We start from the raw sequence: 121,896 nt of genomic DNA on the forward strand, positions 1-121,896 counted from the left end.
TATTTGAAAACTGTGGGCTTGCTGAACTCAGTGATCCTCAGAGACCGTCATTCCAACTTGTTTTTTGGCTGTGCTGGAGCTTCACTGCTGCACAGGTTTTCTCTAGTTGCGGTGATTGGGGTCTGCTCTTTATTGTGGTGTGCGAACTTCTCATTGCAGTGGCTTCACTTGTTGCAGAGCACAGATTCTAGGGCTTCCAGGCTTCAGTAGTTGCAGCACATGGGCTCAGTCGCTGTGGTTCTTGAGCTCTAGAGAACAGACTCAATAGTTGTGGCCCACAGGCTTAGTTGCTCCGTGGCATGTGGGATCCTCCCTGACTAGGGATAGAACCCATGTCCCCTGCACTGGCAGGCAAATTCTTTTCCACTGAGCCGTCAGGGAAGCCCCAACATCCCATACTACTGAATCTTCTGTTTCTCAGGTGGAGGCGGAGAGCTAGCTGTTACCACTTCCATGCTGCTTTCTCTTTCGAATCTCTGCTTCCCTGAGGCTGATTCAGTGTTGAAATGCAGGTGTGGTCTCACCTTTCTAGCTGTCTTTTTTTTTTCCCCCAATCAAATATTCTTCACTTCAAAAAGAAGTGAGCATGCTCAGTGATGAGAGTCTGATTGATGGTGGGATCCACTTAGGATATTTTAAAGCATCTAGCCATAGAGAGCCAAAGAAATACCCACTAAATTTCAGCTGCTGGAGTTTGTCCTGAACTCTCTTTATATCCCCAAAGAGAAGCTTGTTTTGTGTTGCATTATTTTTCCCTCCTCTTTGTGGGCCAGATTCAATTTGTCACTACTTGGATATTGAACACTTTTTGCAAATTAAAGAGAAAGTCACCTCAGGCAACTCTCAAATGCAGGCTTATTGGAGACTTGATGATACTGCAAATCATTAAAGAGCTTAGATTCTGTTTCGCTGCCCTCACTGATCGAATAGAGGGCACGGCTTTGAAGCCAGCAAGGACCCCTGGGACTGACCTAATGCTTTTGCCTTCAGCTTCAAAGTTTATCACATTACTAATGTTTGAGCCTCTAGATTCTGCTGGCTAGTTTACTCATCTTGAAGTACAATAATACTATTAATGCTGTTAGAAATGATTTGTCCTTCTTTGTATTAACTGTTTCCCTCTGCTCGATTCATACATTTTATTTACAATTTTGCAATGACAAGTTGTCTTCTTATAATCCTTCTCTTTCTGATCATTCAAAGTAAAGACTATACTATCCTCTTTCTGTTAGGATGATCGGTTGCTATGGAAATACAGTTTCCAAACAGGGATTAAATGATCCATGAGTACTAAAGAAAGAAAAAAAAAGGATTTTTCTAAGAAAAAAATTGTGTTCAAATACAATCCCTTTAAATGAAGGGGTCATTAAAAATATTTTGCAATTATTAATTGAGCACTACACAGCTAGCAGCATGCTAAGCAACACAGAGAAAGAAAGTCCATAAAATTTTGTTCCAGCTAAGAAACTAAGACACATGTATAAGCAATGTAAGACTGTTTATAATTCAGATGTAAAAAAACATGTTTGGGAGCATAAAAGCAGTATTAAAAAAAATTTAAAAAGCCAGAGTAGACTAACAAAGGTAGATCAGCTTGATGTGAATGAGCCACTAGAATATGGTTTTAAAGCCAAAATCATGAATTTAATTTCATAATTAGAAATTAGGTTTGGAAAGAAAGTGTAACGGGATCAGCTTGCTGCCCAAGGAAGATAACTTCATTCATTCATTTGGTGAACACTTTCTGAAGGTCTAATTGGCATTGGGATCCTAGGCTAAGCATGAGGGAGGGGGATAATAGAAAATACTGAAACAATGTGTCTTGGATCAGGTTCCCTAGAAGCAGAGCCTGAGATAAGGATTTGAGTGCATATAATTTATTAAGGGAGCTCGTTAGGGACAAAGAGAAACAAAATAAGACTGGAGAAGGCACTAAGGCTGGATATGGTGATCTTATCTAAGGTAAGACCAAGCAAGGGACTGATTTCAGCTTGACCCCTTAGAGAGCTCTGGAGCATGAACATTTCCCATGAAACTGGTCCCCCCTGGAGGCAGTGAAAAAGCATTTTGTACACCCCTACCATGCAGGGGCTGGAGGCTGCCCCCAGGGAAAGTGGATGGCTTGTTTGTTGGTGTCTAGTTGCTAATGTCTGACTCTGTAGACACCCCATGGACTGTAGCCCACCAGGTTCCTCTGTCCATGGGATTTCCCAGGCAAGAATACTGGAGTGGGTTGCCATCTTCTCATGGGATCTTCCTGGACCAGGGATCATACCTGCATCTCCTGCATTGGCAAGCAGTTTCTTTACCACTGAGCCACCAAGGAAGCCCAATGTGGGTAGTTTACCAAACAAGTTAGCTGTCTTTGAGCAAAGGGCAATCCTCCAGAAAAGGGAACAGGAGTGAGCTGTTAGTAGCCAGTGCTTATGGCAGCTGTGGGCTGGACGCCCTTGCCTGCTAATTGGGATCTCAGAGGGACACCAGAAGTGTAAACAGCACTTCAAATTATTAAGAGAAATTTATTTTGAACTTAAAATCATGCACCTGGTCCTCTAACCTCTCTCTGAACGAATTTTGTTGTAGTTCAGTCACTCAGTTGTGTCCGACTCTCTGCGGCCCCATGGACTGCAGCATTCCAGACTTCCCTGTCCTTTACCACCTCCCAGAGCTTGCTCAGACTCATATCCATTGAGTCAGTGATGCCATCCAACCATCTTGTCCTCCAGGGGATCTTCCCAACCTGGGATCGAACGAGTGTCTCCTGCATTGCAGGCAGATTCTTTACCAGCTGAGCTACAAGGGAAGCCCTTGAATGAATTACTTGAGGGCAATAATGGAGCGGCAAGGTAAATGAGTTCAAGAAAGAAAAATGCATGGCATACAAGAAAAAAACATAAAGAAATACACAAAGTGTCAAGTTTATTCTCATAACTCCTAATGCAGAAATCAAGAAGAAATCTGGAAGTAGAATTCCAGATGATTACCATAAAGCAAGTGGTGGTGTAGGATGAGAAGCAGAAAAATTAAAGCACCCTAAGGTGAGTATTCAGAGAAGGCAATGACATCCCACTCCAGTACGCTTGCCTGGAAAATCCCATGGATGGAGGAGCCTGGTGGGCTGCAGTCCTTGGGGTCACTAAGAGTCAGACACAACTGAGTGACTTCACTTTCACTTTTCACTTTCATGCATTGGAGAAGGAAATGGCAACCCGCTCCAGTGTTCTTGCCTGGAGAATCTCAGGGATGGAGGAGCCTGGTGCGCTGCCGTCTATGCGGTCGCACAGAGTCGGACACGACTGAAGCGACTTAGCAGCAGCAAGGTGAGTATTGGGCTTCCCAGGTAGCTCAGATGGTAAAGAATCTGCCTGCCAATGTAGGAGATGAGGGTTCGATCCCTGGGTCAAGAAGAACCCCTGGAGGAGGAAATGGCAATTTCCAGGCAAGGTATTCTTGCCTGGAAAATCTCATGGACAGAGGAACCTGGTGGGCTACAGTCCATGAGGTCGCAAAGAGTAATGGGACACAACTAAGCACGCATGCACACAGGTGAGCAGCAGTGTATCTAGAGAGGAAGAAACAAACACAGGTCAACTCTGGGCCTGCGCTCTTCAACATGACTGTTATGGGCTGAACCCCACAAAATTCTTATATTGAAGCCCGAACCCTCAGTAGCTCAGAATGCATTTGTATTTGGAGATAGAGAAATGAGCAAGTTAAAATGACATTGTTAGGGTGAATCCTGATCTAATCTGACTGGTGTCCTTCTAAGAAGAGGACACACAGATACACAGGTGACACCAGGGATGTGTGCACACAGTGGAAAGGCCGTGTGAGGACACGGCAAGGAGACGACCGTCTACAAACAAGAGAGCCCTCGGAAGAAACCAAGCCTGGCCACACCTGATCTTGGATCGCCAGCCTCCAGAACTGTGAGATAATACATTTCTGTTGTTTAAGCCACCTATGCTGTGGCATTCCATTATGGTGGCCTGAGCAAACCAATATGATGGTATTCACTGGCTACACTAATTAGAATTAAATAAATGAAAACTTCAGTTCCTCAGTTACACTAATCACATTTCAAGTACTCAGCAGCCCATGTAGCTGGTGGTTACCTTAATAGACAGTCTTAAAGATATAAGACATTTCCACCATAACAGAAATCTTTATTGGACAGTACCACTCCAAAGTGAAAGTGAAAGAATAAATAAATAAAGTGAAAGTGCAAGTTGCTCAGTTTGTCCAACTCTTTGTCACCCCATGGACTATACAGTCCATCGAATTCTCCAGGCCAGAATACTGGAGTGGCTAGCCTTTCCCTTCTCCAGGGGAACCCAGGGATTGAACCCAGGTCTCCCACATTGCAGGCAGATTCTTTACCAGCTGAGTAACAAGGTTACTACTCTAAAGGTTGAAGTCAAATTTTAAGTTTCAATAAATGGACTAAAAACTTCAAAGATAATGATTAGAAGAAGAGAACTAAAAATTAATTGAAGAAAGCGTAATAAATCCAACAAAAGACCCAAAAGAATAAAACACCAATAAAATTAAGTACTGGGAATATAACTGACCATATCAATAATCATAATAAACACAAATATACTGAAATCTCCCTTTAAAAGACAGATTACACAATGTGTAGAGAAGGAAGGGAGGGAGGAAAGTAAATTTAAAATAGAGGTCTTAAATATATACAATCACTAACAAAAAGAAAATGTAGCAATATTAATGTCAAACAACATAGGATTCAAGTTCAAAAAATAATAAATGGAACCAAAAAAACATATTATACTTTAAAAATATACATCAATCACAGAGACTGATAACTCTTCAAAATGTAAGGTAAAATTGACAAATCCATGAAAGGCTACACTCAGAGTGCAAACTTCAAACTCAAAAAAGTGGAAAATACAATCTTGGCTTAGTAACAAGATTTTATATATATTAGATCACTGGTAAAATTTCAATAAAGTAACAGAAGTCAGAAGTCTTATAAGCCATGGTAACTGACCACATCACAGAAAAAAAAAAAGAAATAAATGAAAAGAGAACCAAAATATTTATCAACTGGGAGGTATTTTGAACATCCTTCTAAATAACTCCTGGAACAAAGAGGAACTCAAAATGTTATTTAGAAACACTATTCAGAAAGGAACAACAATGAAACCATGTGTTCAGTCAAGATTCTGAGCTAGTAAAGTAATGCTCAAAATTCTCCAAGCCAGGCTTCAGCAATACATGAACTGCGAATTTCCAGATGTTCAAGCTGGTTTTAGAAAAGGCAGAGGAACCAGAGATCAAATTGCCAACATCCGCCAGACCATCAAAAAAGCAAGACAGTTCCAGAAAAACATCTATTTTTGCTTTATTGACTATGCCAAAGTCTTTGACAGTGTGGATCACAATAAACCATGGAAAATTCTGAAAGAGATGGGAATACCAGACCACCTGACCTGCCTCTTGAGATACCTATATGCAGGTCAGGAAGCAACAGTTAGAACTGGACATGGAACAACAGACTGGTTCCAAATAGGAAAAGGAGTATGTCAAGGCTGTATATTGTCACCCTGCTTATTTAACTTATATGCAGAGTACATCATGAGAAGCTCTGGGCTGGAAGGAACACAAGCTGGAATCAAGATTGCTGGGAGAAATATCAATAACCTCAGATATGCAGATGACACCACCCTTATGGCAGAAAGTGAAGAGGAACTCAAAAGCCTCTTGATGAAAGTGAAAGTGGAGAGTGAAAAAGTTGGCTTAAAGCTCAACATTCAGAAAACAAAGATCGTGGCATCTGGTCCCATCACTTCATGGGAAATAGATGGGGAAACAGTGGAAACAGTGTCAGACTTTATTTTTGGGGGCTCCAAAATCACTGCAGATGGTGACTGTAGCCATGAAATTAAAAGAGGCTTACTCCTTGGAAGGAAAGTTATGACCAACCTAGATAGCGTATTCAAAAGCAGAGACATTACTTTGCCAACAAAGGTCTGTCTAGTCAAGGCTATGGTTTCCAGTGGACGTGGATGTGAAAGTTGGACTGTGAAGAAAGCTGAGTGCCGAAGAATGGATGCTTTTGAACTGTGGTGTTGGAGAAGACTCTTGAGAGTCCCTTGGACTGCAAGGAGATCCAACCAGTCCATTCTAAAGGAGATCAGTCCTGGGTGTTCTTTGGAAGGACTGATGCTGAAGCTGAAACTCCAATACTTTGGCTACCTCATTCGAAGAGTTGACTCATTGGAAAAGACTCTGATGCTGGGAGGGATTGGGGGCAGGAGGAGAAGGGAACGACAGAGGATGAGATGGATGGATGGCATCACCAACTTGATGGACATGAGTTTGGGTGAACTCCAGGAGTTGGTGATGGACACAGAGGCCTGGCGTGCTGCAATACATGGGGTTGCAAAGAGTTGGACACGACTGAGCAACTAAACTGAACTGAACTGAACAGCTGACTTAGACAGAAAATGAACTTATTAACAGGACACTGGGCTTGCCCAGCAGTCCAGTGATTAAGACTCTGTGCTTCCACTGCAGAGATTGTTGTTGTATTGTTGTTCAGTCACTAAACAAAGAGTCGTGTCCTACTCTTTACAACCCCATGGACTGTGGCCCGCCAGACTCCTCTGTCCATGGGGTTTCCCAGGCAAGAACACTGGTGAGGTAGCCATTTCCTTCTCCAGGGAATCTTTTGGACCCAGGGATTGAACCCATGTCTCCTGCATTGGCAGATGCATTTTTAAGCTGAGTCACCAAGGAAGCCCCCACTGCAGGGGGCTCAGGTTCAATTCCTAGTCAAGGAACTAAGATCCTATGCCATGCAGCAGGGCCAAAAAAAAAAAAAAGGACATTAATTAGCCCACAGAGTTTGGCAGTAGAACTAGACTCGGGCTGCACAGTTGGAGCAATGCCCCCCACAGTACCACTGAATCCATCTGGAGCGACAGTGCTCCTGCCAACACCAGGTGCCCATCGCCCCATCTTGCCCACTGACTGTGGCAGCCATGGATGCTGAGACTGCCCCTGGCGGTCCTGTCCCAAGAACCTGGTCTTTCTGCCAATGCCACTGCTGTCACTTCTGTGCATTGCTAACACTCGAAGCAAAACTGGCCTAGCATAACTATTCTTGGAGCCTAGATCATGTGTCTGTATTCATGCCACAAGACAGACCAACATTTTCAGCTTTTATAGAGAAGGCAGGCATTGCCTACCACTAAGACTTATCAACTCAAGAACAAAATAAGCCCAAAGAAAGTATAAGAAAGCAAATAACAAATACAAATAGAAAACTTATCAAAATGGAAAAGAAAAAGCAGATAGAGTTGATTTTTTTAAAGACAGGAAAACTTTTATCATGCCTGGTTATAGAGAGAAAGAGAAAGCACAGACACCTTTTAGGATACAAAAAGAAACATAGGGACTTCCCTGGTGCTCCAGTGGCTAAGACTATGAGCTCCCAATGTAGGGGGCCCAGGTTCAATCCCTGGTCAGGGAACTAGATCCCACATGCTGCAACTAGACCTGCACAGCCAAAAAATAAATGCTTGCTTTTTTAAAAGAAAGGAACAAAACTATAGAGTTCTTATTTATAAAGTAATATTACATACAGGGCATTATCAATAAATTTAAAAACTTAGAGTACATGAATATTTTCAAAGGCAACATGAAATAATTGACTCAAGAGAAGAATCAGAATACAACGAGATCAACAGCCGTTTTAGAAATTTTAAAAAATCTATCCTGAAAAGGAATCAAGAAGATTCAGATGGTTTTCCAAGTGAGTTGTAGAAAAATTTTAAGAAAAAACTGATTTCTATTTTAGACAAACAATTCTCAATCAAGTATAGAAAAGGCGAAAAGTTTTCCCACTTCATTTTACAAATTAAATATAACTATGTTACCAAACGGGCTTCCTTGGTAGCTCAGACAGTAAAGAATCTGCCTGCAATGCAGAAGACCTGGGAGAAGGAAATGGCAACCCACTCCAGTATTCTTGCCTAGAGAATTCCATGGACAGAGGAGCCTGGTGGGCTACAGTCCATGGGGTCTTGAAGAGTCAGACACAACTGAGCTACCAACACTTTCACTTTCATTACTAATTTCATGTTATCAAAACTGAACAAAAGTTGCATACTGAATAAGACAATTACTGACAATATCATTCAAAAATGTAGATGCAAAAATCCTAAACCAGATATTAGTAAATCAAATACAGCAATATATATATATAGCTTATTGCAGGAATGCCAGGATGATTCAACATTAAGAAATCTCATTAACAAAGAACAAAATATCAGGATTTTCTCCATCTTGATAGATATAAAAATGCATTTGAGAGCATACAGCAGGCTTCTTGAAATAAAAATTCCATTCTAAATTTTAGAAAACCTTTTATAAGGTAGGAGTAGAAAGAAATTCCTTTTCCTCGATAGAAGTTAACTATCAGAAACATGCAAATTATTTTTGATGGTGAACTACTCCAGGCATTTTAATTGAAGACAAGACCAAGAAACCGTATCATATAAAAGTTCTTGGGTTGAAAGAAATTGGCTGAAACTAATTCTGATTAATTTGATACAAAGGGAGGGAGAGTTTATTGGAAAGCTTTTAGAAAGTTCTCCAAATCAGCCAGGAGCCAAGAGAACCTCACTCCAAAACAGACAGGAATTACTTGGTCTCTAGAATCGATGAATTTCCCTTTTTTTTTTTGTTTGCTTACACATGGGTCATGCTCTTCAAGATCTGAACTCCTAGGACAGTAAATTCAAATGGCTAAGCCAGGGTCATGGTCTTGCCCTTTGACTATACTGGTCCACGGATGGGAAAGATCTAATAAAAAAATGTCCAAGGTCCTCTTCTACATCCATAGAACAGAAGCAGGTGCCAGGACTTACTATTCTATGACTGCCCACAGTAAGGGAGATTCCACAAAATCAATAAATCAATCAAGGTGCTGCTAGAAGCAGACACGGATGGTAGGGAAAAATAATTCAGTCAATGTAATAAGACAAAACTTTTTTTAAGAAAAAGGGAATAAGTGGTAAAGATCTCAAAAGGAAAAAGTAAAACCCTCATTATCTGGAGATGATGTCACTCTCAAGCTAGAAAATTCAATAGAATCAACTGAAAATTAATATTTTATTTTTATATATTTAATATTATTATATTGTATAAATAATATAAATTCACAAAAGTGGCTAAGTATTATACATGATCAACACAAAAACATCAATAAATTTATAGGAAATAAATCAATAAATTCCTACCTATTTGCAATAAGGAACTAGAAGAGGTAATGAAAAAATGAAAATAAATAAATAAAAACAAAGCTTGCCTGGTGGCTCAGCAGTAAAGAATTCACCTGCCAATGCAGGAGACGCAGGTTCAATCCCTGGGTTGGGAAGATCCCCTGGAGTAGGATATGGCAACTTGTCCCAGCATCCTTGCCTGGGAAATCCCATGGACAGAGGAGCCTGATGAGCAACAACAGTCCATGGGGTCACAAGAGTCAGACACAGCTGAGCAACTAAACAATAACAAATGAAACAATATCCATTCACAGAAACAGCAAAAACGGAAACATCCAAAAACCACCCCAACAAGAAATGTGTGAAACTCATGTAAATAAAAATATAACATTTTTATGAAAGATATGGTAAAGAAGACCCAAGAAAATCAAGAACTATACCATATTTCAGAATGCGAAGACTCAAAATTATAAAGTCACTCAACTAACCTATAAAAGCAATATAATCCCAATCAAATCTAAGCATAGTTCTTTATGGAACTTACAAGCTTTTTATAAAGTTCATCTAGAAGAGAAAAACATATCATAATACATTTGGAAAAAATGAGGGAGCATTTACCATACCAGGTTTCAAAATCGAGCTTTAACGATTAAAACATGTGGTACAGTCAATAGAAGACAAGATAGACTCTAGCAGCAGCCACATATTCACAATTTCTGTTATGACAAAGGCAGCAATTTACATTAAATGGCATTGGTACAACTGGCTAAGCATTTGGAAACAAAATTAGATCCCTATTTCCTGTGTTGCACAAAAATAAATTCCACATACAGAGCTAAATGTAAAAACAAAATTATAAAAGCATCCTAAGAATGTACAAGATGATTTTAATGCAATCTGGGGGTAAAAAGTCTTTTATCAGATCCAGAGGCCATATGTTGACCATTTCACTGTATAAAAATTTTAAATTTTAAATAAAAGGTACCTTTTAAAAGATTAAAAAAAAAACAAAGCAATAGACTGGGAGAAAATATTTGAGAGAGCTTCTGCAAATCAATAAGAAAAAGACCAACAACCCAATTTAAAAATAGGCAAAGGATAAAACAAGTATTTCACCAAAATGTTTCACATTAAACATGTGGAAAGATGTTCAATATAACTCTAATCAAAAGAAGGCAAATAAAAGTAACAATCAGATATTTTTTACAGTCAGATGTGCAGATGTTCAGTATCCAATGTCAGCACAAGAATGTTGTCAGGAAGCGATCTTTATGGAACTATAAATTGGCTACAGTTTTTTGGAAGACAATTTGGCACTACCTATTGAAAACTTGGCTGAGCGCCGAAGAATTGATGCTTTTGAACTGTGGTGTTGGAGAAGACTCTTGAGAGTCCCTTGGACTGCAAGGAGATCCAACCAGTCCATTCTGAAGGAGATCAGCCCTGGGATTTCTTTGGAAGGAATGATGCTAAAGCTGAAACTCCAGTACTTTGGCCACCTGATGCGAAGAGTTGACTCATTGGAAAAGACTCTCATGCTGGGAGGGACTGGGGGCAGGAGGAGAAGGGGACAACAGAGGATGAGATGGCTGGATGGCATCACTGACTCGATGGATGTGAGTTTGGGTGAACTCCGGGAGTTGGTGATGGACAGGGAGGCCTGGCGCGCTTCGATTCATGGGGTCGCAAAGAGTCGGACACGACTGAGTGACTGATCTGATCTGATCTGATCTGATTGAAAACTTAGGTGCATATACTGTTTGCCCCAGCAATTCCACTTTTAAGTTATCTGTCCAACAGAAGTATGCTCTCAACTATGATGCAATATAAGTAGAAAATTTGTTATAGCACCATTGTCTGTAATGGCCAAAAACTGAACATGATCTAAATGTCCATTAGTAAGAGAAAAGAAAATTAAGCCTGTACTACGTAAAATTATGGAGCAGTTTGGAAGAATAATGTGGACATGGATATACTGGTATGGTATGCTCAAACCTATTAAGAGAAAAAGTCAACTTAAGTGAACAATGATTCTATTTTGGAGAAGGAAATGGCAACCCACGCCAGTATTCTTGCCTGGAGAATCCTGTGGATGGAGGAGCCTGCTGGGCTGCTGTCCATAGGGTCGCACAGAGTCGGACACGACTGAAGCAACTTGGCATGCATGCATGCATTGGAGAAGGAAATGGCAACCCACTCCAGTGTTCTTGCCTGGAGAATCACAGGGACAGAGGAGACTGGTGGGCTGCCATCTATGGAGTCGCACAGAGTGGGACACGACTGAAGCAACTTAGCAGCAGCAGCACGATCCTATTTATGTGAAAATCTAATCTTATCATTTTATTAACACATAAATCCATAGGAAAAAGGCTAGAAAAGTGCACATCAAATTGTTTATGGTGATAACCTTTGAGGAAGGGAGAAGGGTTAGGGGAAACAGACTTTTATTTCTTACTCAACTGCTATACCTGCTTCCCTGTGGCTCAGAGAGTAAAGTGTCTGCCTGCAATGAGGAAGACCTGGGTTCGATCCCTGCATTGGGAAGATCCCCGGAGAAAGAAATGGCAACCCACTCCGGTATTCTTGCCTGAAAAATCCCACGGATGGAGAAGCCTGGTAGGCTACGGTCCAGGGGGTTGCAAAGAGTCGGACACAACTGAGCGACTTCACTTTCTTTTCACTTTCAACTGCTACACCAGAAATTTTTACAACAAAAATGTGCTGGCATCTGCTTATATAATTTTTTATCATTTTTGAAAGATGAAGTATTATGCCAGTGGCAGAGGAGAGGAAGATAAAAGAGGACTGAGATCTTAAGAGACAGTGAGATAGCGAGGAGGAGGCCATTACCCAGTGAGCAAGACGTGATGAGAATGCAGAATAGGCAGTGGTACTTGGGATGATGAGGACACAGACTCAAGAGAGAGGATCATGCAGCTGCCAATTTTCAGGTGTAGGCATGAAGAAGGAGGAATACTAAAAGACATGTAAGTTTATAGCAGTACTATTCACAATAGCCAAGACATGGAAACACCCTAAATGTCCACCAACAGATGAATGGTTAAAGACATGGTCCATATATACAATGGTATATTACTCAGCCATAAAGAAAGAATGAAATAATGCCACTTGCAGCAACATTATTATCATACTAAGTGAAGTAAGTCAGAAAGAGAAAGCCACGTGATATCGCTTATATGTGGAATCTAAATTATGACACAAGCGAACCTATCTATGAGACAGAGTCACAGACATAAAGAACAGACTGATAGCTGCCAAGGGAAAGGGGGTTGAGGGCAAGATGGAGTGGGAGTTTGGGGTTAGCATGGATAAACAGCAAGGTCCTATTGTACAGCACAGAGAGCTATGTTCATTATCTTATGATAAACCATAGTGGAAATGAATATTAAAAAAGAATGTATATGTATAACTGAATCAATTAATCATAAATTAACAATATGTACTTCAATTTTTTTAAACTGAGAACTAAGTTTTTAGATTTAAATGTCAGGACAGAGTGATTCTGAGTGATGATGAGGCCCACGTGTGACCCTGATATTCTGAATGATTCATGGAAATAGACTGCAAGGAATGAGAAATTGGAGACAGGAGACCATAAAGTGTTGGTTGTAAAAGTATAGGCAGACTGCAGGTGCGACCTAATTTAGTTCACAGAGAAAACTAAAACACAAAAGAAGGGGCTTCCCTGGCAGTCCGGTGGTTAAGACTCCCCCTTCCAATGCAGGAGATGTGGGTTCAAGCCCTAGTTCGATTCCTGGCTAGGATCCCACATGCCTTGTGGTCAAAAAAGAAAACAAAACCATAAAATAGAAGCAATATTGCAACAAAAATCAATAAAGCCTTTCTTTAAAATATGGGTTAAAAAAAAAAAGCTCAAGAGAAATGTCTTAGATTTACACTACCTAAAAGAATTTAGTCCAATAATGGAAATGTTCTCTATCTACCTTGTTCAATTCAGAAGCGACTAGACACATATGGCTAGTGAACAGCTGAAATGTAGCTAGTGAGAACGGGAAACTGAAATTTTATTTGTGTTCCTTTTAATTCATTTGTATTTAAACAGCCACATGTGGCCAATGGCTACGGTAGTAGGCAGTATAGTTCTAGATGAAGCACCATATAGGAAGACATATAGTTAACTAAAAGTACCATAATGGGATAAGTCTAAAGCACTGGGAACCTGTGGATACCATTTACTATGATGGAAAAAAGCAGTGTAACCTGTTCATCTTACTTCACAGTGTTGAGGACATAGACATGTCCTTCAGAGATCCCTTGGTCTGCAGAGAATATAGTATTAGGGCAAGAGATGTGGAAATATGACTTATCCATGTAAACTGGTACACAAACCAGGGAGTGGATGAATTCCTGGAGACAGTCAATGCGGTGCTGACCAGCAGGGCTTCCTACGATCACTATCATGCACTTTCAGGAGCTTGTCAATCACTGACATGGGAAAGAGACTGAGGGGTACTGATTGAAGAAGAAATTTTAAAATACTTCAATGACTGCCTGAAAAATTTATTTGCATATTTATGGCTCTTTCTGTTAAAAAATTTTCACATATTTCCATAGAGTTTATGGTTCTCCCTTTTATCAAGGAAATCCAGTTATCATTGAAAGCTATCACAGGTTTTGAATCAAACATTATCTCAGCCTGAACTGAGCCTTAGCCCCCAACTGCTTCTCAAGTGTAGAAATCTCAAATACAATGAAACCTCACACAAGTTGTACTCTCCAGCCAGGAACCCCTGAACTATAGACAGGATGCAATACTTTGTTAATTACGCCTAAGGGACATGCAGATGAGCCTCTGAGCACCTAGAGCTTTATCATTCTGTTCCTAACAGCAGTTTTGATGGGGCCTGTGGCATCCTCCATTCCTGGTGGAAAGTATTTGTCTTAGGGAAAGAGTCTAGATTTTATGGAATTTGACAGCTAAGGGAAAGATTTCCAACAATGAGTTCTCAAATATTTGGCTGTAAGCACCATGCATTCCATGGACTTGGACTCCAGACCTTCCATTCCCCAATTTCTCTTTGCCCAGAGTCCACTTCCTACGTCTCTAGTGTCATAGAACATTCTCTGTAAAAGAGTCCCTTCCAGGAATGGAATTTACTCCAATCTTAAGAGTTCTAACTTTAATTATAAGGCTTCTTTAACAGCATTGCTATTTGTCATCCATGTAATTCTCTTGTTCCATCTCAGAGTTCCGCTCTGTGGAATGTGTAATCAAATGAAAAATCTACACCAACCAGAGGGGAATTCACAAAAGGTGACTTATAAAATGTGTGCTAATTTTCAGCCTGCTATGACTTGATGTTTATAGTTGAAGAAAGAAACCTCACACTGAATCACAAGTACCATAGAATTACAAAATTACTTCATTCTCTCAACACTTATATAGTGCAAATCAGTGAAGTTGTAATGCTGAATTCTCCTTTACTTCATACCCAGGAGTCAGCCTATCACCATGAATCCTGGTTTTCTACCTCCTCCTCACCACTGCCTAACTTTGATCATTTGGCTATTCATTACTCAAAATATAGGTATGAAGAAATAAAGGCAGGAGTTTAAAATTCAAAAACAGTCTCCTGTATGGTGTGAACAGCTTTTACAATATTTTGATGGTGCTTAGGGGATGGAGACTGATTCTGATTACTGAAACATGTTCGGAAAATTCTCTGCATCTTTATGTGTACATCTCTATGGCATACACCTCTGCCATCTCCTTCCTAAACAACACTGATAACCAAAGTGAAAGTGAAAGTGAATTAGCTCAGTCATGTCCGATTCTTTGAGACCCTATAGACTGTAGCCTTCCAGGCTCCTCCATCCATGGAATTTTCCAGGCAAGAGTACTGGAATGGGTTGCTATTTCCTTCTCCAGGGGATCTTCCCGACCCAGGGATCGAACCCGTGTCTCCCACGTTGCAGGCAAACAATTTACCATCTGAGTCATCTGGGAAGCCCTTCTGATAACCAAGATCAAGCATAAATACTACCTCCCTTGAAAAAACTGCCTCTACTTCCCTGTATAATTTGTCCTTCAGCCTCCTTAGTCTAACAGCACTCTGTTTGGCATCTAATATACTCAAGTAGTTGGAATACTATGTTCTAATGTTTTCCAGTAGGTCTTGCCCTTTACCCTGTGGATGCCAGGATGCCAGGGATGCCATCTTTCTGATGCATCTGTATATCTCTTGTGCCAGTCATTGTTTGATACATCGGTGATAAGTACACCTATGTATGTTTGGTGTGAATTTTGTTCAATGAATGAATGTTGTGACTTTCATTCAGCAGTTTACCACTTTCAACCCTCTCCTGCCTTGTCCACTAAGAATACCTCTTCCGCTGTTACTAGCTTTCTGGAAATTGAAAGTTAGTACCTCCTTGCTTGTTTGCAGATGCAATACAATGTTCCCAACACACTCCATTTTTATCCGGACTCAAGTAAGAGGAGGAAGAAGAAGCAAAGTAAATAGAGAACTCAGTTTTATAATGTCAGGAGCTATACAATTTTGATTACATCTATAACCCAGGTCTTACAAACAGTCAAGAATATCCAGGGCATAGGTTTTGAAACTCTACCAATAGTAATGGGAGAAAGAAGTAATCCTGAGAATATTGCAAAAAAAAATAAAGCACAAAAATGTGTGGGCAGTATAATAATAATAACTAACATTTATTGAGCACCTACTCTGGGTCACCTATTGTTCTAAACAACTTAAATTTTACTAAAGTAAAATTTTAATTTCACTTGTCTAAAAAGTAAAATTTTAATTCCACTTTTTAAAAAAGTAACATTTTAATTTTACTTTTTTAAAAAGTGAAATTTTAATTTAACTTTAGGACAAGCCTCCCATCTTGCTCGTCTTTAAGAATATTGTGGCTGTTTATGGTTCAGGGCTCTTCCATATAAATTTTACAATCAATTTTTCAAGTTCCACCAAAAATGAAAAAGTCACTGATATTTTGATTGGAATTGCACTGAATTTACAAATTATATTGGAAAGAGTCAATGTGGGCATGATACTGAATCTTATATCATCTAGTATACCTCTTCATTTATTTAATCTTTAATGTCTATGAAATTTTATAATTGAACCATAAATATATGTCTTTTGGAAGATTTATTCATTAGTATCATATTTTGTTGCTATTATAAATGGGATATGCTTTCTTGTGTTATATTTTCTATTTGTTGATGGTAAATAGTTTGTATAATAACATTAGATCGAATCACCTTCTTAATAATTCTGTAACAAGCCTATAGATTCTTTGAACTTTCTGGGTAGAGAATTATTATTGTTATAATTATCTGCAAATAATGAATAATTTGCATACTTATTTCTTGCCTTACTAGAAATTCAATAAAATGCTAATGAAAATTGACAATAGTGAATGTCATTGCCTTTTCCAAGTCTTCAAAAGAATATTTCTAAGATTTGACCACTAAGAATAAGGTTCACTGCACCACTAATTACTAGAGAAATGCAAATCCAAACTACAATGAAATATGAACTCACACCTATCAGTATGAGCATCATTGAAAAACCACAAATAATAAATGCTAGAGAAGGTGTGTCTGGAGAAGAGGCTGTACAGTTGGTGGGAATGTAAACTGGCGCTGCCACTATGGAGAGCAGAACGGAGGTTCCTTAAAAAACTAAAAATAGAGCTACCATATGATCCAGCAATCCCCCTCCTGGGCATAAACCCAGATAAAACCATACTTCAAGAAGATACACACACCTCAGCACTAATTACAATAGGCAAGATGGAAGCAACCTAAGTGTCCATCAACAGATGAATTAGATAAAGAAGAAGAGGTTTATATTTACAATAGAATATCACTCAGTCATTTAAAAGAGGATGAAATATTGCCATTTGCAGCAACATGATGAACCTAGAGATTATCATAATAAAAGAAGTCAGATGGAGAAAGACAAATATATGATATTACCTATATGTGAAATCTAAAAAAATAACACAAATGAATTTGTTTGCCAAACAGAAACAGACTCACAGGCATAGAAAACAAACTTATGGTTACCAAAGGGGAAAGGTGGGGGTGGGAGTATGGGATTAATAGATATATGCAACTATATATAAAGTAGATAACCAACAAGGATTTACTGTATGCCACAGGGAACTGTACAATAGCTCATAATAATTTATAATGGAAAATAATCTTAAAAATAGTATCTGTACACATATATGTGTGTATAATTGAAACACATTGCTGTACACCTGAAACTAACACAATATTATAAATCAACTACATTTAAATATATAAATCAATAACTAAAAATTTTTTAAGGTAAGAATAATGTTCACTGAAATCTGTTGTTATCATTTTAATAGTTTTTATCTGGTTAAGGCAATATCTTTCCATATTTAGCTTCATGAAGCTTTTTTTAATAAAATCATAAACAGGTTTTGAATTTGTCAAATATTTTTTCCTGAATCTATTGATTGATTTTTTTCTCTTTTAATGTCTTGATATGGTGAATGATATTTATAAATATTTACAGTTAAATCACCTTGCATCCCTAAGATAAATCCCATTTAATTATGATACATTATCTTTTTTATACACCGCTGGATTTTGGATTGTTAATATTTAGTGCAGAATTTTTGCATGTTCAGGAATGAGACTGCTCTATAATTTTCCTTCCTGTACTATCCTTGTCAAATGTGGGAGTTTTCAATAAAAAAACGGGCCAAAGAACTAAACAGATATTTCTCCAAAGAAGACATACAGAAGGCTAACAAACACATGAAAAGATGCTCAACATCACTCATTATTAGAGAAATGCAAATCAAAGCCACACTGAGATACCATCTCATGCCAGCCAGAATGGCTGCTATCAAAAAGTCTACAAGCAATAAATTCTGGAGAGGGTGTGGAGAAAAGGGAACCCTCTTACACTGTTGGTGGGAATGCAAACTAGTATAGCCACAATGGAGAACAGTATGGAGATTCCTTAAAAAACTGGAAATAGAACTGCCATACAACCCAGTAATCCCACTGCTGGGCATACACACCAAGGAAACCAGAATTGAAAGAGACACGTGTACCCCAATGTTCATCACAGCACTGTTACAATAGCCAGGACATGGAAGCAACCTAGATGCCCATCAGCAGACGAATGGATAAGAAAGCTGTGGTACATATACACAATGGAGTATTACTCAGCCATTGAAAAGAATACATTTGAATCAGTTCTAATGAGGTGGATAAAACTGGAGCCTATTATACAGAGTGAAGTAAGTCAGAAAGAAAAATACCAATACAGTACATTAATGCGTATATATGGAATTTAGAAAGATGGTAATGATGACCCTATATGCGAGACAGCAAAAGAGACACAAATGTAAATAACAGACTTCTGGACTCTGTGGGAGAAGGCAAGGGTGGGATGATTTGAGAGAATAGCATTGAAACATGTATATTACCATATGTGAAATGGATTGCCACTCCAGGTTCGATGCATGAGACAGGGTGCTCAGGGCTGGTGCACTGGGATGACCCTGAGGGATGGGACGGGGAGGGAGGTAGGAGGGGGTTCAGAATGGGGAACACATGTACACCCATGGGTGATTCATGTCAGTATATGGCAAAAACCACTACAATATTGTAAAGTAATTAGCCTCCAATTAAAATAAATTAATTTTAAAAATTTAAAAAGTTATTAGTAAAAAAAAAATTAGGGGGGTTTAAGTTAATATCAGGTTCACAGAATAAATGAAGAAGTCTTGTCTCCTTTTCTATATTCTGGAAGCATTAGTATAAAATGGAAATCATTTGTTCATTGAAAAAAAAAACAATCTGGGCCTGGTGTTTTTATGGGAAGATTTTAAGGACTTATTTCTTTTTCTATCTTTTTCCTCTGATGAGTTTGAAGTTATAGAATCTGCATTGCCTCATACACTGATGGTGCAAAAGCAACGATGGGTGAAAGTGTTGGTGCGTTAGCAGGAATCAAAGCAGTGTCACCAAACCAGGGGAAGAATCACTGTATTTTTTTTTTAATTTAATTTTATTTTTTAAACTTTACATAATTAGTTTTGCCAAATATCAAAATGAATCCGCCACAGGTATACATGTGTCGTCACTGTCACCTACTTCACAGTAAATCTTCTAAAATGTGTTTCACTTAACAGTGTGCTAGGTGAAGCAAGAAAAACAATATTAATTTTATTAAATCTTGACCCCTAAGCAATGTCTTTTTAATAGTCTCTGTGACCAAAGGGAAAGTACAGAAAGCACTTGTGCTGAATAGCAAAGTGTGGTGGGTGTCTCAAGGAAAAACACTTGTGTGATTGAGTTTCAAGCTGACGTAACCAGTTTTTTCACGGAACACCATCCTTACTTAAAAGGATGACTGACAGATGAACTACAGCCATTCAGACTTGGATAACTGCCAGACATTTTCTCAAAATTGAACTAAGTTGAGCCTGTTATTTCAAGGAAATCAACAGAATTTATTGCATATGATAAAATTCAAGTTTACAAGCAAAAGTTGGAATTTTAGAAAACCTGTACTTCCCACCATGAGCATGACAGCTTCTCAGTACAAGGACTTTTCTAACAGGATGGTTGGTGATGTTATGAGTATGATTTTTGCATCAGTGTTTGGAGGATTTCCATTATCAATGAACCAATATTTTCCAAATCACTAGCCCATGTTACAGTCATACTTAAATTTAAAAAATCCATATAAAGCTTCACATAGGCAAATAAATTTTGACATAACAGAATATGAAAAGCTTATCGATATGGCTTTTAAATTCCACATTGCAACTAACTACTAGAAAGCTACTATGGTCTGAGTTTCGGTATAAAATCAAGAATGATATCCACCATTATCTGAAAAGGCTATTAAAATGCTTCTCCCTTTTCCTGCTACATATCTGTGTGAGACCAGATTTTTTTCCATATATTTCAACCAAACAACATACAGCAACAGAATGGATTCAGAAGCAGATATGAGATTCTAGCTGTCTTCTATCGACCCAGACAGCAGATTTTTCAAAGACATAACACAATTTCTCAGTAATATTTTTGTTTTGGAAGATAAGCTGTTTTTCTTAAGCTATGTTATTTATGTTAACATCAAATGGGTTTATCATTTTTTGAATGAATTAATGAAATATTTAAAGATGGTGTTTCAATTTCTAATATGGTAAATTATCAATAGACATAACCTACATATACAAAAGTATCTTGGGGTCCTCAATAATTTTTATGGAGATAAAGGGGATCTGAGAACTCATGATGTGGGAGTTTCCCTGGAGGACCAGTGGTTAGGACTTAACCTTACAGTGCAGTGGGTGTGGGTTCAATCCATGGTCTGGGAACTAAGATCCCATGTGCCTTTTGGCCAAAAAAAAAAACAAAACATAAAACAGAAGCAACATGGTAACAAATTCAATAAAAACTTGAAAAATGGTCCACATCAAAAAAAAAAAAAACTTAAAAAAATAAATTGCAATATAACTTAAGCAAATATATATGGTAATAGAAGCAAAACCCAACTTTTTGTTTTGCTCACACTGTTGCTATCAGTTTTATTTAGCAGGGGTAATATTTTCCTGCACCTGGATGAAAAGACAATGATTTAGAAACTAGAATGTCCAATTCTGTGGAATAATTATAACTGGGCAGGTTTCAGCAGTAAACCTCCTCCTCTCCCAGCTTGCTTCTGCTTCAGGTTAAAAGCCTTCCATGAGAAAGAGTGTCTGACTGGCTTCTTCCCTAACTCACTGCCTTGGGCTTCTTTTCTCATCCTTCTTATTCCTTCTTCCCGGCTGAAGTTTTGATGTCTTCCAGGTCAAAGTAGGAGGATGGAAAAGAGGAACGGGACAAAACGTTCTTACTTATCTGATATCCTCGTAATCTGAGAGTTCATGAGCTCTTCAGAGGTTGTTAGCAATGGACAGTTTTCTCCTGCAACTTGGCTCCAGGAGGGTACATTTCTAACCTGTCAGGTCTCTATAGACTTAGACTTTATACATCAGTGGTACATAACCAGCCTCTGTCTTCTGATTTCTTCTCACCTCTTGCAGATGGCAGGCTCTGAGAGAAACCACACTGGCTCTTTCTCCCAAATGCCCACATCTAGACTTCTTGAAACAAAGAGACAGCCTTTGGGAGAAAAAAAGAAAAAAAAAGACAATCCCTTCCCAAATCTGTCACAACTGTGGTTATTCAGCCTTTCTCTCTCTCTTCTTTTTTATAATTTTATTTACTTATTTTTGGCTGTGCTGGGTCTTCCTTGCTGCGTGGACTTTTCTCTTGTTGTGGAGAGTGGGGTTACTCTCTGGTTGCAGAGCACAGGCTTTTCATGGCAGTGGCTTCTCTTGTTGAAGACAGTGAGTTCCAGGTTACGCAGCATCAGTAGTTGTGGTGCTTGGGCTTAGCTGCTCCATGGTATGTGAGGTCTTCCTGGACCAGGAATCAAACCCGTGTTTCCTGCATTGGCCAGACGGATTCCTTACCACTGAGCCAGCAGGGAAGCCCAGCCATTCTCTGCTCCCTAGATTTCCAACATCAGACTCACACTCCAGCCCACACTCATCCAAACTTTCCAGGTTGGGCCATGGACCTGAGATAAAGAAGGAAGTGTCTCCACCCTTTTCATCTCCTTGACCTACTACTTCAAGGACATGGTTCACAGAATTTTCAGACTCTCTTTGGTGTCCGCCAATGGGTGTTTTAGTCAAAACCCAGGGGAAAGAATTTCAGTCCAAGACCCTGTGTCTCATCAAGTGTGCTTTCTCCAGAAACTAGCTGACTATTCAGAACACCACACCAAAGGAAGCAGGAACACATGCTAATAAACTTAATTAACTCATTTAAATGTTGTAAATGCATGATAAAGTGCCTTAAAAATCAGCCTGCAGTATTTTAGTCATATGCTGAAGGCCCTGAGCTGTGAAGAATAGTGCTGTCACGCCCACAAATCAATGTTATTTCTGGGAAATAATGATCACGTACACTACAGTGAAGGACCTGCCTTCTTCATTATGCATCGTGTTTTCAAGTTCCCTGTTACACGAGCATGTCTCAGCCCACTTCTACCTCATTTGAATGCACAGGAGGCCATTTTTCCCTCCAGATACACATTGCATGATTATTTTCCGCTCTAGTAAATGAATAGCTTAATTAGCTCTTTAATTTGATTTTAAGAGCTGAAAAAATATAAGTAATAGTGCATTCTTTTTTTAATATTCTACATAATCACACTTTGTGACTAGTTCTTAAATATGCAACTGCACAAAAAAGAACAGCAAAGAATAGAAAACAGCAACATCTACTGAAAGCTATTTTCGACATTTAAGAGGATTTCTCTTGTTTACATTAGAGAAGTAATAGTACAAAAGTAACTGAACATATGCCAGAATAATTAGCAGCTCTTAGCTCATTTAAATTATGTGCACGTTGCCATTTTAATGCATCTTTTAAACACCCACTTGCAATCCTATTTTATTCTTGAAAGAAAATTAATAGGTTTCTACCAGGTATGACTAGTAAAAGTAAATGTGTTTCCTGTTTTCTTGGAAAATATATACTTTCCTGACTTTATAGACCTACTTTTAATAATAATTAAACACATAAAATAATAATAATTGTACTTTGGATGTATACGATACTCCTGTCTGAAACTGGAGACATTCTTTTATGGAAGTTAACTCCTCTGAAAGACTATCATGTTTCTTCATGTTCATTATATTATGTGTTGATTCTAAGGATCATCTAATACCAATAATAAGAGGATTAAGACTGTGATTTTCTTTTTTCAAGAGAATACTCCAGTGGCTCCCTAGAAACAAATTCAGGGCATGAATTTTACACATTTTCTTCTAAATTTAAGTCTCTGATGATCAATCACAAAGTAGTGATTAGCAAGGACATGTATAAGCATATTTCTCACCCTGGGAGATGAAAACAGGGAGCAAAGAGAGGAGAAAACCACTTCTTCTGAAGACATAAATACAGAAATTTTGGTCATAAGGACAGCAGACCCACTGATCTGAAAGTTCTCATCCAGATCAACAAAATTCTTGTCATTAGATGTTACAACGTACATAGCTCAGCTAAGTACCATGATCTGCCTCACTCAGACTCTAGAATATGTGGAAAGTTTTAATACAACCTGTCCACTGTTATCCTGTGCCAAGTCTGCTCTGGATCCTGACTACATGCTATGTGAAACCATGAAAGTAGCTATGACATGATGCAGGCCCTCTAGAGGCCTCCAGTCTATTGAGAGATATGACTGCTGCATAAATTTTTATAAATATAAATAGATCAAACCAGTCAATCCTAAAGGAAATCAACCCTGAATATTCATTGGAAGGACTGATGCTAAAGCTGAAGCTCCAATACTCTGGCCACCGGATGTGGTGAAGAGCCAATTCATTGGAAAAGACTCTGATGCTGGGAAAGATTTCAGGCAGGAGGAAAAGTGGATGACAGAGGATGAGATGGTTGAATGGCATCACTGACCCAATGACATGAGTCTGAGCAAACTCTGGGAGATGGTGAAGGACAGGGAGGCCTGACGTGCTGCAGTTCTTGGGCTCTCAGAGTCAGACATGACTTAGCAACTGAACAACAACCACAACCTCTTATATTGTATTATAAATTATAAATACCCTGCAAAGAGAGACCAGAGAAGGCAAACACAGCCCTCAACAATAAGACCAAGGAAAGCCATGAAAGTATGTACACCTCAAGAGGGGCCATTTGGGGACAAAAGTAACACTTGTCATACTTCCTCATTGTGCAGAAATGCAGTTCAGTTTCATTCAAACCAAGCTTTGAATAAATTATACAAAAATAAAAGAAGGGTATACCTCTGACAGAAATGTCTGTAAGCAAAAAAGAATGAGGCAAAGTCAAAAAAATATGATCAGGTAATCCAAAAAGATAAAAGCAGAGACTCTGGGGACTTCCCTGGTGGTCCAGTGGTTAAGACTCCAAGCTTCCCCTGCAGGGGGCACTGGTTCAACCCCTAGCTAGAGAACTGAGATCCCACACGCTACCTGGCTTAGCCAAAAAAAAAAAGCAGGAACTCTGGTCAAGTGATTAGCCTGTTACCCGGGGCCTCTTTATATTTAGATTCAAGCTGAAGCAAGATACTTAGGACGGTGCGATCTGGTCCTGTAGGGAGGACACCTGCATGTTGATCATACATTTCCATTTGCATTTCTATGCTCTCTCTCATGCTGAGAAAGAGAGGCAAGTGCAGTGTAAGTTGAGTACAAGTGGCTGAAGGAGACAATAATGATAGTTCAAGAAGACTGAGGTTTTCTGCCTCCTTCTTTACTTTGAAAGAAGAAAGACTAGTTATCACAATGCCATCTTTATTTTTAGACGCTTATTCCCTTCCTCTGATGATCTACAATCTAGTTACAACTGAGGAAACCAAATACATCACCAAGGTCCTTGAGATTTTGCATTCATCATTTTCAAGATACGTGTGCAGTAATAATATTCGTATCATTTTATCACATTTTTGACAACAAAATAACATGTATAAAATAATCTTAGAACTAATCATTTTTGCAAGAGTATAAAGATCTGATTATATATTTTAAAAATAGCTTTCCTAGTACATGTAACAACTAGTTTGTGGGCTGATTTAATTTGACATGTAAAAATTAATCAACATTCTATCTTTGATCCATGCATGTAATTTCATTGATGTCAGTGGACTCTGCCTTCAAGGGCCAAAGGTGGAATCATTCACAACTACCTTTACCAATTTACTTACTATGTTCATTACAAAAGCCACTTCACTTCCCATACTGACTTTTGAAACTCAGAGTGCATACATTATATCCTATTAATACTGAATTTCTTCCTTCCACAAGCAGAGCATGAAATCCATCAGGGAACTGGTAATACAAAATGACCAGAATCAAGATGTATTTGAAATGATGAGAGTGAACACTCTTGAATGTCTCCAAAGGAGGCACAAGTTTACACTGACTTTTTTAGTATATAAACTACCTATGGTGAAGTAAAAGACCGTCCTCCTACTCAGCAATAACACTGATAATCCTGGGACTTCCTGAGCAGTCCAGGAAGACTTGGCACTTCCATCGCAGGGGGCAAGGGTTTGATCCCTGGTGGGGAAACTTAGATGGCACATACCTCACATTGTACCCAAAAAGAAAAAATTAAATACTGATAGCCCTGAGATTTTTGTCCCAACTTTCATGATGCTTATTTTAAACTTTAACCAGTTTCTCCCTAATCCTTTTCCAAAATTCACTCTCCTGCTTGCCTCAGCAGTAGCCTCCAGCAATAGTCCAACAATGTAACGTAGAACTTATTCATAATTAGATGCCCAACCACTGCAGAAGGCACTTTCCGCTTCCAAAGCCAGAAGAACGGGTAATGAAACAACCAGTATTGGGAAAATTAAATCAGTTTACAGAGCTCTTTTCTAATAACACACCAGTTAAAATGACTCAAACCCATAACAAAACAAACTGAGCAGGATGTCCTAGAATCTTTTTGTTGTTGTTATTTTTCTTCAGAAAAAGATTACAAAGCCTGCGTCCCTTTTTTGATGTACTCATGAAGAAGAGCCCAGGGCTCTGCTCATGGGAATCAGAAAGGGTTTAGATTTGTTCAGCTATTAAAACCTGCCACCAGGCACAGTTTATCTGCAAAGTGGATGTCTATTTGGCACCGATGGACAGTCTTACTAAAGTAGTGACTCTAGGAACACAATCTTCAGAGAGAGAGATTCCTAAAGACTCTGAAATCAGCTCGTATCATGCTGATGCTTCTATTACAAGAATTTATTCCTTCTACAAAATCTAGCTCAAGATGGAGCACGGACTTATGTACAAAACATAAAACTATAAAATGTTTAGAAACAAAAAATAGGAGAAAAACTTCAGATCTAGGAGTAAGCAACACGTTTTTAGACTTGCTACAAAAAGCATCATCCATAAAAGGTAAAGTTGATCAGATTGAACCATATCAAATTGAGAGGAGTTTAGCAAAAAAAAACAAAAAACAAAAAACTATGTGACAAGGATGGACAGCAAGGTGCAGAGGGAGGGAAATATTTGCAAATGACACACCCAACAAAAGACTAGTACCCAAAAATATTTTTAAAGTCTCTGAATTCAACAGTTTTTAAAAAAGGAACAATCCCTTAGAAAATGGGCAAAAGACATGAATAGATATTTCAATGAAAGAATGTACAAGTGTCAAACAAGCACATGAAAAGGTGTTCAACATCATTAGCCTCAGGGAAATATAAATTAAGATAAACTACAAAAAGATATCACTACATATCTATCAGAATGACTGAAATAAAAAACAGCAGTAGCAACATCAAATACCCGTGAGGATGCAGGAAAAAAATGGATCACTTATACATGACTGGTGGGAATGTAGAATGATACAGCCATTCTGGAAAACTTTTTGGCAATGTGGAAGGCTGAATGATGACCCCTGAAAGTGTCCAGATCTTAATCTCCAGACCTTATATGACAGAAGAGATTCTGCAGATTAATGCAGTTAAAATCTTTGAGATGGAGAGGTTATCCTGGGTTATCCACTGGGTGCAGTGTAAACATAGGGGTCCTTATAAGAGAAAGGCAAAACATCAGAGAGAAGAGAAGATGCCGCAAAGCTTGTTTAAACATGGAAAGAGGGACCATGATGAACCTCTAGAATCTAGCAGAGACAAGGAATAGATTCTCCCCTGGAGCCGTCAGAAGAAATTAACCCTGCTCACCCTCAAAGACTCACTTCTGAGAGGTCTGACCTCCAGAGTTAGAATGCATTTGTGTTGTTTTAGGCCACTAAATTTGCACCAGCAGTAGGAAAATACTACACGCAGTTTCTTATCGAATTAAACATACAACTACCATACGACACAACAGCTGTACTCTCGGGTGTTTATCCCAGAGAAAGGAAAAACTTGTATTCACACAAAAATCTGTACACACATGGTCAAAAGCAGTCTGCTTTGTAATAGGCAAGAGCTGGAAATGGTCCAGATGCCCTTCAACAGGTAGATCAAGCAAACGGTGGTGCACACACCCCACAGAACCCTCACCACTCAGCAATACAAAGGAGTGAACCACTGACGCGCAAAACACTCAGATGAGTCTCAAGGGAATTATCCTGGGTGAAAAAAAGCCAATCCCAAAAGGTTACAGACGGTGGGATTCCATTCGTCATCCTTGAAATGACAAAATAATGACAATGAGAACAGAGTAGAGACAGAAAATGCAATGGGAGAAAGGGAGGTGGGTGTGATTATAAAAGGGCAACTGGATGGATCCTTGTGATGGAATTGTTTAGGATCTTGACTGTAGTAATAGATACAAACGTGATAAAACTGCACAGAACCCAATACACCACACACACACACACACACATACACACGCACACACATACAATAAAACTGGGGAAATCTGAATAAGAAAGGTAGATTTTATCCCTTCCAACAACTTAGTTGTGATCGTATACTATAGTATTGCAAGATGCTACCTTTGGAGAAAAATGAGTAAATGGTACACAGGATTTCTCGTTATCACTTTCTACAACAGCATATGAATCTACTATTAGCATTTTCATGAAAAGGTTTACTATCTGTGTGCAATCATAATTTATACTCTAACGCAGATAAATAGTATGGATAATGGTATGTACCAGAAGAACAAGTACTAATTGAGTGCTGACTCTATGTAAGACTGTGTCAAGACTTCCTGTGCATACGAACTCATTTAATTACCACTATGACCCTCTTTGGTAAGTGTTAGTTTTCACTCTATTTCTCAGTTGAGGAACCTGTTTCATGGAGAACTTAAGGACACATAAATTCTAAATAGTACAACTTGATTTGACCAGATAATCTTACTTTAGAACCCAAAGCCTCAACCATCATTCTCCAAGAGGCAGTAGATATAGAGGGTTTAGTAGAGCAGGGCATTTAGAAATGCATATGTGGCAAAAATAAAAGCAAATATTTAGAATATTAAATCATATCTCACTTTTCTTCTATCCTAAAAATTTTACATACCAATATATGATTATTTGCAATAAATACAAAAGTAGCTGTACAAAAATACTGATAGTATTTGTTTGTATAAGGGACATAAAACACTTATTAAAGAGGAAGATACTATTTTAGTATTTGGAGTAGAGTAAATACCTTTTTAATTGAAATTTTATTGATTTAATTGTAGATTTGCATGCAGTTTCAAGAAATAATACAGAGAAATCTCAGGTACCATTCACTCACTTTTCCCCAATAATAGCTTCTTCAATGTATGGCAAAAACCACCACAGTATTATAAAGTAATTAGCCTCCATTTAATACAAATAAATTAATTTTTTAAAAACTGTAGTACAGTATCACAACCAAGTTTCTGGCATTGATACAATCTACCATTTTTTTTAAGGACTAATTTTTTTTTAGACCCTGTAATGTTATTTATTTCTTTTTAATATGTATTTATTTGGCTGCACTGGGTCTTACTTGCAACACACGAGATCTTCGATCTTTGTTGCAGGCTGCAGGATCTCTTAGTTATGGCATGTGGGATCTAGTTCCCTGACCAGGGATGAACCCAGACAGCCTGCATTAGGAGCACTGAGTCTTAGCCTCTGGGCCAACAGGGAAGTCTCCTTTCTTACTCAGATTTCACCAGTTTTATTAATATTTGTACTTGGGCATGCATATATGTATTAAGTTCTATACAGTTTTATCACATGTGCAAGATTGTGTAGATTTGTTCATGGAGCACAAATTAGGGATGGGATAGCAGAAGGCAAAGGGGTGGCTGGGGTTGAAAAAGGGCAAAACTAGAAATCTAGTATCCAGATGGTGAAGATAATCTTAAAGTTACAACTGCCCAGATTTAGCACCAGAAATTTTCCTAGGATAATACTAGAAAGTCCAGCAATGTGCCAGCAGTTGTGGAACACGTGCCCAAATTCTGATTATGACTCAGAAAGCCAAAACCAGATTTCTGGTTTCTATCTTGGGCTCAGCCATTGACAGTGAAAATGACAAGAGTGTGAGCAGTGCCACCACACCCAGTCAATATCTCAGAAAGCACTATGTTGTCATCAGCATCCACCTTTAGCTTCCTTCCTCTCTAAGGCTGAATCCTCCCACGACATGCTGCAGGTTCATAGTCTTCATGACTAAGGGTGCAAATCTTTCCAACTGCTGAGGAGTCAGTAGTACCTCTATTATTTTAACTAGGTAAACTGAGTCCTGGAAATCAGGATTCTTTTCTGTAGAACTAACAGTCAGAGTTCAAGTTTTCTTCCTTTTGCAGAGCGTTGTTCAAAAGCAGTTGGTCATACCTAAGATGCCAAACAACAAGGAAAGCCAAATCCCTGAGTAGACTTGAAAATGCAAGATAGCTAGGCAGCTTCAGTTCAGGCAGTAAAGAATCTGCCTGCAATGCAGGGGACCCAAGTTCAATCCCTGGATCTGGAAGATCCCCTGGAGAAGGGCATGGCAACCCACTTCATGATTCTTGCCTTTAGAATTCCACAGACAGAGGAGCCTGGTGGGCTACAGTCCACGGGGCTGCAAAGAGTCGGACATGGCTAAGCGACTAACAATTTCACTTTCTCCAGGCAGTCGCGGATTTTTAGGAATGTACCTCCTTTGCCTTTGACCTTGACCCCTGTGTCATCCCGTCTCCTTGCCTATGCTGTAGGTAAGACATTTGCTTACACTGTCAGCAACTCTGTTTCATTCACAGGGGATAAAAGAAATTAGACTGGGCCCAAAAGAGCATCATCTGCAAGCTCATCTTCATTTGGCTAAAACTTTAATATTCAAGCTACCACTTTGGGAAAAGGTCTAAAAACAAAGAGCAGCCTCATGCAATATGTAAGCGCTGTTCAGCCTCTAATGACATGTGCTGTTTCTGGTCAGTGTCAGGCTCCCCAAAGAATAAGGAGAGATCAATCACCTGTACCACTTACAGTCCTTTCAGGGTTGCTCAAACCCCACATAGAACTGGATCCCAGCCTCTGTGACACCTAGGCAAGCAGTGAGAAGGACAGAGCATCTCTTGAACAAGCATAATTTTTCAAAGAATGCAGTGAAGCCTGATGAAACAATAAGGATGCTACTCTTTGCAGCTGGTGACTGTGTCCAAAAAAAAAAAGACCTGTGCTAAGATTTAGACAATATATTCCTCACCACTGACTATTTCCCCTGTTCATTCCAAGACATTCACTATCAGATACAGTGTCATCATTTTGCAGTTTGTTGCAAAAAGATGCACTGAAGTGATCCCAATCCTTGTTCATTCTCAAGACAAGATGAAACTTTCAGCGTGTGAAAACGGTTCTCTGTATACAGAAGAAATTTCATTATAATGTGCTTTTGCCAGTGTATTTTAAGACGGAAAGGTAGCTGACAATATTTATAATATTAAATCAAAGCCAAAAGTGTGGCAGGAGAGGAGACACCAAAACCGGGCTGTGTAGCACATCACAACACTGACATCTGTCGGCTACAAGTGTACTGAATCCGGCTCCCTTCTCTGCAGCTGCAAAACAGCTCCTTCTAAACCAAATCTCTTACTAGCCCTGAGCCATCTGAGGTGTGGTACATCCTTCATTCCAAATAGATTCCAAACTCATGGCTTATCATGTTAGCCTTCAACTCTGATGAAACAAGACTTTAGGCCATTTTAAAACAAAATCAAACATTCATGTGAAAGACAACCCCATGAATCCTTGCACAAACTCCATAAATGAGAACGGTCATTTTACTGATACTATTTTGAAATGCAAATTATGAGGAAGATTACACAAACATGTATTGATGCGTCACATATCCCTCATATAAAAGCCTCCTGACACTGACCCTGCTAACTCTTCTCCCCCCACCACTCTCCTTTATAATCCTCCTTTCTTCACCCATCCTCCACTGTGTTCGTCTCTTCTCTGTGATCCTACACCCTCTTTTTCTTCCTCTGCTCATTAAATGTGAGGATCCACAAAGACAACCTGTGCAGTCCTCCAGAGCCCTCCTTCTAACACTCAGTATCAAGGGGACTATATCAATGTAAGTGGTTCAATATCCTGTGCACTCCCTGACCTTTCCTTTCTTGTCTCTCCCGAGGTTTCAATGACTTAAAATGAGGGTTTACCTGAAAAGTCCCTTCTTTAATGCTATGATTTTATACCCTATCAATACCTGTAATGTTATAAAAACTGAACTATTGTCTCCTCTTCATTCTGAACCACCACCCCTTTCTAACCGCCCCCCACCCCTGCCATTTCTATCAAATGTGGTGCTAGCCTTCCAGCTCCTTGATTGCAGTTTTAGATGTGGTGCTGTGACTTGCTCCTTCCTCTTCTCTCTATCCATCCCCACAGCAGGATTCCTGACCCCCACCCCTGGTCCCACTGCCTCTCACCTTGACAAAGATAGTAGAAAGCTCATGCTTTTCTACGACACCAGTTACCATCTATGCACTGAAGACCTACACCTGCCCTTTTCCAACCAGTGACTTTGCTGTGCAAGCCAAAAACCTGGGAGTCATCCACCACTCCTGCCTGTCTCTCAGATGTCCTACCCAGTCCATCACAAAGGCTTAGTTAATTGTCCTGTGGATTCCAGTTCTTGAGTAACTCTTTCATTTATGTCTCACCAACCCAACTGGAGCAGAGACCACTGTCTGACCAACCAAGATTTGTGCCCCTTCTCTGATTGTAGAACTGTCACAGAGGAGGAGCTGCCCAGACAAAAACTATTTCCTAAGCCATAAATAACTGCAAGAGGGCATATGATTAGTTCTTGCCAGTGGAATGTAATCTGATGTTACTTGCGCCACTTAATATTAAGAGGTGTACATTGCCATCTACCATCTGAGCCGAGTAGACTCTTAGGTCTTAGAGGATTATGGGGCCATGAGACAGAGGAGCCTAAGTCTCTGAATGAGCACTTGGAAGGATGTTTTCCAGAAAGACAACACACTGGGCTGTGACACAATATGAAACAAACTATTATCGCATCAAGTCCCTAGGAATTCTGGGCTTATCTTTTACAATACCTAGTATTCTTGGAGAATCCCATGGGCACAGGAGCCTGGTAGACTACAGTCTGAAGGGTCACAAGAGTTGGACACAGCTGAGCACACATGTACACACACACACACAAAGCACTCTCTGACACTACTTAGTTCAGGCCACCATCAGAACGCTGTAGGTGACTCTCAGCTGACCTCTATGCCTTTAGTCATGTCTGTGCCTCTAAATTGTAAGTTCCATGAAGGCAGAGTCTGGGTCTGCTTGTTCACATCATAGACCCGCATTATGTAGCACAGTGCTTACTATGCAATAAAAACAACTAGGGGGACTTCCCTGGTAGGTCAGTGGCTAAGACTCCATGCTCCCCATTCAGGGGTCCTGGGTTCAATCCCTGGTCAGGGAACTAGATCCCACGAAATGCCACAACTAAGAGTTCACATGCCTCAAGTAAAAATCCCACATACCCCAATGAAGATGGAAGATCCCACATGCTGCAAATAAGACCTGGCACATCAAATAAATAAATATTTTTTTTAATGACTATGACCCTTTATTCCCAATTAGTCCCTAGCTCATACTCTCTTTTCCTGGTTTTATTACCTAATGCCCCTCTTTCCCTTACAGGAACACACACACACAATCACACTCACAGAGGGTTGACTTGAGCCATCTTCCCAGTCCTCAGGCTGATAGTTCTTTCACATCCCACCCCTCCCATCCCCTCCTTCCAAGCCCAGTTCAGTTCAGTCACTCAGTCGTGTCTGACTCTTTGCAACCCCATGGACTGCAGCATGCCAGGCTTCCCTATCCATCACCAACTCCCAGAGTTTTCTCAAACTCATGTCCATTGAGTTGGTGATACCATCCAACCATCTCATTCTCTATCATCCCCTTCTCCTCCTGCCTTCAATCTTTCCCAGCATCAGGGTCTTTTCCAAGGAGTCAGTTCTTTGTATCAGATGGCCAAAGTATTAGAGTTTCAGCTTCAGCATCAGTCCTTCCAATAACTACTCAGGACTGAGTTCCTTTAGGATTAACAGGTTTGATCTCCTTGCCATCCAAGGGACTCTCAAGAGTCTTGTCCAGCATCACAAAAAAGCATCAATTCTTCAGCACTAAGCTTTCTTTATGGTTCAGCTCTCACATCCATACATGACTACGGGAAAAACCAAGCCCATTCTCCGCAATACCTTTTCCCCCACCCCTGACCCCCACCTTTCAAGTTGCTTATAGTTCAGCTTCTATAAATTTTTGCCTGACTTCATCTTGGATTGATTATCCCAGCATTTAGTTATCCTGTTGTCCTGTGTACCTTGTCCTAGACTTCTGCTTACATTTGCAATACTCTGCTTGCTTCTGACACACACTCCTTCCCATCCCCCATGCTATATTACACACTCCTGCAGGGAAGAATCAAGGTTCACTCTTTTATTAGAGCTCCTTAGTGAATGCTCAACAAATACCACCCATTGAATCCAATAATTTGCTTTGTATAATCCTCTACCTAGCATCTTCCAGGGCACCACTGGGTCCAACTTCTATGTATGTGTACTTCAGTTACTTCCTGATGTTCAAGCTGGTTTTAGAAAAGGTAGAGGAACCAGAGATCAAATTGCCAACATCCTCTGGATCATGGAAAAGCAAGAGAGTTCCAGAAAAACATCTATTTCTGCTTTATTGACTATACCAAAGTCTTTGACTGTGTGGATCACAATAAACTGTGGAAAATTCTGAAAGAGATGGGAATACCAGACCACCTGACTTGCCTCTTGAGAAACCTATATGCAGGTCAGGAAGCAACAGTCAGAACTGGACATGGAACACAGACTGGTTCCAAATAGGAAAAGGAGTTCGTCAGGACTGTATATTGTCACCCTGCTTATTTAACTTATATGCAGAGTACATCATGAGAAACGCTGGGCTGGAAGAAACACAAACTGGAATCAAGATTGCTGGGAGAAATATCAATAACCTCAGATATGCAGATGACACCACCCTTATGGCAGAAAGTGAAGAGGAACTCAAAAGCCTCTTGATGAAAGTGAAAGTGGAGAGTGAAAAAATTGGCTTAAAGCTCAACATTCAGAAAACGAAGATCATGGCATCCGGTCCCATCACTTCATGGGAAATAGATGGGGAAACAGTGGAAACAGTGTCAGACTTTATTTTGGGGGGCTCCAAAATCACTGCAGATGGTGACTGCAGCCATGAAATTAAAAGACACTTACTCCTTGGAAGGAAAGTTATGACCAACCTAGACAGCATATTCAAAAGCAGAGACATTACTTTGCCAACAAAGGTCTGTCTAGTCAAGGCTATGGTTTTTCCTATGGTCATGTATGGAGGTGAGAGTTGGACTTCGAAGAAGGCTGAGTGCAGAAGAATTGATGCTTTTGAACTGTAGTGTTGGAGAAGACTCTTGAGAGTCCCTTGGACTGCAAGGAGATCCAACCAGTCCATTCTGAAGGAGATCAGCCCTGGGATTTCTTTGGAGGGAATGATGCTAAAGCTGAAACTCCAATACTTTAGCCACCTCATGCGAAGAGTTGACTCATTGGAAAAGACTCTGATGCTGGGAGGGATTGGGAGCAGGAGGAGAAGGGGACGACAGAGGATGAGATGGCTGGATGGCATCAGCGACTCAATGGATGTGAGTCTGAGTGAACTCCAGGAGTTGGTGATGGACAGGGAGGCCTGGCGTGCTGTGATTCATGGGGTCGCAAAGAATCAGACACGACTGAGCGACTGAACTGAACTGAATGTAAATTCTACAAAAAACTAAAATGAAACACAGCATTTACAAAATGAAGTATCTCTCTATTACCTCCTTTGTGGCTTTGTAGTTTCCCATAAAGGGGAAGTCAATTGTTAGAGCATGAAATAAGCAGTTAGGTCCAGTGCATAATTATCATTCATAACAAGTAACAGTAATAATAATAATTTAATGTCTATTTAAACCAGTGCTGGGCACATAGTAAATGCTCTATAAACAACTCACTTAATTCTAACAACAATACTATATATAGAGTGGTCTTCTTGTTGTTTCTGAATTATATCAGTCTCTTCCTGAGCTTCCTTTCTGAAAGAGCCCATAACTGAGGAAGGAGACTGTGTCTGAGACATCCAGGAAGCTCCTTGCTGAGGGCTTCCAAAACACAAGGGTTTGGTGAGCACACCAGAATGGAGCTGACAAAGATGCATGGGGGATGACCAGACTCAGACAAGGTTCTCCGATCTCCATAGGGTGGCTGCTGGGAAGTTACGGGGAAATCCTAGAGGTACGATGCCTATTCCTAATACAGACACCATCATCCATCCCCACTGTAATTTACCCATCCCATACACTCCACTTATCACACAGTCACTCAGTAGCTGACATTTGGCCTGCCAATTGTCACTGGTCATCTAAAGTACAAGGAAGCTGGGTACCCAGCATCCCTGGACTGCTGATACAGAGGCCAGCCAAGGACCAAAATCTCTTCAAACCATTCTATCAAGCACTCCTCAAAGAGACATAACTTCACTCTCAAGGAAATTGGTTAAGGCTTTCAGGCATGCCTCACCATGCTTTTGAAAAATTATTTTTCATTTATGTGCTGTACATTATCACTTTGTGTGCAGGCATCATATATATTGTGCTGCACAAAAATAATTGATTACTCATGAGTGACAGAGTAATTGGCACTACCCTGGTTATTCAACTATTTTCATGCATTATAATTACCAGCTTCAGTACACTAGACAGAATTTAATGTTCTTGAAAATTAATATTATTGAAGGACTTGATACAAACGCATGTAATGTTTTTAAATTTAAAACTTGTCACACACTGATAGAGTCTCCCATTGTTGGCCATTTATTAACATTTGTTTTAATCATTTCAAACCCCTTTATCAAGTTGCAGAGCCTGTGCTCCTGTCAATTTGGTACACGTGAACTCTAGTAAGTCTCCAATCTGAATTCAAGCTTGCAGTAGTAAATATTGCATGTTTCATGCTGTATTGAAGACCTGGAATCTTTTGCCTACAACTTTCATTGAAGCTGAGTTCCTTGAAAGCAAAAATAAAAAAGCCATCATTATATATGATCTTAGTAAGTGTCGGACACAACTGAGCAACTTCACTTTCACTTTTCACTTTTCATGCATTGGAGAAGGAAATGGCAACCCGCTCCAGTGTTCTTGCCTGGAGAATCCCAGGGATGGGGGAGCCTGGTGGGCTGCCGTCTATGGGGTAGCACAGAGTCGGACACGACTGAGGCGACTTAGCAGCAGCAGTAAGTGTCTAGTGTGCTCAGGCTGCACGAAATATATTAAATAAGCAGGAAAATATAAAATAATGATGCCTATAAACTTCCTAGAAGAAAGTCCATCTTCTGCACTGTGGTCAGAAGCCAGAGAGAGACTTCCCAGGATAAAAGACGTAACTGTGAAGCTGAGTCTGGCTTTTAAAGTCATCCTATGCAGAGTGACAGTACTAAGATAGGGTATCTTTCCTTTTGCTTTTGATTGTATAAATGGAACCCTCACCCCTACTTTTAAATGACTTAACCAGTCTCCCAAAATGCTTCTTACTTCATGAAGCCTGGTTTTTTTCTTCACTGCTATGAATAATTCCTGTGTTTATTCCAGTCTTTCTTTACTATTTTGTTCTGTCTACCTTTGTATCTTTAACAGCACAAGACATTTCACATGTTTATAACTAAGGCTATTCTCCTGAGAGGGTCTGCCCTCGGCCACAGTCCCCTGCTCCCTATCGTTCAAACCCGAAATGAATTGCCAGGTCCTACGATTACTGACCAGGGTTCTTGGTCTCTTTAATCAATAGAAATTGATCAGAGGCCAGACAAGAAATCCAGGCAAGGCTTTATGGGAGCCGTGCTGCAGCAGCAGGGAGCAAGAGCAAACAGGTGGCCTTGCTCCCGCACACTCCCTGAGTGGGAGCTCAGCTTGTTCCTTATATCAGGTGAGGGTAGGGGTAAGTACAGAGCTCAGGCCAGAGGGGTGGCTTAGGTGGATTGCCCACCTCTTAGGTGGTATTGTGTGCAAGGGGCATGCACAGTACCCTGCTTTTGCTCTAGGCTCTTCAAAAGTGGCAGTTGGGTCTTTTGCCCATAATTTGCCCCAACTATGCATGCACATCATCAGTTTCAGTCCCACATGCTTTCTCTGTATTTTGTCGCTCGAGTAGAAGTGTGCCCAGATACAAGCCCTGCTGCACTACAGCAAGGGTCCCAGGTCCCAACCTATCTCACTTCCAGCCATCGGGTGTGGCTTTCCTAACTATTCATCTCTCTCCTGTCTTCATTTTCCCTCATCCTTCCCTCCAATCTCATCCATCTTTTTTCCCTTCCTCAGCAGTTGGCACTTAAATACTTAATGAAAGTGAAAAGTGAAAGTGAAAGTTGCTTAGTCATGTCTGACTCTTTGTGACCCCATGGGCCATACAGTCCATGGAATTCTCCAGGCCAGAATACTGGAATACTTTCCCTTCTCCAGGGGATCTTCCCAACCCAGGGATCAAACCCTGGTCTCCCTCATTGCAGGCGGATTCTTTACCAGCCGAGCCACAAGGGAAGCCAAAATACTTAATACTGAAATGCTTAAGTAGTCCTTTCGATTGCCTGCTCCTAATGCAAGAACTAGATCGTGGACTCCCTTTTTTAACTTTATTACTGTCTTTAAAATAATAATTAAAGTTACATTTTACTCCTGTGGCTCATGAATTGCTTTTCTTTCTCCTCTGAGTTAGCAAACGTCCCTTAAAAGAAAATTATTTCCTATCCCCAGTATAATGGCTTAACAGATATGACTTAAAGAATCATAGAATATTTTACTATTATTAGCTTCAAGAAATTAGAGTTAGAAAAGACAGAGATAGAATCAATCTTATATATGGAGCTAAAATTTTAACACTTCTTCCCAATCAGATTAATAGAGTAACATAATTTCAATTAACTGGCTCTATTATTCTAACATACAGTAGTTTAGTAATCAAAGTGCCAACTTGATTAATATCCACAAATTTGCATATAAATATGCTTATTACTGCATACCAAATACAAAAATTAACTCACAATGGATTATAAACCCAAGATTATAGTTCTTACTATGTTCTTACTTATTTAGTAAGGTCTAAATAAACAACAAAACTCTTTTAAGGACACATAAGAGTAAATCTCTTGATCTTGGATTATGCAGTAGTTTCTTAGACATGACACAAAAAGCACACAAGTGATGAAAGAAAAAAATAGGTCAACTGGATTCATCAATATTAAAAACTTTGTGCCTTGGAGGACACCATCAAGAAATAGAAAAGACAACTACAGAATGGGAGAAATATGTGCAAATTATATATTTGATAAGAGTCCAATATATAGTCCAACTCTTTGTGACCCCATGGACTATACCCCACCAGGCTCCTCCATCCATGGAATTTTCTAGGCAAGAGTCCTGGAATGGATTGCCATTTCCTTCTCCCAGGGGATCTTCCCAACCCAGGGATTGAACCCGGGTCTCCTGCATTGCTGGCAGACGATTTACCGTCTGAGCCACCAGGGAATCCCAGTATATAAAGAGAGAATATATAAAGAATTCTTACCACAGAACCCAGTTAAAAATGGGTCAAGGATTTAAATAGCTATATCTCAAAAGATGATACACAAATGACCAATAAGTCCATGAAAAGATGCTCAACATCATTAGTTATTAGAGAAATACAAATCAAAACCACTAGGAGATACTATTTCACACTTAATAAGATGATTACAATCAAAAAGATAGACAATAAAAAGTGTTGATGGGACGTTTGAAAAACTGGAAACTTCAAACATGGAAATGGAATGGAAAATGGTGCAGCTGCTATGGAGAACAGTTGGGCAGTTGCTCAAAAAGTTAAATATAGTTACCATATGACCCAGCAATTCCACTTCTAAAAGTCTGAAAACACACATCTAAAAAATTTTGAAACCATTTGTTCACACATAACTTGTACATGAATGTTCATAGCACCATTATTCACAGCAGCCAAAAAGTAGACACAACCTAAATGCCCATTAATGATTAATGGATAGATAAGCAATGTGTGGTATTTTCATGACGATGGAATATTACTCAGCCATAAAAAGCAACTGATTCATACTACAACATGAATGAAACTTGAAAATATTATGCTGAATGAAAGAAGCCAGAAACAAAAGGCCACATATTGTATGACTCTATTTATATGAATTATCTAAAAGAGGCAAATCCACAGAGACAAAAGGCAGCTTAATTGTTGCCAGAGGCTGAGGAAGCAAAAAATGGAGAGTTACTCCTAATAGATGTGGGATTTTCTTTTTTTCAGTGATTAAAATATTCTGAAGGGATCAGGCAAATTCAGGGTAGTATGTCCATAGACAAGAGATTAAAATATTCTGGAATCAGATAATGATGATGGTTATACAACTTTATGAAAATACTAAAAATCACTGAATTGTATACTCTTAAATGGTGGATATTGTAAAATGTAAATTATATCTCAATAAACTGTTATTTCTTTGTAAGTGCTTATAACAAGGAAATGCTATGTGCTCTGATCAGCAAAGGAGTTTCCAGAGATGTGAACTGGTTGGTGTTTAGGACTCAGAAGGGACAGAGGTCCATTCCAGAGCACAGGGGCTTCACCCTGGCCTTCCCCTTTTTTCTCTGCTTAACTAATTCAGAAAATCAACCACGTGTTGATGTACTTTTAGGTAAATTAACTTCTCCTGACTTCAGTTTTCTAAGGAATTCACCCAAGGCAGTTAAACCCAAGGGTTAAGAGTATACACTGGAGTCAGGGCACTTACTCTTTCAATCCCAGCTCTACCTTGTTAGAGCTGGAATAAATGGCAACCCACTTCAGTATCCTTACCTGGATAATCCCATGGACAGAGGAGCCTGGCAGGCTATAGTCCATGGAGTCTCAAAGAGCCAGACACAACTGAGTGACTAACACTAGCACTACCGTGGTATTTAACCTTGCCCAGCTTCACTTATCCTCACCGTAAAGTGGGCATAATTAAACCCAACCTATAGACTGTGAAGAATGAAAAAAAAAAATGCACATAACATTTATTTGGGTCTCGATAGGGAGGAAGAACTCTGTAATTGCAGCTATTTTTGGCTCAAAATCCCCTTCCAATTCTAAAAGTTCTGAAATGCTTAACAGAATTGCAATTTAAATAGCATATATCATTAAAAAAAAAAAAATCTCTGGAGAAGGAAATGGCAACCCACTTCAGTATTCTTGCCTGGAAAATCCCATGGATGGAGGAGACTGGTAGGCTACAGTCCATGGGGTCGCAGAGTTGGACACGACTGAGCCACTTCACTTTCTTTCTTTCACTTTCTATCATAAAAATAATGACAGAATAATAGCTTAACTCTACATAGAGCTTTAAATAGTAAGAAAAAGTTGAGGACATGGGTTTGACGTCCTAATCCAAACAGGATGGTCCAGGAGGATTCCGCATGCCATGGAGCAACTAAAGCCCACACACCACAACTACTGAGCTCTCACCCTGCAACTACTGAAGCCCATAAGCCTAGAGCCCATGCTCTGCAGCAAGAGAAGCCACCACAAGGAGAAGCCCGTGCACCACAACAGAGAGTTCAGTTCAGTTCAGTCACTCAGTTGTATCTGACTCTTTGCAACCCCATGAATTGCAAAGGCTTCCCTATCCATCACCAGCTGCCGGAGTCCACCAAAACCCATGTCCACTGAGTCGGTATGCCATCCAACCATCTCATCCTCTGTCACCCCCTTCTCCTCCTGCTCTCAATCTTTCCCAGCATCAGGGTATTTTCAAATGAGTCAGCTCTTTGCATCAGGTGGCCAAAGGATTGGAGTTTCAGCTTCGACATCAGTCCTTCCAATGAACATCCAGGACCGATCTCCTTTAGGATGAACTGGTTGGATCTCCTTGCAGTCCAAGGGACTCTCAAGAGTCTTCTCCAACACCACAGTTCAAAAGCATCAATTCTTCAGCACTCAACTCTATTTATAGTCTAACTCTCACATTCATACATGACTACTGGAAAAACCATAGCTTTGATTACACAGGCCTTTGTTGACAAAGTGACGTCTCTGCTTTTTAATATGCTATCTAGGTTAGTCATAACTTTCCTTCCAAGGAGTAAGCATCTTTTAATTTCATGGCTGCAATCACCATCTGCAGTGATTTTGGAGCCCAAAAAAATAAAGTCTGACACTGTTTCCACTGTTTCCCCATCTCTTTGCCACAAAGTGATGGGGCAAGATGCCATGATCTTAGTTTTCTGAATGTTGAACTTTAAGCCAACTTTTTCACTCTCCTCTTTCACTTTCATCAAGAGGCTCAATGCAATAGAACAAAGCCTGTGCACAGCAATGGAGACCAAAAATAAATAAATAAATTATATTAAAAAAAGTTGAAGTCTTCTTGTCATTCTGTACAAACACTTCCATCACAACAATGTATTCCTAAATGCTTTTTCCCTCTTCTATCAGTTTCCTGATTTCCTGGATCAAATGGAGTACCCAGTGATAGTTCTGTTGTCCCTGAATACACATTTTCTTTCTGTAATCTGGCTAGACTCTGGGCCATGACTTTCTTATCATATTTAAGATTGTTCCATTCGTGCATGCTCAGTTGTGTCTGACTCTTTGCAACCCCATGGATTGTAGCCCGCCAGGCTCCTCTGTTATGGAATTTTCCAGGCAAGATTACTGAAGTGGGTTGCCATGCCCTCCTTCAGGGGATCTTCCCAACCTAGGGACTGAATCCATGTCTCCTGAGTCTCCTGCACTGGTAGGCAGATTCATTACCACTGAGCCCCCTGGGAAACCCAAGACTGCTCTGGTGGGTCACATAATTGATGAATGTACAAGATAAGTGTATGGTAAGCCACAGGGACAGACATGCTGTCCCTTGTTTCTGAGTGAGCAAGAAGACACTTTGATAATGGCTCAGGGATTTTTTCCTACTAATTTTGATGCCCACAAGCTTTGAGAAGGTGTTTCTTCGATTGCCAAGCAAACATTATTGACATCATTTCAAAATGACAAAATTACAGGGACATTTCCACTGACTATTCAATAGATTGACTTCTAGCTCTCAAGGTGTCTTCCCTTTTCTTCAAGCAGTAATTTATCTGAGATAATTACCAGCCATTAGATCCCCCACTGAGCTAGTCTAGCAGTCTAAGCTTAGACTGAAGAAAAGGGGGAAATCATATAACTTACCCTAAGCACAGTCACTGATTTTTCTTAAAAAAGGAGAAGCATAAACAATATTTGAAAAAGAGTCTTGGCAATACTACTACCAAGAAGAAGAATGACTGCAAACAACAACAACAAATTTCTGCAAGCAAAATCCTTTAGACTGAGTTGTAAGATAATAAGGTTCATTTCATTTTTAAATGAATACATGCTATACTGAGGAACAGCAGCCTGTGACTAAATCTGCTGCTGCTGCTGCTGCTGCTAACTCACTTCAGTCGTGTCCGACTCTATGCGACCCCATAGACAGCAGCCCACCAGGCTCCCCCGTCCCTGGGATTCTCCAGGCAAGAACACTGGAGTGGGCTGCCATTTCCTTCTCCAATGCATGAAAGTGAAAAGTGAAAGTAAAGTTGCTCAGTTGTGTCCAACTCTTAGCGACCCCATGGACTGTAGCCCACCAGGCTCCTCCGTCCGTGGGATTGTGACTGAATCTACAGCCATTCAAATCTCTCCAAGCCTGTGAACATGCCATAAAATCAAAACCATTCTGATGTCCATAGGTCGCCCATCTGTAGTATATCTGACAGCCTGGAGGAGGAGAGAACAGATATATATATATACTTTAGTTCAGTTCAGTTCAGTCGCTCAGTTGTGTCCAGCTCTTTGCAACCCCATGGACCGCAGCACGCCAGGCCTCTCTGTCCATCACCAACGCCCAGAGTTTACCCAAACTCATGTCCATGTCCATTGATACATACTTCAGATAATCCCTTTAAACTGATTATGGTTTCTAAAGGAAGCTTGTCCTTCATCTTCGAAGGTGCCCACAGGGAAATAACAACCCATGAACACAAACAAATGACACATTATATTGAATCATAATATTGAGCAAATGAAAATACCATTCCACAAATTATTTCACAGTGCCAGAAACTGGTTAATTATGCAGACCTCATCAAAAGAGTTGACATGCACAATGACGTTGAGAATAACATCTCTCCATCTTGATCTTCTGCCATCTGTGAGGCTCCACGATTAATGTATCCCACCACTGTGACTTACCATTTCATCAAACTCATCACTGCATGTCGATCCACAGGCTTTGTGATATAGACACTTAATGGGTAAATTCATTCAGAAAAGGACACCAAAACAAATTCTAGACAATTTGGGACATATTAAAATAAAAATATCTGGCCTTGAAATAGAATTATAACACCTATGCGTTTGCATAGGCCAAGAACTCCAGAGCCAGATGAGCTGGGTTTGAACTTTGGTTCTGCTAAGCTGTATGACCTTGGGCAATTGAACGTCTCTGCACCTCAGTTTTCTCATCAGTAAGTTGGAATGGGAATAGCAGCAATCTTGTAAGGTTGTAAGGAGAATTAAATAAGTTAACGTGTGTAAAATACTTAGAATAGCGTGTGGTACACAGAAAGTATTATATAGGAGTCAGCTGCCATTGCTTCTCTAGGACCAGAGGTGGGGGCACCCGTAGACTGCCATTTTAGCACGACCAACACAAAATGAGCCCCTTGGCTTGGCACTTCTAGATGCTTGGACCCTAAAACCCACTCTGACTGATGATCTGGACCAATAGATAAGCCACTTCATTAGCAATTTAAGGAGGAGTATATGAGCTCTCTTTTGTCCAGGTACCTTCAACTCCTGAACATCTCTAAGGAATGGGGATGGGCAGGTTCTGGATCTGCAAACATTAACTAAGAGATGCCATAAGGAGACCATCCATGTATTACCAATTTGCAGAAAACTGTGATATTGTAGTGTCTAACTACAATAGCATTTATTAAGCAATTCAGTAACACAGAAAGCACTTCAAAACCCAATAATATATCAGAATCATTATTATTAATACTATACTACAGTGGGGCAGTCAGAGAAGAATAACAAAGATGAATTTGCATCAACTATATCTTAGAAGCAGGTTTTTTTTTTTTTTACTAAATACCCTTGGTATAAGTATGCTTACTCACTACTTTCTACTTTTTTTATTTTCCATTTGCTGGACTCTGGGCAATGAGCACTTTATCATTTCCTCTTTTTCTGTGAGAATGTATTGCTTACCGAGCTCCCCATCACACCACATAGACCAATTACATCAGACTTAGTAAGCACTGACAAAGTAGTTCCTAACATTTTCACCTCTAAGATCCTCCTAAGACATCACAAATGATGTCTTAAAAGATTGTATCTGTTGAAATACAATTACTGGTTAGCCATTTACTTGTGGAAGGATATCTAAGTTGCCTGCAATTTTTAGCTATTGCAAATAAAGCTGTTATAAATAGTCACAGTTTTTTGTGATGAGAAAGTTTCATTTCTCTGGGATCGATGTCCGAGAGTACAATTGCTTGGGTGCTGTACAACTGTTGGACAGTTATGTATTTAGTTTTATAAGAAACTGCCAAACTGTCTTACAGGCTGGCTGGGCCATTTCACATTCCCATTGGCAATATAAGGGTGATCCACTTTACCTGCATCCTCACCAGCATTTGGTACTGTCATTATTTTTCATTGTAGCTATTTTTATAGACATATAGTACTATCTCATCTAGCTCAACCCTTTGGGACAGTGAGAGCTATATCTCATCTCCAGGTAAGTTAGAATCCCAAGCCCCCGGCAGCATCAGCATCACCAGGGCACTTGTCAGAAATGCAGGTTTGGGGGCTTCCCTGGTGGCTCAATGGTAAAGAATCTGCCTGCCAATGCAGGGGACACGGGTTCAATCCCTGGTCAGGGAAGATCCCACATGCCACGGAGCAACTAATCCCATGAGCCACAAGACCAAGCCCATGCTCTAGAGCCCATACAACAAGAGAAGCCACCGCAGCCCACACACCACGACTAGAAAGCCTGTGTGCAGCAACAAAGACCCAGCACAGCTGAAAATAAATAACTTTCTTAAAAAAAGAATGTGTATTTTAACAACATCCCAGGTCATTCACACACTCTTTAGAGTCTGAGAAGCATCTCTCTAACCCAAATGGCTGAGAGAACCAATCGGGTCCACTAGAAACGTCCTCAGCCGCGGAGATGTGTACAGGGAAGGGAGGAGATCCTCCAGTGAAGATGGGGGAAGTGGTGGAGACACACGAAGACAAAGTCACAGAGTTTTTTTTATCTTCATAAAACCTCCGAAGTATCTAAGGACTTGAGTCTTTAACTTCTCTAGTGCTGTCAGGCTTAAGCTAAAAGGATCGAGAAGCTTGCAAGCCGATACAGCAAAGGAGAATAACCTATGAACACCCTGTAGTGTGTTTGATTTTACTTCCTGAAGGATCTAGTGAAGACAGCCATGACAGTACTCAGTATCATCCTGAGATGGGTGGAGAAATGTGCTTATGTCTCTGAATTACGGCAGCAGCTGAGGCAGAGTCTGGGGTTTGCTCAGGGAGGCAGGGTGGGTGGGACTCCTTGTTCCCTCTCCCACGTGGCCAGAGTTTTCTAATTCCCACATGACGTCCACTGGGCTGGGCGATTCCCTCACAGCACCGAAGAACAGCACCAAGATGCCTCAGAAACCCTTGCTTGTCTGTCTGCATATGCAGCAGTTTAGTTAGCAAGTCAGCCTCCTTATCAGCATTGACGATTGGCAGCAACTATTTTCATCATTTACTTCATCCTAAAAACAGCCTTCTGTGGAGTTTGCAGTTGGAAAGGACTGGTTGTGGTTGTCTTTTCTTTTGTATAACAGGGTGGGTCATACATCAGCAAGGAAATGATTTTTTTGTTGTTGTTGCAAATTGCAAATACCTTTATGCCGTTTTCTCCAGATTCTGATTATCACCTACACAGCCTTTCCTACTGAGGCTGTAGCTGACACCCACCAGAAGTTCACCTAGAGCAGCTCCCAAGCCAGGCTGAATATCAGGGGCAGAGTTAAAAGCTCCACTCCCTCCATTCCTAAGAGTCTCTCTGCTCTCAAAGTGATCTGACACAGCTGCATAGATACAGAGACACCAGGATGGGAAATATCAGTTAGAAACTGTGTTGCCACAACGATGCCTCGCCCTGCTTTTGCCCTTGATGAAATTGCTTAAACTATTTTCTGTTTTACAACACCATACACGGAAAACATTTTTCACGCCCTGGGCTCTGGCCTGCAGCAGTTTTTGCATTCTGCAATCAGGAGGAAATTGATTAATGTGAATGTTTTAGCTGTGGTTGTTGTTTGTGTATAAACTTTTGTTAAAACAAGTGCGGCAGAATAAATGACCTTTATGTAGACACCTATTAAGGCACTAAAAGGCTTGGCTACATTCATCTGAGACGCGTACACATAACGAGGGGAACAATGAGGGGATCAGCAGCTGCAAGGGGTTGAATTGAACTCCTCAACAATGGAAAAGTTTTTCAGACCCAAATACCAGCAATCAAAGAGAATTTTTGCAGATAATCCGAGAGAAAGAAAATAATAAAATTTAAAAAAAAAATGCTAGCCAACTTGGCACCAGTTAACATAAGGTTGCCATGTGAGACTTGTCAGCTCAAGAGCAGACGTACCACCATTCTTTCACCCAACTGCAGTATTCAGAACTGTTTCCCCAAATAATCCCAGATGGCATGCCACAAAATTTCAATTCATTTTAAAAGCTTTCTTTGCAGTTATTATGTGATTGAAAGTGCAAAAGCAAGTTGCCATTCTCATGGCACTATTTGCATTGACTATTATCCCCTAAAATCCCCTTTAAACCGCTACATTGTCAGCCCCTAGGCCTCATTTAGAACTACAAAAAAGCCCAGATTAATTCGATCAAAGAAAGAGCCAAGTACAAAATGCACTTTTCAAACTGTATCAGAGTGGGTTCCTTTACAGATCGCTTCGGGGCAAGAACTGCAGAGGAAAGAAAGCCCCGAATTAAAGTTTGGTTAGAAGCGAAATAACTCCGTTTAGCTCCTTCTCTGATTTATTGGAGATCCTCAAGGCAAAATCTCCAATTAAAAAGTCTTAGAGGGAAATATATTTAAATATAAACACTGACATGGATGCCCACAAATAGCAGCGTCACATTCATACCCTCGCCTTTCAGCTGCTGCTCCCGGAAGGTAGTTGGAAGCCTCGTTTGGGTAACCTGGTTAGTTAGCAGGAGTCTCTAAAGTCTCCCTACATAAGCCAAACAACTTTGCATTGTAAACATTTATGCCCCTTTATTTTTTTTCACCCCATCCGCAGAGGAAATGTTTTCAGTTACCACAGACAAGAAATTTCTGGAAAACAAAGGAAAATTGGGGTAACGGCCTTATCTTTTCACAAAACAAAACATGCTAAGATTCAGGTGGAATTCCGGGAGTGAGAAGCATGCCTTCCATGGGCAGGCTGGCTGGACTGCTGGCCGCGGGGTGGGTTGGTTGGAGTTAGTCTCACCTGGGGGTCTGGAGGTGGGGGAGAAGGCTGGGGTGAGCCAAGCTGGAGTTGGGGTTTCTTAGGGATGCTCCATTAGTTTCCTAGGCAGGATTAGCAGCGTCCGTATCCACTGGAGATGTTGCAGCCGCGCTGCAGCCGGCTGGCTCCCTCCTCCCTCTCTGCCCGAAGCTTCAGCCACTGCTTTTGTGCGCTGAGAACATTTTACTGAAGAGGGATCGGAAGCACAAAGGTAGGGCTACAGGACATGTGCAGCAAGTTGTGCAATTGCCGCTTCAGGGACCAAGCAGAGCCAGCTGCAACAAATGTGAAAGTGATTTACTCGAGGGAGGAACCAGGGCGATTCCAGCCGGTAGTTTCAGTTCAGTCTTCTGCTCTGGGAGGGGTGAACTCAAAGTCCTACTGTTTCCCAAACCCTCCGTGGAAACAAAAGAGCATCATGCTGCTCTAGTCACACCCCATGTAATGTTTAGAAAGGGCACGCTGACCAACGGGCTCCAACCATAAAGCACTGATCCTGAACTTCTTGGTCACATTCTCGGCTAGAAACGCACAGGACTGTTCATTCAAATTGCGCATAGGTGTGCACCACCCACAACTAAATCCTCATCATCATCCTGAGAATGATTTAGAGAGAACAAATATGAATAGAAAGCTCTGCAAAGTGGAAATGTTACCCACCTCCCACCTCTGAAGGCAGGAAGACAAAGAAAGAAGTTTTACAGGATAGAGATTACAGACTCAAATTGCTTTCAGTAGAGGTAAACAATCAGCTTTCCCCCAAATCTTCCAAATTAGTTGGAGTCTTTTCCTGATGGTTCTAAATTTTAACTATTGCATGGTACAGAGAAAAATGGTTCAGGTTTTTTGAGACCTGGACAAACTTTCCGAAACTCTGCAAACCTACACCTGTAAAGGGAAGGGAAAGACAGGCATGTCTACTAACCTCTTAGGAGAAAACAGTGTCACTGGGAGAAAACATCCACAGTAATTTATTTCTAGTGAATTTCAATAGCCAGTTACTTAGTTGCAGTGGAAATGTTTCCTGTGACTTTTTATGTAGGTCTCACTGAAGCCCCTCACAGTTGCTTCCCTTAAATGGGTAATGTTTGTCTGATGAAAATTCAAAAAATATTCCAAGCAGAACAAGAAAGGAAGATCAGCACTTCTCATTACCATCAACTGCCAGGATCCAGAGACCTGTAGTGATCCCATCAGGACTCACAAGGACACTGTTTCAGTTCAGTTCAGTTCAGTCGCTCAGTTGTGTCTGACTATTTGCGACCCCGTGGACTGCAGCATGCCAGGCCTCCCTGTTCATCACCAACTCCCAGAGTTTATTCAAATTCATGCCCATTGAGTCGGTGATGCCATCCAACCATTTCATCCTCAGTAGTGAGAATGTTCCCCAGAAGTTCAGGATCAGTGCTTTATGGTTGAGCCTGTTGGTCAGCGTGCCCTTTCTAAACAGGACACTGTTTAAGAGAATTTTTGAGGTTTTTATTTTTTTTTTCCTAAGGGAGCAAGGGAATAAAGGAAAGTTGTCATGGTATATAGTAAAAATCTCAACTTTTTGTCAAGAGATCTGAATTCTGGTCCTGGCCCTTCCCCTAACTAACAGAATGACATTGCACTAGTCACTTTCCCACTCTGGACCTTACTTTTCTCATCTGTAAAATGAGAAGGCTAAAGTAGATGATTTCCAAGGACCATCCCAGAAGTAATACCAAAGAATGATGCAAAGATTCCTCTGGAAACTGCAGACAATTGTAAATCAGTTCGGTTCAGTCACTCAGTCATTTCTGACTTTTTGCAACCCCATGAACTGCAGCACACCAGGCTTCCCTGTCCATCACCAACTCCTGGAGCTTACTCAAACTCATGTCCATCAAGTCAGTGATGCTATCCAACCATCTCATCATCTGTCATCCCCTTCTCCTCCTGCCTTCAATCTTTCCCAGCATCAGGGTCTCTTCAAATGAATTGATTCTTCACATCGGGTGGCCAAAGGATTGGAGTTTCAGCTTCAGCATCAGTCCTTCCAATAACTATTATTCAGGACTGATTTCCTTCAGGATAGACTGGTTGGATCTCCTTGATCCAAGTGACTCTCAAGAGTCCTCCAACACCACAGTTCAAAACCATCAATTCTTCGGTGCTCAGCTTTCTTTATAGTCCAACTCTCACATCCATACACAACTACTGGTAAAACCATAGCTTTGACTAGATGGACCTTTGTTGACAAAGTAATGTCTCTGCTTTTTAATATGCTGTCTAGGTTGGTCATAGCTTTTCTTTCAAGGAGCAAGCATCTTTTAATTTCATGGTTGCAGTCACCATCCGCAATAATTTTGGAACCCAGAAAAATAGCCTCTCAACTGTTTCCACTGTTTTCCCATCTATTTGCCATGAAGTGATGGGACCAGATGCCATGAGCTTAGTTTTCTGAATGTTGAGTTTTAAGCCAACTTTTTCACTCTCCTCTTTCATGTTCATCAAGAGGCTTTAGACAGTAGCAGTACCATGGTTCTAAAATAAGTCTCATGTGCTTTCTACATAACAGAATAGCTCCATTGGCACAGAAAGGGGCTTGGGAAGGTTTGGGGGGGAGGGTTGATTTGGTTTGGTTTTTTGGCCTAATAGAGGCCCTGGTCATCTCTATGATACACATATGTGTAAACTTCAATGTGGTCCATAGGAAATTAGCTATGAAGTTTCTGGCAGTTAGTTGCACAAATGGAGCCCAAATTTGAATCCTCCTTAGGAAAACCTACTTTACCTAACTGACCATTGACAGCCAACTGTTAGTCCTCTGTGTTTTTTCTTCAGTCAAAGCAGGAAACAGGATGCTGTTTTTAAAAAGTATCTAACAAATAATATCTTTTAAGCATGTTGTATTTGTAAAGAGGAAGTCTTGGTTTAGTCGTAAATACTGCCATTACAAGTATCACTATTCAAACACTCATTTAAGAAATATGTATTGAAAAAAAAAAAAAGAAATATGTACTGAGTGCCTGCTCCTGCTGCTAAATCGTTTCAGTCGTGTCCGACTCTGTGCGACCCCATAGACGGCAGCTCACCAGGCTCCACCGTCCCTGGGATTCTCCAGGCAAGAACACTGGAGTGGGTTGCCATTTCCTTCTCCAATGCATGAAAGTGAAAAGTGAAAGTAAAGTCACTCAGTCGTGTCCGACTCTGTGCAACCCCGTAGACGGCAGCCCACCAGGCCCCTCCATCCGTGGGATTTTCCAGGCAAGAGGACTGGAGTGGACTTTGCACGAAACCCTAGTCCAGGTGCAGCAAATACAAGAGTGAAAAAGAAGGATAAGTTCTCTGCTCTCATGGAGTCAAACTCTAATGGCAACCAGTGAGAGACAAAACACAGGCAACAACAACAAAAAAGAATTAGAAGTGGAGTGGTGGGACAGAAAGGGGTGGGCTACACCGGATGGAGTGAACTCTAGAAGAACTAGCCGGCACAGATCAAGGAGAAGAGCACTCCAGACAGAGAGAACAGCAAGGGCAAAATCATCAAAATTTGGGACAGAAAGAAATCAACTGGTGGAGGAAGTGAGTCGAGTAAGATAAAGTCAGAGAGGTGAGCAGGAACCAGACCAGGTACATCACTAGATTTGATGCTAATTATTGGACACAGCTGCAGAGAATATAATCAATCCAAAATAAATCAATTTTGATTACATTCTTTGCAGCCGAAGATGGAGAAGCTCTGTAGAGTCAACAAAAACAAGACGGGGAGATGACTGTGGCTCAGAACATGAACTCCTTTTTGCCAAATTCAGACTTAAATTGAAGAAAGTAGGGAAAACTACTAGACCATTCAGGTATGACCTAAATCAAATCCCTTAAAACTATACAGTGGAAGTGACAAATATAGTCAAGGGATTAGATCTGATAGACAGAGTGCCTGAAGAACTATGGATGGAGGTTTGTGACATTGTACAAGAGGCAGTGATCAAGACCATCCCCAAGAAAAAGAAATGCAAAAAGGCAAAATGGTTGTCTGAGGAGGCCTTATAAATAGCTGAGAAAAGAAGAGAAGCTAAAGGCAAAGGGGAAAAGGAAAGATATATACCTATCTGAATGTAGAGTTGCTTTCTTCAGTGATCAATGCAAAGAAATAGAGGAAAACAATAGAATGGGAAAGACTAGAGATCTCTTCAAGAAAATTAGAGATACCAAGGGAATATTTCATGCAAAGATGGGCACAATAAAGGACAGAAATGGTATGGACCTAACAGAAGCAGAAGATATTAAGAAGAGGTGGCAAGAATACACAGAAGAACTGTACAAAAAAGAACTTAATAACCCAGATAACCATGATGGTGTGATCACACACCTAGAGTCAGACATCCTAGAATGTGAAGTCAAGTGGGCCTCAGGAAGCAACACTACAAACAAAGCTAGTGGAGGTGATGGAATTCCAGCTGAGCTATTTCAAATCCTAAAAGATGATGCTGTGAAAGTGCTGTACTCAATACACAAGCAAATTTGTAAAAGTCAGTAATGGCCACAAGACTGGGAAAAGTCAGTTTTTATTCCAATCCCAAAGAAAGGCAATGCCAAAGAATGCTTAAACTACTGCACAATTGCACTTATCTCACACGCTAGCAAAGTAATGCCCAAAATTCTCCAAGCTAGGCTTTGATAGTACGTGAACCGTGAACTTCCAGATGCTCAAGCTGGATTTAGAAAAGGCAGAGGAACCAGAGATCAAATTGCCAATATCCATTGGATCATCGAAAAAACAAGAGTTCCAGAAAAACTTCTGCTTCATTGACTATGCCAAAGCCTTTGACTGTGTGGATCACAATAAACTGTGGAAAATTCTTAGAGATGGGAATACCGAACTGCCTGACCTGCCTCCTGAGAAACCTGTATGCAGGTCAAGAAGCAACAGTTAGAACCAGACATGGAACAATGGACTGGTTCCAAATTGGGAAAGGAGTACATCAAGGCTGTATATTGTCACCCTGCTTATTTAATTTCTATGCAGAGTACATCATGCGAAACGCCGGGCTAGAAGAAGCACGAGCTATAATCAAGATTGCTGGGAGAAATATCAATAACCTCAGATATGCAGATGACACCACCCTTAGAGAAGAAAGTGAAAAGGAACTAAGAGCCTTTTGATGAAAGTGAAAGATGAGAGTGAAAAAGCTGGCTTAAAACTCAACATTCAAAAAACAAAATTATGACATCTGGTCCCATCACTTCATGGCAAATAGATGGGGAAACAGTGGAAACAGTGGCTAACTTTATTTTGGGGGGCTCCAAAATCACTGCAGATGGTGACTGAAGCCATGAAATTAAAAGATGCTTGCTCCTTTGAAGAAAAGCTATGATCAACCTAGACAGCATATTAAAAAGCAGAGGCATTACTTTTCCAACAAAGGTCCATCTAGTCAAAGCTATGTTTTTTCCAATAGTCATGTCTGAATATGGATGTGAGAGTTGGACCATAAAGATAGCTGAGCACCGAAGAATTGGTGCTTTTGAACTGGGGTGTTGGGGAAGACTCTTGAGACTCCCTTGGACAGCAAGGCGATCCAACCAGTCCATCCTAAAGGCAATCAGTCCTGAATACTCATTGGAAGGACTGATGCTGAAGCTGAAGCTCCAATATTTTGGCCACCTGATGTGAAGAACTGACTCATTGGAGAAGATCCTGATGCTGGGAAAGACTGAAAGTGGGAGGAGAAGGGGACAACAGAGGATGAAATGGTTGGATGGCATCACTGACTCAATGGACATGAGTTTGAGAAAACTCTGGGAGTTGGTGATGGACGAGGAGGCCTGGCGTCCTGCAGTCCATGGGATCGTAAAGACTTGGACACAACTGAGGACAGAGCATATCAGGGAATTTTATGCAAGGAAGTAACTCAGCTGCAACAATCCAAGAGCATCTTCTTTTGTGTCCACACCTCAGCTCACATGTCTAACCTCCAGGTTTTTCCTGAGGACCCATCTTTTGAGGCAGACCTCCTCAGCTCCCACATATGTGAGGCAAATAATGCCCCATGGGTTGAATCTGACTAAGGCAAGAGAGCAGCTGACAGATAAATTCTTCTCCCTTTCATCTCCTTATGGACTGCTCTGAAAAAAAAAAAAAAATCAAATTCAAAGCCGGCCAGAAAATAATCTCACAAGATTGAGAAATCAATCATCCTTTTTTTCTCCCCTTTCCAGTTTCATTGAGATGTAATTGACATAACAGCACAGTGTAAGTTTAAAGAGTACAGCATAATGGTTTGACTTTTATACATCATGAAATGATTATCACAATAGGTGTAGTGAACAAATCCATCATCTCATATAGATGTAACAACAAATTAAAGAAATAGAAAACAACATTTTCCTTGTGAGAAATCAGTCGTTTTCAAACCCAAGTGGTGGCCTATTGACTGCTACACATTCACACTCTCTCCTCTCCTGCCTTACCCTCTGCCCTCACCCTTCTACCTGGGATTGGGTTCTGAAAGCACGAGTCCAAGCAGAGGTGCATCTGCTCTGCCACCTTACTGCCCAGCAGCCCCTGCAGGCAGTGCTAGAAGTATCTGCAGTGGATGAGAACGCTGTGCAGAGTCTCTGGAAAGCCTTGGCGGAAAGTTAGCACAAAACACGAGGGTTGTGAAGCAAGGCCAGATCTTCCGTGGCCAAGGACTATTCTTCATTTGAAAAACAGCTCCTGGTACCACTGAGACCTCATAGAACTTGACTGATCTTGGGCCATCAACTGACTGTACAAGTGACTATGAGAACTGCCCACTAAGCTGGATGGGATTAGATCACTGAATTATGAGGTCAGAGAAATACAGCAATCCACTATATGATGGAAAATGTGTATTTAGTTTTGGGCCCAAGCAAGTCCAGAAGGTATAAGCAAACTACCTAAACAGGCAGTTCAGATCCCCTGCACCTCCCTCTAGTGCATTAACGCCTCTTCCTTGACTCACAGCCTCATAGAGGATTCCTTGATACCAATTAACAGAAGAGGAAAGGACTCAGGTGTGGTCCATAGATGGGCCAATACCAGTATATTGGTATAAAAACAAAATGCTACAGCTGCATTACTCAGGAGTGGGTCTAAAGGGCTGGGATGAAGGCAAATTCTCCCTGTCGGCAGAGCTCTGAGCAGTATACTTGGTCATCCATTCCGTATGGAGGGGCCTGAAATACAGATAAACATAAATTCCTAAACAGTGGCCAAAAATGGCTTAATGGTCAAGCCCTGAAAGAACAAGATTGGAATATCAGAAATAAGGATGTCTGGATAAACAACGAGATCCTAGTGTATAGCACAGGGAACTATATTCAATGTCTTATAATAACCTGTAATGAAAAATAATCTGGAAATATATATATATATATATCTGAATCACTTTGCTGTACACCAGAAATTAACACAACATTGTAAATCAATTATATTTCAGTAAGAAAGAAAGAAGTGGTCTGGGGAAGGGGTATGTGGATGGATCTATAGAAGTATACACTAAGTGTTTAGGTCTCTGAGACTCATGCTAACACCCTCAGTGGGTGTTCCTTCCAGCTAAGGCTCTCATCAACCAGATGGACAGGATGACTTGTCTTATGGACATGAGTCAGCCTTTCTTTCTTGGCCACCACTGTGCTTGTGCAGTAGACCCATGCTATACCCACAGCTTCCATCCATGCTCCCTGCTATGGATGGGCTAAATAGCATGAATTACCGCTCACTAAGACTCATGTAGCTACTACCACTGCTGAAGGCCCAAACTGCCAACAGCAGAGACTGTCACTGAGCTACTGACACAGCATTATTGCTCAGAATTTGTGCTTCCCATTCCTTTAGCTTTAGGCTCTCCTGCGATAGGACTCCCTGTCCTGGGTGAGGATACTTCTGCTAGGAAACACAGTAAGACTTCTACTAACCTTGAAGCCTTGACTCCTACTAGGTCACTTTCATCTCCTCAATCCAGTAAACCAACAAGCAAATACATGAGTTTATTTCTAATTAGCATGAGAAGCTAGGATGGATACTACACAGTGGAACAGGACAGAGTATGTCTAAAACCCAAGGCAAGGGACCTACTGGAATATCTCTTGGTGCTTCCTTGCCCAGTGATAACAATGGATGGAGAGTTGAGTTACCAGTGACTGATCAAATTAAGGCAACTAAGGATTCTGATCCCTCAAAGATGAAGGTCTAGGTCAGTCTACCAGCAAAGGAACTCAGACCAGTGGAGTGTTGGACAAGGAAGAGAGGGATCTAGAAGGGGTGGCGGAGGGAGAAGTTGATGATGGATATCTACTACAAATATGGGACAGGTTGCAGGTTGCAGCATCAGTTGTAGCCATTTTGCTAACTCTTTTACCTTAAATCTTTTCAGAACTTATGGCAGGCCATCGTCTCGTGAATGTGCACCTCCTTTCTCAGGCAAGACATAAAACATCTTCACATCACAAAAACGAAGGCCATGTATCACAGTATGAGAGCCAGATACAGGGAGAGGGTGGAACCAACCTGAGAGATAGAAGAGGCAAGCTGTCTCAGCACTTGTCGTGCGCCTGTCCAGACCTTCTTGGTCTCACCCACCCGCCTTTGGCCAGTTGTTCCAGATACAGCTGCAATGGTAGTGACCTCTCCGTGCGGCCTCTCACCCACTGAGGCACACAAGAGCTGGTGCTCCACACCAAGCTGCACACTCCCATCCTTGCCCTGGAGCATCGTCACCAACACCAAGATACAGTACACACAGACCCACTCCGTGCCCACAGGGCCCGCTGCAGAATTTGCGGTACAAACTGAAAATGTGAAGTCACTTGTTCAAAAGGCATAAAAGAAGCCTTTTTCTTCTTCCAAAGTCTCTCTCTTGACCTGTCATGGTATATTTTATCTGCTATTTCATGCGGCACTCCCTCGAGCAGAGAGATACTCACCAGGTGAGTGTGGACCCTTCCTAGTGTCCAGGGCACCACCCAAGACCAAGCAGTACAAAGTCAGGCGCTGAGAACCCATCTCAGGGAGTCAGGGAAAAGAAGAGACCACTGTGAGCAGAGGCACCAAGCCCCTTGGCGCAGGCTGTGTCATCCCTCAAACTTCGCTTATAAAACACAAGTTCAGAAATAAAGTTAGTAAGACTTTCCAGGCAGTGCCTACAGAGCATTAAATCCCAAGAGTGGGCCCGAGTCTGAGATCGGCTATGACTTCATTGGTCACATGCCCAGGAAGCCTGCCCTGGTGCCTACTCATGCCCAGACAGGAGTGTAAGGGAGTTAACACCCCTCACAGCAAACTGTTAACCAATGGGAGACAGGAGACAAGTCAATTCTTCTCCCTCCTTAATCCAGACATACTGTCGTGAAGAGCGGTTTCTCGGAAAATTAACCTATAAGAAATCAGTCCCAGTGGATTCCAAGAGCAGGTTGGCTCCACTGGACATTTTCACGTTAGTGTCTCCTTCCTAGACTCACTTTCCTTTTTTTCATCTTGCTTGGGCTGCATTCCAATTAAAGTAATAATACGTAAGCATTTCCACAGGCTCTAAATTTTGGGTGACCCAGGCTAAGACCATCAGTTAACTGAAAAGGCAAGGCAGCAGGGAACATACTTTAAATAGCTTGTTTTCATTTAAATGGATTATTTTCGTTTAGAATGCTATTTTAATTTAAAACATTTAAGCATGCATTCGTTTGCCAATGTTCCAAAGGTTTTTTTGTTTGTTTGTTTGTTTAAGATTCAGTTCACTCTGGAACAACCCAGAGGGATAGGGTAGGGAGGGAGGTGGGAGGGGGGTTCAGGATGCGGCATATACATGTATACTTGTGGCCAATTCATGTTGATGTATGGCAAAAAAATCACAATATTGTAAAGTAATTATCCTCCAATCAAAATTAATTAATTGAAAAAAAGAGGGCGTTCACTGGTTGAAGTCCTACTTTATCTTTTTTGATATACCATAACCATAAGGCAACATTTACTGTTTGTAGGGTTGATTTATTTAAAGTAAAACAATAATTTAAAGACACTTTTAAAGCAATGTGAATGCACCATTTCTCAGTTTTTATCGATTCTTTTCTTTCTTTAAGAGTTGCCGCACCAAGCCTGACTTGGCAGCACTCTTTTAGTGGGTATGTATATCAAGTAATTCCAAAGTACTCAGTTTAGTTCCAGAATAAGAGTTATTTTTCTGACTATGTTTTCATAAGTTTATATGACATTTATTCAAATTACAGTCACAAGTATATTACCTATAAGCAGGTTTACATCATTACAATTCTAAAGACAATTGCAAGTACAATAAACAGGTTTGATGGCAAACACAATTGATTCCTGGTAACATTCAGCTCCACTGACGGGGACAGAAGACTGGGGTGTCCTTATATCAGTGAGTCTCAAAGTGTCCCCAGACCAGCAGCAGCAGCATCCCCTGGGAAATGGTTATAAAAGTAAAATTCTCAGGCCACCTCCAGACCTACTGGAACCAGAATCCAGAAATGCAAGTCATACACAAGTGTGAGAAACATTGTTCTAGAGAATTATTTAGTAACCGAGAGCATTGCGTGATGGGCAACAACTAGTACACTTTACTAAGTAGAGAGTATCCTTAATTTAACAAGTAGTTCATTGGAGGTCAGTTAAAAGAGTTTCTAGTGTGCTTTGTTAGGATTAGGCTTGACTCTGTCTAAACAAAAAATGTAAAACAAAATAGTTCATGTAAATATAGCTGGTGCTACAGAACTGTACACTTAAAGATGGTTAAGATGGTAAATTTTGTATTATTTTTTACCAGAATTAAAGTGAAAGTGAAAGTGAAGTCACTCAGTCATGTCTGACTCTTTGTGACCCCATGGACTATAGCCTACCAGGCTCCTCCGTCTATGGGATTTTCCAGGCAAGAATGCTGGAGTGGATTGCCATTTCCTTCTCCAGGAGATCTTCCTGACCCAGGGATTGAACCCGGGTCTCCTGCATCGTAGGCAGACGCTTTACCATCTGAGCCACCAGGGAAGTTAAAAATAAATCAAATTCAAATTTTAAAAGCAGTGGCCTGGGCTTCCCTCGTGGCACAATGGATAATAATCTGCCTGCCGAGGCAGGAGACATGGGTCTGATCCCTGGTCTGGGAAGATGACACATACCTCGAGGCAACTAAACCCACACACCACATCTACTGAGCCCAGGTGCTGCAGTTACGGAAACCTGGGCACCTAGAGCCCACGCTCCACAACAAGAGAAGCCACCGAAATGAGAAGTCCACGCGCCACAGTGAAGAGTAGCCCCCACTCACCACAGTGACGCTCACACGCAGCAGTGGAGACCCAGCACAGCCGAAAATAAATAAATAAATAAAAAGGATTTTCCTTAAAAAAAAAAAAGCAGCAGTAGCTTGAGCACATTAGAAATTTATTTTTCTTTCATCTAAAAGAAACCCAGAAATAGGCAGTTCGTGACCTGTATGGCACTCCCTTAAGTGACCAAAGACTCAAGTGCCTTCTGCCTCACTTTCCACTGTCCCCCTTAGAGTGGGACGCTTGCCCTCATGGCCCAAGAGGGCTGCTAGAACTTCAGCCACTGCATCTACATCCCAGCAACAGCATGGAACAAAGGAAATGACAGGGCAATCCCTCCACTGAAAGGAGCCTTCACAGAAATCCCACACAACACTTCCTTTTAACATCTCATTGTCCAGTAGTTACATGGTTTTCAATAGCTGCAAATTGAAAGGGAGCTGCAAACTGCAAAGGGAGCTGGCAAATGTCTTTTAACTTGATGCACAATGTGCCCACTCAGACATTACTAAGGGAGAAGAGGATAACAAATACTGAGAGACAATTAGCTAATTCTATCACACATCCTAATTGCAAAATTATACCTGCCATTACCAAATCCCCAAATGAAGATATCTCTTGTGTAAACACTTTTAGACATTGCTGTCATAAAAATGCACATGAAGCCAGTCAGGTTTCCTTGAATAAATAAGAATTCACATCTTTTTCATGAGATTTTTAAAGAGAATGGGGGGAAGAAAGACACCCTTTACCAAGGCCTGCTGTGTGCCAACCACAGAGCCTTTGCATCTGCATCTCATTGATTGTCCACTACCAGGAGTAGTAGGAAGTCTAACTTTCTATAATGGTCAAGGTGGGCTGGATTTGATGTAGTTAAAGAGAAAATTCCTGCTTACTTGTTGGGAGGGGGATAGGGGAGTGAAGGAATCATGCAAGAGTTCCTATAGATCAAAGAAGGGGACATGACCACCCCTATCTTCCAGCAGGTGACCAAGTGCTGAGAACTGGAAACATCATTGGCTGATGGTTCAGGGTTAGAACGAAGCTCGTAGAAGCCAGGATCACTGCCTCACCACCTTTGTATCTAGCGCCTGGCCCACATCCTCACACACCCAAGAAGACTGATAAATGTTAGTTTGCCAAAGGAAAGTTTTAAAATCCCCCCTAATCTCCCACATGAACCTCAATCATCTTTCTAGAACCAGTCTTCCTGAAAGAATTAACTTCTGCAGCATCATTCCTAGAATAGATGGTGAAAAAGATAAGAACTTGCTGAAAATTAGGTTCCACTCAACTTCATCCACATTGCCTGCCACCCAAGAGAAAAAATTCCCCAATGCAGCATGGATGCCAGCCTTCTAATGGAGGAAACACTTATTTTGACTTTCATGCTACAGTACAATTTGATGTGTCAAAACTCTTGTCTTTAATTTGCCCTTTTACAAGGACGTCATAACAAATGTTACAAAAGGGAAATACATTTTTTCTGATGATGAGGTTACATAGCAGACTAATCACTTTCGCTTTTCTGAAGAATCAAGTGCTGGTGTTGTTATTAGGGATTGTCAGCTAAATAATTTAAGCTGTGCTATTTACGTAAGTCCTTAATTACTGCTGGGATTTGAACAGTAAGATAGAGTTAATGATCTTTTCTGTCACATCTCTTCTGTAATGTGATGACTTTTGGGAGCTTCCTCCTTCTAATTGCATAAAACAACTAAAGCACTGTGTTAAGGAAAAATGAGTTACTAAATAATGATGAGTCAAAACCCACCTAATTAAGACATGAGTGCCAGAGCTGAGCCCAGAGCTGCTTAGGGGCACACGTCTCATCATTACCGGACATCTCAGAAACCAACCGCACATTGATGTACCAGGGGAAATAGCCAGGATTATCCATCCAAGTGTCTTCATCAGTACCTTCCCCTGAGTCTCTGGTGTCAGTACTTTAACTCTGAAAGCCATGGAGTGCTGAAATTAGATAATTTGATACCACTTTGGACAAAAACCTTATTAGGTAGGTTCTCATTCACCTCTCTACTCCTCATTCTGGATCCATAAAGATTTTAGGCTTTGAAAAGAAATGGCCCTTGGACCACTGTGGACTTTTGGAGTGAATTCCTATGATTCTGAGGGAATTCTCCAGCTGTCCAGTGGTTAAGAGTGTGCTTCCACTGCACAGGATACAGGTTTGATCCCTGGTCTGGAGGAAGGCATGGCAACCTACACCAGGATTCTTGCCTGGAGAATCCCCATGGACAGAGGAACCTGGTGGGCTACAGTCCATGGGGCTGCAAACGGTTGGACACAGCTGAGTGACTAAGTGCACACATACACACATGCAAGCACACAGGGCACTAAGATCCCACGTGTTGTGCAGCATACCAAAAATACTTTTTTAATTTTTAAAATTGTATTTAGTTTTTGAGTGTGCTGGGTCTTCGCTGCTGCTCAGGCTTTTCTCTAGTTGTGATGAGGGAGGGCTGCTCTCTAGTTGCAGTGCATGGGCTTCCATTGTGGTGGCTTCTCTTGCTGTGGAGCACAGGCTCTCGGGCATGCCGGTCTCAGCAGTTGCGGCTCCCAGGCTCTAGAGCACAGGCTCAATAGCTGTGGCACACGGAGCTGTTCCTTGGCATGTGGGATCTTCCAGATCAGGGATCACACTTGTGTTTCCTGCAGTGGCAGGCAGATTCTTTACCGCTGAACCACCGGGGAACACACCCCCCAAATTTTTTAATAAAAAAAAAAAAATCTGTGGAAGTGTTTGCTAGCCTGGACTCTGATTCAAGGCAGCTCATGCGAGCAGTCAGAGGGTAGAAGGAGAAGTGTCAGGACCTCCAGGCACATGACTCTGGTCACAAAGGAGGTTGTAGGCCCATCAGTCCGCTGGAGCAAATGAAGAGCAAGGGCAGGAGGGTGTCATCACAGAGAGGGAGTGTGGAACCGAGCTGCACCAGGAGGATGGAGACCTTCATTTTGAAAGTGGAGGGCTTGTGATTCTAGCTGAAAGAAGAGGTAAATCGGTACAGAGCTTAGAACACCCTGAGCTCAGGTGACTGTACCTCCAATGGAAACCCTTTATGGACCACATGCAGTTGGAGCTCAAGGAAACATTTCCAACAAGAACACAGATTTGGGAGTCACGCGTGGTGCAATTACAGTAAGGAAACTGGATAAATACCCAAATGAGTTTTAGAGTGATAAGAGAAGATCAAATATCCAGGTGCACAGTAACATTTTGTAATGGGTGGTGGAAGAAGAGATGAGTCACAGAGGTCAGAAGAGAGGAAGTCACAGAAGAAAGAGGTGTTGGCCCCAAGGAGAGACGTTTCAGCAAGGGACGGCTCATGGTGTCAGAGGCCATAATGATCGAGCAGATCGTGAGTCTGAAACAAAGAGGCTCTTCGGCTTGGAGGCTCAGGCAAGGAAACACCCAGAGAAGAGAAGGGGGACACATCTCAAGGAACCACAAGCTCTACTTTGGAGGAGGATTCTACACATTTGTTTCCTTCAAATCACGGGACAAGGATTTCACAAAGAGATCCCACCTAGGGGGAGCCTTCACTGTAAGAATAGAAGGCATGGGGGAAACCTTGTATCACCTATGCTAATTATAATTAATTTTTGGACCACACAAGACTCACAAATGGGAACCTCCAGATCTGGGTCTCCCAGGGACAGCAGATCCCATAGCGCAGTCCCTCTGAAGCACATGTGCAGCTGGGGACTGTACACCCGCCCGCCTGTCCTCACCAAATGCATTCATTTCCCTCAAGCTGCCATCACAGAGTATAATCCAGGAGGTTTAAAACAACAGAAATTTATTCTTCCTTAGCTCTGGAGGCTACAGGTCCAAAATCAAGGCATCGGCGGGCTCACGGTCCCTCTGAGGGCTGTAGGGCTCTATCCTTCCTTGCCTCCTCCACCTTCTGGTGGCTCCCAGCAACCCCCAGTGTACGCTGGGCTGTGGCCACACCATTCCAACCTCCACCTCCAACTTCACCTGGCCTCTTCCCTGTCTGTATCTGTGTGCCCTCTCCTTTCCACACCAGGACAACAGTCCCTGGGTTAAGGCCCACTCGAATCCAGGGTGACCTCCTCCTAACCAAGTGCAACGGCAGAGACACTATTTCCAAACAAGGTCACATCTGAGGGTCCAGGCGGACCTGAACTTGAGGGACTCTATTCAGTCCGTTAAACTGAACATGTGAGCACCTCCCTAGGGAAACTTGCCCCAGCTTGAAGAGCATGACAGACTGCCGAGTCACTTTTCTCCCCTCCCTCCACCTCTTCAGTCCTCCTTTTTCCCCAGCAGTGCCCGTGGTGGGGTGGAGCTGTTCCGGAGGCTTCTTGTCTGGCCAGACTGTCTGCCTTAACTGTCATGAGAAGTGTGTTGGCCTGTCATGCATGAGAGCAGAGACCCAGGGACCCAGGACTCCTGAATTCACTCCTGATTGACCCTGTCGCATGACTGGTCTACTAGCCCCTGCTCATTCTCAGACACAAAGGCTGGCTACACTTTCAGCTCCTGACCTTCAGCTCTGCCCTGGATGCAGAACTTCCCTCGACTCCCTGAGATAATGACTTCTTGGGTTGGTCCTTCCCTCACGGCCACTGGGACCTGGCCCAGGGCTACCACAGGCTCACTCCTTGTCGCTCATTGTCCAGGAAGGCCTCACTCAGCCTAAGACCAGAGTGCGTACTTCCGCTCCAATGCTCTCATCTTCCTGTCCACTCTGCCAGGACTTTCAAACTCTATCATTTATACACAGGTAAGTGGAACTCTTCCAGGCCGCACTGATGATACAGGAGCTACCTGATAACCACTCTTCAAACGGGGCATATTGGATGACACTCTTCTTTTAAAATGGTCTGACCAAGTCAGAGCCAAGTGCTCTCATGGGGGTGGGAACAGTATGTTTTTGGAGGATTTAATAAAGCTTTAACTTCAGAATCATTTTAGATTTACAGAAAAATTTCAAAGACAATGTAGAGTGTCTATATACTCTGTACTATATATACGTGTGTGTGTGTGTGTGTGTGTGTGTGTGTATACCTATATACTCTAAACCTAGTTTTCTCTCTAATGAGGAAAACATCTTACATTGGTATGGCACATTTGTCACAATTAATGAACCAATATTGATTTATTACTAAGGTCCTTACTTTATTCTTTAATTTTGCGTATTTATTTAGGCCATAGCTCTCAGCTTGCAGGATCTCAGTTCCCTGCACAAGGATCAAACCCAAGCCCTTGGCAGTGAGAGCATGGGGTCCTAACCACCAGGGAATTCCCCATACTTTTTTTTCTTAATGTTTAATTAATGTCCTTCTCCTGTCCCGGGATCCCATCCTGAGTGTTATTACGTTTAGTCATGTCTCCCCCTACTTCTCCTGATTAATTCTCCTGGCTGTAAGAGTTGGGGTGCTATCTTCTACAACAGCTCTGCTGTCTCAAACTCAACATCCATCTATAGCCCACCACCTAGACTCCAGAACCCATGAGCCCTGGGAGGAAGTTCATGGGGCAGACGTGGATCACTCAAAATAATGCATGTAGCCTGAGCCAAACCGCACTGTTTATAAATGCCTACAAAACAAAATAACTCTTACTATGGTGTGTGTGCAAGGTGGGGGGTATCTTGTCCTGTAAGAAACAGTATACAGCACAAGAAGAGGAATAGGAAATGGATCAAGAATCAAGCCTTCACATGGCTGTGAAGGAAACATCAGAACACAGGAGGAGCTGCTCTATCAGTGGGACAGGAGGGAGGGTGAGTAGCCTGAGAACCCAGAGCAAGGCCACCAGGGGGCAGAGACAGACGCTGCTAGTCCACACCTCCCATGGGGAGCAGGGAGACGGGCAGCTTCCAGTGTTCCACTCCAAGAGTCTTTATTTTCCAATCAAATGGGTAAACTGTGTGATGGGCCGCAGGGATATATCAGACTCACGGAACCCCTCTCTTGTGCCATGAGGACCAGAGACCCCCCCCACCCCGCAAAAGGATATTTGTTCCCAGAACCAGAGATGCCTATCACCTGGAGACACCCTCAGCAGTCAGGGGCCATGAATTCTATTCTGTTCTCTGTTTCCATCAGCTCATTCTCCATTTTATCTCTATAGGGAATAGAACGGCCATCTCTCTCCTCCTCTGGTGCCAGGTCACCTCACAAGGTGAACATTCTGCTGACTGCAGTGAGGTGGTGGGGAAGGAGACTTAGTACATGCGAAAGAAAGGGGAAGCCATGCTGAGCCCTGGTGAAGGAACTGGGGGAAGGGGGCAAAAAACAAATAGAAAGTACTTCACCCATCTCTTCTTCATGGTCTCTAATTAGTCATTACCCATTTTTGCCTCCTTGACCCACCTACTATTTTTTTTTTTGGCAACTTTTAGAGATATAATAGCTTTCCTGGTTGGCTCAGAGGTTAAAGTGTCTGCCTGCAATGCGGGAGACCTGGGTTCGATCCCTGGATCAGGGAAGATCTCCTGGAGATGGAAATGGCAACCCACTCCAGTATTCTTGCCTGGAGAATCTCATGGACGGAGGAGCCTGGTAGGCTACTGTCCACGGGGTCGCTCACATACAAAACAATTCACCCATTTAAAGTGTACAATTCAAGGGTTTTTAGGGTTTTAATATATTCACAAAGCTATTCAACTATCACCACTAATTTCAGGACATTTTTTATTACCTCCCAAATAACCTGGTACCCATTAGCAGTCACACCTCCACCCTTCCCTCCCCACTCCCCAGACCCTGGCAACCACTAATCTGCTTTCTGTCTCTATGGATTTGCCTGTTCTGGACATTTCATATAAACAGAATCATATAATATGTGGCCTTTTGTATCTGACTTCTTAACCTACTGTTTTTCAGTTTCTACCATATTGTAGCATGTTATCAGTACTTCATTCCCTTTCATGGTTAAGAAATGTTCTCTTGTATGGACACACCACATTTTTTTATCCATTTATTAGCTGATGGACATTTGGGTTGTTTCCACTTTCTGGCTATTATGAATAATGCTATTATGAACATCAGTGTACAAATTTTTCTACAAAAATATGTTTTTAATTCTCTTGGATATATATCTAGGAGTAGAATCAACTGGGTCATATAGTAACTCTATATTTAACTTTTTGATGAACTGCCAAACCACGGCCATACCAATCCTTTCACAACAGCAAGAAAGAAACCTGTTATTTAAGCCAGTGTTCTTTGGGGTTTTAATGTGTATACAGCTAGGCCTGGTTATTAACGGCACACTTGGCCATCAAGTCTTCAGTGTTTTGTAAATGGGTACACACATTTTAACTGACAAAGTGTGTTATCTGCCCAATAAGACTGGGTGCAATTTGGAGATGAGGACCTTATCTTTCCGCATCTATCACAGAATCCAGCATGGTGCCAGGCCCCACAGAATTAATTTAAATACTTCTGGATGCATGGGTGTAGGGGCTCAGTCTAAAGAACACACAAGACAGAATCTGCCTTCTATGTCTACGAGTACTGAGAATTTCCTTTTTCTACCATTAGTCTGAGCTGTACCTTTTTAATTACAGGACACCATATTTTCTGTTGAAATTTATTTGGAGAGACACTAGGTGCTGCTGGTTTCCCATGAAAAAGAATATTGCTAGGAATTATAGAGTAATATTGGAAGCCCTTATTGCCAAAAAGTTAGGAAGAACTTTGATTTTTCATTTTTAGCTTTTGCCAAAATTCTTTCCAGATATGGGAGAATGGCATTGAAACATGTAAAATATCATGTATGAAATGAGATGCCAGTCCAGGTTCGATGCACGGTACTGGATGCTTGGAGCTAGTGCACTGGGATGACCCAGAGGGATGGTATGGGGAGGGAGGAGGGAGGAGGGTTCAGGATGGGGAACACATGTATACCTGTGGCGGATTCATTTTGATATTTGGCAAAACTAATACAATTATGTAAAGTTTAAAAATAAAATAAAATTTAAAAAAAATTCTTTCCAGATAAAATATTTACAAAATATATAATATGTTAGGAAGAATAATATCCCCCCCACACTCAGATATTCATGTTTTAATCTCCAGAACCCGTTACATGACAAAGGGGAATTAAAGTTGCTAATCAACTGACCTTGAAATGGGGAGATTATCCTGGATTATCTGGGATGTAATCACAAGGGTCCCTTAGAATGGAAGAGAAAGGACGATGTGACTATGGAGAAAAGGCTCAGATCTGACATCGCTGGCTTTGCAGATGGAGGAAGGGGACCATGAAAAAAGGAACATAGACAGTCTCTAGAAACTGGAAAAAACAAGGAAACACATTCTCCCATTGAGCCTCCAGAATGGAACACAGCCCTGCTGACACCTTGGTTTTAGCCCAGTGAGATCCTCTTTCAGATTTCTGATCTCCAAAACCGTCAGGTGATTATTTTGTGTTGTTTCAAAGTCATCAAGTTTGTGGTAATTTGTTACGGCAGCAGTAGAAAGTCAATATATGTAATATATATATATATAAAATAACATTTTTCCCACCTCATATTTTTAAAAGTATGAATCTCCTTCTTGGGAAGACAGTGGAATAGGGGAGCTAAAGTGGGAGTTAGGTAACAGTTTACCAACATAGAGTTAATTTATCATTGTATTCTGTTATCTAGTACATGTGATGTCAGACATTAATAATAATTACATTTTATAGTACTTTATACTTTTCTAAGAACTTTAATGTACTGTTTGATTTGATCAATGAACAAACAAAAATCATCACAATAACTTTGAGAAGCTCTGCAAATTCACTGTTTCCCTTTTTGACAGATTAAAAAGAATGAGTCACAAAGAAATCCCAGAGACAGGTAATGACAAAATGAGCTTTCATCTCTTCCAGGGGTGGTTCTTAGCCCTTAATATCTTACTCTTTCAAAGAACTTGGGACCAGGATACTAGAAACCAAAAGCCCACTTTCCTAAGGACATCCTTATATCTGCAGGCATTCTGCTACCGTACCTAGCACTTAGGGAGAGAGGTCAAAGACATTAAGTTAATTGAAAGCTTCTACCTTGGGCTTGCAATGACCTGAAGTCTGGTAGGCAGGCAGGCCTAGCTATTTCAGACTTTATATCATGTTAATATGATTTACAGTTCCCAAAGGCCTCTCCTCATTGGCTCTCCCTCCTACCCAGCCTCCACCCTCCTCTGAACTCTGGCAGTAGCCTTGTGGGCCAGGGGTTCGCCAATGTCTGATACTGAATCTCTGGTTTGAACGTATCCCTCTGGCCTGTCTTACTCTGGTTTCCAGAAGTAGAAAAGTCTACCCTGTTTGTGACCACTCGAAGCCCAACTCTCTATACAAGTCAGACACATCCTACAGTTCATGTCACCTACATTCTCACTCTCCAATAGATACCCCAGCTTCTACCTTCCTCCCCCCTCCCTTTCTACCTTCTTTTCCTTCAATAAATATTGAGGGCACATCTCTTCTGCATACTGCACAAGACACTTGGCATCAGGCAGTGAAGAGCAAGCCCACTCTCTAGTCTCTGACCCTGACACCTACAGGGAATACGTACATTAAATAACAAATTCTGAATGCACACGTACATTAAATAACAAATTCTGAAATACACACGTACATTAAATAACAAATTCTGAAAAGGGGGAAACACAGGGCATCCACACTCAGTTAGCAAGCAGACTGGCTCCAGCTCCCTTAATAAGCTTGGAATTGGTTATTTTCAGCTTGGTGATACCACTCTCAAGGGGTATCATAGTGCAATGATTAAGAACCTGGGCTCCAAAGCCAGACTTCCTGGGCCCAAACACTACACCTGCTCTTGCTAGCTATGGGCAAGTTAGTTGACGTTTCTTTGCCTCAGTTTCCTCAGATGTAACAAGGATGATGATAATAATGCTTCCTAAGGTATGATTAATGCTGATAAATTAATAGCACTGAGTCGCTCTTAAATCAGGTCTACATGTATTATATACTGTACTTTATATAGTGTATATAAAATATATATATCTTAGCCTGGTATATATTAGGCTAAGATCATATGAAACAGCCATCATCATAGACTGAATATCAGCAACTCCATATGTTTTAATCTTGGCGAAAGTTATGTAAGTGTAGTCAGCATCTTTTTACAGAGCAGTGGGAGAGTGAGCAGATGAAAGGGCAAGGATGTGAGTGGCTCTGGAAGCCACAGAAGCTAGAAGAAAGGTGGCCTCTTCCCTCTTGAATCAGCACAGCCATTAAAACAGGTCAGAATGAAGGGTGGGAGGACACATGGAAAATGAACAGGTGCTACGAGGCTGCTGCTGCTGGGGCTGCTAAGTCGCTTCAGGCGTGTCCGACTCTGTGCGACCCCAGAGACAGCAGCCCACCAGGCTCCCCCATCCCTGGGATTCTCCAGGCAAGAACACTGGAGTGGGTTGCCATTTCTTCTCCAATGCATGAAAGTGAAAAGTGAAAGTGAAGTCGCTCAGTCGTGTGTGACTCTTAGCGACCCCATGGACTGTAGCCTACCAGGCTCCTCTGTCCATGGGATTCTCCAGGCAAGAGTACTGGAGTGGGTTGCCATTGCCTTCTCCGCTACAAGATTATCTCAAGCAAAAAGCAAAACATCAAATTATAATACAATCTTACAACTGCAACAGCGTAAAGGAAAGTATTCCTGGACAGATATTGGAAGGGAGCATCAAAATGAAAACAGCTGGTGCTTTACATAGCCAGGATATGCATGAAAAGCCTTTAAAAGCCTTTAAAAATCTTGTAAAGTGATTTAAACTTGATGGGGCTGAATATTCTCTCCATGATAAAGCTCATTTCTCCCTTGAATTCTTTGATAGCCTCTGCTGGTTTCCCCCTGCTTTTCTGTTGTCCCTCATCTGCTCTGCCTACTTTTTAGATGTTAATGTAAATATGTAGTGTTACATATTGTTATACCTATATTACACTTACACAGTGTTACATAATGTAGTGTTAATAACATCACTAATAAAACACTAAAGGGCTCCATCCTAGGATTCTTGCTGTAGAAGAAACACACATGAGTTAGTGGATGGTAAGAAAAAACTGAGTGGAAATGGATTGGAATAGGAGATATTGGTGCAAACTGGCAATGTTTAAACTGTGTATGTGTGTATGTATAGCTATACATGCATGTATATATGTATATATAATTTATATTTTCAAAGTCTGTCTGCTAGCAATGAGCTCACATAGCTCCCAGATATTGGTTTCTAATACCAGTTTCCACAAAAAAGAACCAGAGATCACCAGAGAAGTAGTTGATTCCAAGACTGGGACACAGAAACTGTAAGATGAGCCAAAAACATATTTTCAAGACAGAAAGTAAGGAAGCACTCCAAAAATGATGGGAGTGTGTCACAAGAACATGGGAGTTTGAAGGGATTCTTACCAATCTGGGGAAATTTAAGCCAAAAAATTAAGTAAAATAGCAAATTATAAACCAATGAGTAACAGGAATCCATCAGTCTAGTAATAAATAGATAAATAAATGTTAGATAAGTGATGGAGAAGACAGGGCTCTCCCTGAGAAAATGCCAAGGACCAAAAGATAAATGTGGTAATAGTGCTAGAGTTGAAAAATCATTGATTTTCCATCATCAAAGCAAAGACTGGGTTATCATCAGTTAAATTTAGGGGGGAAATTTTGATAAAAGCAGGATATCTGCATGGATTTAAAGTGTCTCCTCAGATTATTAGCACTGAAGCAAAAATGCTTACTATACAGTGAAGAAATCAGATACCTTGTCTGAGGATCAGAATTATCACTAATGAGAAGCAGCAGATGGTAATCTGCCTCTGGGAGTGCTACCCTGAGAAGAGCATATAAAACAAGGAATGTGGCTTACCATCCAGGTATGCAATGATTAAGTCATCAGCCACTGCAGTCGCTGACCAACAACGCACCCCGGGAGGAATTCAGGATGGAAACCAGGAGGAGGTGCTCAGTGCTTCAGATAGTTAGATGCTTCTCTCAGGAAGAATCTTCACGAACCCGGATTCTTGCATCTTCCCATACAAGATAAAGCACTAAAATCATTAACTGATAGCTTTGCCCTGTGACTAGCAATAACCTTTTACCAAGTCATATGCTTGTTTGCACATACTCCCTAGCCAAAAATCAAAAATATACTGACTTCTCCCCTACCCCTCTAAAGAAATCACCTCAGAGCTACTGAGAGGCTATATCCCAGACTAAGGGCCTCAGTAAAACCCTGAATAAAATTTAAACTCATAGCCCTTACGTTGTGCATTTTTCTTTCAGTTGACAAGCACATCACCGATTCAATATTTTGGCAGGGAATTCACAGCCTTAATCTAATCATGAAGAAACGTCACACTCAAAATGAGGACTCTTCTATTTTAAAAAGTGGGGAGGGCTGTATTCTCTTAAAATGTTACTGTCATAAAAGACAATGAAAAGGTGAGGAACTATTCCAAATTAGAGGAGATTAAAGAGACAGGATAACTAAACACAATATGTGATCCTAGACAGAATTCTATAATGGGAGGGGGAGGGCGGGAAATACTATAAAGGAAATGACTGGGCTACTTGACAAGTTGGAATGAAGATGATAGATTACAGAATTGTACAGATGTTAAATTTACTGAAGATTTTAACTGTATTGTAGGCATTTAAGAGAATATCCTTGCTCTTAAGAAAAAATCACTGGTAAACGGTAAAGGGCCATGATGTATGCAATTTACTCTCAAATGGTCCAGAAAAAAATATGTATGTATGCATAGAGAGCACGTGCAAAGGATAAAATTATTGGAACACAATGTGAACAACAGATGAGTCTGGGTAAAGGGTACATGACTGTTCTTGTGCTATTCTGGAAATTTTTCAGTGAATGAGATTATTTCCAGAAACGTCTTCTAGAAGGGGATGGGTGCCACTCCCGGCCGACTTCTCTGCAGAGTCTACACATCCTCTGTGTCATCACGTGTACACCAGTGTCTGCCTCACCCCAGACTCCCAAATCTTCATCTCTACTCCAAGCTGTGCTCTTGAGTTCCCAAACTCTATGACAGTTGCTGCTGAGTCACTTCAGTCGTGTCCGACTCTGTGTGACCCCATAGACGGCAGCCCACCAGGATGCCCCGTCCCTGGGATTCTCCAGGCAAGAACACTGGAGTGGGTTGCCATTTCCTTCTCCAATGCATGAACGTGAAAAGTGAAAGTGAAGTCACTCAGTCGTGTCCGACTCTTAGCGACCCCATGGACTGCAGCCTACCAGGCTCCTCCATCCATGGGATTTTCCAGGCAAGAGTACTGGAGTGGGGTGCCAGAGGGGCCTCTAACTAACTAGTGGGGGCAGTTAACATAATTTAACATGGCTTGGTTAATGGAATGGTTGAGAGCTCTGCATTTCAGCTCATAATTATACACCATATATGATAACCCATACATACAGACGTGGCTATATTTACATAACATAGATACTGGGTATAAAAATCCACTAAGGAAACCAAAGCATTGTCATTCAATACATGTGCGTGTGTGTATGTGTATGTGTGTGCACACATGCTAAGTCACTCAGTTGTGTCCAACTCTTTATGACCCTATGGACTGTAGCCTGCCAGGCTCCTCTGTCCATGGGATTCTCCAGACAAGAATACTGGAGTGAGTTGCCATGCTCTCCTCCAGGGGATCTTCCCGACCCAGAGAGAGAACCCACATCTCTTGCATCTCCTGAATCAGCAGGCAAGTTCTTTAACACTCATGCCACCTGGGAAGCCCTTGACATTTAATGCTGCTGCTGCTAAGTTGCTTCAGTCGTGTCCGACTCTGTGCAACCCCATAGACGGCAGCCCACCAGGCTCCCCCATCCCTGGGATTCTCCAGGCAAGAATACTGGAGTGGGTTGCCATTTCCTTCTCCAATGCATGAAAGTGAAAAGTGAAAGTGAAGTCGCTCAGTCATGCAAATCCTCAGATTATTGCCTGTTCTGAGAACTGCATGTGTCTGCATCTTGTCTTTGTAAATGACCTCATGTGTAAATTCACCAAATAAATATTTTTTTTTTAATGTTGGTCACTTCTCAGCTTTTAAGCTAAGATCACATGTAAAACGTTTGCAATCCCAAGCCTCTAGACCTCATCCAAACTGCCCTGAACTTAACATCCCTCTCCTTGAAGTCATCATCCTTCTTCTCTGAGCTGGGCACCGTGTCCCTCCCAGCTGCTCAGGTTGGAACCTGGGAGTCACACAACCTAGGTCAGAATCTGGGGGGCACACAGCAGCTGCTGGCTCTGGAGCCACGTTTCTGTTGGGTCCAGGCCAGAAATATAGAAGTCTTGCCTGCCTCCCATTCAACTCAGTTCCTAGTTCTAAACTCAGGAGTCTCAAGTACCTCTGGAATCCTAGTTACCAAAAAATCTGACAAATATTGTTTCTAGCTGTTTCATCTCTGCAGTTCAGGAAGGCTGAATCAAAAGCAGATTAGAAGAAATGCTGAATGAGTTAATCTACTATATCTGCTACACACCCCCATGCCCACTCTCAGCACCACTGCCTGTCCATGTAGCTAACACCAGTTGGTGCTTATCTTTTGAAGCTCAACTAAAGGGTCACCTTCACTTTAGTTTCCTGATTCCTTGCAGACCAAGTTCAATGTCTTGTCTTTCCCTTCTAATCCTCCATTACAGCACTTGCCACACTGAATTACAATCATTCACCTTTGAACCTATATCGTGTGCTAAACACTGATAGAGTATATTTTGAGTGCCCAGCACAGTGCCTAGGATAAAGTGAAAGTTCACTCCACGTTTACTGAACTGATGAATAAACAGTGATATATCCTCCATGTTCCAGGCTTCACCTACAAGTGGTTTAAAATTTAGGTCCATGAACACTAGCACCCATGGGTGGGAGTTACTGGGTAAGTTATCCTTAGTCAGTTGAATCAATAGCACCATCCTCCTGGATCTCTCCCTTTTCCCTTCAAGAGGCCCAGGAGCAGCAGCAGGAAAGAAGAGGGAAGGCTCAGGTATCAATAGACCGAGAGTGCACGAACCCACTGTGCACTCGATGCCCCACTCTGCCTGCCATCCAGTCATCACTTATTAGCCACTACAGGGGACAAAGCTTCTATTTCATTATTAAGCCACAACCTATGATAAGATCAATTTGTCCTTTGTGGGTCTTGGTTTGCTCTTCTATGAAGGGAATAGTGTACCAGGCAAGCTCCAATATCCCTTTCAGGTCGGACATTCTGGGATTCCATAAATGCCCTGATGGGCTTGCACAATGCAGGTTTGTGGTCCATGCACCCACCCATGTGGGATGCACTACCCCATCTAAGCCACTAGTGAGGGGCAGATCACTCAAGCCCCGACTCGTATTCTGAAGCCCTCCTTCATCATGCTGGGTCACTCCCTGACTCTTCACCATCATCATCCACTGACCAACCCACTCCTGTTGGTGTCCAGCACCCACCTGGTATCGCAGTTTGGATAAACATGCTGTGTGAACCCCAACAGACTGTAAGCAACTTCAAGGCAGGGTTTTTTTGTTTGTTTGTTTGTTTTGGAAAAGCAAGAGGGCTGAAATGGAGAGAGAAGACAGAGATGATTAGTGAACTCATGCTAGTTGCCAGATCAGCCTGATTCCCTCGGCCAAGTCTGCACCAAAACTTGAGAAGGATCTCAATAGTCATCTTTGCGGTTTGTACAGCATCTAGGTGTGACCTGTATCATGGGATGGCTGAATGACCAGGGATTGCTAAAATGAGGAAGCTTCTGGCCCCAGGTGCCTCACAAAGTAAGGTTCACAATTGTCAAAAATTCTGTTTCCTTCCTTACCCATGGGACTCACTGACAACCAGTCACGCACAAGTGCTGACCAAGGTGCTGGAGAGGCTCCCGGAAAGCTCCCTAGGAAGACTTTCAAAGAGATAGTGCCCCTCTCCACTCTTACCTTCTGCTAGACAAGTGTATCTTGTTAGTCCCTCTCCAGAAGTTGGGTGCTGGTCTGAAGGACCAAGTGTCAACTCACAGGAAAGAAATCAACTTTTTTAATGACTAAATCTGGGAAGCAGAGAAAGAACAAAGGTTTCATTTGCCAAGAGCTTTGCCACAACCATAAAAGGATGTGCAGGTGGAAGAAAGGAAGGTCCCTAATCCCCTTGATAAGGTAAGGTAGTGGAGGTGCCTGTTCTACACACCCCTCAAGTACAGGGGTTCCTTAAATTCAGGGACACACTGCCAGAAGCTTCCTGCTGTGGTCCTCATCAGGAGTAAGACCTCAGGCCCAAAGTTGGGCTCAGCATCTGAGACTTAGGGCACTTGCCTCATCCTATAGCCTCCTTTTCTCAGCTATCTTCCTCCCTGATGGGACCAGAATGAACACCCCCAAATCCTCTAACAACCAAAGGAAGCTAATGTACCTAAGTCAATTCTAGTTATATTCCCAGAGACCTAGAGAAACGGCACATCCACTAAAATGGCCGAAGAGAAAACTAGCAGTAAAATAGCACAGTGGAAGAATGCAATACTAGCAAAAGTTAAATCTCTTACTCTGAATGGATAAGGTTGGTATTTTCAGTCTTACATTCATTGAGTCTGCTGTTTATTGAGCATTTAATATGTGCCAAGTTATGAAAAGTCCTGAGAGTGCAAGGATGAATAGGACCTGGACATGACAGTAGGGGGGTCTATAGAGCAGTTGGGGAAACAGAGAAGTCAATTTAAAATGAAAATACAAGAAATGACTGTGCTCAAGGCTGTATGAACAAAGTACTGAAGGACCTCAGGGAAGTACTAATGGGCATCCCTTGGTACGGAAAAAATCAGTATGGAGAGAGTGATGCTTTAGCTGAGTCTGAAAGGACAGGACCATACTGCAGAGGGCTGGAATGGGGCGCCGGGAGGGACTTTGAAGGTGGAAGAAACTGTGGGTCTAAGGATCCTAGGTTTGGGAAATGTAAACCCAGTATGTGATACAAAGTAGGCGGTTAAAACCAACACAAACAAGTTTGGTCTCCAGACTCCTTCAAATCTCCTCTTGCTGGCTAAGTCTCCAAAGTGGGCAGATATCCTAGGGGACAATTTCTTACCTTTATTTAAACCAGTTTTTAAAATGAAGCCTCAGACTAGGGAATTTCACATCCCGTTGGGTGGGTGTCCTTGCCCTGGCCACCTGTATAGTCCACAGGTGTTGAAATAAAGGTAAGATAATGGACCTGACTCTAAATACTAACCCTCAATATACTTTCGGAGAAGGCAATGGCACCCCACTCCAGGACTCTTGCCTGGAAAATCCCATGGGTGGAGGAGCCTGGTAGGTTGCAGTCCATGGGGTCACTAAGAGTCGGACACAACTGAGCAACTTCACTTTCACTTTTCTCGCATTGGAGAAGGAAATGGCAACCCACTCCAGTGTTCTTGCCTGGAGAATCCCAGGGGCGGGGGAGCCTGGTGGGCTGCCATCTATGGGGTCACACAGAGTCAGACACGACTGAAATGACTTAGCAGCAGCAGCAGCAGCAGCAAAATACTTTGACTATATGGACAGCACAGCTTCAGCTAATAAAAAATTTTGCAGGTAATTTGCATTTAAAACCTTATATTCATGTAAGCTGGTGTCAGTCTTCAAATTCACTCTCTCAGATATGAAAGAGAGGGTTTCATCCCTCAGTAGCAGCCTATGGGGTGGACAAATTTACGCTGAACTAGAGATGGTCTTCCTGCTGAAGTCAAGGGATAGGGTTTACCCATGAGGGTCATTGGCTTACAGGTGGCCTTTGCTCTTCTGGGCTCCCTGCCTTGTGGGTCTGTCAGAATTATTGTTATTTAGGTGATTTAGGAGATCTGGGTCCCAGGAGAAACAGCTGTCACTGCTGAAACTCACATAAAACTGTGTGGTAACAAAGAATCTATTTCACAACTTTCAGTGTGAAAGAGCTCTGCAGTTAGGAAAAAAATGAGGCTCCGTTGAAATTATGAGGCAGTTGGTTGCCAATGAAGAAAGGACCACCTGGACAAGGACCCTTCCTTCCCAGCCCAGGCCAGACACACAATCCCCCGAACTCCTCGGCAGGCACCACGATCGAGGATTCCACATTGCTCTTTGCTGGGAGGCAGCAGAGAGGCAGAAAAAGCTGGGCTGCTTGGTTCAGATAAACAGGTTTCAATCCAGGTTCTGCCATCCCTGGCTCTGGACCTTGGGCAATTCATCCTGCCAAGCCTCCATTTCCTCATCTTCAAAATAGATATGCTTTACAAGACTGTTGCAAAGATTAAGTAAAATAACGTAGGGGAAATGCTAGCCGTCAACTTTAGCGCGAGCACTTAATATAAGACCGTCATTTTTCCTTTTGTTTACAGCAATGTTTGTGGCTAAGAAATCAAGAAGAGCTCAGTCTTAACTCCCAATTCTGCCAATTTGTGTGTGTGGCAGGCGGGGGGAACCGAATGTGGTTCAGCACCTACTTTGTTTCAGAAACAGTACTTACTTTCTTTATAACCTGAGAATGCAACCCTGAAATAAAGGTATTATTAATTCCCATTATACGAAAGTTAAGTTCAGAGAAATTAAGTAATTTATGACTTAAAGACAAGACAGGATACTACAAAACTTCTAGAAGAGAACACAGGCAAAGCATTTGGGGGCATAACCTTTAGCAATATTTTCTTAGTCTCCCAAGGCAATAGAAATAAAAAAAATAGATAAACAAATGGATCCTAATCAAGCTTGTAAGCTTTTTCACAGCAAAAGGAAACCACAAAGACAACCTATGGACTGGGGGAAAATATTTGCAAATGATGCAACCAAGGGCTTAATTTCCAAAATATACACAACAGCTCATATAACTCAACAACTGCTGGCTATATGGACAGCACAGCTTGTTAGTAAAAAAATTGCATGTAATCTCCATTTAAAAATTCATACTCATGTAAAGTGGTAGCAGTCTTCAAATTCATCCTCTCAGATATGAGGGGGTTTGGTCCCGCAGCCGCAGCCCACAAGGATGGACAAATTTACACTGAACCAGAGATGGTCTCCTTGCTGAAGGCAAAGGACAGGGTTTACCATGAGGGTCATTGGATTGCAGGTGGCTTTCGCTCTTCTAGGCTCCCTGCCCTGTGGCTTTGTCAGAATCGTTGATGAAAATCCAATCAAAAAATGGTCAGAAGACCTAAATAGACATTTCTCCAAAGAAGACATACAAATAGCCAATAGGCACATGAAAAGATACTCAATATTGCTAATTATTAGAGAAACGCAAGTTAAAACAATGAGGTATCACCTCACACTGGTCAGAATGGCCATCACCAAAAAGTCTACAAATAATAAAGTTTGGAGAAGTTGTGGAGAAAAGGGAACCTTTATACTGTTGGTGGGAATGTTAACTGGTGCAGCTGCTATGAAGAAAAGTATGCAGTTTCCTCAAAAAACCAAAAACAGAGTTACCATACAATTCAGCAATCCCACTCCTGGGCATATGGCTGGAGAAGCCTGTAATTTCAAATGATATGTGCATCCCAACTGTCATTACAGCAGTATCTACAATAGCCAAGCCATGGAAACAACTTCTATGTCCATTGACAGATGAATGGATACAGATATGATGTACATATATACATATATATACAATGAAATACTAAAAGTGAACGTGTTAGTCGCTGCATCATGTCTGACTCTTTGTGACTCCACGGACTGTAGCCAGTCAGGCACGTCCAAGGAATTACCCAGGCAAGAATATTGGCATGGGTAACCATTCCCTTCTCCAGAGGATCATCCTGGCCCAGGGATAAACCCAGGTCTCCTACACCGTGGGCAGATTCTTTCCTGTCTGATCCACCAGGCACTCATCCATAAAAGAGAATGAAATAATGCCATTTGTAGACATGGATGGACCTAGAAATTACATTAAGTGAACTAAGTCAGAAAAAAACAAATATATCATCACTCGTATGCAAAATCTAAAAATGATACAAATAAACATATTTACAAAACAGAAACAGATTCACAGACATAGAAAACATACCTGATTACCAGAGGGGAAAGGAGGGAGAGGTATAAATTAGCAGTTTGGGATTAACAGATACAAACTGCTATATATCAAACAACAAAGTCCTACTGTATATTACAGGGAACTGTATTCAAGAGATTCAGTATCTTATAGTAAACTATATGGAAAATATTCTGAAAAAGAATATATATAATAAATATATATATATATAATAATTTTATTATATACTATATAGGAGATTCCCTGATAGCTCAGTTGGTAAAGAATCTGCCTGTAATGCAGGAGACCTTGGTTCAATTCCTGGGTCAGGAAGATCTGCTGGAGAAGGGATAGGCTATCCACTCCCATATTTTGGGGCTTCTCTTGTGGCTCAGCTGGTAAAGAATCCACCTACAATGTGCGAGACCTGGGTTTGATCCCTGGGTTGGGAAGATCCCCTGGAGAAGTGAACGGCTACCCACTCCAGTATTCTGGCCTGGAGAATTCCATGGACTGTATAGTCCATGGGGTCGCAAAGAGTCAGACACGACCAAGTGACTTTCACTCACTCGTATTATATAATAAAAGAATATATATAATATATATATGAAATACCTATATGTATATGTATGAATCACTTTGCTGTACATCAGACACTAACACAACGTTGTACTATACTTTAATTAAAAAAAAAAAGAATGATCCCAGTTCTAACGTTAGCAGTCATCTAGAAGCAGGGGACAGAACACCTTTAAGGTTCTTATGAAGAAGCACCATTGCCTGTTTAGCATTATTAGTGTAGAAACTTGGGCTGCAACTTACAGCTGGAGACTTTCTCTCCATTTGAACCAGCACAATTCAGCCAAGAGATCGGTCTCTCCATAACTAGTTATCACCCACGGAGACAGGCCTTGACCCTCCTAAGTCCTAAGAAGACAGGAACACCCAAGCTAAGCAGGCTTAGGGGTTCATCAGACCTGGTTCAGACATCAACTAGTTACATGATCCAGGGCAAATTTAACCTCTTGGCCTTTGTTTCTTCATCTGTGAAATGGGGGATGATAACATCTGTGAGGACTAAATGAGATGATGGATGTAAGTGGCCCAACATGGTGCTTGCACTCTTGAGAGTGCCAGAAAGAACCCTGTAGTAGCAGCTTCACAAGACAAGCTGCGCACCTCAGCACTCTGGGTAACAGATGGGAAATTCCAACATCCAGGGCACAATTATACAGATGTTTATGCCTCAGATCGGAGATGCTCAACAGGGTGGCCTGCGGGAAGGAATGCAGAAAGCTCACAGTTATCAACCTGCCTTCTTATCCTTTTCTCCCTCCATCTCTTCTTCTTCGCAGCAATCTTCCTGATTTGCAAGGTAGTAAGTATGGCTCAGTCTCATTACCTTATCAACATACCCCATGCACTATTTGAAATTCTAGGACCAGGACCCAAAGAAAATTTATTTCTGTTGTCTGATCTAAATTCTCTCTCTCTCTTTCCTTAGAGTATCTAGCACAGAGAAAGCTAGTCAAATAACTGGAAAACTTATTTTGGAGAAAGGGGAGGGAAGACAAGGAATTTATCTTCTTAAGGGTAGGGAGGGACCAAGTCTTCTTCACTTGGGAGCATCTGCAACCTTACATTGGAGAAGGCAATGGCACCCCACTCCAGTACTTTGCCTGGAAAATCCCATGGATGGAGGAGCCTGATAGGCTGCAGTCCATGGGGTCACTAAGAGTCAGACACGACTGAGTGACTTCACTTTCACTTTTCACTTTCATGCATTGGAGAAGGAAATGGCAACCCACTCCAGTGTTCTTGCCTGGAGAATCCCAGGGACGGGGGAGCCTGGTGGCTGCTGTCTACGGGGTCACACAGAGTCAGACACGACTGAAGTGACTTAGCAGCAGCAGCAGCAGCCTTACATATACCAATGCTTAAAGTTATTAATCAGACACTGACTTGCCTCTTAGCTTGTTTAATATCTCCTCAGAATTCAAAAGCACAGAATCATTAGTCCTAGGAAAGCAACCGTGACTATGGATCTTTCTATTTCATTCAAACCACCTGGAAATAACATCATATCCTACAGGAACTTAGGATATATCCTGAGAAACTTTTCCAGGATATCATGAATACTGACTTGGAAATATAATAAAGCATTCAGAAGCACATTACTTTCAAAGTTTAAAGCAGAAATTATGGAAGTTTAGAGCCCACCGATGAGAAGGTTTTTTCCAGTGTAACAGCCTACACACAAACACATACACACAATTCCAGGCCAAAATATTTGGTTTGTAACCAAGGCAGTTAAAGTACTAAGGTATTCCTCCCTAGATTTAAGTTTGTTGATTAATATATGAAGTATTTCTTACCTTCTTTTCGCTTACCACTTACATTCACACTGTGTCCAGACATATACATGCATGTATATACACACCATTAGGGAAGCAAACAGGTCAAACTGATCAAGTTTAATGATTCTGTGGTTATCGTTATTATCACTTGAACACATCACTTCTGTTCCATTAAGTCTGCTCACTGTAGATAGTCCGGATCACCTAGCCTCCCAATCAGATTATTTAATCACCCCCAAACCCTCACAACACAGATCAATCACTATGATGAAGAACAGAAAGATACATGTTAGTCTGTGGCAGAGCACCCGTCTTTAGGATCCAAAGATCTCTACAACCAGCAAGAGCAGATGGGGGAAAGCAAAGAATAAGGAAATGATACTGTCTGAATCCAACTTTTCTGAGTCCCTCCATTAGTAGTAACACAGGTGAGGAAGATGAGTTTTATGGACTGAAACACTATGACCTCCCTAAGTGAGGGCAAAGGACTCTGGTAACAGTAATGCACAAACATTTTGGCTGCAGGGACGCGGAGGTTTAGCCAGATGGCTATCCATAGTGTAGCAAGTACCCCAGCCCTATTCGGCTGAATTTCTACCACTTTCTTGTGAGGGTCACAGCATCTTTCTGGAATCCTCTGTAGCACAACTAGTTGGGGGGTGGGGAGTGCAAATCCCAGAGCTAATTCTTTGTATCCAGGCAGGATCAGAGCTTCCTGATCAGACACTTCTCTAAGAAGGTAGATCTTTTTTCTTAATGGGAGTTCAACATTGAGGGATAGACAGCAAAGTCACTCACTCACAGTCTCAAGCCAACACGGTACAGCAGGTTACGGCAGTGAGGGACCAGTGTGAGCGGTCAGAAGACTATCCAGGCCAAAAGCAGGTCACTCAAGAACTCCCTAAGAACCAACTGCTGTGCAGCTTTCTCCAGGATGGTCACAGTGGTGCGGTTTGTCCAGACAAACCACAGGGACTAGGTCGTGCCCTGCCCTAAGTATTTCAAGTTTCCCAGTTCCACGATGAACTCCCCAAGTTCACTATCCCTGGGCCCTCTGGACTAGGGGACAATCTGTCACTATTTCAAACTTCCTGGTCCCTCTCCAGCCTGCATTTATGTCCCCGGAGAATTGGGGCAGCAGTTGGCCAGACTCAAGATTGTGATGAAATGGAGTAAACAGTGGGTCCTTGTGTGTGTTTAGAAATTAAATGAACTCTCTTTGGAGTCATGGGTACTCCTAGCTCTGCACTAGGAGTAGGATATTAAAACCAAAAAAAAAAAACCTTATTTTAAAAGACACTCACTTCCCCAACTTTTGCACCTCTCAATCCTAACCTCTCCCCACTCCTCCCTTCATGCACAGGCCATCAGAAGATGCTGTCCCAACACTTTCAGTATCTCTGGGGCCCAAGCATAAAATGGCATTAAAGGCATTTGACAGAAGATCCCATCCCACACTGAGGATTCCTCCCAGGTCAACACAGTGAAGAAACAAGACGGTGACAGAAGAGAAGAGGTGGGAGAAACCAGAGCCTGTCCCTTTCTCACAGAAGAGGCACAGAAATTGGAGGAGTGAAAATGGCATCATCTCTTGCCAGAGGGCCACCAACCACCACCAACTGGCAGCCGCATGATCGCTTGCTTCTCCTCTGGACTGAAGTGCAAGATGGTCAGAATGGCAGTGAGCGTCTGCTGGCGGCCCAGGGTGTCCGGCAAGGTCAGGAAGCGGTAGATGATGTTCTTGAGGTACTCCAGGTTGGCCCCCTCCCGGCTCTGGTCCCGGCTGTGCTTCGCAATGTGGCTCTGCAGGGCTCCCACCTCCTCCCGATGCCGCTCCCCTTCCTCCAGCAACCGGTCCCGCAGCCGATGCACTTCCACCTCCAGCCGGTGCTTCTGCTTCCTCAGCGACGTGATCTCCACCTCCTTGCGGGCCAGCTGCTCGGCATACAGGAAGAAAGTGGGCTCGCTGACCGCGGCGAGTTGCAGGGCTTGGGTCAGGCTGTCCGGGGGGGAGGTGTCTGCCTGGTCCCTGGGGCCTGCGCCGCCCACGGGGCTTCTGCGCCCCGGCAGCCCGGAGGACAAGGCCACGGACCGCAGCTGCTCCAGCTCCAGGTCCTTCTCGGCCAGCACAGCTAGCGCCCGGTCCCGCTGCTTGTGCAGCTCCTCCTCCAGCTTCAGTGTGCGGTCCCGGAAGTCCAGCTGGCTCCGCTCCAGCTCCTGCCGGTGGCCATGCTGCAGCCGGGCCAGCTCCTGCTTCCAGCCCTCGGCCTCCTGCTGGTGCTGGTGCTCCAGCTCCTCGCAGGACAGCCGCAGCGAGATGTACTTCTCCTTCAGCTCGGCCAGCTGCTCCCGGGCTTCCTCCAGCTCCTTGCCCAGGTTCCCGTCTTTGACGTTCTTGCTCTTGAGGACCACCTGGGCCCGCATCTTGTACCTCTCAAATTCCTCCTTCAGCTGTTTCAGCTCCTGCTGGTAGTAGAGCGCCGTGGCCTTCTCCCCATCAGCAGCCTCGGAGCTGGGCATTATCTCCAGGTCGCAGAGCTTCTCCACGTCCAGGGTCACCTGGCTCTTCCTGGCCGCCACCTGCAGCAGCCTCTTCAGCTTCTCCATCTTGTCCTTCAGGACATTGACATCCAGACTGGACTCCTCTCCATGGCTGTCCAGAGGGGACCGGCTGGAGGCCGCTAGCGCCAGGGTTTTGTTCTCCAGGTCCAGCTGCAGAATGCGCTCCTTCAGCTTCTGGATGGCCAGCTGGTCCTTCTGCTTGGCCTTCTCGTAGGTGCCCAGCAATTCCGACACCTGGGATATTTGATTCTCCAGGGCCGCCACCCTCTGCTCTTCCAACTGCGACTGCTGGCGCAGCTGATCCTCAGCGACGGCTGTCTGAAAAAACAAGGGAACAGGTGGAGATGCATCCAGAAAAGCCACAGGGTCAGAGGGTCAACTTTAAGGAAGCAAGAGAGGGAGGACAAAAAGGTTATGGGATGTGGGTGGCCTGGCAAAAAATGGGAACTGGGAAGCTTTCTGAGTTTGGGAGCTAACCCAAGCTCCTGTAACCCGCTCTTAGACACACATTATACCCAGTGATATCAAGACTCTTTGGAGACCTGCTACTGTTCTGCTTTAGCGTTTCTACTCTCTCCACCCATACACCAAGCTCACGTGTAAGTGTGCTCTTCACCGTATTACATTCTTTTCCTCTTCCAACATTCCTGGAAGTTCAGAATTGACTTGGATCTCTCCCCACGCTGAAAGGAGGCACTGGAAAATAGCCTATCTTTCCAGACAAGGCAAATATTGACTGCAAGCAATAGAAGAGGTGATTTCTTCTGTGAAAATTCCCTTTGTCCCCTCCAGCCACCCTACCTACAGGCATCCACTGCTACCCATAGATAGGCATATTGCTATAAGCATCCACTCCACCTTTCACTACACAGCTGCTGCTACACTGCTTCACAGAGCACAGCTGGGAAGATACCATGCCCCACGCTCAGATCTGTCTGGTTCCAACTTCAGACTACACTCAGAAACTCCACATCCTGTTGGAAGCACTCTGTTGATACTATCAACACCACACAGAAAAGAATTTCTCAGGACCCACAAGTGAAACTTTTTGAAGAGCATAAAAAATCAACAGTGCAGGCACTTAGTTCTAACTGTCAAAGGAGAAAAAAAACCCTAATATTTCCCCATGTGTTACAAGTGTGTGTTGACTCGTGTCTGACTCTTTACTTCCTTATGGACTGTAGCCTACCAGGCTCCTCTGTCTATATGGTTTTCCAGGCAAGAATACTGGAGTGGGTTGCAACTTCCTACTCCAGGGGATCTTCCTGACCCAGGGATCAAACCCATATCTCCAGAATCTCTTCCATTGGCAGGTGGCTTCTTTACCAATGAGCCACCTGAGAAGCCACTTTAAGTTAAATGACTCACGTTTGAAAGAGATGAAGATAATTACCTTCCTCATTTCCTGCTGCAACTGAGCCTGGAAATGGCTCTTAAGGCAGGCAGCCTCTTCTTGAAGCTCCTTCAGCCGGGGGTCAGGCTGATTCTTCTCATCTCGAAGAGCCTGAAGCTCACCTTTCAGCTCTTCCACCTCACGGGTTAGCTGCTTGGTCTGCAGTTCAAACCCTTCCATCTGACCGGCTGCATAGGCCCGCCCGGCCAGAGCTTCCCGGGTCTCTTCCAACCGAAGCTCCAAGTCCTGGCGCTGGGCCCTCTCCTCCTGTAGCAGCTTCTGGAGCTCACGCAGCATCAAGGCATGGTCACTCTGCTCTTGGGCCCGATCGTGTTGCTGCGTGATAAGCCGGGCTTTGGTTTCTGCTATCTGTTCCTGCAGCCCCTTCAGCTCTCCCTCCAGCCGGCCCCTCTCCTCCTCTGCTTTCTTACTGGCATCCTCTAAGTCCTGCTTCATCTTCTTTTTGTCGGCCAGGTAAGAAGCTTCCATGCGGGACTTCTCCTGGGTGACTGTAGCCAAAGAGCTGGTCAAAGTAGCCAACTGAGTCTTCAGCTGGTGCAGTCGTTTGTCCACCTCCCCACCCCCAGATGGTCCGTCCCCACTACTACAGCTAACGCCACTCTCTGACCCGCTGGCCTCTTCCAACTTTGGAGGTGGTGGTCCACGGGCCAGTCTGTCATCTTCTATCCCGAACTCACCCTTGGTGCTGGTGAGACTGGCCGCAGTATCCAGGCTGGCGGCGGTCCCTGTGCTATCCTCGCTGTGAGTGGAGCATCGGTCATCCACAGAGTCAGGAAAGGTGAGTCCTTGAGGCTGCACACCTGCGAGGCCCACATCCGCCTCGTGGGATACGGACAGTACCTTAATGCTGGCCTCCAGCGCCTCTTTCTCCTTCAGCAGACTTTTATAGGCACGGACTACATCCTTGAGACGTGTCTGGTACTGGAGGAGCTGCTTCTTCTGAGTCTCAATGATCTCCAGCAGGTCCTTCTTGCTTGGGCCGCCCCCGAAATTCATTCCAAACTTCTCCATGAGGGTTCAGGACGGGTTGCTCCAGGTCAGGGTTTGGACAGCCTGGGAGAGCGTCACGAAGATGCTAGCGGGGGTTGTATGCGACGGGGAGATAGCTGTCCCCCTCCGCCGCACATCCGCTCCAAGCAGCTGTTTGAGACCGGATGCAGGGCGGCGGGGCAGCCCGGCAGAAATGCTTGCCAGGTCCCAGGCAGGAGGGCGGGGGCGGGTCCTATCCTAGAGGCGGGGCGACGCTGGCACGAGAGGAGCACTCTGCCAGGGCTCGCCCGCACTGCCCCAGAAGCCGCTCCGCGCTCCCGGCTCACCCAGCCACAGCAGCACCGGCCGGCCCCCGGCGCACTACAGACCAAAGGTTTAAGATAAGCGTAGATCCATCCCGACTTCCTAACTCTAGCGGCTGGACAACGGCGCTTCCGGGTCTGCTGGAAGTGACGAGAGCGCGACGTATGGGGCCCCGCCCCCAGGGCGGGCTACCTCAGGGGCCGGTGGGAAGAGAACCCAGCAGGGCTGAGAACTGGTCACTCTCCAGCCGAGCGTTGGTTGCACTCCACCACAGCAGAGCAAGCAGAGTCGAGTACACCGGAGTCATGTTGGTTTGGTGAAGGCGCCGGATCTTGCTCTAGCGCTAAGATCAGCGAGGGACGGGGGCGACATCGCAATGAGTCCTTACCAAAGACTCGGGTGAACGACGGGGCCCCACTGTTTGGGTGCTCAGTACCGTTGTCCTTAAAGAGCAACAGTTAAGACTACCATTTAGACCACAAAGATGACAACCCTTTCTAGGACAATATTTGACATCTAGACGGTGTATAATATAATCATTATTACATCTTTCCTGAGTTCTGCTGGGTTCATTTAACAAATATATAAAAATAAATATATATAGGCATCATGTCCATTCTAAGTGCCACCTATATTTCAGAAGCTTCACAGGAGTTTGGCTATTTAGTCTTTCTAATTATTCTGCTGAGCATCATTAGCACTATTTTACAGATAGTGCAACATGAGGCACAGAGAAGTAATACACCAAGGTCACACAGCCTTGGGTTTTGAATCCCATGTAGATCAGTCTGATTCTCAACATACCAAGTGCTATGCCAGGTGATAACCAGGAAGGGACAAGTTCCTACCCTCAAGGAGCCCACATCTAGAGAAGCAGCAGCCATGCAAACACAAGTATATTCAAAGTGATACAGAAGTTAAGAGGAGGGAGCCCTGTCTAAGGGAGATAGCACAGGCTCTCAGGGGAAATGCATTGGAATTTGAAGGGTAAGTACTGATTGTCCATCTAACTGGAAATGAGGGGAACAACATTCTAGGCAGAGGGAAAACTTGCAAGGACTCTGGAGCATCAGAGAGTTTGTCTCACCTGGGAAGCATTGAGAATCATTTCAAGGCAGTAGCTTAGGGTATGCAAAGGAGGTGGCAATAGATACTGCTGACACAATAGATGAGCACCCAAATTAAGTTATTTGGATTTTACCTTTGGTTATAAGACACTAAAGGATTTCTATCACAAGAGTGGCATCAAGTCTTGTATGACAAGGTGGAGATACCAAAGTGCAGAAGACCATTTTCAGTCATGGGGATCAGATGATAGTGAAATAGAGCAACGATAATAGGGATGTAAAGAGGCTAATTAAAAAGAATGAAATAATGCCATTTGCAGCAACATGGAGAGAGTGTCATACTAAGTGAAGAGACGGAGAAATATCGTATGGCATCCCTTATATGTGGAATCTAAAAAGAAATGATACAAATGAACTTCCTTACAAAATGGAAAACGACTCACAGACTTAGAGAAGGAACTTAAAGTTGCCCAGAGGGGTAGGGCTAGTTAGGGAGTTCGGGATGGACATGTACACACGGCTGCTGCTGCTGCTGCTGTTTAGTCACTGAGTTGTGACTGACTCTTTGCAACCTGGTAGCCCACCGGTTTCCTCTGTCCAGGGGATTTCCCAGACAAGAATCCTGGAGTGAGAGGATCTTCCTGACTCAGGGGTTGAACTCCAGTCTCCTGCTTGGCAGGCATTCTTTACTAGTAAGCCACCTGGGAAAGTCCCTGTATTTAAAATGGATAACCAACAAGGACCTACTGTATAGCACATGGAACTCCGTTCAACATTATGTGGCAGCCTGTATGGGAGAGGGGTTTCGGGGAGAATGGTTCTGTGTATATGTATGTCTGAGTCCCTTCACTGTTCACCAGAAACTATCACAACACCGTTAAACGGCTATAACCCAACACAAAATTAAAAGTTCAAAATATAAAGACGTTAGGACAGAGGAAAAAAAGGCTAATTCAAAGAGCTAAAGATAACTTGATCAGCACTAGTTGTGTTATTATATTCAAACTCTTTTAAATGTGCTCTTCAATCTTGTAAAAGCCTTCTTAGGAATGTAAGCCTTTGAGGAATAGGAGTCACGTATTCACTGATACTTGACGCCCAAAATCTGTTTTCTTTACAGTGATGGTCAGACACTAAAAGTCTTTTGAAACCCAGTTTCTTGGTAGCCCAGATAACATCCAGTTGTATCATACAAAACATTCAGATACATTATCATTTTAATATCATTTTAATCTTCACCATAACCTCATGAGACAATTAGGACAGATATCAGTCTCCTTTTGTAGATGAGAAAATGATAGGTTTTATTGTTGAAATCAAGCCCTAAAAAAGGGGGGGGGGGGCAGAACTGGTATTTGAAATGAGGCCTGAAACAATGGCACCTAATGGGTACTCAGTAGATATTTATTTAATGCGGGAAGGAAGGAAGGAAGGAACAAACGTTCTCTGATTCCCAGCTCACCTCACCGTGTCCACTGCACAATTGATCCTCGAAGCCCGCTGAGAATCCAGAATAGGCAAAACGCCTGTCCTTGCTCCACTGAGCCACCAGTTAGTCCATTCAACCAAGCCAGCATTTGTTTTAATGTATTGGGTGCAGCATTGACCCAGTCTCTGTCATAAGAGAAATTAAAATTAACTCCCATCTTGAAATTTCCCCCTTTGATGCTAAGATCATTGGGGAAATAACTGGTGAAGCTCTTTGGCGAGAGCCTCCTCACAGGAGAGCTGTGCATCAAAAATCCTGGTCCCCAGGTCTGTGGTAGAGTGAGGAAGGAACTTCAGAAAGGCCGCCCGGCGAGACCTGAAAGGCGTTATCGCCAGGGCCTTCTAGGAGAAGGTGGAGTTCTGCAGTATACAGTAGGGTCTACGCTGACCAAAACTGGGGATCTTCAATGGTTCTGCTGATTGCGGATCTCTGAAACTAGAGTATTAAGGAACCATGAAGCACCTCTTCCTCCACCTGTGGCGTACTCCTCTCGAGAGTCTACGGTCACTGAACTACCTGCTACGTTCCAAGTCCCTCGCTGGAAGCTGAGAGGACAAAAGGAAAGAGGAAGACATTTGCACGGAATTTCCGTCCCCCTCCCCCGGGCGGGGGCGGGGGGAGGTGATGCACACAGTCAAGACTGCTGGTTACCAAGAGCTAAACCGGAGCCCAGTGTGTGTTGGACGAAACAAACCAAAGCCCGGCGACCGGCCACTGAAGATGGGGTGGAGGGCCGTTACGGAGCGTCGTAGGCTTTTCTCGGCTTCGCTCGGGTTGCTGGTTCAGTTCCAAGGACCTGACTGGCGTGCTAGAAGCCTGGGGAGACCCAGGTCCTTTCCATCTTTGAAACTGGCGCGCTAACCGTAGACGTGGTGAAGACTCGCTCAGCTTCAGTCTTCCGGAGCCAGGGCCTGGAGGCGGGGCGGAGGAGGGGCGGAGGGGCGGGGCTGATGGCTGGGGGCGGGGCCAGAGCGGGGGCCGGCCCGAGGTGACGTAGGGCGGGCCGAGACGCGCGGAGGCGGCGGCGGTACCTCCTCCTGCTGCTGCTGCTGCTGCTGCTGCTGCTGCTGCGCCCCATCCCCCAGCGGCCGGCCGGTTCCAGCCCGCACCCCGCGTCGGTGCCCGCGCCCCCTCCCCCGGCCCCGCCATGGGCCTCACCGTGTCCGCGCTCTTTTCGCGGATCTTCGGGAAGAAGCAGATGCGGATCCTTATGGGTGAGGCAGACCAAGCTCGCGGCCCGGACGCGAGCGCCGGCCCCTGCGCAGCCCTGTCGCCCCCGCGTCCCTCCAGCCCCCGCTCACCCGTGTCTCCGACCCCGAGTCACCCACGTCCTAACCCCCCGGGGGGCACTACTCTCGGGTGGATCGTGGTCTGCAGCACCGCCCCCGGGGCCTGACACCCGGAGCTGCGGGCCTGGGTGGGGTGAAGCTCCCTGCGCCCCAGCCCGGCTGGTTAGAAGGGAGGATTCCCCGCCCTTGAAGACGACTTTTAAAAGGTGCGCTCGGCGTTTCTCTTGCACCTCTTTCCCCTCAGTCCTCCGCCGCCCCTCGCCCACTGTGGGGGCAGGAGTTGGCGCTCCCCACCCCGACTGCCCTCAAGGCCCCGAAGGTAGATAACACCGCGCACCTGGAGGCGCCCGGGCTCTCCGCCCCCGTCAGCATCGGTTGTCTTGGCCTCTCCCCTTCCCTGGGCTCTAGGGGGCTCCCTCGCTCTCATCTCCATCCCTGTGCCCCTCTCCGTTGCAGTTGGCTTGGATGCGGCTGGAAAGACCACAATCCTATACAAACTGAAGTTGGGGGAGATAGTCACCACCATTCCCACCATAGGTGAGTTCAGAGGCGAGGCCGGGAGGAGCGGGAGCGCGGCGGCGTCCCTTCCGAGGATCTGCTGCGTATTCTGCCCCAGGCCTTTATCTGCGGGGAACTGACCCTGACATCGAATCCTGCTACCTGAGAAGTGAGTCAGGGTATCTCTAACGGGATGGATGAGACCTAGCGCCGCCCGGCCTGTGGACTCTCTCGGGCCTCTTGGGGTTCTTTTCCCTAGGGCCTCAATCGTTGCCTTGTGGTTTTGTGTCCCTCCTGAATCCACTTAGTGTTAATGAGTTCCTTCCTTTCAGGACTTTTGCCTCATATGTTGTACAATTATCTGCAGGCTTCAATGTGGAAACAGTGGAATACAAGAACATCTGTTTCACAGTCTGGGACGTGGGAGGCCAGGACAAGATTCGGCCTCTGTGGCGGCACTACTTCCAGAACACTCAGGTTGGGGCTACCCCACCCCCAGGGGAAGAGGTGTTAGGGTTAGGAAGGCTGAGGTGTTGGCCCTGAGCCAGGAAAAAACCCTTACAGCCTCTCATCCTCATTTGTAGGCGAGCCTCTCCTCATCCTTCAGATTGCCCTTATACTTCTGAGACTTAGCCAGCCACCTTCCGCTTCTCCTTAGAAGCAGAGTTCTGAATCCAAGCTGCCTGATTTAGGTCTCATCACATGTCTTTCCCTGTTGCCTTGCATTTCTTTTTGCTAGACCGCTTGCCTGAGGGCAAAGGCTGCATCCGTTGTAGGATGGCTCCAGTTTGTGCTAGGATATCTGCAGATCGTTATGGAATGAGCAGGCTTACTAGATGAGCAGGCTTTAGACACAAATAAAGACAGCCGAAAAGCAAAAGGTCCAGAGGAGGCTGTGTGTGTCCCAGACTTGGGAGATAGCTCCTCCTCCCTGTCTTCCTTTGCACCCAGGGCCTCATCTTTGTGGTGGACAGTAATGATCGAGAGCGGGTCCAAGAATCTGCTGACGAACTCCAGAAGATGGTGAGCACCCAGAGCGCTGGGGAAGAGAAGTCTTTGTGCCAATGTGAGAGTCAGAAGGTGCCTCAAGGGCCACGAACGTACCTCTCTCTTTGTGGGCACAGTCACTAGAAGTAACTCACCCTGTTTTGAATCGCGGTCAGGTAGAAAGTATAAGACTGACTTTTCCCTTGAATTTTCTCTCCTGTCTTAACAGCTGAGTCTGAGAAGTTAAGTGGGGAGGGGGGAGTTATACCAGGTGGAGGGAAACATCCTCTTACATTCTTGTTTTGCCATTTGGAAATGTCATCTTGACTAGGGCAGGTAGTCTAATTAGAAAAAGACCCTTGCAGGACTTAAGGCCAACATGGCCTTAAGCAGTTGGTAACTCTCTGTCTTGTGTTCAGTAGATGACACAGTATTCTGTTTTTCCCACAAATATGCTAGAAGGTAGAAGGTGGGAGGGGGCTCCCTGCACAGCTGCATTCCACCCACCTCCTTCACCTCCCCCAGCTGCAGGAGGACGAACTGCGGGATGCGGTGCTGCTGGTGTTTGCCAACAAGCAGGACATGCCCAACGCCATGCCTGTGAGCGAGCTGACCGACAAGCTGGGGCTACAGCACTTGCGAAGCCGCACGGTGAGGGCCCGCTTGGCCCCAGGAAACCCCAGGCCTGGCAGGAAACAAAGGCATCTCCTTTTTTTTCCCTGCTGCTGATCTCTTTCTTTCCCCCTCCCCACAGTGGTACGTCCAGGCCACCTGTGCCACCCAGGGCACAGGCTTGTACGACGGGCTGGACTGGCTGTCCCACGAGCTGTCAAAGCGCTAGCCAACCAGGGGCCGGCCCCTGCTGCCCAGAAGCTCCCGCGTGCATCATCCCGGGAGGACCAGACTCCCGGACTCCTCAGGCAGTGCCCTTCCCTCCCAGCTCCTCCTCCCCCGCAGACACAGGCCACTGCTCCTGCCTGCATGTTCTCTCTCTCTTGGGAGCCTGGAGCCTCGCTCTCTGGGCATGGAGGGATCTGATCTCCTGCCCGCTGGGACCTGTGGAAAGGGGTTTCCAGGGCCAAGGCCCCTTCTTCCAGAAGAGGAGCAGGGATCTGGGTTTAGTTTTTTTTCTTCCATTTCGGGTGTACCCTTTGGGCCAGGTGGGGAGGGGAGGTGAGGGCTCCGGGTGGTGCTATGATGTGGCACTGGATATTGAGTAATAAATTTGCTGTGGTTTGTACTCCGTGTTGTTTGTAGACTACAAGTGGGGGGCTGGGTTACTGGCTGCAAAGATAATATGGTCGTCGCGGGGGCAGGGCTCAAAGCTGCTAGGGCTTCCCTGGTGGCTCAGTGCTAAAGAATCCACCTGCCAATGCAGGAGACACAGGTTCAATCCCTGGATCGGGAAGATCTCCTGGAGGGAGGACATGGCAACCCACTCCAGTTTTCTTGCCTGTGAAATCCCATGGACAGAGGAGTCTGGCGGGCTGCAGGCCATGGGGTCTCAAGAGTTGAACACAACTGAGAGACTAAACGACAATAGCAAAGCGGCTAAGGCTGCCAAGCCAACCCCTTACCCCAAGCACACACACTCAACCTTACCCTCATATAGCTCAGCTTCTCCCTCCTTACTCTCAAGACTAGAAGTATTTAGGGCCTCCAGTGGAGGAAATTCCATTCCTTCACCAATTCCAAGGGGCCTTTGCTGTGGGTAACAGGCTCTACCTTCATGGGTTCGTAAACCACCTGGCTCCCATTTCCCATCCACCTCCCAGCTACTTAGAGCAGTGGTTCTTAATGACTATGCACACTGAAACTTGAGGTAGGAAGAATATTAAGAATAAGGGCCCTGAGGCACACTTCTGAAAATGATTCTTCAGGACTGGTCTGAGACCCAAGAATCTGCATCTCTAAAACTAACCAGGTGATTCTGTCACTCAGTGTCTATTGGCCTTATTTTATAAAACCTTGGTAGGACTTCCCTGGTGGCTCAGATGGTAAAGAATCCACCTGCAATGCAGGAGGCCTGGGTTCTATCCCTGGGTCAGGATCGAGTGACTAAATGCAGGCAGGGTCTGGGGAGGGCTTCCCAGGTGGCGCTAGTGGTAAAGAACCCACCTGCCAGTGCAGGAGATGTAAAAGACATGGATTCCATCCCTGGGTTGGGAAGATCCCCTCAAGGAGGGCTTAGCAACCCACTCCAGTATTCTTGCCTGGAGAATCCCCATGGACAGAGGAGCCTGGTGGGCTATAGTCCATAGGGTCGCAAAGAGTCAGTTAGGACTAAAGTGACTTAGCATGCACACAGGGCATGGGGATTATAGTCCCTTACTGTGCACCACTGCGCTCTTTCTACCTGGGGAGACTCCACCTACAGGGAACAGGAAGATACGGGTATAGGATCAAGTGTGTAGAGTATTCTCCAAGTGTGGTTCACTCTGCCTTTTTCCCTTTGCATTCCAGCAAAGCTCGACAAACCCACCATCACCACCACTTTCTTTTGACCTTTCTCCCTTATTTCATGTTGCTGGTTTCTCCAGGGGCTAGACTGGTTTTCTCCATGAGCTTTGGAGGCAGTGGGTTCTGGAGGCTCTTGGCCAGTGGAGACTGGTGAGGGAGGGACTGGTATCTTTAGGGGCGACCTGGCTGGCTGCCAGCAGCAACACCCTTGGGGACTGAGGAGGGTGCCCTGGGCCATTCTCCGTACCCTGCCCCCAAGCCAGCCCTTTCTGATAAGCATGAGTAATCTGACCCTTGATGAGTATCTAGGGTTTCCTTACACTCACTGAAAAGTATCTCCTGAGACCATTCGGCCTCATCCACCCAAGAGCCGTAAAAGTTAATAGATCTTTCTTGGATATCTTGAATTCTAAAAACACTTGCGCCCCAAGGGAGCCAGGAATCCACTTCCTAGAAAGGAAAGAGGTTGATTTCTACCCTGTGATTAAAATGAGGCACACAAGTGAAGAGGGGAGAGACTTGCCTGAAATCACACGTGGTCGCTGGCCCAGGCTGAGTTCTGATTCTCAGACTGAGCTACCTTGATGCCTGGAGGGATGTGGGGAGGCGAGTGCCAGAGGCTCTGGACCCACTTCCTCTGGATTGATGCTGCTGGGCAGTGCCCTTTCCCCTCTATGGTGGGACAAGGCACAGCCCCCACAGTCACAATGCTCCCGGGTCACAGAGGCGCTGGGCCCTGGTCCAGTCTCTGCCTGGAAGTTTACTCTGGAAACATCTTCCGGTGGGTACTAAGGGCCTGATTGCAGGCCCTATGGCCTGTGGAACCTCACCACTGGGGGGAAGGCTGGGCCGGACTGAGTCATCACCTGTGGGGCTGGCCCCATGGAGGAGGTGGAGTGGACGCCAAGACAACCCAGGGCCGAAGACCTAAGGGTTGGGCTCATCAGCTGGGCAGGATCCTACCTCACTTATGAACCATATAAGAATACGGTGACAGCTACGGCAAAAGGCTTGGGCCGGAGACAGGTAACAGAGCAAACCTGCACTGGAACCCTTTTTCCTGGTAGCCACGCTGTATGAGTGTGTGTGTGTGTGTGTGTGTGTGTGTGTCTCTGTGTGTCTGTCTGTGTGTGCGCGTGTGGATATGTTTTCAACCTACTCACTTTTCTAGGCTCTGCCATTGAGAAGGCAAGCCAGGCTTTTGCTCACAGGCCTCCATTGCGTCATCTCCCTGTCTCTAAACCTGTCCCACATGGTGAAGCCTCAGCCCTGGCTTTGCTAACCTTGTCTTGCTCTGGCTGCTCCCCATCCTCTATCCCAGCACAGAAGGGTTGTGTTATCACCAAAAGGAGAGGAGGAGAGCCCAAGCTAGAAAGCAGGATTGCAGGCGTCCGGGGAGGTTGGACCAGTGGAGTTACTGCAAGTTCTACATCTTGGCTGTAATTTGAGAATGGGGTACTCTAGAAGCCATTGGAGAGTTGGTCTTTATTTTACAGAGTGCTGTAGGCACCTCTGGGATGGTGCTAGAGAGAGAGGCAGTAACAAGTTCCTCTTGCTTGTAACAAAGCTGATCACAGCTGAAACAGACAATTGCATCTCGACTGTCTGTGCTCCCATCCTTATCCCCGGACCCCATGGCCTGCCTGTCAGAAGTCTTGCTTTTCTCCTGCCGTGTTGGAAAAGTGGTTCTGGTGGGTGGATGTGTTGGCTGATTGTGCTGTCCAGAGGAAATAGTGAGAAAAGAGAGAAGAAAGACTTAACCCAAAGCTTTTATTGGAAAATCAGGTATTTAAGGAAGTGATCAAGGAAGAGAGAAGGAGTTTTACCTTCCATTACCTGGAGGAGGTGGTTACCTACAGTGTCTCTTGGGATCTTGAGAAGCCCTTTGGCTCCAGTGGTGGAAGTACCCTGAGATCCTTTGATTACCGCTGAACATGAGAGTAGAAGAGAGGACAGTTAGGAGGCCTATGTAGAGGGAATGTAGTTGATCTCAGTGAAGGTCCTGGAGCGATGCCAGGGGTGATGGATAGAGGGCTCCTCAGTCTAGCCTTTTTGCAGGACTAATTTCCCTCTTCTCCCTCCCAATGCCTCCAGACCTGGGAGATTCTAGTGAGCAATGAGCATGAAACACAGGCTGTGGTACGACTAAGAAGCTTGCAGGGTCTCTACCTTCTGTGCGAGGCAGATGGTTCTCTGTGCTACGGGCGGCCAAGGACAAGCCATCATGGGTGCTTCCTCATCCGTTTCCACCGCAATGGCCAATGGACCCTCCAGTGCATCATCAGTGGTCGCTACCTGGAATCTGATGGCGAGGATGTTTTCTGTACCTCCCGGGTCCTCTCAGCTTACCACATGTGGACCCCCCGGCCAGCCCTGCATGTCCACGTGATCCTCTTCAGCCCCCTCAACCACTGCTATGCCCGGGCTGACCCTACCATGGGCCGAGTCTGGGTAGATGCACCGATTCCCTGTCTGGAGGAATGCGGCTTCCTGTTGCACTTCCAAGATGGATGCTACCATCTGGAGACCTCTGCACACACCTTCTTGTCCCACTTAGACCGGCTGGTCTCCCAACCCTCAACGCAGACAGCTTTTCACATGCAAGTGCGTCCTGGAGGGCTTGTGGCGCTGAGCGATGGGGAGGGAGGCATGCTGTATCCACAGGGCACACGCCTGCTCCTGAGCCTGGGCTCCAATCCCCACGGAGGCGAGGAGTGGTTCATCCTACAGCGCTGCCCAACATGGGTTAGCCTCACGTCCAAGGCTCGGAAGTTCCTCTCCGTCATCTACGGCAAGTGCTGGATCTAACAGCCACAGGGGGAGGGAGGGCTGGTTGCTTAAAAGAGGAAAATTTGTTTGGGATCAGAGAGGATTTTTGAACCTGGTGATTAAGGAAGATCCTGAGGTCCCCAGAGGATCTCTGATGCCATGGAGATGGGCTATAAAGTAGGGTCACAGACTTGCAAGAAAAGTGGCCCGAGTCTTCTCCAGGCTACTATGGGCCAAGATGAGAAAGGCTGAGGAGGGAAAGCAGAGGGAATGCCAGTTATCCAGTGTGGAGGAGGGGCTGAGACTGAGGGGCCAGACTCAGGCTTTTTTTGGCATCTTCTTCCTCTGTAGACGTGGAGGTGTGTGCTGCCTCTGAGCACATAAGCCCAATGTCGTTGTTCCAGTTTGAATGTGACAACGAGACCCCCACCTTGCAGCTTCGTTCAGCCAATGGCTGCTACCTAGCCCAGGTGAGACCTTGACTTTCTGGACAAGAGAACCCTTAAGCCCTGAAATCTCCCTCTCTGGACTCGCTTTTTCCTTCTTCAGGACAAATGATCTGATGATGAGATGAAGTATGGAGGTCCTTGTCAATAAACTCTTATTTTCATCCAGTGGGCACACTTTCATCCAAACAGCCCTCTTTTAAAAAAAGAAAATTTAAAACCACTTTATTGAGGCATGACTTACACACAATAAAATGCTCACATTTTAAGTGTACGATTCAATAAGTTTTGACAAATATATACAATCATGCTGCAACCATGTCACAAGTTAGAAAATATTTCTGTCATCACAGAAATTCCCCTGTGGCCCTTCCCACTACCACCAATATGCATTCTGTCACTATAGATTAGATGTGCTTGCTCTTGAGTTTCATATAAATGGAATCATATAGTATCATAGCATATATGCTTCTTTCACTCAGGATAATGTTTTTGAAATTTGTCCATGATGTCACATGTATCAGTAGTTTGTTCCTTTTTATTGATGGATTGTATTCCATAACACTAATCACAAACACAAACGTAATTCACTTATACCTTCACTTATTGATGAATACTTGACTTATTTCTAGTTTGGGCCATTGTAAACAAAGTTACTATGGACACTCATGTACAAGCCTTTTTGTGGGCCTGTGCTTTTCAGTTGTCTTAGGCAAATAGGTAGGAGTGGAATTATTGGGTCATGTGATAAATGTGTATTTAACTTCTTAAGAAAATTTCAAGCAGTTTTCTAAAGTCATTGTACTGCTTTACGTTCTCACCAGTAATGTGTGAGAGTTCTAATTGCTCCATCTCACTAAAACTAGGTCTTACCTGTCTTTTTAACTTCAGCCACTCTAAAATTAAATGTGTAATGCCTATTTTATTGTGGCTTTAATTTGGATTTCCCTTATAATTAATAAATTTGAGTATCTTTTCATGTGCCTATTGGTCCTTTGTCGATCTTCTCTGATGGGTGTCTGATCTTTTGCCTGTTTGTTATTGTGTTGCTTGTCTTTTTATTGAGTTGTCAGAGTTTTGGTGTGTTCTAAAATAAAGTCCTTTGTCAGATTTATGCATTGCAAACGTTTTCTCACAGTCTATGACTGACCTTTTCATTTGATTAATAGTGTGTTTCGAGCACCAATTTCTAATTTTGATGAAGTCCAATTTCTCCATTTTATAAGTGGTTAGTGCCTTTTTTTTTTTTTTTTTGGCCCCAGGAAATCACTGCTTACCTCAAAGTCACAAAGAATTTCTCCTGTGTTTTCTTCTAGATGTGTTATAGGTTGACTTTCACTTTTATGTCTATGATCCACTTTGAAATGATTTTGGAGTCTAGGCCAAAGTTCATTTCTCTCCATATGGACACAGCACAGACTGGAGAAGTGGGAGAGCTGAGCTCACAACATGTTTTCCAAAAAAGCATCTGAAGGCATAAGCATACCCTGAGAGAATTAAAAAAAAAAAAAAAGAGAGAGAGAGCTAGAGGGTGGAATATGGGAAGGAGAGTCTAAGAATAAAACTTACAAGAAAAAAGTTGAGAGTCTGAGTCCTTGCTTCCCTTCTCTGTTCCCAATATTCTCCTCAGAGACGCCATAGGGCAGTGATGGCTGATGGGCACCCAGTGGAGTGTGAAACCTTCTTTCGTATGCACTGGAATTGTGGCAGGATCCTCCTGCAGTCTCCCAATGGACGCTTCCTGGGCATCGCAGCCAATGGCCTGCTGATGGCCAGTGCCACCGTTCCAGGTAGGCAAAGCAGCCCCTGCCAGGTTAGTCCAAGTCAGAGTCGCTTTCAGAGGGAGCTTGGCAGAAGCTATGGTAGAAAGTTATGGTTATGGTAGAAAGACCACCACGGTTGGGGGCAGAAGATTCAGGTCTGTATCACCTGCTGTATCACCAACTCAACGGACATGAATTTGACAAACTCTGGGAGATAGTGAAGGACAGGGGAACCTGGTGTGCTGCAGTCCATGGGGTCGCAGAGTCAGATCCACTTAGCAACTGAACAACAGCCTGCTGAGTCACTGACTTTTCATCATCACTTGGGTAACCCCCTTATCTGAGGTTCAGTTTCATTGTCTCTATCATCAGTGGAGGTGATAGCCAACCTGTCTGCCCCAGAGGTTTCCATGAAGATTCAATAATTCACTCATCTCAAAGGAAAGAAGAATATTAAAATGTCTTGGCCTCCATGCTGTAATGAGTGCTTTCATAAACATTTCACCAGCACCTAGCGTGAGCCCTGGCACATGATAACTGTTCACTAAATATTAGGATATTGATGATACCCTTTTGCCATCAGGGCCCGTCTCCCTGCTTCCATCTGGGAAAGCATCTAGAGACAGCCCATCCAAATAACTTCTTCCTGCTTCTTTCAGGCCCAAATGAGGAATTTGGGATTCGATTAGCCAACCGCCCCTTCCTCGCCTTGCGGGGTCGGTATGGGTATGTGGGTACCTCATCAGAACACGACCTCCTGCAGTGCAATATGGATCAGCCAGATTGCATTCACCTGCTGCCCTGCCGCCAGGGCATCTACCACTTCCAAGGTGAGTAGCTCTACTTCCTCACCCCTGGCTTCATGATCTAGCCCAGCCTTAGCCTCAACTAAGACTTCAGGGACTGCCACTCAGGGCCCACTTTTCATAGGAGAAAAAACAGAGTTTTTGTTTGCTCTTACACTGCAAGTCTCCTGGAGTGGGTGGACAGAACAGAAACCTGCCCTCCTATGTTCCCAGAGAGGGACCTGCCAAGACAGGCAGGGTAGGGCAGTCCGGGAGGGGTGGTGGGCCTCCTGGGAGCCCCCTCAGAGGCTGTACTGAGAGAGACCCCCCAACTCCAGAATGGCCCACCAATCTGAGCTCTTCCCTCCCCAGCACAGGGTGGATCCTTCTGGTCAATAACATCCTTTGGCACCTTTCGGCCTTGGGGAAAGTTCGCCCTCAACTTCTGTATCGAGCTTCAGGGCAGCAACTTGCTCACGGTGCTGGCACCCAATGGCTTCTACATGCGATCCGACAGAAGTGGTACCCTGTTGGCAGACAGCGAAGACATTACCAAAGAGTGTATTTGGGAATTTTAGGTAAGGACCCAGGGGTCTGGGAGCAGAAGCTGATGAGGAGCAGCAGAAGAAGGGAGGAGGGTGTGGAGGCATGTGAGAGCAAGACCGATATGCACCCCAGGCTGGCATCTGTCCCATGGCTGGATCCACTCCCAACCTTTATTCCAAATCCGTGCCTTTTCTCATGGGGCTTCTAGACCTAGACTTGCTGGAGAGAGGAGGAGTCAGATCTAGGCTTCTCACTATCACATCACACTGACTCTTGTGCTTGCAAGTCAGACTGCAGGGGACAAGATAAGGGGGTACTTGTATATCTGTCTCTCTTCATTAACAGGTAGAGTTTTTCCCCCTTTGTAGGGAAGACTGGTAACTTTGAAGGGTATCCTTTCCATCCTAGGTACGTTCTACCCCTACACCTCAGATCCTTGGGGGTACTAATGGCACCCAGATTTATCTGCAGCCTGATCCTTCTCCTGAAGTCTAACCTCATCTCTTTCCAACTTTCTGACTGACAGTTGACTTGACTTCATCCTGCCATCTCCTCCAAATGAGCCTCCTCACCCTCCCCTTCAAAGGTGATCCTTCCTGCCTTCCCCATGGCCATGGAGGGCACCACCATCCTCTCAAACACTCAGGCTCAAGACTCAGCGCCATCTCTGCTTCCTCCCTTGTGTTCCCTTCACCAAACCCTGAAAACTCCAGTATTTCCTTGGCAGAGCCTCTTGAGTGCTTCAGTTCAGTCGCTCAGTCGTGTCCGAATCTTTGCAACCCCATGGACCACAGCACGCCAGGCTTCCCTGTCCACCACCAACTCCCGGAGTTTACCGAAACTCATGTCCATCGAGTCAGTGATGCCATCCAGCCATCTCATCCTCTGTCATTCCCTTCTCCTCCTGCCCCCAATCCCTCCCAGCATCAGGGTCTCTTCCAATGAGTCAGCTCTTCGCATGAGGCTGCCAAAGTATTGGAGTTTCAGCTTCAGCATGAATCCTTCCAATGAACACCCAGGACTGATCTCCTTTAGGATGGACTGGTTGGATCTCCTTGCAGTCCAAGGGCCTCTCAAGAGTCTTCTCCAACATCATAGTTCAAAAGCATCAATTCTTTGGTGCTCAGCTTTCTTCACAGTCCAACTCTCACATCTGTACATGACCACAGGAAAAGCCATAGCCTTGACTAGACGGACCTTTGTTGGCAAAGTAATGTCTCTGCTTTTTAATATGCTATCTAGGTTGGTCCTAGCTTGCTCCTTAGTAATTACCATAATTACTGGCACAATTGTGTGGCAGGCTTTCCACCAAGAGCCTACAGTGCAACAAGGGCTCCCCAGCCACCAGGCCCATCCCTACCTGATCTCCTCTCCACTGTAAGTCTACTTTTCTAAGCTGATGCCTCCATTCCATCTTTCCCTGTTCATAACTCTTCAGGGTACCTCATTCCTCTTAGCCCTGCCCCTTCACAATCATCCTCTCTTTCCTGGCTTAGGAAGTCAGGAGGATGTTGTAGAAAGAGATTCAGTTTTGATATTATATAGACCTGGAATCAAAACTAGCAAGGCATGGTCCTTACTAGCTTTGTAACCCCAAGGAAATTGCTCCAACATTTCTAGGCCTTGGTTTCCTTATCTGTAAAATGGAAATAATGTCTGTTTCATAGGGTGATATGAGGGGTCAGTGACTGTATGCCTCTAGATAGAGATCCCCATATTCATTCACTCTTTTCCTTCATCTTCTGTTGATTTTCTACATAAACCCTTTAATTGTGGCAAACGGGAAAACAAAAGGAAATCCCACTAAGTCGTTGCCTTATCTATTCCATGAAGGATTTGGATTGCACTAGATTTCTCTTTCCAGGCCTGACATTCTAGTAGACATTTCATCAAAGTGGTTAAGAGATCATTTCTGGACTCAGAGCTGGGTTCTAATTTGATGCTTATTAGCAAAACTGGTTGTTTGACCTTGGGCCAATGAACCTCTCAAAGTCTGTTTCTTGTAGGTGAAATGGAATATAGTGTGACTCTCGTGGGATTATTATGTTACATGAGCTGATGACAGTGAAATGCTTAGTAAACAGCTTGGCACCTTGCACACCCTCATGCCATCAGATGTCTTCCTCAAGTCAGTTTGAATTCTTAGGAAGTCTAACCTGTTGGTTGTAGTCTCCCTGTGAATTCTGATGGTATTTTGCACCATTCATTGGATTTTTCTAAATCACTTCTACTGCTCTTTCCTATAAACTAACCTCTTCTCTGTCCCCGTGGCACTTCCTCAAGAAAGGAACAAATGACTTTATCTTCTCTCTTCCCACTGGGTCTCACCAGGTTTTTTCCTAAATGCTAGAAATTAGCAAGTGACCAACTGAAGGTTTCTATTTCCTCTTTCCTCCCCAGGTCAACAGGATGCCACCTGTGGAAATCTAAATCTTCCAGGAGAAACTACTACACTAAACCAAACAAGAACCCCAGAGTCAAGATCCATGAGAAGAATATCTGTAACACAACTTTTCCTACCCAGTTTAGCAAAACACCTGTTTCAAGCAACAATACATCACAAACGGCCACCCCCAAGACCCTGGTGTGCATCTGACTTGAGAGTAGAGGTGTGAATGTGGGTGGCAACTGAGACTCCATGTCACTTCAAGTGGTGTCCAGAAGAGGGGAAACCAAATGGTAACCTATTCTTCCACTGATTCTCCCCGTCCCCTCCAGAATCACTAGACTTTTCCCAGAGGTCCCATGAGGAATAAGCCTCACCCTGAAGGATTCACAATCCAGATATGACTAGATGTCCTTTTGGCTTACGACAACGGAAGGATTATTAATCCTATAGGCACAAGGTAGTTGTAATGACAGCCTATGCATATATAGCCCACTGTCCCTCCATAGCTTACCGACCATCCCACCTTATCATTTCCTTTTGATCCAGTCAGTAGGACGCAACAGGTATTTTCTCCATCACTGCCCACCATTTACAGGGAGCTGAAGTGATTTGCCCATGACTGGGAGAAGGCGATGGCACCCCACTCCAGTACTCTTGCCTGGAAAATCCCATGGACGGAGGAGCATGGTAGGCTGCAGTCCATGGGGCCTCGAACAGTCGGACACGACTGAGCATTTCACTTTCGCTGTTCACTTTCATGCATTGGAAAAGGAAATGGCAATCCACTCCAGTGTTCTTGCCTGGATAATCCCAGGGGCAGGGGAGCCTGGTGGGCTGCCATCTATGGGGTCGCACAGAGTTGGATATGAAGGAAGCGACTTAGCAGCAGTAGCACCAGCAGAGACCTCTGATGCAATTCTTCAATTAGAGTAGACCCTGATGCCCATGACTCTTTCCATCAAAACAGAGCTTCCAAAATGGGTGTCTTTCTTGCACTGTCTTCATAACATTGGCCCTTAATGGCATACCATCTGCCCCATTAATGCCTTTCTTGACATAGGCTCTTAAGTACCTTTATTTAGAAACGGATATTTTAATCACTATCATAAAATGGAAGACCAGAATCACTTGCCATGAGCAGAAATGAAGTGAGAGTTGCTCAGTTATGTCCAACTCTTTGTGACCCCATGACTTTACAGTCCGTGGAATTCTCCAGGCCAGAATACTGGAGTGGGTAGCCTTTCCCTTCTCCAGGGGATCTTCCCAACCCAGGGATTGAACCCAGGTCTCCCACATTGCAGGCAGATTCTTTACCAGCTGAGCCACAAGGAAAGTCCAAGAATACTGGAGTGGGTAGACTATCCCTTCTCCAGTGGATCTTCCCAACCCAGGAATCAAACCAGGGTCTCCTGCATTGCAGGTGGATTCTTTACCAACTAAGCTATCAGGGAAGCCATGAGTAGAAAGTGACCATAAAAATAAATATACTGAAGACAAAAAAAAAAAAAAAGAATATAATGAAACCAAAGTGATGCCATAAATTTTAGTCATATTTCCCTTCCTTGACCAAGGTTCAGAGCCTGAAGCTCCCTTTCCATCTGTTAAAAACAAACAAACAAACAAACAAACAAACAAAACAGATTAACAAGTGTTACAGAGTGGCTACAGAATAGAACCAAAATGAAAATTTTCTCTTTGATGCAATCAGAATTGAAAGGGAGTGGAAAAGGGAATAATTTTTGCTCATTGCTGACTCAATATTATATAAAGCAGCATCCAGACAGCTTCTCAAACACTCTCAAAGCCTGAGCCCTACTGCATCATCCCACAACTAGGCCCTGGCTTTTAAGTTTATTGAGAAGAGAAGCTGAAACCAGAAGCTGAGAGAGTTTCTGCTTGGGTAGAGGAAAGTGATGTCAAGTTTCCGTAAGTATGTTTTTCCTCAAGAAATATGAAAGAATTTTGTAAACATTTTAATGCAATAAGAGAAGGTTGCAAACGCTAAGGACCAGGGCATCTCCTTTCCTAGACAATGTTAAGAATAGGCCAGAGATGTGATGTGGAATCAGAGAAGGCAATGGCACCCCACTCTAGTCTTGCCTGGAAAATCCCATGGACGGAGGAGCCTGGTAGGCTGTAGTCCATGGGGTCGCTAAGGGTCGGACACGACTGAACGACTTCACATTCACTTTTCACTTTCATGCACTGGAGAAGGAAATGGCAACCCACTCCAGTGTTCTTGCCTGGATAATCCCAGGGACAGGGGAGCCTGGTGGACTGCCGTCTATGGGGTCACACAGAGTCAGACACGACTGAAGCGACTTAGCAGCAGCAGTGGTGTGGAATAGTCTTCAGAGATAAGACCTTGGGAGTCATTTAATGCAGAATCTCTTCTTCAGCCTTCCCTGAATAGATATAGTCAGACATACAGGAATGTATGTGCCCAGGGACACACGCACGTGCATGCGCACATGTGTGTGCGTGCTCGCGCGCGCACTCGCACACACACACACACACACACACACAGATGTGTGTGCACGCTTTTATGCTCCCCACAAGTTGCCATCCTCAGCTTGAATGTGCTCAGCCATGGGGCTTCAGCTTCCAGCTGCTTCCATTGCTAAGGTCAGTTTGGTCACTGAAGTGAATGGCACAGTCTCAGTCCCCCAACAAAACCTTGGCCATTTCCCTGGGCCATCTGTCCAGTGGGGCCCCAGGTTGAGAGCAGAGAAGCAGGGCAGAGGCAGGTCATGCTCTGTTATCCTTGGAATTTCATGGTAGAGCTGTGCTGTCACATGGAGCTCTCTGTGCTGATGGAAATGTTCTATAATGCTTATTGTCCAACACAGTAGCCACAGGCACATGTGACTACTTCCTAGGTGATTTAGTGGGTAAAGAATCTGCCTGCTAATGCAGGAGATGCAGAAGACTCAGGTTCAATCCCTGGGTCCAGAAGATCCCCTGGAGTAGGGCATGGCAACCCGCTCCAGTGTTCTTGCCTGGAGAATCCCATGGACAGAGGAGACTGGTGGGCTACAGTCCATAGGGTCGCAAAGAGTCGGATACAACAGAAGTGACTAAGCACACACACAGTGTGAGTGAGGAGCTGAATTCTTCATTTTGTTTCATTTTAATCACTTTACTAGCCACATGTGGTTGGTGGCTACTTTTACTGGCAGCACAGCTCTAGAGTATTTGATGATAAAGAGACTTATTGAAGGATAACTTCTGGACCAGTACCTTTGCAGATGGGAGTAAATAAACTCTGTCCTGACCCTCACTTTGCACCATCATCATTCCATCCCCATCTCTTCAAAAAGGAAAGAATTTGGAGAGATGAGCCCACCCCTCACTCCAAATATCCCCTCCATCACGTTCCTCCGTGTCCCTCTCTTTTCTTACATCCCTAGGTTTCCCAGGAGGAGCCTGGAGATTTCTCTCTCTAGGAAGACAAAATTGAGATGATTTGGAACTTTCAGAAAAGAAGAAGCAAGCAAACATGCCCAAGGAGCACATATAAAGGGAGAAGCAGAATATAAAAAGGGGCATTTCCTCTCTGTTTGCCACTGTGCAGAAAATACATATGCAATTAAGGAGTTCATATGTCTCTTAGATTAAGGAATTATTAGACATTTTCTTAGATGTGGTCACTGTGTTGTAGTTATGTAAGAAAACTTCCCTTATTTTTTGGAGATGCATGCTGGAGGACTCAGGGGTGACAGGCCATGAGGTGCTATCAGTATCTGTACGTGTGCATACGTGTGGGTATATGAGCACAAAAACACCAAGGCAGATACATATACATACATGTGCAGATACATGCATGCATACATACAGAGATTCGATAGATTGGATGGATAGACAGTAGCTAGATACATAGCATGTAAACACATAAATATATTAGATGATAGCTAGCTAGATACACATTTTCATAGATATTTAGACAGACAGAGGGCAAACTGCTTATAATTGTTAAATGCAGGGATGGGATTATGAATACTCACTTTAAAAACATGATGGACAACAGAACTACTGCCAATTTTAAAAATGTTTTTATTACTGCCAACTGGAAGCCTCGTAAGGCCAATGTGACATGTGGGTAAGCACAGCCTCTCCACTCAGGTGACGCACAAGAGGGGCAAGGTCCACAGACGAGGAGGAGACACAGGAAGGAGGAGGGGCCGTGCTTTGCTTGGACAGGTGGGGTCATATCCCCCCCACCACATCTCCTTTCCATACTGAGCCTCCTTCCTCATCCCAGACCTCACAGTGGGGAGCCAGGCCACTGCAAGGCCTGACGGGCACCAAGACTGGTGATGGGGGCAGAGGAAGGAAGGGCAAGGATGGCAAAGCAGGATGGAGCCCAGGAAGCTCAGCTGTGGGGGGCAGGTAGCCTGCAGGGATGAAGAGAGGTTGAGATTGGGCTTGCTGGTGGCACCCCAGCCCTCCAAGTCACTGTTGGGGAGAGAGGCAGATGTTGGCTCTTTACCCTGGATATATACACTCAGATCCCAATCCCGCCCCGTCTTCCTGCTACAGCCGTCAATGGTAGTATACACTCAGGGGTGCTAGTCTCCCCAACTCTGTGGGCCATGCAAGGAATTAGGAAAGCTGTATTGAGGTTCCCCTGATAAACCTGACTGGAGATCGGGCCTTCCGGTGAGTCAAGGAGTTGGTTTGCCCTCCCCACACCCTGCAGGAGCACAGCCTGGCAAGGATTCTTACCCCAGCAGGACTGGAGACAGGCTTGTGGTGGGGTGTCACTCAGACACCCCTCTGATGCCGTCCCCCAGCGCAGTGGATAGTAGGGACCCAGGGATTCCAGGGTAGGTAGGACTGCCTTGGACACACTGCCGGGGGACTGCTTGGAAAGCAAGAGGAAGCCCTCAGCTGCCAGCGACGCCTCCTGTTTAGCACAGCCAGGACCCCTGCCCCCAGGCTGTATCTTGAACAACTTCAGGGGGCGCCATTCACACAGTAGACTGTGAGGAGGGCGCTTCCTGGAAGCGTGCACTGTGGGGGCCCAGGGCATCGTGAATTCTAGCTCAGGCCTCCACTGGGAATGGGAGGAGCAGTGACCCCTTCGGCCTTCCCGATTCACAAACTCCCCCTCCTCCTGGATACCTGTGCAGAGAAGATTCCTGGGGAGGCACTTGGTACAGTCAGACCCCGGGAACCACCTACAAGGTAAGGGAGAATCCACTCAGCAGGAGGAACAAGGGTCTGTGGAGCAGGGGATGGTGGTGAGAGGCAGGGGAAGTTTTAGGAAAGGCAACGACTTCTGGCAGGGGTGGGAGGGGGTTGATGCTACAGCCCTAAACTGCCTCCTCTCCAACGCAGGATCTTAAAAGACTGGGGAAGAAGGATTAATTCCTAGGGATGATAAATCTGGGGCTGTGCAACCCTGAAGAGCAAGGATTGTGTGTGTCCAGCATCCAGTACAAGATCTGATGCGTGGGATGTGCCAAGTAAATGTTCGGTGGATGGATAGATGGAAGGAAAGATAGGTGGATGGATGGATGGATGGAAGGATAGGTGGGTGAATGGATGGAGGGAAGGAAGGGAAAGGTGAGTGGATGGATGGATAGATGGATGAATGGAAGGGAAGGAAGGAAGGGAAATGTGAATGGATGGAAGGAATGAAAGGGAAGAAGGAAGGAAGGAAGAGAAAGGTGAGTGGATGGATGAGTAGATGCATGGGCTGAGAAATCACCTGGAAACTGCATCTCCCACTTGAGCTTCTCTTGTCGGCGCCATTTGGCCCTTCGGTTGGAAAACCAGATCTGAGGGAGGGCAGAACCATGCAGCTGACTGTGCGCTCCAGGGCCCAGCACCTACCGTTCTCACCCACATGTTCCTGACCTGGACTCAGAGAGCAGACCCTTCCCCAGACCCAACCTCCCCGCTTCCTGCTCTGGCCTTTGCTCTCTGACCTCTTCCTCAGCACCAAGGCGTGGAGAGGGAGGATGGGGAAAGCAATCAGCAGCAGGGGAACATGGAGGAGCTTGTCTCATTTCTACTCCAAACGAGCTGGTCTCCACCTTCCCACCCCCTTCTCAACCGCAGCCCAAAGCCTGCCTGGCCCAGACTCTCTACGCTTGGGGCCTGTGCACGCTGTGCAGCAGGGCTCACTCACCCTCACCGTGTCCTCGGGCAGAGAGGTGGCTGCAGCCAGTTTCCCACGGGCCACTGAATCAGGATACTGCCCACGCTGGAATTCTGCAGAGATGGAGGCTCACACGGCAAGGGCACAGGGAGAGGAACAAGGCCTGCTTCCCCCTCAGCAGCAGCCCCCCAACTCCCACCCTTCCTAGGACAACCCTAAACTGCCCTCCTCCTGGAGGCAGGGCCACCTGCAGCCTCCAGCGCTCAGCCATGGCCTATAGGCCTCCAGGTCCTCACCTCTGTGGCCCCCATCCACCCAGCCCCGGCACCTTTCTCCAGCGCCTCGGCTTGGCCTGGGGAAAAGATTGTCCGATTCCGGTGGCCAGTTCCTGGGTGGGGACCCCGGGGAGCCTCAGAGTCACAGGGGGGAGTTCGAGGAATTGGACCCAGACCAGCTGCAAAGGGAGACAGGAGCTGGAGCAGGTTTGCGACAGCGATTCCTCCGGGGCTGTGGGGCCGGGGCAGTGTGGCTATAGAGAGGAGCTGCACTGCTGGGACATCCACCGGTACTCGGGGGTTGCTGCAGGGGCACTGGGTGAGGGGCACACTCCATACCGTGGGGGCGCATGCTTAGTATTTGGAGGGAGACAGCTGCAAGGTTTGGTCCAGGCTTGTGTGACCAGACCACATCGAAAGTGGTCTGAGAGGCTGTGATCGAGGCAGAGGGAAGATGTGGAAGCCCCAGTCCTGCCTCCTCCTCAACAGATCCTGTGAACCTGGGGCCTAGGGAGCTGGTCTCCGTTCCAGGACCTGCCAACACCTAGCTAGTGACCTTGGGTAAGTCGCTTCCCTTCCTCTGAGCCTCCATCCTCTCCTGCCAGGAGAGAATAAGACCCCCTGCCAGGCCCTCTCGGTTGTCTTGTGGTGAGGGTGATGCAAGAAAGAACAAGAAAGGAACGTGGGAACTGTTAGATGCTTACTTGTGGCTCTGATCATCCCTGGAGGCAGCTCCAAGACCCACCTGGCAACCTGAGATGTATCCAGGGCGGTCTCTGGTCCTCCTGCAATGCCCGCAGGACTCGGTTGATAGAGGAGACCTGAGGACGTGTGGTGTTGAGTAGGAAGATGGTACACAGAGCCAGGGGTGCTTCCTAAGGATGTTTCCCCAACATTCTCTCTCTTTCTCTCTCTCTGTCCCAGCCAACACCTTACTTCCAAGGGCAGCCTCCTCTCACTCCCCATACTTTCTTCATCTCACCTGTCTCACCACTTTTCAGAAGAGAAACTTCTGGGTCAGAAGAGAGCCCAGGAGCCCCGCCCCCAGCCTGGGAGGCCCCACTGCAAAGTAAGAAGGAATCTACTTCTGCCTCCCCAGACAGCCTGTCTGCGGCTCCACTTCCGGTTCTAGGGAGGGGAGAGCACTTACACTGGGAGTCTTGTCCTGGGTGCAAAGCCCCTCTGCACAGAGCTGGCGTTGGATCTCCCAGGCGAAGAGGGCCGGGCACTCCCCCTTGAGCTGGGCGATTCGTGCCACCACCGGCGGCGTGGCCAAGCGTGGCTTGCTTCCTCCAATCCCCTTGGGCTCCAAGACACCTGTGCGATAGTAACGGCCTAGGATCTTGCTCACACAGCCATTAGATACCTGCATCAGGTGAGAGGCAGAGACAGGTAAGGCCTAATGGCCAGAGAAGGAGTGTCCCTGGGACAGAGGAAGCTATAAGGCCACAGAGTGGAGTCCAGCCCCACCTTCAGAAGTCTGAAGCTCCCTATCCCAGCCCTCAGGGGAGCAGCCCAAGCCCAAAGGCCCTCCCAGTCTGCACCAGCTCCGGACTTGCCTTAAAGGGGCTCCTCTCCCCGCTTCTTGTCCCCATCACTGCATGAAGGGCCCAGCATCCTACCTTGAGGCTCCGGGAGATGTCACAGGGCCGCATCCCACTGATGGCCAGTTGCACAATCTGTTGCCGGGTATCCAGGGGCAGGGGCCGACCATTCACAAAGAGCCCCCCTAGCTGGTTCACGCTGCTGATCCCTGGGTGGGAGAAAGAGGCATCCAACCCGGCAGCTCCCCTGTCTCCAGTCCACCTGTGGCCAGGATGACCCTCCTGGGAGAGGGTTACCCCTCCAGCCTGCCTTCCCACCGTAGAGAAAATCCTCTCCCCAGGGGATGGCCCCTCTTCTGCTCACAGGGTCCCCCAAACATGCCACTTTCTCTGGGAGCTGGCCCATGAATGAATCTTTGCTCCTTGGCCATAGGCACTGGCCCTACCGAGCTTACGGACACAGGGTGGAACAGAGAGACTGTCTGGACTGAGCTCCCTTAGAACGCTGGCCAAGGGCACAGGAAACCACGTGGATGGAAGCAGAACCTTGAGCCATTTCTTCCCTCCTTTTGCTACCTGTCCTTCCAGCTTCTCTCGGACATCTTACCATCTTGCGGCATGCTCCAGGCTGAGCCTCCTCTCAAAGGACAGGCACTGGGAAGACTGGGGAGGGGAGTTTCTCCTGGGAGGTCCTTCTTTGTTCTTGGGGCTGAGCCTACAATAATCCAGGGTTCTTTGGGTGGAATCTCTCGCTTGGAATGATCTTGGGATGGGGTTTTGTGATAGAGGATAAGGTTTATAAAATTTGCCAGTAGATTGGTTACAAAGATTCAAATTCGTTTTACTAAACCTTTGAATTAAAACATCACAGAGCTAGGGGACTTCCCTGACGGTCCAGTGGTTAAGACTCAGCACTTCTGGTGCAGGGTATGCAGGCTGAATCCCTGGTCAAGGAGCTAAGATCCCTCAAAAGTCTTATCAGCCCCCAGCAGGTGATACACTTGGGGCAAGGGTCCCGCCTCCTAAGCTCAGGAGGTTCTGCCCAGCCAGGAAGAGCACCAGGGACCACAGATCCCCATCACCCTGGTCCAGGGCTGGGAACCACATTCAAGGCTCTGCCTGCAGTCTCATGCAGGTTATGTTCTCCAAACCACCAGCCAGAAAGCTTCCTTCAGAGCACCTTATAGGAGGGTCTTGCTCTGTGTTTTATGCTCCCCAGGAAGGTCTGGGGAGATACCAGGGCTCGTCTCTACCCCCAGGCATTGTAGCTCAGGCCCCACCCCCTGGAAGTAGAGATGAGCAAGCCTGAAGTCTCCCAGAAGACACCTCTCTTGACACCTTCTAACCCACTGGGGTTATTATTTCCTGTTAACTCTGGAGAATTCTAGATCTCATACTCTCAGAGGTCAGCTCTCCAAGGCCAGACACTCATTCCTTCAATTACCATTTACTGAAGGGATGTCGAAGGGAGGGAGGGAGAAGCAGGAAAGGGCTGTCTCTGAGCTGCATAGATGCCAAGGTGAGCATGAGAGAGTCTTTGGGCAGCTAGGGACACAGGTCATGAACCACCATGTCTGTCTTGCTTTTAACGGCTAGACATGGCAGTTGAAGCCACCTCCTTTCATGCCTGGACCCCCGGCAGGTCTGGGGGTCACCTGAGAGAATAGCTTATGCTTCGATCTTTCCTGTAATAACCACACCATCTCGACTTAGTTAACTAATCTGCAATTATTTACTGAACATGGTATTAATTATGAGTACACAGCTGGTTGCTCAGGATGAAGGGAGTAAAATGGAAAAGGACAAGGCTTTTGCTCTCCAAGAGGTCACAGAGCAGCCAGGAAGAGGAGACTAGTGCTGGGGAGAAAACAATGAACTCAGGAGGGACTTGAGAAACTCAGGAACTGAAACAGCTTTTACTCACTCATCTCTAGACAGAGAGAGACACATTCCCCTACCAGCTCTCATCTTTCCAGAGAGTCAGGAAGGCAGGCAGAGGTTTCTCCAGAAAGAAAACTGAGGGACAAATTGGGGTTCTCACAAATAAGAGGCTACCCAGGGAGTGAAGTTCAGGGAAGTGTAGAAGCCAGTCCCTCCTCAGAAGCTGAAATTTCCAGCTTCTAATCCTGAGGCTCTCTTTCTCTGCCTCCACCCCTGCCACCACAAAAACAATGGAGAGAAGAAAGTCAATCTGGGGACTTAAAGGGCTGTGTCAAAAGCTCAGAAAATCAGCCAAGCCCTGACTCCTTGAGAGGACTCTGTCCTCCCCTCAGTGACTAGAGCTCAAGAGGAGCTGTGGGGGCTCAAGTTCAATATCCAAACCTGAAATCCCCCCAACTCGAAATAGTAACCCATTCCCAGTCACTGCACCACACATTTCCAACATTCATATTGACTTTTCTGAGGAGACAACCGGTCCTCACAAGATGGGAGAGCAGGAGAAGGGGCTGAAGGGGCAGGAAGGAGGTAGCTGCAGAGACAGAGGAGGAGAGAGGTTGGCTTGGCCGCACAAAGACATGGAGCCAGCCTGGGAGGCAGAACAGACAATGAGCCGGAGGTGAGCTACCTGTGTGGAGGCACTGAGGTGAGAGCTTCGACGCTTCAGGAGTCTCAGGCTCCTGATCTGGGCTCCTGAGACCCCTGCAGTCTCCAGGGAGGGTGCTGGTCTGGTCCTGGTAACAGCCTCCTCTCTGTTTCTGCTTCAGTCCCGCCAGGGGGTCCAGAGCTACAGAGAGCCCGGTGATCAGGAGCAGAGGGCAGCCTTCTGGGAGCAGCCAGTGATGTCACAGGCCATGAGCAGAGGAGAGAGGAGGAGGGAGGTGTGCATGGGGCTGACTGACGCCGGCCCTGACTCAGGGCGAACCACAGCCAATGACCCACTGTGTCCTTCCACTGGAAGTCCTCGGAGCCCATGTTGCCCCCACCTGCCAGCCTGAAGCAGGACCAGAGCCAGTCTCACCCAGGGCGCCCAGCCCCTGAGCACACCCACTCAGGGGCCAGCACTCCTGAAGTGAATGAGGAATAAGGAAGATGGGGGAATTTCAGACTGTGTCTCCAAGTCTTCAGGTGCTCAGAAGCCCAAACGTGACTTCCAGAACCACGGACACAGCCTCCCACCCAGAATGCACTTTTGGGTTCTGGGTCAACTCCTGAGTCCTGTGTTGGTTGAAAAGATAAATGGGTACATAGACCAACACCTAAATACTGGCCAAGTTGGCCCATGAATCTCTCAGAGAATGAGGTATGTGTAGAAAAGAGTGTCACATGGCACCAGTTCTTCCGGAGTGTCCTAACCAAACCTCCAACTGGCTCCTTGACTGAGGTGATGCCCAGGATGAGTCTTGCTTAGGAACTGGGGGACCCTGGGATTCAGAACACTGTCAACAGGGTTGATGGAGGGAATAAGCCTCTGAGGGGAGTTAGGTTGCAGGTGGGGTATCTATCCATTTCTAGATTTATCAGGCTCCATTCCACTAAGGATATGGTGGTTTTAGGCTCTAAGTTATGAATGACACTCCTGTTCCCACCGTGGACACCACAGGGTACCCGGATCTTTGTTGGGGTGGAAGGCCCAGCAGCTGGAAAGAAGACAAAGCCCCCAGCGCATGGAAGCTCTGTTGCCACCTCCAGCACGGGCAGATCTCTTGTGAAGGAGGCAGCATGGAAAGCTCTTTGGGTCCATCCCATACTTTGGATTCTGAGAGACTCTCAGAAGTCAGGCTGAAAGTAATCAGGGTGTGGAGATCTAAGACTAGGTTTCATTGGTAAATGCTTTGGTTTTGGGGGAACAAGGGCATGGATATCATGGTTGATCCTAGGGTTGGGAACTCATTCTCAAGACAGAGCCAAATGTATCACAAAAGTGGGTTTTCTCCCTTACCCTGCTACTTACTCCCCTCCTTTTCCAGCCTCCTCAGGCTAGTCCAGAGCCCTGGGCAGACTGCAGCAGGTAGTTTCAGCACCAGGGGCAGGACAGCACATGCCCCAGTGGCTGTAGAGCCAATTCACTCCCAGGGCAGCTGGGACTGTTGGTCCCAATGCTCAGCCATGCCTGGGTGAGAGGAGGTCCTGAGGAAGGCATGTGGTACCCCTGATCTTAGTCCTCTTTTCCTGCCTCATCTCTTCCCCTTTATTTGCCCCTGCATCTGGGGACCAAAGGCTCCATGTTCGGACCCATTATTCCCATGGACAGCTGTGTGAGGGTGGAGATAGGGGTATCAGGGGGAGCAGGGACAAGACCTGGCAGATGGTGGAGGCAGTGATTTCCCCCATAAACTACCCTCTCCCCCCGCCTTTACAACACACTCTTGGGTCTGAATAAACAGAGGCTTTCGACCCAGAGGTGATGGGGGGAGGGAAAAGAGAGGAAGGGGAGCCTAGCCAGCCCAAAGGCTCAGCCACTCAGCCCTCTGTCCAAAGCGCCAGACTGTTTGAGGAGCAAATATCTGCCTTCACTGTCTGACTCTCTCCGCTGCCCCCACCGGGCTTGGGGCTAATTGTCCCTCATTAGCTGGGCCCAAGCCCCAGGCTGCTGCCAGCCCCCGCCATCTGCTCACAATTATACATTAACTCAGAGGTCTTGCCACCCGCCAGCCCGACTGTGCGCCCCTCTCCAGGCCAGCCGTGGCCATTCCTGATTGTCCCTCACCCTGTTATAGAGCCCGAACCACTGGCTTCTACTGCCCTCGGGGGCCCCTGGTATAAAGCCCTGAAGCTGTGGGAAAAGACCAGTCCTCAGGTGAAGCGGCTGGAGTTCCCCTGCCCTCCTCATGGGGCCAGCAGATGAGACAAGCCCGTGCGTAAAGCTGGAGAGGGCAGGGCGCAGCCAGAGCTGAAACCAGAGGCTTTGCCCTGACTCCTCACCCTGGGCTTTGGGCACTCAATGGGGGTGGCGACGCCAGTTCCAGGCTATTGCTATCCCTCCCTGTGGCCCCTCCTAGTGAGCTGTAGAGTTCTGGCTCCTAACTTCCCTCTTTCCAGAGAGCCCCGTTTCCTGCCAGTCCTCAGCTTTCCAGAGCGCCCTGGCCACCTCGCCAAAACCGCTCTCTGGCAACACACGTCTCCGAATTGAAAGTCAGCGTAGTTTCCTGGCCACAAAAACGTGGGGAATCTTCAAGTTCCTTGGATATTCCCAAGCTTAGTCCTGAAGCTGCAACTCCCGCCACCGCCAGCCCTGCTCTCCCAGGCCAGGTCTGGGAGACCCTTTTCTGCAAATCCCAGCACTTTCCTGGCCGGTGTCTGAAACGCTGGCTACTCAGCTCCCTCCCTCTGAATGTGCCAAGGAGAGTGAAGAGCACTTCCTCTCAACTGGGGACACAGAAAACATCCCCTTTTCCTTCTTTTTTCACTAGGAGTGCCTAACCTCTGCGCTCGGTCCTCCCCACATTTCTCTCAGGACTAGGCTTTGCTGGGCAGGGTGGGGAGTCTGCACTTTCCTGCACAACCCTTAGCAGAGCTGGGGAGTTAGAACCAAGGACTCCAGGAGGCCAGGCAAGGAAACTCGTGGTGTTTGGGGTGAGGGCAGCAAGGAAGAGCCCAGCCCAAAGCTGTTAGGTCCGGCGCCATGCACCTCAGACCACAGAGGCCAAGTCACTTGTGCGGAATATGTCTCTGGGTATGCCAGGGCACACTAGCCCTGCCCAAGGGGAAGGGGCAGCGTCCTGACTGGAGTTTTCACACCTGCCTGCTGACCCAAAGTTTCATCTGTTTTTCTGGGATGGCCAGCTCTGAGCTCCACAAAGCTCTCCCACTCCAGTGAAGAATCTGGGGAAGCAGATAGTGGCCCATTTTTAAAATACATTTTATTTTAATAAGCTTTATTTTTTAGGACAGTCTTAGGTTTACAGAGAAATTTCAAAGAGAGTTTTCATATACCTCACCCACTGTTTCCCCTGTTATGAACATCTTACATCAGTATTTGTTATAATTAGTAAACCAATGTGGAAAGGGCTTCCCTTTTGGAAGGGTGGCTGTTTGTGGAAAGGGTGGCTCAGAAGGTAAAGAATCCCCCTGCAATGTGGGAGACCTGGGTTTCATCCCTGAGGCAGCGAAGATCCGCTGGAGAAGGGAATGGCTACCCCTTCCAGTATTCTTGCCTGGAGAATCCCCATGGACAAAGGAGGCTGGTGGGCTACGGTCCATGGTGTCACAAAGAGTCAGACACGACCGAGCAACTAACACTCATTGATAATTAAAATCCACGCTTTATTTTAGAGTTCCTCAGTCTTTCCCCTAACATCCTCTTTTCGGTTTCAGGACGCTATCCAGGACACTACATTTAGTCACCAGGTATTCTGAGGCTCTTCTTGACTGTAAGGATTTCTCAGATTTTCTTGTTTTTGATAACTTTGAAAATTTTGAGGAGTCAGGTATTTTACAGAACATCTCTCCGCTGTGATTTGTCTGATGTTTTCTTCATGATTAGACTGGGCTTATGAGTTTTGTAGTTCAAACAGTAAAGAATCTGCCTGCAGTGCAGGAGACCTGGGTTTGATCCCTAGGTCAGGAAAATCCCCTGGAGAAGAGAATGGCAATCCACCCCAGTATTCTTGCCTGGAGAATCCCCATGGACAGAAGAGCCTGGTGGGCTACAGTCCATGGGGGTGCAAAAAGTCGGACATGTCTGAGTGACTAGCACACGCGTGCGCATGCACACACACACACACACAGGTTTTGAGGAAGAAGATCCAAAAAGGTGAAGTGCCATTCTCATCATATCCCATCACAGCACGTGTCAAAATGACTCACCTCTGTTGATGTTGACCTTGATCATCTTGCTGAGGTAGTATATATTAGGTTTCCCCACTGAAATTACTCTTTTTCCCTCCTTTCTAGACGGCACTTTTCTGCAGGAAGTCCTGAGTACAAGGCACCCTTAAGAGTGAGGAGTTATACTTTACCTCTTGAGGGTGATTACATTGATTTTGGATTTCTTATGCCCCAGAGATTTTTTCACTTCTCTCCCATTTATCTGGGGCTTCCCAGGGTCGTTGTTTTTCAGTCACCAAGGCCTAGTCATGTCAGACTCTCTGTGACCCCATGAACTGCAGCACGCCAGGTGACGTGGTGTTAAAGAACCTGCCTGTCAATACAGGAGACACAGGAGACGAAGGTTCAATCCCTGGGTTGGGAAGATCCCCTGGAGTGGGAAATGGCAACCCACTCCAGTATTCTTCTCTGGGAAATCCCATGGACAGAGACTGGTGGGCTGCAGGCCCTGGGATTGCAGCGTCGGACACGACGGAGTGACTGAACACGTGGCACACACCATCACTTATCTGTTCACTAATTTATGTCTATCAGTATGGACTATGGAGACTAATTTTACTCTTTGGATCATTATCCAATATACTACTTCTTGTTGTTGTTGCTCAACTTGTTCCAGCTTCGGCCATTGGGCACTCTTAATTGGCTCCTGTATCCCTTTGGCATATCCTCATTTTCATGGGGTTCAGTTTTTATTATGTGTGTGTGTGTGTGAGAGTATCTCCTTATTTATCTTATACATCACCTGCCCCAAGCCTAGAATTAGTCATATCTCCATGGAGCTCTGGCTGCCTTGGTTGGAGAGTGGTATGAAAAAGCAAAGATCTGGGCACTAGCTTTGCTTGCTGCTACTGGGATATCAGTGCTTCTGGATTCTCTCAGCTGAGAGAGCAAAGAAATAAACATTAGTGTGTACTAATCTGTGTATGTAGACATATTAATATCTGTAAAGAGTTCCATATATAACCAATTCCATCCATATAAACTAAACATGAGTTCATACTCATGTCTCCAACTCCAATCCATTATTACACAGATCATTCTAGTTTCCTCCCTTGCATTTCTATAAAGTCTATATAATACTTATGTATAATTCATTTTACCTTTAGTTTTATAGACTCCACTCATTTCCAAAGTTACTTAAATAGGCACCCTTGTCCCCACCCGCTTCCCTTCATAATCTAACTGTAGTACAGTTGGATTATTTAGTCATATTCTGCATTTCACTTTAGGATTCCCTGACCTCTAAATAACTTTTAAAATCTGTATAAATTAAGATTCACTCTTTGTGCTGTAAAGGTCTATCAGTTCAGTTCAGTTGCTCAGTCGTGTCTGACTCTTTGTGACCCCATGAATCACAACAAGCCAGGCATCCCTGTCCATCACCAACTCCCGGAGTTTACTGAAACTCATGTCCATCGAGTCAGTGATGCCATCCAGCCATCTCATCCTCTGTCGTCCCCTTCTCCTCCTGCCCCCAATCCCTCCCAGCATCAGGGTCTTTTCCAATGAGTCAACTCTTCACATGAGGTGGCCAAAGTATTGGAGTTTCAGCTTCAGCATGAGTCCTTCCAATGAACACCCAGGACTGATCTCCTTTAGGATAGACTGGTTGGATCTCCTTGCAGTCCAAGGGACTCTCAAGAGTCTTCTCCAACACCACAGTTCAAAAGCATCAATTTTTCGGCGCTCAGCTTTCTTCACAGTCCAACTCTCACATCCATACATGACCACTGGAAAAACCATAGCCTTGACTAGACGGACCTTTGTTGGCAAAGTAATATCTCTGCTTTTGAATATGCTATCTAGGTTGGTCATAACTTTCCTTCCAAGGAGTAAGTGTCTTTTAATTTCATGGCTGCAATCACCATCTGCAGTGATTTTGGAGCCCCCCAAAATAAAGTCTGACACTGTTTCCACTGTTTCCCCATCTATTTGCCATGAAGTGATGGGACCAGATGCCATGATCTTCGTTTCTGAATGTTGAGCTTTAAGCCAACTTTTTCACTCTCCTCTTTCACTTTCATCAAGAGGCTTTTTAGTTCCTCTTCACTTTCTGCCATAAGGGTGGTGTCATCTACATATCTGAGGTTATTGATATTTCTCCTGGCAATCTTGATTCCAGCTTGTGCTTCTTCCAGCCCAGCGTTTCTCAAGATGCATTCTGCATATAAGTTAAATAAGCAGGGTGATGGTATACAGCCTTGATGTACTCCTTTTCCTATTTGGAACCAGTCTGTTGTTCCATGTCCCATTCTAACTGTTGGATTCCTGACCTGCATATAGGTTTCTCAAGAGGCAGGTCAGGTGGTCTGGTATTCCCATCTCTTTCAGAATTTTCCACAATTTGTTGTGATCCACACAGTCAAAGGCTTTGGCATAGTCAATAAAGCAGAAATAGATGTTTTTCTGGAACTCTCTTGCTTTTTCAATGATTCAGAGGATGTTGGCAATTTGATCTCTGGTTCCTCTGCCTCTTCTAAAATCAGCTTGAACATCTGGAAGTTCACGGTTCACATACTGCTGAAGCCTGGCTTGGAGAATTCTGAGCATTACTTTACTAGCATGTGAGATGAGTGCAATTGTGCAGTAGTTTGAGCATTGTTTGGCATTGCCTTTCTTTGGGATTGGAATGAAAACTGACCTTTTCCAGTCCCATGGCCACTGCTGAGTTTTCCAAATTTGCTTGCATATTGAGTGCAGCACTTTCACAGCATCATCTTTTAGGATTTGAAATAGCTCAACTAGAATTCCATCACCTCCACTAGCTTTGTTTGGAGTGATACTTTCTAAGGCCCACTTGACTTCACATTCCAGGATGTCTGGGTCTAGGTAAAGTTCTATAGGTTTTGATAAATGCTAAATCTCTGTATTCATAAGTACAGTAAACTATACAGAATAGTTTCTCCCACCCTAAGAAATCTGTAGCATTTCACCTATTCAACCCACCTCCCTCCCCACAGGCCCCTGGCAACCACTAATCTTTGTATGAAGACCATCGTTTTGCCATTTCTGGAATGTCATAATGAAATCATAAAGTATGCTGCCTTTTCAGACTGGCTTCTTTCACTTGGTAATATGCACTTAAGATTTCTGCATGTCTTTTCTGATAGCTGATTTCTTTTTAGGACTGAATAGTAGTCCATTGTATGGATGAACCATAGTTTATGTATCTATTCACCTACTCTAGACAAAAGTTTTCAACTCTTTTGGGTAAATAATAAGCAATACAATTGCTGAAGGACATGGTATGAATATGTTTAGTTTTGTGAAAAATCACCAAACTGTCTCCCAAAGTGGCTGTTCCATTTTGCATGCCCTCCAGCAGTGAACAAGAGTTCCTATTTCTTCACATCCCCATTAGCATTTGGTGTTGTCAGGATTTTGGATTTTGGCCATTCTGATAATCACAATGGTGTGATCATTGACCTAGAGCCCGACATCCTAGAATGTGAAGTCAAGTGGCCTTAGAAAGCATCACTATGAACAAAGCTAGTGGAGGTGATAGAATTCTAGTTGAGCTATTTCAAATCCTGAAAGATGATACTGTGAAAGTGCTGCACTCAATATGCAAGCAAATTTGGAAAACTCAGCAGTGGCCACGGGACTGGAAAAGGTCAGTTTTCATTCCAATCCCAAAGAAAGGCAATGCCAAACAATGCTCAAACTACTGCACAATTGCACTCATCTCACACACTAGTAAAGTAATGCTCAGAATTCTCCAAGCCAGGCTTCAGCAGTATGTGAACCGTGAACTTCCAGATGTTCAAGCTGATTTTAGAAAAGGCAGAGGAACCAGAGATCAAATTGCCAACATCCTCTGGATCATTGAAAAAGCAAGAGAGTTCCAGAAAAACATCTATTTCTGCTTTATTGACTATGCCAAAGCCT

General features: G+C 44.4%; 4 protein-coding genes and 1 non-coding gene across 7 annotated transcripts; 2 read left to right on the plus strand and 3 right to left on the minus strand.

Moving 5' to 3' along the window:
• Window positions 1-58,873: 58,873 nt before the first annotated feature.
• On the minus strand, window positions 58,874-58,946 carry TRNAR-ACG (transfer RNA arginine (anticodon ACG)). Its single transcript has one exon. It is a non-coding gene; the product is annotated as a tRNA-Arg (tRNA).
• Window positions 58,947-66,071: 7,125 nt separating this feature from the next.
• On the minus strand, window positions 66,072-87,408 carry GCC1 (GRIP and coiled-coil domain containing 1). The gene is made up of 2 exons (XM_061414612.1): window positions 85,514-87,408; window positions 66,072-84,438 (listed from the first exon to the last, which is right to left on the minus strand). The coding sequence occupies exons 1-2, from the start codon at window positions 86,543-86,545 to the stop codon at window positions 83,143-83,145; spliced, it is 2,328 nt and encodes a 775-aa protein (XP_061270596.1). The 5' UTR covers window positions 86,546-87,408; the 3' UTR covers window positions 66,072-83,142.
• Window positions 87,409-90,374: 2,966 nt separating this feature from the next.
• On the plus strand, window positions 90,375-93,397 carry ARF5 (ADP ribosylation factor 5). Of its 2 annotated transcripts, none has more exons than XM_061414615.1 (6): window positions 90,375-90,597; window positions 91,129-91,209; window positions 91,538-91,647; window positions 92,122-92,193; window positions 92,683-92,808; window positions 92,912-93,397. In XM_061414615.1, the coding sequence occupies exons 1-6, from the start codon at window positions 90,531-90,533 to the stop codon at window positions 92,996-92,998; spliced, it is 543 nt and encodes a 180-aa protein (XP_061270599.1). In that variant the 5' UTR covers window positions 90,375-90,530; the 3' UTR covers window positions 92,999-93,397. The 2 variants fall into 2 exon arrangements, with proteins under 2 accessions (XP_061270599.1, XP_061270598.1); XM_061414614.1 differs by having other exon boundaries at window positions 90,387-90,597; window positions 92,122-92,236.
• Window positions 93,398-95,346: 1,949 nt separating this feature from the next.
• FSCN3 (fascin actin-bundling protein 3) lies at window positions 95,347-106,875 on the plus strand. Of its 2 annotated transcripts, XR_009736021.1 has the most exons (8): window positions 95,347-95,643; window positions 96,712-97,408; window positions 97,738-97,856; window positions 99,463-99,622; window positions 100,255-100,425; window positions 100,758-100,958; window positions 103,327-103,605; window positions 106,726-106,875. XR_009736021.1 is itself a non-coding variant. In XM_061414613.1 (7 exons), exons 1-6 carry the CDS (start codon window positions 95,500-95,502, stop codon window positions 100,956-100,958), a joined length of 1,497 nt encoding a protein of 498 aa, XP_061270597.1. In that variant the 5' UTR covers window positions 95,350-95,499; the 3' UTR covers window positions 103,327-103,503. The 2 variants fall into 2 exon arrangements, 1 of the variants encoding a protein (XP_061270597.1); XM_061414613.1 differs by lacking the exon at window positions 106,726-106,875 and having other exon boundaries at window positions 95,350-95,643; window positions 100,753-100,958; window positions 103,327-103,503.
• Window positions 106,876-107,387: 512 nt separating this feature from the next.
• Window positions 107,388-114,153, minus strand: PAX4 (paired box 4). Its single transcript, XM_061415466.1, has 10 exons — window positions 114,081-114,153; window positions 113,807-113,965; window positions 111,319-111,596; window positions 110,847-111,062; window positions 110,442-110,517; window positions 109,750-109,875; window positions 109,452-109,534; window positions 109,029-109,098; window positions 108,440-108,495; window positions 107,388-108,179 (listed from the first exon to the last, which is right to left on the minus strand). The coding sequence occupies exons 1-10, from the start codon at window positions 114,151-114,153 to the stop codon at window positions 107,820-107,822; spliced, it is 1,497 nt and encodes a 498-aa protein (XP_061271450.1). The 3' UTR covers window positions 107,388-107,819.
• Window positions 114,154-121,896: the final 7,743 nt, after the last annotated feature.

This window comes from Bos javanicus, chromosome 4 (genome assembly GCF_032452875.1).
Source record: "Bos javanicus breed banteng chromosome 4, ARS-OSU_banteng_1.0, whole genome shotgun sequence".
Lineage (NCBI taxonomy): Eukaryota > Metazoa > Chordata > Mammalia > Artiodactyla > Bovidae > Bos > Bos javanicus.

What these genes read in the sequence shown, in the direction of transcription:
- PAX4 (XM_061415466.1), bottom strand. Translation starts at nt 114,153, where the DNA reads ATGGGCTCCGAGGACTTCCAGTGGAAGGACACAGTGGGTCATTGGCTG. An exon ending in TGCCCGAGGACACGGTGAGG is followed by an intron (nt 109,099 to 109,451) that starts GTGAGTGAGCCC and finishes GCCCTCCCTCAG; the next exon opens with ATCTGGTTTTCCAACCGAAG. An exon ending in CAGGAATCTTCTCTGCACAG is followed by an intron (nt 108,180 to 108,439) that starts GTATCCAGGAGG and finishes TTGCTTTCCAAG; the next exon opens with CAGTCCCCCGGCAGTGTGTC.
- GCC1 (XM_061414612.1), bottom strand. Translation starts at nt 86,545, where the DNA reads ATGGAGAAGTTTGGAATGAATTTCGGGGGCGGCCCAAGCAAGAAGGAC. An exon ending in TGCAGCAGGAAATGAGGAAG is followed by an intron (nt 84,439 to 85,513) that starts GTAATTATCTTC and finishes TTGTTTTTTCAG; the next exon opens with ACAGCCGTCGCTGAGGATCA.
- FSCN3 (XM_061414613.1), top strand. Translation starts at nt 95,500, where the DNA reads ATGGAGGAGGTGGAGTGGACGCCAAGACAACCCAGGGCCGAAGACCTA. An exon ending in GGCCAGTGCCACCGTTCCAG is followed by an intron (nt 99,623 to 100,254) that starts GTAGGCAAAGCA and finishes TGCTTCTTTCAG; the next exon opens with GCCCAAATGAGGAATTTGGG. An exon ending in GGGCATCTACCACTTCCAAG is followed by an intron (nt 100,426 to 100,752) that starts GTGAGTAGCTCT and finishes TTCCCTCCCCAG; the next exon opens with CACAGGGTGGATCCTTCTGG.
- ARF5 (XM_061414614.1), top strand. Translation starts at nt 90,531, where the DNA reads ATGGGCCTCACCGTGTCCGCGCTCTTTTCGCGGATCTTCGGGAAGAAG. An exon ending in GCAGATGCGGATCCTTATGG is followed by an intron (nt 90,598 to 91,128) that starts GTGAGGCAGACC and finishes TCTCCGTTGCAG; the next exon opens with TTGGCTTGGATGCGGCTGGA. An exon ending in AGAGAAGTCTTTGTGCCAAT is followed by an intron (nt 92,237 to 92,682) that starts GTGAGAGTCAGA and finishes CACCTCCCCCAG; the next exon opens with CTGCAGGAGGACGAACTGCG.